The sequence below is a fragment of the Mesoplodon bidens genome (genome assembly GCF_964165515.1).
Source record: "Mesoplodon bidens genome assembly, chromosome: 14".
NCBI classification, from domain to species: Eukaryota; Metazoa; Chordata; class Mammalia; order Artiodactyla; family Ziphiidae; genus Mesoplodon; species Mesoplodon bidens.
Genome location: NC_138170.1, coordinates 15,034,716 through 15,164,750, shown reverse-complemented (window position 1 = coordinate 15,164,750; position 130,035 = coordinate 15,034,716). Strand labels below are relative to the sequence as shown.

At 54.1% G+C, this 130,035-nt stretch overlaps 3 protein-coding genes across 6 annotated transcripts; all 3 read left to right on the top strand.

The window, feature by feature from the left end:
* Positions 1-9,893: 9,893 nt before the first annotated feature.
* FAM178B (family with sequence similarity 178 member B) lies at positions 9,894-108,609 on the top strand (the record flags this gene model as incomplete). The annotated part of the gene is given in 19 exon segments (XM_081254603.1): positions 9,894-10,007; positions 10,103-10,204; positions 24,358-24,427; positions 24,627-24,705; positions 24,707-25,046; positions 26,066-26,127; positions 29,021-29,128; positions 33,748-33,900; positions 40,185-40,290; positions 43,826-43,910; positions 63,596-63,710; positions 68,697-68,790; positions 69,072-69,248; positions 69,482-69,579; positions 84,732-84,819; positions 92,663-92,788; positions 106,253-106,330; positions 106,652-106,804; positions 108,159-108,609. Coding segments are annotated over 19 exon segments (2,181 nt in total). The 3' UTR covers positions 108,192-108,609.
* A 4,669-nt stretch (positions 108,610-113,278) lies between these two features.
* SEMA4C (semaphorin 4C) lies at positions 113,279-122,434 on the top strand. 4 transcript variants are annotated; one of them, XM_081253698.1, is made up of 15 exons: positions 113,279-113,355; positions 115,345-115,493; positions 116,955-117,103; positions 117,430-117,492; positions 117,639-117,737; positions 117,812-117,908; positions 118,031-118,147; positions 118,245-118,396; positions 118,502-118,677; positions 118,924-119,068; positions 119,166-119,388; positions 119,511-119,623; positions 120,599-120,756; positions 120,845-120,915; positions 121,043-122,434. In XM_081253698.1, exons 2-15 carry the CDS (start codon positions 115,385-115,387, stop codon positions 121,870-121,872), a joined length of 2,502 nt encoding a protein of 833 aa, XP_081109824.1. In that variant the 5' UTR covers positions 113,279-113,355; positions 115,345-115,384; the 3' UTR covers positions 121,873-122,434. The 4 variants fall into 4 exon arrangements, with proteins under 4 accessions (XP_081109824.1, XP_081109825.1, XP_081109823.1 ...); XM_081253699.1 differs by having other exon boundaries at positions 113,285-113,355; positions 115,348-115,493; XM_081253697.1 differs by lacking the exon at positions 113,279-113,355 and adding an exon at positions 113,892-114,034 and having other exon boundaries at positions 115,348-115,493.
* A 1,704-nt stretch (positions 122,435-124,138) lies between these two features.
* ANKRD39 (ankyrin repeat domain 39) lies at positions 124,139-129,800 on the top strand. The gene is made up of 4 exons (XM_081254876.1): positions 124,139-124,326; positions 125,381-125,484; positions 125,822-126,025; positions 128,561-129,800. Exons 1-4 carry the CDS (start codon positions 124,227-124,229, stop codon positions 128,702-128,704), a joined length of 552 nt encoding a protein of 183 aa, XP_081111002.1. The 5' UTR covers positions 124,139-124,226; the 3' UTR covers positions 128,705-129,800.
* Positions 129,801-130,035: the final 235 nt, after the last annotated feature.

Below are 130,035 nucleotides of genomic sequence, written 5' to 3'. Positions count from 1 at the left end.
ACTAACGCTGGAATTGGGTGCAACTCTTTTTGCGTCTGTGGGCCTCAGGGTCCTCGTCCGTGGAACGGGTCAACCACACTGGAGTTCCTGTGCTTCTTGCATGATAGTGGTGCTCAGGCAGCGTGGAGGCAGCTGATGGCAGACGTGAAGCCAGTGCCTGTCAGGATACTTGCTGCACGCCAAACTGTCCAGATTTACGAGTGGACTCCCAAAGCCCACTGTGTTAGTTGTGATGCATGCTAATTGTGATGCTGGTTCTCCTGGCAGTGTGTGAGCCACTGCAAACTTGTGGCCCAGCCTACAAGAACTTGGGCAGGACCTGCCCGCAGTCCTAGCATCAGTTTCCTGTTACAGTGGTTTTGAGGTGATGAGGTCCAGGCCTGAGGCGAGGCTGGGGAGGGGGAGGAAGGTAGGGCCAGATTGTGGGCCCTTCCCAGGACCAAAGACCTTGGTGATGTGGGGTAAAGGGGTGGCTACCGAGAGGCTGTTAACTCAGAAGAGGTTAAGGGAGGGGAAGCAGGAAGCGGAGTTGCTAATGGAAGATGGAGTCCCAGAACGTACTGGGACGGGAGTTCTGAGTTTAAAACTGAAAACATCTTCCGTAGCTCCCCCATTGCCCACAAGCTAAGATGTGCAAGTTTCTTAGGGTGGGCTTTGTAAACACTGCTTGCCATGGGCTCCTAGGACCTAGTTCCCATTGTCAGTATAGCCCTGTCACAGTCTGGCTGCATGTAGTATCGGTTTCCCTACCGGATAGAAAACCCCTTCAGAGCAGCAATTATGCTCTATTCACCTTTGAATTCTCAGTGCCTTGCAGAGGCCCGGCATATAATAGGATCAAGTAAATTTTAGTAAATTTGTTTTTTGGAGAGAATATACAGAATCAGTTTTGTAGGGCTTCTCCTGGCCCAATGAGGTCAATTTGAGGTAAATTTGGGAGGGTTGAAGTCCCAGGTGTTCCCACCTGTCCCGTGGGGGTTATATTTTCAAAAGGACCTGGTGGAGCATTTCTTCACATGAGCACAGCTGGTCTTCGTGGGTGCCCCTCCATCAAGAAAAAAAAAAAAATCATCTCTAAGGCCAAAGATGTCTTGATCCTCTTTAAAGGTGTGTTTTGCTTTGAATGGCTTCCGCTGTTACTCCCTTCTTCCTTACCTCCACTGCACCCCTTCCAAATTAAATTGGAAAAAAATTCCCTTAAGTCCTAGGAATGTTCCCCAAGAATCTATAGTTGATTTGTACCTATGGTTAGATGTTTAATGCTGGGGGGAAAAAAGCGTTGGTCTGGAAAATAGGTGTTCTGCGATGGAACCCCACCAGCCAACTCAGCAAGTCACTTTTTGTTTTGGCCACCATTTCCGCATCAGTAAAATTATGATTAGACTAGTATTTCCCAAAGTATATCCCATGGACTCCTGGTCTCCGGATATGCTCTTAGTAAAAAGGTCTTGGTCAAGATAGGAAAGTTCTGCATTTGATAACCACCCTTTTGGAGATGAAGACACTAGCATGTTAAAGACTGATGAGGACTGCAGCAGAGAATGCTGTTTAATTTTCCCATCATAATTGAGCACTGTTTGCCAAGAAACACCTGCTAACCCAACTCTCAGCGGACCAGGGAGAAATTCTGTTCTGATGTGTTATGGTTCCCTCCTGCCTGACCATAAGATGGTTTATTCCAGGCTATAAAATGGAAATAGAGTTGAGGCTTGTTTCTCCCTCTCACAGTAGGCTTGCCTAATCATAGGATGTTTTTTGCAGGTGGATAGAGAAGATGTGATATATATATAGATACATAGATAGATACACACACACATATACATACAACGGAATATGACTCAGCCATAAAAAAAGAATGAAATTTTGCCACTTGCAGCAACATAGATGGACTTGGAGGGCATCATGCTAAGTGAAACAAGTCAGACAGACTGTATGATATCACTTACATGTGGAATCTAAAAAATACAGCCAACTAGTGAATATAACAAAAGAGAAGCAGACTCACAGATATAGAGAGCAAGCTAGTGCTTACCAGTGGGGTGGGGGAAGGAGGGAGGAGCAAGATAGGGGGAGGGGATTAAGAGGTACAAACTATTATGTTTTTATATAATAACATGTAAGGCTATATTGTACAACATGGGGACCATAGCCAATATTTTATAATAACTATAAATGGAGTATAACCTTTAAAAATTGTGAATCACTATATTGTACACCTGTAACTTATAAAATATTGTATAGCAACTATACTTCAATAAAAAAATTTAAATCATTAATGAGTATTTTTTTAAAAACTGTCTATTCGGTACATTCATAGTTGCTTGTATTTACCTAAAGGAACTCTGGAAGGATACATAGGAAACCAGTACAAGTAGTTACCTCTGTGTCCATGTTGGGTGGGGGAGGGAACTGGGCCCTTGAGGACGGGGTGGAGCGAGACTGTTCCCTGCAGGCCTCTTATACCATTTGGGGGTCTTGTTTTAACTGTGTGAATGTATTATCTATTCAGAAATGAAATAAACATTTTTAAAATTGGCTATTCATATTATTTTGGGAGATTGTTTAATTGATTTGCAGAGACTCAATGTTAGGGAAGTTATATCAGTTCCTTTCCATGGGCCAAGGCTGGTCACTATTCAAGAGTGAATCAAATGTGGCTTCTGCCTTGAATCTATCACGAGTGATTGGAAGAGGGGAGGTTGTGCTTCACTTGGGCCAAGTTCACACAAGCTTGAAGGAATGGGGTCAAAAAAGGACTTAATCCGCATTTCTGTTGCCAGAAAGAGCAGCTCTGACTGGATCACAGAGGCCCCGCCTCTTACAAAAGCAGATGTAGGATCAGTTTTTAATTATAACAAGGGGTGAGGGAGACAGTTGCCGCGTGAGGCCTGGCCCCATCTGCAGCATTCAGGGACAGCTCGGAGCCCCGGCGCCCCCTAAGGGGGGCTGAGGATCATGTGACCCAGGGCCTGAACCTCTGGCAAGCTGCTGGGGGCCAGGACCCTTCTGGTGGAAAAGCCAGGTCAGAACAAACTGAATGTTTTTGTGCAGATGCTGCAAATCCAAAATGGGTCACCTGGCGCTGTGTCAGCATGGGGCCTGGCTGGGGCTGGGGCTCAGAGGGATCCGAGGGGGCTTCTTATTTACAGTGTGTGTGTGTGTATGTGTGTGTGTGTGTGAAATGAAAGCAGTCTGGTGAACCAGGGGGCAGTACAGGACACCTCACACAGGAGAAAGGTGAATTGCCACCCTTCCTCCTCCTCCCAGGACCCTTCTCTTGCCCACTGATCCCCCTGCCCAGCCCCGTAGAGCTCTGTTTATTCTTTCAGGGAGGAGCCTGAGCCCCACCTGGGAAGTCCTAGTATTCCTCTCTTCCTCTACATCCACCTCTTCCTTCCCTCTCCTTCCCCCTCCTTCCCTCTCCCTCTGGGCCAAGGTCTGTTGTTCCCAAGTCAGTTGGGTCCCCACTGCACTGCACGGAAGAGGTTAGAAGAGGACCGTTTGCAGAGGGTGCACAGGGTTTAGGGAGCCCCAGGGGATGGTGAGGACCGGGGACGGCCATGGTGGTATGCTCTGACCACCTGGGCCAGGCAATGCTGGCACGTGGTGACCACTGTAGCAGCAGGAGGCGCTGTGCCCGGGCCAGAGCCTGGCGGGGGCGGGAAGGGCCCCTGCTTCCCCAACCTCTCTCTCCTCCCACCCTCCTCGCTGCCTGGCTGGCAACCAGAGGGCAAGGGGGTCCCTGGATGTGGGCCATGGAGGTTAGTTCCCCCCAAGCAGAAAGAGCAGGGAGAGGGGTGGAGGGTGGACCTGGGGGACCAGGCAGGGAGTGACCAGCATGATCCTCCGGCTGGGACAATCCCTGCTCAGATGGCTCAACCACACTGTCACCGATATGTTCAGCTCCTTGCTCCCTTGCCCACTGATCTCAACACTAAATTTACTCAACCATGTTTTTTCTGCGTTCCTGCTCCCAAGGTGCGTAGCACGGCTGGAGAACATCACACACTATGACAGGCTCCTGACTGTTGCCCTTGGCTGAGCCATTGTTATTGGGAGCTTGGCAGTTCTTTTGCTCACTGTTCTTTCTTTCTTTCTTTTTATTGATTTATTTTTGGCTGTGTTGGGTCTTTGTTGCTGCACGCGGGCTTCTCATTGCCATGGCTTCTTTCACCGTGGAGCATGGTGCTCTAGGCACGCGGGCTTCAGTAGTTGTGGCACGTGCGCTCAGTAGTTGTGGCTCACAGGCTCTAGAGCGCAGGCTCAGTAGTTGTGGCGCACGGGCTTAGTTGCTCCGCGGCATGTGGGATCTTCCCGGACCGGGGCTCGAACCCGTGTCCCCTGCATTAGCAGGTGGATTCTTAACCACTGCACCACCAGGGAAGCCCTTGCTCACTGTTCCTAAGCCCTAGCCCTACCCACCTGTATTTTACTCAGCCTCCCTTCCCTCCTCTTCCTCTTTGACCCTCCTCTTCCCCTCCCCTCCTTCCTTCTCTCTGGTCTTGGAGGAGCTGGGTCTCCCCTCCCCAGGGCTGCTCCTTCACCTGCCGGGCTCTTCCTCCTCTCCCTGCATCAGGCACCTTCTCTTGGCCTTCACGCATGCTGAGACATGAGTCTTTCCTCTGCACAGCGCCTCTCTGTCCTCAGTCTGTCTTCTCGTTCCAGACTTCTCGCAAGAGTTGCTCCCTCCCTGAGTCTACATCTTCAGCAGCCACTTACACGTGGTCTCACCCAGCCGGCCTTCTGACCACACTGTGCCCTGAACTTCTGTCCTCCTATTTGCCAACCCCCAGACTCCTTTTACAACCTCGTTTTCTTAGATACCTTCCCAATGTGAACCGCCTCCTCCTTGCCTCCCCGAAACTAGACTTCAAGGCTGCCTTTCAGCCTCTCTTCTTGGCTCTTCTCCCTCTGCTGGAGGCTGGATCTCAGCTGCCATTTCCTCGACTCAAGCCCCAGCAGAGCCCTCTTCCCTCTCCCAGCCCACTCTCTCCAACTAAGCTGCCCACCCCCGCCGGCACCTCGTGGTTCTTTAGGGACTGCATGCAATCAAGTTATCCGAACTCACCATCTTTCCCCTCCAAGCGTCCTCCACCTCTTCCTCCCTGTCCACCTCTTCCCTGCTTACAAACCTTCAGTGACTCCCCCTCTCCTAGAGAATGAAGACCAAATACCCTGACAAGTCTTTAAATCCTGCCTCTGCTGCCCTTGCCCTTGGCTTTCCAACCACAACTTATTCTTTGCTGTTTTACCAAAGGTCTCTCTGCTTTTTCCCTTTAGGGATTTTAGGACCAGTCCTGACACCTGCCTCCCAGGGTGGAGAGTTATTTGTTCTCCCGTTGTGTTTTCTCATAGCACTTTACACAAATCTAAGGAGCTGGGTTTGAATCCGGTGTCTTCTTTTTTAGCTCTGTGACCTTGGCCAAGTAGCTTAATCTCTCTGAATCTCTGTAAAATAGTAACCTGCAACCTCAGTCCAGAAATGACCCTACACATTAATGGTCAATTGATTTTCAACAAGGGTGCAAAGACAATGGGGGAAAGAATCGTTTTTTCCACAAATAGGCAATGTCCAGAATAGGCAAATTCATAGAGACAGAAAGTAGATTAGTGGTTGCCAGGAGCTGGGGGAAAAGGGGAATGGGAGTGATTGCTAATGGGTTCTGATTTTTCTTTTGAGAATGTTCTGGAATTAGTGAGAATGATGGCCAAACCTAGTGCATATACTAGAAACCACTTTAAAAGGATGACTTATGGTATATGAATTATATCTCCGTTTTTAGAAATCAAGCCCCCCCCAAAAAAAGAAAGAAAGGTCCACTTCACAGGGTAGTTGTGAGGGTCTAATATGAGGCAGCATGTGGGAAATGGCTGTGTTGTCTTCGATGCTGAGAGAGTGGCTGTGTATCCACCTTTCTCTCCCACTAGAGTATGAGCTCCCCTTGGGAGGACCTGCTGAACCACATTCATCTTGTTCCTCTCCTTATCCAAGTACCTAGCATGGAGTCCAGCATGGAGTAAGTATTCAACAAATCCAAGTTGTTTCCATAAAAGACAGCTACACTGCTTTTGTTTTTTTAATTTTATTTATTTATTTATTTTGGGGGGTGCTGTGCTGTGCGGCATGCAGGATCTTAGTACCCTGACCAGGAATTGAACCGCTCCCCCTGCAGTGGAAGCGCAGAGTCTTAACCGCTGGACTGCCAGGGAAGTCCCCACATGTTTTATTTTTTTGGTACGCTGCTTTTTTTTTTTTTTTTTTTCAGTACGCGGACCTCTCACAGTTGTGGCCTCTCCCGTTGCAGAGCACAGGCTCCAGACGCGCAGGTTCAGTGGCCATGACTCATGGGCCATGACTCCACGGCATGTGGGATCTTCCCGGACCGGGGCATGTACCTGAGTCCCCTGCATCAGCAGGCGGACTCTCAACCACTGCGCCACCAGGGAAGCCCCTTGGTACGCTGCTTTTGTAAGCCGATGAGAACACGTTATAGGTAAGCACACATGCGAGTGAATGCATTCAAAAACTAAGTTCATGAATCCACAGGGTTACTGGGGCAATTCATCTGAACTGGACACTTGTCCAGCTCAGAGTAAGCAGAAGATTCAAAGAAGGAGCTTCCAAAACGTTCTCCTCCCAGAATTACATCAGAGAGCCTGAGCTCAAATCATCCTCTAAATACAGGTCTAAAGAATTAAAAAAACAAACAAAAAAAACACAGGAAAGTGACACGCCAAGGATAGCTCATGGTATATCCCCTTTATCCAGTCCTCATCCTTGAATCTCAGTTCTGTCCCAGGAAGGAGTGTTTGAATCCCAAAAAGGCTCTGGGCCTGTCAGTGGAGTCTTGCACGGAGTCACCCTCACTGGTCTTTGTTTTAATATTATATGCTTCATCTACAGGAATAACTTTGTATTAGACCTCACCTCCTGAATTCTCTGTGGACTCTTAAAATCGACCTGGTTTCCAGCTGAGCTCACTTTGGGTCCCCTCATTCAGTTCATGGAATCTGTCCTCTGTGCTGACACATTGGGGTTCCCCTCCTGTCAGTGTGTGGTTCTTCCTCAGCAATAGTCGCCAGGGTGGCCCCTCTTGGGGCCTAGCCACCGACTCCCATGTGTAGTCTTGTTACTACCTTTTTTGGGACTCCCAGTTCCCAGCTCCTCCCATCTCTGTTTGGCCCCTGTTCCTTCAGTACTGAATTGGATCCTGCTGAGGAAACCCCTTAGCCTGGCCCTTGAAGTCCTCATCAAGCTGGCTGTCACCTATGAGTCCTGTACTGCCGCACTGGTAAGTGACATTCCAGTCCTCAAATGTACCATTTGCATTCATGTCTTTGCACATTCCTCGCATGCTTTTTCCTCCTTTTGAAAAGAAGTTGTCAATTCCAACTCAAACTTCAAGACTGTGGGGCTACGTTGCCTGTGAGGTCATCAGACTCCCCCCACCCCTCACTGGCAGGGTGTCATCCCACTCCTGTGTGCTCCAGAAGCATCAGGCACACCTCCATTATGGGGTTGATTACATTGCAGGGTAATTATCTTTTTGCATGTGGTTTGCATCTAGGCGGCTAAGGCATGGCAGGTGCTCAGGGTTTGTTGAATGATTACAGAATGGACGAACGCTTTACACAGGACAATTGTTGAGCTGTCTTTTGCTGTACCTGGTTGTTGAAAACTTTGTTCATTTTGTTACATAATATCCTTGTATAAAATCCCACATGAGAAATGACTTCTGGAATGGAAAATAAGGAAAAAATTTTATTTCCTCCTACCTCAGAGACTCTATATTATATAGAGAAGCATGTAACCCTTCATGTTTCCCCCCTCTTTTTCTTGCTTCCAAGAAACTCAGAGACAGATTTAATATTCATTCACATAATCACATTAGCCCTGTTGGCCAAAATTTGGGTCTTCTTCCTCATTGTGGCTTTGATTTTTTATCTTTTCTCTAATAACTCTTGAAATCAGTGTAGTGAGGAGGAAGAGGTATAGACTATGGAGTCAGAGAAACATGGATTTAGATGGTGTCAGTAACTAGCAGCTGTGCAACTTGGGCAACTTTCTTAACCTCTCCGAACCTCCAATTTCCCTTTTGTAGGGCCGTTTAAAAGGGTTAAATTACAACTCATATTGCGTATGCAGCACCTACTAGGTGATCAATAAATGATAATTACATGAAGTAGAAGTCATGGATGAATAAAATAATTGAAAGTGTCACTCCAGGCTGGCTTTTGGAAGAATAAGCAGCTGCTCACATGGCATGACTTGGGAAGGAGCAAGGCCAGCTCCCCTGAATCAGTCCCATCACTAGGGCGTGTTCAGAGGACCCTTAGGAACACAGTTCTTTAACTGGGTTAAGAGATCAAGTCACTAGGAGCGGGCATGCATAGCAGGTGGTCCCCTGGAGCAGGGCCTGAGGGAACAGAGATCCCAGGAAGAGGAGATGGAGGAGTGGGAGGAGGGGGAGGGAGGGGACAACGGGGCAGGTCCTCAGCTGCCCATGGCCAGGCCCTGCAGGGGTCCTTCCTGTAGTCCCTGAGCTACCCAAAGCAACCCTGTTGGCCAAACCTCCTTTTCTCTCTCCAGGGTCCTCTGGGTAGAATACAGAGGGCCTCAAGGACACAGACCCTGAACACAAGCAAAGAAGTAGGACAACAGGTCTCCAAAGTGAAGCCAAACCCTGAGAGATGTGGGGAAAGACAGGTCAGTAGCAAGGAGAGCCCTGGGGTTAAATGCTGGCTCTCATAACCCCGTGTGTGGCCCTGGGCCAGGCAGGTGGCCTCCAAGCCTCAGTTTCTTCATCTGAAGAATGAGGGTAGCAGTAATGCCCTCAAGCCTGCTGTGAAGAGGGAAAATTGGGGGAAGCACTTATACACTGAAAAGAATTATTCTTGTGTAGGTTATTTTCAATTTTGCCTGTCTCTTTATCTTAAACTTTGAAATGATGCTCATTAAAATGGGTCTAACCTATATATGTTTAAAACATTTAAAACAGCAAGAGTTCTCAAAAAAACAGTAAGGAGTTCAGATGGGATCCGTTCAACCTCTGCATTATCCCTTTTGACAACTGGACGTCAGATGAATTAATGGGCCTGAACTTCTAGAGGTGATGATCAAAGGAAGTCAAAGCAGCAATGTTGCTGGGAAGGCCTCCCAGCACAGCAGGGCTGCTGCCTTCCCACCCATTACATCCTGGCCCCAGAAGAGGGGGCTCGCCCACAGTATGGGCTTAGCCAGAGTTCCAGCAGCAGCTCTCCACCATCCTGCCTGAAAAACCACACAAGAGGATGATTAGTTATTCATGATGCCTAATTAAAAATCAGTTCTCCAGAAAAAAAAAAAATCAGTTCTCCAGAAAAGTAGGATGTGGGTTTTAACTGATGGCAGGACTGGCCGAGGACAAAGAGGAATAATGTGTAAATGGCCCAAATCAATGCCAGGCATGGGGTCGGGGCTCAACGGGTATTTGTTGAGTGTGAGTCTGAGGGCCAAGACCCTCCAAAGAGCGTGCACACAGACACACGGACATTCACACACAGTCAGGGACAGATCCATTCGCAAAGCAAAACGTAGGCCTGTAGCGTCTCAACTTTAAAAAGAACCGAAGTGCTAGGACGACCAGGTCTGGAATCGAATCTTGACACCGCCCCCTTCTGGCCGTGTGCATTTGGCAAGTGGCCCTTTCCCCCGGGGCCTTGGTGTCCTCATCTGTAAAATGGACACCATCGTGCCCAGATGAGGATTCAGCGATTTACTGAATTTACCAAGGCTCAGTGTGGGGAGGTAAGCCGCTGCTGGCGGCAGCCAGGGTAGGTGCGGGAGCGCGCCTGCGAGGCCGCCTGCAACCTCCCGGGGGCGCGCACGTGGTGCGCACGTGGAGGAGCTGCGCATGCGGCCCGGAGGCTGGGCGGGCAGGAAGCGGCGGTCCCGGAAGCTGTTTCTGGAGGTCAGTGGGCTGCTGAGGTCGACCTTGAGGCGCGGGGAGGACCCCGCAGTCCAGGAGGTAGGGACCCGCGCCTGTCCCCGGCCGGCCCGCCGGTCCCGCGTCCTCCACCCCCACCATCCTGGAGGCCTGTGCCCGCTCCCTTTCCCCGCTAGCCGGCCCTGTCCCCTGCCCCCCTCCCGGGCCTCCTGAGCCCTGCCCTGCCTGCCCTTCGTGACGAGGGCTCCCTGTGCCAGCCTCCTCCCGCAACTCAGGGAGTAGGCTGCCCAGCTCCGTTTTACAGATGAGGAAACTGAGGCTGAAGATCCTCGAGAGGCGCATGGTGGCCACACAGTAACTTCCCCCTTAGGACTCTGGTCGGTCCCAAGCCCCGTGCCGGTCAGCTGTCCTCCCGTCTTGTACTTTTATGGATTTCTTTGTTCCACGTGTGCATTTGCGTTTGACTCTGATCTCAGCACAGGGATGGCCCCGATGAAGACAGGCCAGGCCCTCCTCTCCCCGGGTGGCACAGTCACCAAGGCATGGTTCGCTTTGTTGGAGTGGAGATTTCTTCAAGCTAGTTTGGAATTGGTTTGTGGTTTTTTTTTTTTCCGGTACGCGGGCCTCTCACTGTTGTGGCCTCTCCCGTTGCGGAGCACAGGCTCCAGACGCACAGGCTCAGCGGCCATAGCTCACGGGCCCAGCCACTCTGTGGCATGTGGGATCTTCCCGGACCGGGGCACGAACCCGTGCCCCCTGCATCGGCAGGCGGACTCTCAACCCCTGCGCCACCAGGGAAGCCCCCTGGTTTGTGTTTTGATTGATATGGTGGTTTGTTTTGTTGTTTGCGCGTTTGTGTTTCATGCTCCCCAGGGCACAAAGGGTCGCTGTCGTTTTTCTCTCCAGAAAGGCTGTCTGTTCCCGCCCCTGCCCAGTCTGATGGATGTGTGGCTTATGATACTGGAGACTGTTTGGCTTTTCTTTGTGGATAAAACTCATCTCGTTTCAAATTGTGAGCCGAGTCCTTGCTGACCAGAGCCTCTGCCCTCACTAACATTCCTGAGCTATTAAATATTTGTTTAAAGGGACAGACATAAAGCAGGGTGTTAGGAATAAGGCATCTTGAAGAAATGGTCTTCACAAAAGCACAATAGTTGTACTATTCTGAGTGAATCTTGGCTCTTAATGTATCAAGGCTCAAAGCACTATGGAGTCCGTAATTATTTGCCCTGGTGGTCACACTTTAAGACAGATTGTTTTATTTTTCTTGTAGCCTGGAAAGTAGAAGAACAAAAAAGGGAGGTGATGTGTTGAAATCAGATGTGAGACCGTGATGAAGAATGGGAGAGGCTGGGGACGGAGGCTGAACATTAAAGGCTTTGGACTTGGGTTTGCAGGACTTGGGGTCTTGCAGTGGGGTACGTTTGACAGACGGAAACCCCAGTCCCTGGGCTGCACTGGGGAGGTGGGAACATGGCCGGACCAGGGAGCCGTGCTCTAAGATGGTCTCCTTAATGTGGAAAGACTTGAGTGAGATTGAGGAGGAACAGGCCTTGGATGGTTGGGTGTTGCGGGCTTGCGGGGAGACAGCGGAAGGAGAAATAAAGTTTAGACAGTAAGTGTGTCTCCCCATTTGACTGGAGCAGGGCCTTGACATCATCTCTTTTGTCCCCTCCTGTGTTCCTGTCTCGACACCTAGCACACAGCGCTCGGAGCCTGTCAGACTAACCAGAATTATCGTTTTTAATTGATGCTAGGATGCATCTTTGCTCACGTTTTTTTTTTCTTTTTTTTTACGGTATGCGAGCCTCTCACTGCTGTGGCCTCTCCCGTTGCGGAGCACAAGCTCCAGACGCACAGGCTCAGCGGCCATGGCTCACGGGCCCAGCCGCTCCGCGGCATGTGGGATCCTCCCGGACCGGGGCACGAACCCGTGTCCCCTACGTCGGCAGGCGGACTCTCAACCACTGCGCCACCAGGGAAGCCCTTTGCTCACACTTTAACAGCTCGGTGTTGGGCTGGGTCCCACAGTGGATGGTGTCTTCCTTCGTGCTGTCGTTTGTTCATTCGGCAGCTTTTTGTCTTCCTTAGTTGCACCGAAAGTCACAGTGCTCTTAAAATCTTAGCTCTGATGAATTGCAGGTTTCAGAGTTGGAGACTCAGGCAGAAAAGATGACCTGTTAGCAGCCTGTGTTCTTCTACTGTGGTTCATTTCTTCTTCTTTGAAAATGCTAATGTTTTCAAGGAACTCAAGGGAGGGGGGTTGGTAAAAGCCAAGAACAACAGGTACACGTAAGAAAAATGTATTACTTTGTGGGTTGGAGAGGGAAGAAACAGCTGGTGGATGTGTGTTCTTTGCAGGGAAAATTGGACTGCTGTATAATCACTAGCAGAGCAGTACCTTTGAGGGACACGTGCTTTACGGCAGCCGGCCTTAGCTGCCCGCTGAGCAGGCAGCCCTAGCCCATAAGCCTGCTCATGACCAGCCAATCTGAACACACCTTTTGGGACAGTGGGGCCCAGGCTCCATCATCCACTGGAGTCTTGGTGAGCCCCAGTCTGCCTCTTGGTAGACACCTCCCACTGCTGCAAGTTCAAGGGCAGAGGCCCTATCTTCCCCTTCCTTGGTATCCCAAGGCTCAGCACAAGGCCTGACACATCAGAGATGCTAAATTGGGTTTTGCTGAGCAGAACTGTACTGGACAAGTTGGGGCAAGTTGTCTTGCTGGTGCCTAGGTCAGTCGTCATCTCGTAGGAATCATGTTCTGGGTCAAGGTTCCGTTCACGGCCCTCAATCCTCCCTGCAACTGCTTCGTGAGTTACTGGTTTTGTGAGCTAACCTGGACACTGTCTTTCTCTCCAGCCCCCATCTCTCTTATTTCTAACTCTTGGCTTTCAGAATGAGCTTTTGGGACTTAGTCCTCTTAAAAATTAGAACCTGTTTCTATGTCAGCTCCCTTGGTGACATTGCTCCCAGGGACCTTGACTGGTTAAGCTGCAACATAGCAGGATCCCAGCTGGTGCAGCAGGTTGTCTGTGCTGGGTTTGGTGTTTAAACAGGTGAGCAGGTCTCAGCCTGGGGAGAGCTACAGAGGTGAGAATCTCCTAGAAACACAGTCTGAAGTTCGCCTTCTGCTTTGTCTCCAGAGAAGACATGAGCTGGACCCTGGGGACCTCAGGATCTGCCAGCCTTGAGGCCTGCTTCCCATCCCTGCCCTGGCTGACCTTATATGCTCCTTCTAGAATGAGATGCTTTGAGCACGCAAAATGTCTTTTCTCAGCCTGCATCAAGATAGTCTGCGGGTGGTTTGTACAGAATCGGAGACTTTTAGGAGAGTTATTCTCTCTCTTCTTTGCCTGAGAATGTAGCCACTGCCGGTGCCACCACCAGTTTGCCAGTTTTATTCTTTTAATCTTTGAAGGTGACTCTGGGGATGTTTTTGTGGTAAAAGTCTAATGATCTTCCAGGCTTCCATTTGATTTGTGAGAAGTACTGGTTATTACTGTAAGATTTTTGCAAAATTTGAAGTTATTAAAAACAAACAAAAACTAGTTTTCAACCATTCCCATAAAAATTGTTTCAGGCAAGAATCATCAATGGATGCTAAAACTAGGAAATGAAAGTATGATGAGAAACAGGATGTTTGCATAGTCGCAAAGCATCTTCCCATAAGATGTTAATTAGTTACAAAGGGAAAATTGTAATATTATGGTGGAGAAACCTGGCAGATACCACCTTCGCCAAGTGATGAAAGTTAGCAACGTCAGTAATGGGACAAATTGACAGCTGTGCCTTCGAATATGAGGCTCTGAGGACTCAGCATCACATCTGTGTGTTCCTGCCCAAAACATATAACCTGAACCCAGTTGTGAGGAAACATCACACAAACCCAAGTGTACAGAATCTACCAAGTAACTAGCCAATACTCTTCAACGGTGTCAAGATCACATATTTACACACACACACACACACACACGTGCACATACATATTAGAGAGAGGTAATGATAAAGCAAGTATAAGGAAATGTTAACATTTGAGAAATTTGGATGAAGGGCATGTGGAATTCTTTGTGTTATTTTTGTAATGTTTTGTAAGTCTGAAATTATTTCAAAATAAAAAACAGAGAAGAGGGCTTCCCTGGTGGCACAATGGTTGAGAGTCCGCCTGCCAGTGCAGGGGACACGGGTTCGTGCCCCGGTCCAGGAAGATCCCACATGCCGTGGAGCGGCTGGGCCCGTGAGCCATGGCCGCTGAGCCTGCGCGTCCGGAGCCTGTGCTCCGCAACGGGAGAGGCCACAACAGTGAGAGGCCCGCGTACCACAAAAAAAAAACAAAAACAGAGAAGACTGGTTTTCACAGTTCTTTCCAAAAAGAATTATAGATGTGGGAACTATAGATGTATCATAGATAAAATATGCTATATGTTTTTGGCAGGGAGAGCTTGACAAATCTAAATGTCTTTCATAGAGTGGGAGCATCAAAGTTTTGTGTATCCTGGTAGATATCCGACATAAAAGAGTGTTTATGTCCTTCAAAAGCATGTACAAGAATATTCATAGCAACTTCTTATTCATAATACCTTGAAATAAGAAACAACCTAATCGTCTATCAAAAGGAGAGTGGGTAAAGAAGTTGTGATGGGGACTTCCCTGATGGTCCAGTGGGTAAGACTCTGCACTCCCAATGCAGGGGGGCGCAGGTTTGATCCATGGTCGGGGAACTAGATCCCGCATGCATGCCGCAACTAACAGTCTGCATGCCGCAACTAAGAAGCCCACATGCCACAACGAAGATCCCATGTGCTGCAGCTAAGACCCGGTGCAGCCAAGATAAATAATAAATAAATAAATAAATGAATATTAAAAAAAGAAGTTGTGATGTATTTATATGGAGTGCTATACAATAATGAAAATGAATGAACAGCTGCATCATGCAACAACATGGATGAATCTCAATGTTAATCGACATTGATGTTGAGCAAAATATAATCAGACCCAGAAGAGTACAAAATGTATGATTCTGTGTATCTAAAGTTCCAAAACAGGCAAAATAGTTGATGGTGATAGAGGCAACGTATTGTTATCTTTGGGGTTATTGACTGAAGGAGGTATGAGAGATCCTTCTAGGGTGTGAGAAATGTTCAATATTTTGATCTGGGTGGTAGTTACCTATATGTATATAAATTCATCAAGCTCGTTAAGATTCGTGCACCTTATCTAAGTTATACACCAATAACAATTTAAATGTATCTTGTGTGGATTATAGATCCACATATGAATTGTAAATAACAGAAATTCTAAAAGTTGACATATGAGGCTATGTTTGTGACTTTGAGATAGAGGAAAATTTCTTAAGCAGGATGCAGAATGTGCTAATTATAGAAGACACTGTTGATAAATTAGTCTACATTAAACTTACAAAGTTCTTTTAAACACACCATTAAGAGAGTGAAAAGACGAGCCATCTAGTGGGAGAAAATATCTGCAGCACATAAAACTGACAGAGGGCTCACCTTGAGAATATATGAAGAATGCCTCCAGATGAAGAAATTTTGAAAAGGACAACTCAATAGGAAAATGGACAAGAGGCACTTTATAAAAGAAGATATCCAGGAGGACAATGCAGTAGGAAAATTGGCTCCATCTCATTATAATTGGGGAAGTACAAATTGAACGATGCCATGAGAAACTAGTACACACCTCCCAGGATGGTAAACATTGAAAAGACTGACGTCAAGGGTAGCACGAGGGGAACTGATAAGTGGCTGACAGGAGGGTAAAGTCATCCTACCACTTGGAAATCGTTTGGCCTCTGCCACCACAAATGGACATAACTATTTCATGACGCACCTAGGTGCGTTCCCAACAGAAACGCATGTGACTGGGTGTGTGGGTATGTGGCTGTGTGTGTACAAAAGGCAAGTATAACAATGTTCATGGAAGCATTATTCATAAGTCCAAAACTGGAAACAACAAAGATATCCATCAATAGTAGAAGCGTTGAGCCTGTATTCATACAACAGAACACTACAGAGCCATGAAAACGAACATGCACAAACATCACACTGAACAAAAGAAGCCAGACACAAAAGAATCCATACTGTGCGATTCATTTACGCATTATTCAAGAAACAGGCGAAACGAATCTATGGAAGTCCTACCTTTTGAGCAGAGGGTAGGGGTCCTGACTGGGAAGCAGTGTGAGGAGGACCCTGGGATGCTGGTATATGCTATTTTTTGGACTTAGGTCATGGTTGCCTGGTTGTGTTCACTTGGTGAAAATTCATCAAGCTGTATTCTTACCCTGGTTCCCTTTTCTGCATGTATATTGTCCTTTAAAGTTGATTAATCTGATTTGTACTTGGTATAGTGATGTTTGGTATATTGCATGTCACAGTGGGCTGAACTGTGTCTCCCCCGCAGATTCTTGCATTGAAGCCCTTACCCTCAATGTGATGGTATTTGGAGATGGGGCCTTGGGAGGTAATTAGGGTTAGCTTAGGCCATGAGGGTGGGGCCCATGCTGGGATTAACATCCTTAGAAGAGGAAGAGACCAGAGTGCACACACAGGCTCGCTTTCTACCCGCTCCCATCCTGTGAGTGCACAAAAGAAAGATCGAGAGAGATGGCAGCCTCCCGTGAGGCACGAGAAAAGGCCTCAGAATATAACCTACCAGCCAGCACCTGGATCTGGGACTTCCAGCCTTCAGAGCTGTGAGAAATAAATCTGTGGTTTAAGCACCCCCCAGCCTATGGTATTTTGTTAAGGCAGCCCAAGCCGACATATGAGTGTACAATAGCATCGACTAGTTTTCTGAGCTTCCTTCTGGGATGGGCCCTGGGCTAGGCACTGGGGTATGGAGATAAGACTCCGTCTGTGCACTCAGGTGACGCAGGAAGAGCTGGGACTCCCCAGTGTGGTGATGAGGGTGCAGGGGAGGGGCTGAGAGACCGTGCTGCTTCCTCACTCAGCAAGGACAGCCACCCCTCTAGCCCGCCTCCCCATGCTCCCGCCCTGCGCCCTGCGCTCCATCTGAGCCCTGAACTGCTGAGCTGTCACGGACCAGAGCGTGCTGCTTGTCATGATCTTGAAATTGGAACAGCAAAAGCCATCGACTCTGGACTGGAACAAAGGCTGTGCTGTTTTTCCTAAACGTAGTGGGCTCCGCATTGTTAGGAAGACACAGAAAGCACTTGTGCTCAGAAAAGAAACCGATTTAAAAAGGAGAAAGAACATAGCCTCTCCTCCCACCCCCTCACCCCTCCCACCCCCGTTGCACGCAGCTTTTTCTGCATGGATTTGGTCTCATTATATCAGCGGTTTCTGATTCTTTTTATATTTTATCATCTCCGTGGACTTCTGCTCACCAAAGCATTTGCTTGGTTTAGGCAAATGTTCTAGACTCAGCTTTGCACTAAGAACCTCAAATAAAAGTGTTTTTAAAAAGAGTAGCTGTAATCGCCCCCAAAATTCCCAGAAGGCATTATCATTCACATAGAATATTTCTGGAAGATTTTAGTGATACTTTTTATTCTTTGGTTTTCTTTTCCTTCTTGCTTCTTGATCAGCATCTATGATGTGAACAGCTTTGACCATGTTTTCCAGCTTCCTGTTTCTGAAGTCCTCTGCCCTCAGAATCTTCAACTTCATCGACAGCGGTGACCTTTAGTTTTACTCTCCTTGTACTGACTTTCTTTTTAAAAAAAGTTTTATTGAGATAAAGTTCACATACCACACAACTCACCCATTTAAAGAGTATAGTCATAGAGCTGTGCAACCATCGCCAAAGTCAATCTTAGAAGTTTTCGTCACCCCAGAAGAAACCCAGCATCCCTGAGCTCTCACCCCAACTTCCCTCCTCTCTCTCAGCCTTAAGCAACTATGAATCTGCTTTGTGTCTCTATGACTTGCCTATTCTGGACACTTCATATAAATGGAACCCACAATATGTGCTCGTATGAGTCTGGCTTCTTTGCTTGGTATAATGTTTTTGAGGTTCATCCATGTCATAGCGTGTCTCTACTTCATTCCTTTTTATGGCTAACTATCCATGATATGGATATTTTGTGTATCCACTCAATGACTGATGGGCACTTTGGTTGCTTCCACTTTTTGGCTGTTGTGAATAATGCTGCTGTGGACATTCGTGTGCGAGATGTTGTGTGGACAAATGGTTTCATTTCTCTCGTGTACATACCTAGGGATGCTTTTGTTGGGTCATATGGTACCTCTGCATTGAATCATTTGAGGAGCTTCCAGGCTCTTTTCCAAAGCCCTTTTCCGTGTATTATCAGTAAGCAAAGGGAATATTTTATTGCTCTTTGACTTCTGCAGAATTTTGAAATTTTATTCCTGACCACCTTTGCAGTTTGTCTGTTAAAATGCTTCCATGAAAAAGCTGGAGGTGTCATCAGCATGCTTAGACCCTCGCCCCACATACATCTCATCCTCTGCGAGCACTGCCGGGGGAATCTGGGTCTTAGTCCCCAGTTTTCTCAGGAATGGAGACATTTTCCACCAGATGCATTGTTATTTATGGACCAAAGAGCGTTTCAGATATTCTGGCTATAAGAGCAAAAAAATTTTTTTTTTGCTGGTGTTTACCTGTCCTCTCACATATTAAACCATTGAGAGTTCAGATAGAAGATTGCTCACAATTTTTGTTTGCCTGAGCACATGTCTGGGTTGCCCACTGTGATCATGCTGATGTCATGGCCATATTGGCAGTAAAATGATATCCAAATCAAGAACATGGGAAAGACCTGGGACTTTCAGTATCATCCTTTCTGATACACATAAAGAATTTTCGGCATTTTTAGAGGCCTCTACTACCAGCCTCCACCTTCCACAGAGCTCAAATGCACATAATAATGTGCTGCCAAATGCACATAATAATGGGCTAAATTGTGATCCCCTAAAATCCATATGTTGAAGTCCTAACCCCCAGCACCTCACAATGTGACTGTATTTGGAGATAAAGTCTTTAAAGAGGTCATTAAGGTTAAATGAGGTCATTGAGAGTGGGCCCTAATCCAATATGACTGGGGTCCTTAGAAGAAGAGGAGCTTAGGACACAGGCATACAGAGGAGAAACCATGTGGATGACACAGGGAGGAGAGAGCCATGTGCAAGCCAAGGAGACAGGTTCAGAAGAAACCAACCCTGCTGACACCTTGATCTTTGACATCTAGCCTCACAGAATTGTGAAATAAATGTCTGTTGTTTGAGCCCCCCAGGCTGTGCTACTTGTTACAGCAGCCCAAGCTGACTAATATATGCACCTTGATGCTCCTTCACCCTGACACCCTGCCTGCTCTCCTGTCCTGCAGTCCTGATGGACAACTGCTCTCCTATCTCCCAGACCGTATCCTCTGCTTGGCTCATCCTGAAGCCTCCATTCTGGCTCCCTTTCCACTGGGCCCCACCCTCATCCTTCTTGTTTCCCCAGGGCCAAAGGGGCCTGCTAGGTAGAAGGCACACCATGGCCCAAGTATCACCCCACAGCGGGAGGAAGAAATGCCACCGGGGGGCTCCTGTCAAGACTTGAACCCCCACTGCTCCCACTTCTCCTTTACAAGGGGAAGTTCAGTGATTTCTTAGCACTTGCCAGGGTCCCCGTTGAGTTCAGAACTGGGAGGGCCAACAGTGGACACCTTATATACAGAGATGGCTTAGATTATCCCAGAAGCATTTTCATTTCATTTAACAGAAATTGTATGTTGTGTTTTCCTCCAGATGATTTCTAATGTGGAAATAATTTTATATGTTGAAAAGTCTCAATATTTGCTAAGTGGAAGCTGGTGTTATTTCTTAAGTTAGGTTTATGGAGGTATAACTTACATCCAGTAAAATTTACCCTTTCTAGATGTGCAGGTCCGTGAGCTTTGACAATGGTATGTAGTTTTTGAGGAACCACCACCACAGTCAAGATAGAGAATATCTTCATCACCTTCTAAAGATGCCTCATGTGTGTACCTTTGCCCAGCAATGGCTTCTGAGCAGAGGAGGTTACACGATTGAGTTGATGCTTAGGAAGGTTGAATCAGAAGCAATTTTCAAGAAGGACTGGAAGGAAGAGTGATTATTTTTTAAGGCAGAAAAACTAGAAAAAAATCCCACTGGCAAGTGGGAGAATGGGCAGTCCTGGGCAACACCTCCTGAAGGCCCCAAGGAGGGCAGGATGTCAGAACCAGGACAGGATGATTTTTAGTGCCATCCTTATCTCACTGGTCCCCTAAAGGCTTCTGATGCTGCCCTCCAGTGCTTAGATGGGCACAAATTTAGAACATTTTATTATTTAAACAATTTTGCAAAAAATTACAACCATAACTCCTTCACTTCATATGGTTATTTCATATTTCTGTAATTTTTTTATAAGTTTATTTTCTTTTCATTTATGTTTAGCTGCGTTGGGTCTTCGTTGCTGCATGCTGGCTTTCTCTAGTTGCGGCGAGTGGGGGCTACTCTTCTTTGCGGTGTGCGGGCTTCTCATTGCAGTGGCTTCTCTTGTTGCAGAGCACGGGATCTAGGCTCACAGGCTTCAGTAGTTGTGGCACGTGGGCTCAGTAGTTGTGGCTCGCGGGCCCTAGAGTGCAGGCTCAGTAGTTGTGGCGCACGGGCTTAGTTGCTCTGTGGCATGTGGGATCTTCCCGGACCAGGGCTTGAACCCATGTCCCCTGCATTGGCAGGGGGATTCTTAACCACGGTGCCACCAGAGAAGTTCTGTTTTTTTTCTTTTTAATTCATGATTTCTACCAAGTTGTGTTGACCTCTACTTACCTGACGTTATTTTGCATACACTTTTCCCCCGTGTATAATTTATATATTTATTTATCTTTTATTGTGGTAAAATATACATAAGACTTACCATTTTAACCATTTTAAAGTGTATAACACAGTGGCATTTGGTACATTCACGGTGTTGTGCATTAGCGCTGTCTAGTTCTAGAGCATTTTCATTATCCAAAGAGGAAAGCTTACGCAGTAAGCAGTCACTCCTCCCCTCCCCCCACCTCCCACAGCACCTGGCAACCACTAGTCTACTTTCTGTCTCTGTGGATTTGCCTACTCTGGGCATTTCATATATAGAGAATCATATATATGATTCTTTTGTGTCTGTCTTCTTTCACTTAGCATAACGTTTTTGAGGTTTATCCATTGTTATAGCATGTATCAGTGCTTCATTCCTTGTTGTGGCTCAATAATATTCCATTGTGTGGATATACCACCTTTTGTTCATCCATTCAGTAGTAGATAGGCATTTGCATTATTTCCACCTTTTGGCTATGTGAAGAGTGCTACTGGGAACATTCATGTGCAAGGATTTGTCTGAGAACCTATTTTCACTTCTTTTGGGTATATACTTAGGAGTGGAATTCCTGCGTCATTTGGTAATTCATATGGTAATTGTATCGTAACTAACTGAGGAACTGCCAACCTATCTTCCACAGTGGCTGTACCATTTTATGTTCACAGCAGCAATGTATGAGGGTTCCAATTTCTCCAGTCCTCACCAACACTAGTTATTTTTTGTTTTTGTTTCTGACGATAGACATCCTGGTGGGTGTGAAGTAGCATTTCATTGTGGTTTTGATTCACACTTCCCTAATAAAGTGGCTGTTAACATTTGAGCATCTTCTCATGTGCTGGTTGGCCCTTTGTGTATCCTCTTTTGAAAATGCCTATTCAAGTCTTCTGCTTATTTTTTAATTGGATTTTTTTACCTTTTTGTTGCTAAGTTGTAAGAGTTCTTCATATATTCTGGATCCTAGACTCTAATCAAATAAATGATTTGCAAATATTTTGTCACATTCTGTAGGTTGTCCTTTTATTTTCTTGCAATATTCTTTGAAGTGCAAAATTAAAAATTTTTTTTTGTGTGTGTGGTATGCGGGCCTCTCACTGCTGTGGCCTCTCCTGTTGCGGAGCACAGGCTCCGGACGCACAGGCTCAGCGGCCATGGCTTACGGGCCTAGCCGCTCTGCGGCATGTGGGACCTTCCCAGACCGGGGCAAAAACCCGTATCCCCTGCATCGGCAGGCGGACTCTCAACCACTGCGCCACCAGGGAAGCCCCAAATTTTAAATTTTTTTTTTTTTTCGGTACGCGGGCCTCTCACTGTTGTGGCCTCTCCCGTTGCGGAGCACAGGCTCCGTGGCCATGGCTCACGGGCCTAGCCGCTCCGCGGCATGTGGGATCTTCCCGGAGCGGGACACGAACCCGTGTTCCCTGCATCGGCAGGCAGACTCTCAACCACTGTGCCACCAGGGAAGCCCCAAAATTTTAAATTTTGATGAAATCCTATTTATGTATTTTTTCTTTTGTTGCCTGTGCTGTTGGTGTCATATCTTAAGAAACCATTGCCAAATCTGAAGCCATGAAGACTTACCCCTATGTTTTCCTCTGAGTCATATGGTTTTAGTGCTTCTGTTTAGGTTTTTCATCTATTTTGAATTAATTACTGTGTATAGTGTCTGGTGAGACAAGGGTCCAGTGTCATTCTTTTGCATGTGAATGTCCAGTTGCCTAGCACCATTTGTTGAAAAGACTCTTCTTTCTCCATTGAATGTTCTTGGCATCTTTATTGAAAATCAGTTGACCATAGATGTATGTGTTTATTTCCAGAACTCAGTTCTACTCCTTTGGTGTGTGTGTGTGTATATATATATATGTATGTATATATATATATATATATATATATGTATATATATATATGTATATATAGTTTAAGAGTTTGTTTTACTTCTATGTATTTGTGAAATTTCTTCTGTCATTTATTTCTAGTTTCTATTGTGATAGGGAAAGATACTTTGTATGAATTCAGTATTTTAAAATTTATTGAGACTTGTTTTCTGGCCTAACAGATAAATTATCCTGAAGAAATTCTACGTGTATTTGCAAAGAATGCACATTGTGCTGTTGCAGGGTGAAGGGTTCTGTGTCTGTCTGGTTATGTTTAGTTGGTTTATAGTGTTGCTCAAGTCCTCTGTTTTCTTTTGATCTTCCATGTAATTTCATTGTTGAAAGTAGGATATGGAAGCCTTCAGCTATTATTTTATAATTATTTCTCCCTTCAGCTCTGTCATTTTGCAGCACATAGTTTGGAGCTCTGCTTTTAGGCGCATATATGTTTATAATTGTTATATATTCTTGATGACTGACCCTTATATCAATGTATAATGGCTTGCTTTGTCTCATAGTAATTTTTGACTTAACATCTATTTTTTCTGATGCTAATATAGCTACTCCAGGTCTCTTTGGGTTTCTATTTACATGGAGTTATCTTTTCCATCCTTTCACTTTCAATCTATTTGTATCTTTAGATGTAAAGTGAAACTCTTGTAGCTGGCATATAGTTGGATCATGTTTTTTTAGTCCATTTTGCCAGTATCTGCCTTTTGATTTGAGAATTTACTCCACTTATGTTTAAACTAATTACTGATAAGGAAGAATTTCTGCCATTTTACTATTTGTTTCTTATATATCTTACATCTTTTTTTGTTTCTCAGTTCATCCATTACTGCCTTCTTTTGTGTTTAACTGATTTTTTTTGTAGTGTGTGATTTTGGTTCCCTCCTCATTTCCTTTTCTATATATTTTGAAGTTATTTTGTTAGTAGTGACACTGGAGATTATAATTTATATCTTAAATTTATTACAGACTTGTTTGAATTAATACCAACCTAGCTTCATTCAATAGTATACAAAAACTGCTCCTATACAACTCCATCCTTCCTCTTTATGTTTTTATTGGCACAAATTACATCTTTAAACATTGTGTGTTCATTAACATATATGTATGACATTTCTTTTTGCTTTTTTTTTTTTTTTTTTTTGTGGTACACGGGCCTCTCACTGTTGTGGCCTCTCCCGTTGTGGAGCACAGGCTCCGGACGCACAGGCTCAGCGGCCATGGCTCACGGGCCCAGCCGCTCCGCGGCATGTGGGATCTTCCCAGACCGGGGCATGAACCCGTGTCCCATGCATCGGCAGGCGGACTCTCAACCACTGCGCCACCAGGGAAGCCCTCTTTTTTCTTTTTTAAATGTTTTTCTTTTTTTACAATTGTATTAAGATATAATTGACATATACCATTTTATAAGTCTAAAGTGTACAGCATAATGATTTGACTTAATATACATCATGAAATGATTACCACAATAGGTTTGTATAATATTGTTTTATGCAGTATTTCATACAGGTTTAAAAAATGTTGATGTCTTTACACTTGCCCATCATGTCCTTGAAATGAGAGGTCAGAACAAGCCTCCTTCACCTCAGCAACTTGATCTTTGTGGTACATGTGCTGAGTCCTTGGGGTGGAGCTGGAGGGGGAGTTCCTTCCTGGGCACCCAGGGGCCCAGGACCCCCTCTAGAGCACTTAGCTCTCTTCTGGAGGCTCGCCTCACCTGACAGGTGGTTCCTTCCAGGATAAAACGCCCAGTGGTGTGCAGATGACCAGGCCCGAGAAGTCTGTGCTAGTCCATCCTTGGAGAGAAGGTAGGTGTCGCTCCCCTGTGCAGGTAGAGCCTTTCTGAGGTTTGGGGCCATGAAGGAGTGGAAAACGCACAGTTGAGGGACTCCCCTTGCATGCTGCCCACAGCAATCCCAAGCCACCCCTCTCCTCAGCCAGTGTGGCGCCGTGGTTGGGATGGTGGCGGGCAGGTGGGGACACTGCAGGACTCTGTCCCGTCCACAGGGGTTCAGGCAGCCGCTGCCAGACCCATCCTCTTGCCCAACCTGAAGGGCGGCGGCCTCGACCACCCCCTGGACCAGGGGCTCCTACCCCACGCAGTGCCTTTGCAGCCCCTCCTCTGCTCTAGCTCCCAAGTCGTCGAAGAAGCCCAAGATGCAGGCCGACGGAGACATGTTCCCCAGTGACTGGAGCCCGCCGGCCATGGAGTTCCTGAAGCAGAGGGCCCTGCTGGCTGACAGCGGGGCCCCAGCCCAGAGGCAGGCAGGCACGGCAGGGCCTCGGGGCCTGAGAAGACTGGCCCACCAGCTGCCCGAAGAGTCAGAGCAGGAGCCCCAGGACCCAGACCCCGTGGGGGGTCTGGCCTCACTGGAGGATCCGTTCTGGAGCACGGCAGGCACCAGCCCAAAGGCTGCAGCGCCATGGGTGGACGCCCGCACCTCGGTAAGCCAGGAACTGCCCCTTGGCCTCCTCTCCTTGCCGCCCCTCTTCATCCACCTCTCCTTAGTCACCCCCAAGCCACCCCTTTTTGGCCATCCTCCTCAGCCACACCCCAACTGCCCTCCGGCCACCTCACCTTGACTGTCCCTCCTTGGCCACACACACCCCGCCACCTCTCCCCAGCCCCTGGGCCCTCGTGCCTGGGAGCTTGGGCCCCCAGGGCTGGGCTGCATCTCTCCCTTTATTTCTGCTCCTAACTCCTGCTAATGAAGATGCCTGGGGTGGTGCCGTATTTGATGATGCCCCTGAGTGGGTCCCATCAAGGCTTTTGCAGCTGTGCTTGGGATCATGGGTCTGGGCGAGGTCAGGCACAAAGCCTCAGGCTAACTGTGGTCCACCGACCTGGGATTCCTAAGTGGAAACTTCAGTGATGAACTTTAAGCCGGGAATAAACTGTGGTTGCTGGGGAAGACTGTGGGGACATTTGAGTGTCCATAGATCCGGGAAATTTATTCTAAGAATAGGATTTATTTATTTGTAATAGCTCAAGATTGCCAATAACCAAAATGCCAATCACTAGGGAACTAATAAATTATGTTCTAATCATAAATCAGAATACCATGGAAGTGGTTTTTTTAAAAAAAAAAACTATCTCTTTAGTATTGATATGGAATGACCCTGAAGACATATTGTTAACTGAAAATCAGCAAAGTGCAGAATAGGGGGTGTAGCGTGCTACCACCTGTGTTGAAGGAGAGAGTCTATGATGTATTACTGTTTGCTTGTCTGTGCGTACAGTATCTCAGCACAGCCAGCAGTAAACACCTGTGGTCACCTGTGGGGAGGGACCTGGACGGCTGGGGATGGAAGTAAGCGAGTGAATGTATTGCCTGTTCAGAAAAGTAAACAAAATAAGTAAAGGGCTTAACGTAGCTTCAGTTTTATTCATTTTCCCTCTGTCTTTGTCTTTCTCTTTCTTGTCCATTCCCATGTGGCTTCTCCAGCTTGCCTCTGGGGGCTCGGAGTGCTACTTCAACAGCTTGGATTACTTACTGCAGGAGAAGAGGTGAGTGGGGAGGGTCCATCGTGGGGGGTCTTCATTTCTGTGGGGTTGGCAGTAATTTCATGGGTTTGTCCTCAGAGACTCAGAGCAAATTCCTCTCAGGATAAAGCAGCCTACCCCTGCCATCAGCATGCCTCCTGAGTGCCCTGTGTGCCCTGGTGAATAACGAGTGTGCAGAACAGTAGCGGGTCAAAGGGCAGCATCTCTGAGGCAGAGAGCCCCGGACCCTCACCACGCACAGAGCCCTCGTTCCGGTTCTCTCCCCACCTCGGTGCTATTCTGCCCAGCTCATGCCAGTTTAGGGCTTGCTCAGCTTCCACTGAGCGAACCGGAAGAAGCACACTGCTTTGATACCGAGGCACACAGCCTGACCATCGACTCGATGGTGACGGAGGTGGAGTGGGAGGGGTGGGGGGTAAGGTGCCAGCTTTTCCTGCGCCCTGCCCCGCACCGCCACCTGAGCACGCTTTGCTCGTTATTCCACAGCACTTGGTCTAGTTCACCTGCCTTCCCCCCAGGATTACGGTGAGCATGTCTCACGTGGAAGTTGGTTTCTAAAGGCAAAAGTCACATCCCATCAGAACTGTAAATCCCTTAAGGAGGCGGAGGTGGGGATGGAAACCAACCCCGGTGCTCTTTCTTTACTGGAAAGCAGGTGCCATGGTTGGCTTGCACTGAGGGCCCATTTAGTGGTGAAGACACTAGAATCCTGCTCCTCCATTGCCCGCGAGGACTGGGGCGGCTGGGATGCAGTGGACTTCACCCCTGGGCTTGCGCTTTGATGCATGGGAGCCCGTTGCCCACAGGCTTATTCTTCTGTGTTCTCATCCCTTCTCCAGTGTTTTTTTTGTTTTTGTTTTTGTTTTTGTTTTGTGGTACGCGGGCCTCTCACTGTCGTGGCCTCTCCCGTTGCGGAGCACAGGCTCCGTACGCGCAGGCTCAGCGGCCATGGCTCACGGGCCCAGCCACTCCGCGGCACGTGGGATCTTCCCGGACCAGGGCACGACCCGTGTCCCCTGCATCGGCAGGCGGACTCTCAACCACTGCGCCACCAGGGAAGCTCTCCGGTGTTGTTTTTGCTCAGTGTGTGCGCACTCACTTTGCGGAAGTTAAGAGACGGTGCTGTGGTCTGATGCTTGGGTTCTTGTCGAAATGACATCTCACTGGTCTCTGTTTTTCCCAATTCCCAGCACATGTTCTTGCCTGCAAGAGGGGGTTAAAGACACGTGTGGGATGAATGATTGTTTTCTCTCCTGTATCTATTCCTGACCCCACCCCAGAGTCATCTTCCTCCTCTGGGCTCTTAACAGCCCATGACTTTTGTTGTTTAACTCCTTTACCTGAGTATATTGTTTCCTAACCAGAGGGTAAGTTAGGGAAGGGGCCGTGTCTGTATGTTTGCATGGTATCCAGCTGTAAATATATTAGATACTCAGAAGTGTCAGCAGGAAAGTGAACACGCGTGGGGAACTACCCGCTCCTCAGTGCCTGGCATGGGAAGATTCCTGCTCTGCGCTGCGCCCTGTGCCAGGCACCGTATATACAGATATGGTGGTGAGCCCCACTGACCTGGAATTGAACGCAATGATTCTAGTATTTCCCGTGCTGTAAAGCTGCTACGGAGGGGCCTGGAATAGTGGTATCTAACTTAGCCTGGGAGTCAGGACAGGCTCCCCAGGGGCACCCTTGTCCTTGGACCTTGGAGGATAAGAGGTGGGAGGGCAGCAGGAGTGACCACACATGTAAAGGCAGGAAGGACAGACCGTGCCTCTCCTGGCTGGCTAGGACTGGAGTTCTCGGTGCCAGAGTGCGGGGAGTGGACGGAGCAGGAGGTGCAGCCGAGATGGGAACGGAGCCTCGTGAACACAGGGTCGAGTCGCGGGTGAACTTTAAGCAGGTCCTGATGTGTTCTGCCACGTGTTTAAGAGAGGGCACTCAGGCTGCGTTACGGAGAATGGATGGGAAACGTGAGGGGGGAGTAGGGTGAATGGTGATGAGACGGCCTCGGGGAGCTCCCGTGGGACCTGCTGCCCTGGGTGGCCGGGGCCTGTGTAGGGAAGAGGAATTGAGAATTGGGTGCACAATGTCGGGAGGGCCGGCCACGTTTGGCTGCAAATCATCCATCTAGTGGCTGGCTCAAAGGATCTGAACCCAAGACAGGCTGGGCTGGAGGCGAAGCCTTTGAGAACCGAGGACCAGTGGGCAAAGCCAGGGTGAGCACCCGGAGGGCAGGGTGAGTGCCTGGGGGCTCCCAGGGGCTCCCTCAACAGCCGGAGGGAACAAGGACTCAGAAGGCCAAGCGGGGACTGGTGCCCCCTTGGGGTTTGCGTGTGGTCAGGGCAGGAGGTGAGGGAGCTGGGCTCCGGCAGGATGATGGTCGGCACACAGGGCCTCTGGTGGGGCCGACTGAAAAGGGAAGTGAGGCGTTCAGGCGTGGAGGGAGAAAACGGACTCAGGGGCTGGGCAGGTGCAGTAGGGAAGGAGCAGGCCCTGGGGGGCTGCCACTTCGGGCTAGAGAGGCAGGCCTGGGGGAGCCATGGGCACAGGGGCTGCTCCTGGTCAGTGTGGCTGGACCCGGGAGGAGCAGAAGGGCTAGGCCCTGTCCCTGGTGTGTTAAAAAGAGAGCAAATGCCAGAACAAAGTGCACAAATAAAGGTGCGTTTGAAGTTGTGTAGCGTAAATTGTCTTCTTTCAGGCAGCACAGCTGATGCAGTGCAGTCCCTCCCCCGCCCCAGGAATCTAAGTCTGAGAGCTGTGTGCAGGGAGACAGGGCTCCGGGCTCCCTGGTCCCCGTGCCTAGGCCTTGCTGTGCCCAGGGAGGCCCCTGCGGCCCAGTGACGGGGCCGGATGAGCAGGCACTGCACTGACCCTGTTGTCACCTCTCACCTTCTGGCAGGGAACAGGCCCTGGAGCAAGAGCGAGAGAGGCTGCTTCTGCAGGACTGTCTTAACCTCAACTCCTTGGATCCTGATGAAGATGAAGTGCCGCTCACACCAGAGCACAGGTGTGGGGAGTGGACACAGGTTTGGGGAGTGGGCACAGGTGGGAGGGGAGCCGTGTGCCCACTCAGGGCCAAGTCCCCGCACCCGCCTCTCCAGGCAGAGGGTTTAAGTGCTCACCTGCCCTTGGTTTTGGATGGTTTCAACCGCAATTTGTGTGCTGTTGATGAGTTCTCAAGCTGCGTCCTTCTCTTCATCCCACATCTGTTCATTGATTCGAGAAGCATTTATTCACCTACTGTGTGTCAGGGTCTAGTGTGGGCCTTTGAAGACACAGAGGTATGAAATACGGCCCGCTCTTCCCCTGTTGTCTGCCCAAACGTGTGGAACCAGGTCTCAAACTGCAGTCTGAATGAACACTGACTTTAAACGGGAAAATACAGCCACGTGACATTTTCTGTCTTCCCCTGTGTGGGGAAGGAAGGCGGCTTCTGTCAGAGCTGTCGTCTGGGCCGGAGTCTGCTGGCCCATTGGCTGGAGGGAGGGCTGGAGTCATCTGTACCATGGAGTCTCGGAGATACCTGAGGACCACAGTTGAATTCATCTTCAGGGTACCCTGTTATCCATTCATCCATTTGTCCATCCGCCTGTCCATCCGTCTGTCCACCCATCCGTTAAACATCTGTTACCTGCCAACTTTGTGCTAGGCTCTGTGCAGACTCTGGGGATACAGCAGGAAGAGAACCAGACAGAGGTCTCTGCCCCCGTGTTGCTCGCCGTCAGGGCGGGGAGACCACCAATGCACACGGTGAATGAAGGGAGCTGTGTGACAAGTGCTCATGAGAAAGGAGAGAGTGGGGAGGGGGCGTCAGCAGTGCCGGGAGGGCTGGAAGATTCGGAGGAGGGGTCAGGGAAGGCCTCTGTGAGTGGCTGGCTTTTCAGCAGAGCCCTGAAGATGGTGAGAGGCGGCCCTGGGAGGGCCTTGTGGCTGCCGCTCCTCTGAACTGGGTGGAGGGTAGACTCAGGGTGGGGGGGGTTGTGGCGCTGTGGTAGTAATCCCGGAGAAGTCAGGGCCGGGTGGTGAGGAGGAGGCAAACTCTGGGTACGTTTTCAGTGTAGAACCGACAGGGTTTGCTGACGAGCTGGAGGGAGGCTCTGGGAGAAAGAGAGGAATCAGAGGGACCCCGGGGATTTTGGCCTGAGCAGCCAGAAGGTCGGAGTTGTCTTTATTTAATGGAGGAGGGCTGAGTGACGCACGCTGGGGGGTGGCAGGCATGGGCACAAGAGTTCACTTGGGGGACCCCCGGGGTGAGACCAAGACAAGGACCCCCTTGTCTAGAGAGGCCAGCTTGGGAATCACCATGTATAGGTGACATTTAGAGTTGCAAAACCAGATGAGATCAGCCGGGAGCCATAGAGAGAAGAGCAGGGGCCAGAGGGCACAACGTAGAGGTCACGGTGACGTTGACAGGAGCAGCCCTGGGGGGTGACGGGGGGCGAGCCTGCCTGGAATAGATTCAGAGAACGAGAGGAGACGGCAAAAGAGAAGACTGGGCAGCAGCCGAGGGGGAAAGTGGAGCCGGGACGGATCTGTCTTGTCTGTCTGTCTGCCTTCCTTTCCTTTCTCCCCTCCCTCCCTCAGGCCCCACGTGCCCCTGTGTGACTGAGGGCAGGCTGGTCCACACGCCCTGGATTGCCTGCCTGTCCGGGCTTTGCTTTTTCTATGCGTCCGGGTGACGTTATTGAGGTCCCAGCCGTGATGGTCTGGTTTGGGTGCTCGTGCTGAGTCAGCATTCTGCATCCCCTCACTGAGGGGCGTGAGCGATGACACACGGACACCTGGGGGCCCCCGCTCTCAGGACCCCCAAATGGTTCCCACCGTCACTGATGCCCAGAGAGGATCCCAAGCAACACCTTGGCTGCCCGTGTGCTTTTTTTTCTCAAGTCTTTCTGCTGATTGTCTTTGGACTTTCTGTAAAGCCTGTGAATAGTAAATATTTCAGGCCTTGAGGACCATACTCTCGGCGGCTACGTGGCTCTGCTGTCGTGGCGGGAAAGCACCCGTCAACCATGTCAGCCATCCGTAACCGGTGAGCCTGCTTGTGTTGCACTGAGACCTCGTTTACAGAAGCAGGCGGGCGAGAGGAGGCCACAGCCTGTGTGCAGTTGCTGGCCCCTGGCCCGGATTAGGGGACGCCTGTCTCCTAACTGGTCCCCGTTTCCACACGCTGCCCAGGGGCAGGGAAAGGGTGCCTCGTGGTCTCACGATGGCTCCCTGCAGAGCATGAGGACTGAATGGAATCAGCGGGTTTGGGCCAAAGGCCTTGGTGGCATCATGAGTGATGAAGCAGTTTTCTATGTCGGGGGCCCTGGATTCGCTTTCCAGGTTCCCCGCTCACTGGATGGATAGCCTTGGAAGTAAACATTTTGAGACATCTCTGTAGCCAGAATAATCTTTCTAGCTCTTTGCCTTTCTCCTGAGTGCATCCAGGATTCTGGAAGTCGTGGCCTGGATGTTTTGAAAATTCCCCACAGAAAGGGAGTTACCTGGGCATACGGTGTTCCAGGCTATGAAATTGCTGATAATTTTCTGGGCACGTGACATTTTCAAGTAGTACTTTGAGAAAGGCTTTTTTGACAGCAGCCACTGAGGTGGTTGTTTTGATGTGGGATCATTTTCATGGGACAGTTCAGTTCTCTGCTTCAAAGAAAATTACTCACTGATGTACAAAGCCAGCAGCCTCTTCCATCCCTGAATGGGGCCGGGGGTGGGATGGGGGGTGCCAAGCAGGGGTGTGGGTCCGGAAGGGGTGAGGCCAAGGCTGGCGGCTGGCTACCATATGGCAGGCAGGTCGCCTGTGACCAGGAGTCTCACGTGACCACCACAATTACGCGTCACAGAAAGGCCCCCAATCATCCTGAGCAGATCATCCGCTCCTGCTCCAAGGATTGCTTGCGTCTTGAGTAGACAGTGTCCTATATTCTCTGTTCCTTAAAGTTAAAAGACCTTATGTGTGTGCTGGGGCAGGGGAGGGGAGGATATTTATACCACAGCATCATCCTTTATCCTCGGTTCTGGGCTGCACAGGAAATCCTCAATTAGATGCAAGAGAGTCATCTCAGAGTTCTGAATAATTACACATACATTATATTTAATATCACAAAAGGCCCTTTGAACGATAGTTTGGGGGACAGGAGCTGAGACCTTTTTACAGATGAGCCGAGTTCTTACAAACTTCTAATAATTTGTACCTTTCTTCAAACTATAAAAACAACATAGGGAACCGTAGATAGCCAGAAACTCAAAGAGCAAAGACATGAACAGAACAGAAAATTGTTTCACCATTTGTGTGGTGGTTTGCCAAGGCTACTTCCAAAGGCTGCGGGATCAGAATCTCCCCAGTTTTCCGACGTCATTCCCATTCATTGTGCCATTTCATCCTTAGAATGACCCTCCTTACCTTGGGTCACTTGGCCAGAGAGTGACAGGTTTCCTCTGGCCAGCTGATGGGCCACCAGCTCTGCACCTCCACTCCCAGTGCCGGCCACTTGGTCCCAGATGCTCACGGGAGTCCCTGGCAGTGTCCCCTCCAAGTTCAGTGCCTCAGGGCCTAGCTGAGAACCTGGGTATGGGCCTTCCTCTGGCGAGGGGAGGGGGTGCAGTGCCTGTGGCTCGTTTTATTTTGTTATTTTTATTGTTAAGTGGGTGTTATGTTACTGTAAAATCAAGCCGAACACAGTTGCGTGAAATAAACGGGAAATGTCACTTCTTCCTTCCCCTCCCCCATCCTGTTCCCTAGGGACGACCCCAGACCTTGGTTGGGCGCATCAGATGTGGGGGGGGGTGTTGTCTGTGTCTAAGAACGTGCGTGTGCATGTCTGTGTGTTGACGTGCACGTGCGCACGCGTGCACACACGCACCTCCTATTCTGCAACTTGCTATTTTCACCCACTGCGTACTGTGCCCAGGGGATCATTCCATCCTGCGTGGTGCAGAGATCTGCCTCATTCTTAGGAATCCTCTTCACCGGCTCTCTTAGATGCGTGCCTATAGAGTCGGAATGTATCCCCTCTCTGGATGTGCGGCCCATCTCTGATCCACTGAATGAGACTCGCAGGGCAGCGTGGGCCTGGGTGTCTGCATTTAGCAGGTTCCCTGGAGAGTCCTCCTGCTCACAGGAGCTTGAGGATGCTGCTCAGAGGAAGAGTCCAAGCAGTCCAAGCAGGGGAGAGTCCTCCCCTCGAGGCACCGTGTGGCAGCTCTGAGGATGGTCCCCTTGCTGGAAGGCATTGCCATGATCCCTTTGCACTTTTCCTGGCCGTGCAAGGGCAACTCACGCCTGACTCATCCTTCAGCGCCTGGCACTCGCAGTCGTGGGCACTCAGTGAAAGTTTGAACGCAGCCCATGGGTGGGGCAGGATTTGGGACCAGGATTCTGGCTCCTGGACCAAGGCCCTGAGGGAGGGGTTGGGGTTTGACCCAGAGTGGGAGGGGGAAGGGCTCCTCAGTCTGCATCTCTCGGGCTCCCCCTCCGTCAGCAGGTGGCGCCGTGTCCCTGGGCTGGTCCCCACCAGGCGGGGGCTGCAGGGCGGGGGCAGCCATCTGGTCCTCCCTGGCCTCCCTCCAGGCTGCAGACCAGGTGTGCCTGCTGACGCCCGGCTCTCCTGCCCCTTGCTTTGCCAGGAAGCTGGTGGAGAGGTTCTCCGTGTCACTGCACGTCATCCCAGCAGTACATCCAGGCGAGACTGTGTTTCTACCCCGGCATCACCCTCTGCCCTGCATCCTGGACTGTTCACACCTGAAGCCACGGAGCTGCCTGGAAGAGCTGTTCCTCAGGTAAACATCGGCGTGGCATTACCAGGCCCCTCTCTCAGGGAACCCAGTGGCAAGGACCACCCCAAATGAGGCAATCCAAAGCTGTGTTTTGCCAATTTGGATATGTCTGTCCGCTTTTAGGGAAACAGATGAAATAGCACACGTCAACTTATAATATTTCATTTACCAATTTAGATCCACACACTTTAAAAAATCTTACATTACAGCAGATATTAGGCATCTGTTCTGTAATTGTGTCCCCTCTTCCTCCCCCATGCCCCAGTTTCATGGAACAGCTCCGGTCACACCCATCATACATGCCTTTGGGGTTATGTCTCCATCAACACTGGAGCCACTTTCCCAGCCATCCAACAGTCCTCCAGAGCCTGTCATGGCCACTTCCTCCTCCTCCTTGGGTCTGTGTGTGATGCTGACCCTGAAAAGTTTGTCCCCAGCCCCAGGTACACTCTGTATAATGTTAGGACAGCCACCCTGGTCCTCCTCTCATTAGAAGGTGTTCATGATCATTATCACATAACCCCTGACTATGTTGATTTTTTAGGGGGGTTTTGAAAACCTTACCACAATACCACGCAACGCTTGCAACTGTGAGTTCACATGTCTACGAATAAGAGAGAGAGAAAGCGCACAGGATACAGTGCAGCGGCCCTCCAGGGGGCTGGTGCCCTGTTGGGCCTTGGCGGCTGAGGGGATGGAGGAGAGGCCACCAGCCCCCACCAACCCCTGCCCCAGCCTGTAAAGCACGTGGAGGTTGGGGCCACATTAGCACTTGAATGCAGGAATCTTGTTCTCTTTTCCAGCTAGTCCATCTTATTTTATAATAGAAAGATAACAATGTTTTGGTGTGTTTCCTGTAAAACTCTTTATCATGGGAAGTTTCAAACATACATAAGAATAGAGTGTACCTCCATGTACCCGCCACTCAACATCAGTTACCAACTCAAAGCCAATCTTGGTTCATCTGTACCCCTGCCCACTAACGTTGTCCCCTCGGGATTATTTTTAAGCAAATCCCAGACACATACAATTTAATTCTGTAAGTACTTCAGTCTGTGTCTCTAAAAGACTCTCTCTTTAGGCACAACTTCAATACATTATTACACCTAAAAAATATAGGAATTTCTTAATAGCATTAATATCAGTCAGCATTCAGATTTCCTTGATTGTCTTTTAAGGGTTCTTTAATATGTTGTTGAAATCAGAATCCAAGGCCCAAATGCTGCAATGAGACAAAGAAATGTTAGTGGTGAAACTATATCCCATGGCATTGATGCCCCAACATGTTTAACCATGTTCCTCATTAGAAAAATGAGAAACAACATACAGGTTTTTCCAACTTTTCCCCCCACTGTAAACAATGTGGTAGAGAGTATCCTTATACAGAAATATTTTGTCTGCAGTTCTGGAATAGATCCCTGGATATGACGTGAGGTGATTGGGTCTGAGGGTGTGCATATTGCTCAAAGTTCCCATTGCCAAATCGAAAATATTTCTAATAAAGAGATGATGAAAAGGGGGGCGGAAAGGAATGGAGAGAAAGAAGAAAGATAGTGGAGCTGGAGGAAGGGGAGGGACAGAGCATGGCTGGGCCGGGGAGGAGACACGAGGGGAAAGGCAGGCGGCTTCCTGAGCTGCTTCTCCTCGGGCTTTGTGCCAACAGCAGATTTTCTGTCCCAGGCTGGATGGCCGGCAGGAAGTGTTTGACAGATGAGATGGCCCGTGGCGCGGTGGCCTGGGATCCGAGTGGCCATGCCAACTGGGGCCAGGTGGCCAGCCAGCTTCCCTGGAGCGGGGGATCCAGACCCTGCGCCCTCGGGTTTGCTCACGAAGCAGAGCAGAGATGGGGCTGCAGGCCTGGCTCGCGGGGCTTCCTGGAGGGGTGCCAGCGCCCTGCCCGCGGCCAGGTCAGGGGGCGCCTGCCATGCACTGGGGAAGGGCCACTTCCTGAAGGTCACCCTTTAGCCTGGGGGGGGGGGCGGTCATCCTTTATTTCCTGTTTGTGCCAAGGACTTCAAGCCCAGACACAAGAATGAGTGTTACTTGCTAGCCGTTCAATAATCATCCCGTTGTGCGCAGCCGGAAGCACGAAGATGGAGGAAGAAGAAAATGTTACTTGATCTCTCAGAGAACAGTATGGTTCAGTTTCTCACCGGAGAAAAAGTGAACACTTTGTGAGCTTGCAGGTGACTTGTATTCTCCTCATTAGACTCCTCTGTATTTTCCACACTTTCTGTGATAAACACGTATCGTTTTTATCATTAGAGGTTTGGGGGGAAAAGTGAAGGAGATTTAAAAACATCACTTCTTGAAGTAGATTTGCTTCTTCCTGCTGTTCGGTGAAGAGGGATATTGCCTTTCTTTCCACTGCACCAAGTGGGAAATCTTGGCACACGTTAAGCCAGCAGTTTGTCTCAGATTGCGGAGCGAGGGAGGGCGCCGGGCCTGGTCTTCCCGGCTCGGACCTACACAGGTTTACATGCAAGAAATCTCCTCCCAGAACCCACAGCTGTGGGACTGGAGGTGGCCCAGACCATCCTCTCTTCGTTTGTCACCCAGCTGGACGTGTGACCTCAGGTCGGTTCCCTCGGACCAAAGTCACATGCTGTGACAGACGCTGGTACCAGGGCCTGAACCTTTTCCTCCTCCTCTAATCACCCCCCACAGCCCCGAGTGGAAAAGCTGTAGGACCTGCGCCCACAGGCAGCTCCAAGGCGGGAGCTGGTGCCATGGGGGTGGGGGGGGCCGTGGAGATTGCTCACTGAAGTACCCTGGGCCCCCCCTGGGCCCCCGCAGTGTGTGCGAGAGCGTCAGGACCCATGTCTGTCCTCTGGGTGCACCGGCCGCTCTCCCCGTGAGGTGTTTGCAGTGTGTTCTCGGGGTACCTGCTACGCCGGCGGGGACCTCCCTCCGCGATGGCTTCAGTGGGCAGGGAAGGGGGTGAGTCGGATCTTCACGGTGTGAATGATGCACATGCACCGGATCTCCCCGAGGCCCAGGCCCCAGCTCCTGTTTTGCCAGGGGGAGGCCCGGGTGAAATAAATCCAGCAGTTACAGAGTGTGGACGGGGCTGAGCCGCCCAACTGGCTGCGCCTGCCCCCAAAATCCAGAGCCAGCAGAAGTGGCCAGCCGGGTTGTTGCTGGGATCCCTGGGCTGCTAACCAGCGTGGCGTTCACTGATGTTTAAACAAAGGAAGGAAAACGAAGAGGAGCAGGGATGAGCGCTTGGACCGCTATCTGTTGCTGTTCTTTTCCCTGGCATTTCACTTAAGCTAACATTTGAGTAGCCTGGCAAAGGCGCGGAAACTGATGCTGTATAAATAACAGCACTCGCTGTTTATCCCTCCGCTGTCACTTGGGATTCCCGAGGCATTTAGAGACTTCGCCCTCTGGGATGGCTGCCCATAAAATAGACGAGAGATGGGGGCTGGAGGGGTCCTGACGTGGGCCTTATCAGGAACCCACAGTCCAAGCAGAAGGTCGGAGCTCCGCCAGGAGCCCAACCTGCTGACCCAGGCTGGGGCCTTTGTTCTGTGTGATTCTCCTTTTGGGCCGATCCCCCCGCCCCCCGCAACCTTCCTTCCTTCTGCTCCCATGGCCCCATGTCCTTGCCGCGGTGGCTGGGGATTAGCGCATTCTGACTGTGGCCGATCCTTGTCCGGGTGGGGACCTCCCCCCGCCCCCCAGGATCCTCAAGGTTGGCAGCTGGGGCCTCGCGCTCAGCTGGGCCTGCCTGGCATCTGCTGCCCAGCAGGAGGCTCTGCCCCTCCCCTTCTTGCTCCACGGCATTCTGACATTCTCAAGATAACTTCTGACCTTGGCCTTGGCTTTGCCACAAGCACAGGCACCCACCTGGGCCCGGGGTCAGCATTCTTGGCTTGTGGACACGCCGTGGATTTGTGTAAATCTGACAACAGTTGATTCCGTAACCCACGGTGTTTGAGTTTGCAGCGCACACACCTGCCACCCGCTTCCCTTCTCCTCCAGGCCTCCCCACGTGCTGCTGTGCAGTCTCTCCTCCTGCCTCAGATCAGGGCAGTGTCTGCACGCCAGGCCCATCCCCACCCTTCCCCCAAGTGGGAGGTTACTTCTGCTGCCGGCCTGGTCTTCCACTGAGTGGTGACGGGACTCGTGGTGCAGCCGAGGCAAGGCAGCACCACCTGCCCTCACACGGAGCACGCACGGAGGAGATTGCTCGCATCTCATCTAGCTGTCGGCACAGAATTCCTTGAAAGCCATTCGCTTCGAGGCACAGCCGGACTGTGCCCTTTCGGTGTATCTCCAGCTCCTGGTCTTACAGACTAAGCCTAGCTCAGCAGCAGTGAACTCCGAGGCAGACTGATCATTTCTCTGGCAGAAACTGCACTGCAGAGTGGTGTAGCAGAAGGGAGACATTGTCACCCAAGGGGTATCTCTCCCTGTTGAGCAGCAGTCGGCAATGTGTTTATCTGAGCCTACAGGGGCTTGTACAATCAATTCCCCTACTGAGAAACTGGCGGGTGCCCCCCGAGCAGAATGCCAGAGCCAGAGTCTCCTAGAGTCCCCGGAGCGCCAGCCTCCTTACCACATGGCCCCTGGCCAGGTCCTGCCAATTTGTGAGGCCCTCCAGACACGGTGTGCTTGGGTATTGTCTGTGTTCGGGGTGCTGTGCTTGAACCACGCGTGCATCGCGGGGGTCAGTCCATGAAAGTATCCGTGTGACTGAGCACGGGGATCAGAGTGGTGTGTGCCAGCAGCCCTGGGGTGCACACGTGTTTGTATGTACAAATAAAGGACTGTTTTAGAATGGCCAGCTTCACAAGCACCGGAACAAAGCTGCTTTCTCCTCTGAACCTAAATGATTTGAAAAAAAAAAGACATATACAATTTGTAAATTGCCTGGATATACTCAAGCAGACAGCAGCTTGGCTCCGAGGAGAATCTTTGTTTTGGAGCATTCTGTTCCTGGCAGATTAAAATATGATGTCCTTTTTAAAAAGGAGAGGAGGAGGTTGGGCCGACCAGGGAAATTTCTCTCTAGAGCCACAACTTTAAATGCTGTCTGAAATGTTCTTTGCCTGGATTTGGCCATTAAAAAAGAAGAACAAACATGAAGTTACTTTTTCATTTTCTGGAATCCTTATTAATTGCCTTTAGGACGTTATCTAGAAAGAGAGCAAAGAGGCATTCACCAAACACGGGCGGAGTAGGAGAATCCTACCCCACACCCAGCCTCCACGGGACACCCAGGCGTACAAGAGGGTGATGAAGTCCAGCCAGCACCTCTGAAACGAAGCACCTTCCACCAGAGGCCCTAAAACCACACAAAATCCATCAGCTCCTCGTTGTACAGGGACCTGGGATCCTGTGGGTCCAGAGGATCTTTCGGGGCAACAGTGTACTCAAAGCAGGGCTCCTCTCCATGCCAGCAGCTCCTGGAGGGAGGGAAAGGCCCCATCGGATCCAGTCGGGAATGGAATCGCAGGTTAGGGCCCCAGGAGCATGGAGAGTCTGAGCGCCCTTCCCCCTTGGCCCTGGGACCGTCGCTGCTCACGTGGTTTCCAAAGAATCCCACGTGGCACCCTTGGTTGTTATTTCTTTCCCCAAACTTCCCTGTCTTGGGCCCCTTTCTGTTACTTTCCCATCTTCTCAGGTGTCCCCTTTGTTTCGGAAAAACACAAGACGGGGCAGACACGCTCTGTGTAACCAGACCCCGGATGCTGGCTCCACGTGGGCCCCACGGGTAATTCTGTCCGCCCACTGCAGCCCGGAGCCCTCAGCTAAAAGGTGCGACTCCCAGGCCCTCTCCTCACCGCAACGCAGGTCCTTGTCGCAACCCTGGTAAATACCTCAGTTTCCTCCCACCCCCGTCAAATGGGAAGGACAAACTGTATTCCTCAGTCGTGTGTTTAAAACACTGTGAAGGGAGTGCCCTGGCAGTCCAGTGGTTGGGACTTAGTACTTTCACTGCCGTGGCCCGGGTTCGATCCCTGGTCGGGGAACTAAGATCCCGCATGCCGCACGGCGTGACCAAAGAAAAACCAAAACCAAACAAACAAAAAAACCCACTGTGACATGTATTCGTGGACAGCAGATGATTCTGATGGTGCCACGGGTTGTTTTACCTTCCAGCAGGTGCTTGCACCAGGGCTCCACCAGCAGTTTTGTCCAGAGCAGTGACTGACGCGCTTCCAGCATCCCGGTGAAGCGGAAATTTGAACCATCCCCCCGAACCCAGCCTCGCCGAGACAGGCGTGTTGAGAAGGCTCCCTCCCTGACCTCGCCCCTGTGTCCCTTCGCTCCCACAGCTCCCCGCCGGCCCAGCAGCTCTCCTTCCTGCGCAGCGGCCTCCTGAGCAGCCTCTACCTGGCCTCTGGCCACTGCCCCGTGCCCCTGCTCCGGTGGCTGTTCCAGGTGAGGACCGCGGCCTGCCGCCAGGTGGCGGGAGCGTGCCGGCACAACAGCCTGGGCAGGGCTGCTGGCAAGAGGGGCTGGGCACCCACCCTCTTCTGGCCTTGGGTGCTGCTGGGTTTGTCCCAGCTGAGGCTGGAGGAGGGAGGGAGGCTTGTGATGACTGAGACAGGGAGGTGCAGGGACCGGCTGTTGTCTCACAGGGTGTTGCTTTGCCCCCAGAGGCCCTCTGTGTGATTCCGGCTGGACCACTCAGCAGGTGCTCACACCTGCTTGCATTGTGTCCAGGCTCATCTCCAAGTCACAGGTCCTGGCCCTTGTCCCATGGGCAGCGGGAGCACAGCCCTGCAGCAGCCTTGCAGGTGTGAGGGCCCTGGTGAATTTTGAGCTGGGGTGCTCGGGTGTTTGCCTCCCGCTGTGGAGTTGTAGGTCAGCTGGAAAAGCCTAGAACAGCTGCTCTGTCTTCCCCTCCCTTCCGTTCTGGTTGCTGCCAGGGGGACATGCATTCTGCCCGGGGCTCAGAACCTTTGCACTGAGAAAGACGGTGAGAAGCCAGCAGGAAAGCCCGGGAACCAGCTGCTGGGATCTGAATGCAGGGCACGGGGATGCAGCCTTGGCCCCCACCCAGGACCTTCCCTTGTCCGGGGACCGGCAGGTCCCAAGTTCCAGCTGGTCCCGTTCCTGCCAGTTGGAGCCTGGACCCCAGCCGTAAATTAGAGCCACCATGCGGGGTGGATTGTTCTCAGAGCTCCTCGGCCTCGGCAGACTGGCTGCCTTCCAGAAAGAGCCCTCTGGCTATCTCTTCTTCCCTGCGGGCTCCTTCCCATCCGCCCTTCCCTGCCCCTCCCCCAGGCCCAGGCCACACGGGGAACAGAGTGGCCATTATTCTCTGTCCCCAGTCAGTGCAGGCTTCTCTCTCCTTGCACAGTTCACGACAGACGCAAAGTCGGGCATCGGAGGCACAAAGAGCCGGTCTGAGATGTCGCCCACAGAGGGTCCTTGTGTGACCCTGACACGGCGTGGAGGCGTGAGCGAGCCCCGCCTTGCCTCTCCCCCACCTCTGTCACCTTGGGGGGGGGTCCCCGAGAGCAGAGGAGCGAGCCCTGCTCCTCCACATACTACTGTGTGACTTGGGGAGTTATTCAACATCAGCTCCGTGCCTCAGTTTCCACTCTGTAAACTGGGGCCGGTAGTCCCACGCAAAGGCTGAATGAGGACATCCTGTGACCTGCCTTGTCCTTATAGTCCCCCGAGGTTCTGCCCAGGGTCTGGGCATCATCTGGAAGCAATGAAGTTAGCACAGAGGTCAGGTTCTCTCCATCTTCAACAAGGAGAAACGAAGCAGCTCCTCTCCCTGCTCACGGCTAAAGTCAGATCAGTGAAAGGGGTGCACTTGGCCTCGGAGGCCTCTTCCAGGGGAGACCCCGCCCGGCATCTTTGTCTCCGGAGGGGAAGGAGGACCGGAGCAGCTGCTGTCTGCCACTCACGTGATCACACTGCAGGCTTTAGGATGGGCTCTGACGTTTCCCTTCTGAGGTTTTGGTTTTCTTGTCACTTGGAACTTATTTTCCCACAGCAACAGTAGCATTGGTTCCTCTGCAGACCTTGGTTCAGGACAGGCTACCTGCTAAGCTCTAGGGACAGAAAGGTTCTGGAAATGGCGTCCCAGGTAGATGTGTAGAACGTGGCGATGGGGCTGCGCGTACTTCAGAGCCGCCCGCTGTTAGTGAGAGACACAAATCCACGGGGGCTGCCTGAAGCTGCTGGGGTGGGGGGCGCTCCGATGAAGGTGCAGTGGCAGTTCGTGGGATCCAAGGGCAGGGATACAGCTGGGCCTCAGGACGAGCTGGACCCGGGTTGGACAAGGGTCGGGATCCTAGGACAGGCTTTCGGCTTCTCTCTGTACCCCAGGCTCCATGGTTAAGTAAATTCCCAGGAAAGAGAATCTGATTGGCCTAAGAGGGTTCAGTGACCACCCCCAATCAAAGGCAGCTAGGGGAGCAGGCTCACAGGGCTGCTGGGGTCCCACGTGCATACCCAGGGTTGATTCTGAGAGCTAGGCGGTGGGGGAGTTGGGCAGACCGCTCCAACCCTGCTCTTCAACTGTCCCTTTGGAAAGGCCATCCTGTGTCCCCATGGGGACTAGTTCCTGCTGCCCGCCACCCTCCGTGAAGCCAGGGGCTTCAGTGGGGTGAACAGTGGGCGCTGGGTGAGTAGGCTTCAGCCTTCGTGCTCATGAACTGTGTGAGCTCGTCACGGGAGCCCTAGTGTATGCTTCCCAGGTGAGCCTTGCTGGGGAGGGTGGACAAAAGCAGGAAGCTTATGCTGTCAGTGAATTTATATTCCTGTTGGGGAACGATCACGTGTTCAACTATGAAAAAGTTAGGAAAGGAAGAGGGAGGCAGGGTTCTGGTGTCTTAGGTCAGATCCTTGGGAAGCAGGAAGCCGCCCCTGTGAGGGAGGGAGCGCAGCAGGGCCGGGGTGGAAGGAGAAGCTGAGTAGCAAAGCAAACGCGTGACAGGCCACGGCCAGTCCTGGGGGGCTCTGGAGCTGGGATTACCCTTTAGAGTTGTCCCATTTGAGGCAAGGGCTCCTGGCCTTTGGACCCGAGCATCGGCTAGTTATCAGACGAAGGCTGCACTTGGAGAGGGGGGTGTGACCTTGAGTGAGGGACTCCCTCTGTCCTAGGTCCATGCCCAGAGCAGCACTCAGCTCAGGGCCCTCAGCCAGCAGCAGTGCCCAGCCCGTGGGGGTGGGAGCCTCGGTCCTGAACCGAGCGCCCACTGCAGCGGGCTCTTCTCAGCACTCTCCGGAGGGAGGATGGTGTGCTGCACGGCGTGGCCTGGCCTCGCCTGTGTGTCCCCAGACTGGATGGCGCTGGTGGGGAGGGTGCATGTCTCCATGTCACACTCTGTTCACATTCCAAATCCCCAGCTGTGGCCGCAGACTCAAGGAGTGTTCGAATAAGAACCCCAGTGAGTTTGAGTCAGGTGGGTGCCCTGCCCACCCTCCCCCCACCAGCTTGTTGAGGATCCGCACTCAGTACCAAGGACCTCCCAGAGCCAGCGGTCTCCCGAGGCTCAGATGTTCGGAGTTAAGACACTGACCTGGAAGTGATGTGAGGGTCTGGAAGAGGGGCCGCACTTTACCTTGTACAGCTGACGGTAGTCAGTGCTTCTGAGCTCTTTCTCTTCCCTACACCGGTTCCTGCCCTGGAGGGGCGTGGCTGTGACCACAGGGAGTGAGGGGCAGAAGGACCAAGACTCCCACACACGGAGGTGGACACAGCAGGAGATTTCAAGTCACATAGACCTGGGATTGAATCCTGGCATTTCTGCTTCGTTGCTCTGTGACCCTGGGGAAGTTGCTTGACCTCTCTGAGCTTGGTTGCCTCATCTGTAAAGTAGCAATAATGACAATGTCCTTCTGTGTGGATTTGTGAGGATTAAATGGGATTTATTTAATATGGCGTAATAAAGGTTTCTGCTGTTACTCCATAGGAATGACCCAGCTAACCTGTTTTTTTTTCTCCTCGTAGCTGCTGACATGGCCTCCAGAAACTTCTTTGGGAGCCTTTGGTCTCCTGTGGGACCTCAGCATGGATGGGCTCTTCCGTCAGTATGGTCAGTACCTCGGGTGCGGGGCGGCAGCTTGCATGCTGGGCACCCAAGCTCAAGAGCCTACATAGTATTCAGCTCCAGCCCAGTGTGTGGGAGAGGTGCTAGTGGGGACGTTGCATCACCGGGACACGGAGACATCAGGCCATCTTTGGCTCTGGCTCCTGCATTAGTAAAAAGCTGAGCCAACGGGCTCCCCAGCACCTTATCTGGCCTCAGATCCACGTCACCGGGGCCAAGTCCAGGCTGACTTCACAGACTTAGGATCCCGGAACAGTCTGGAAGGTGGGTTCTCTAGATTTACGAGGACAGCTTGCCTCCAGCTTCTTCCTGAGAGCCCCAGTTTGCTTGGGTGGGTTCCAGGAACATCTGCATCACATCAGGGAAGCTCTTTGGGTTGGAGTCACCAAGGGGGAGGGCCCTGAAGCTGTGCCCCTACCCGCAGCCCTCCTCAGCTCCTAGGGCATCAGTGGAGCCCCTAAGTTTGGACTGGGCTGGAGTGAGAGCCTTGAGTCTGTACCTTGGTCCTGACATGTAAGGGATACACTTAAGTTATTTTTATTTGTTTTTTTAGTTTATTTATTCATTTTTGGCTGCATTGGGTCTTCGTTGCTGCGCACGGGCTTTCTCTAGTTGCGGTGAGCGGGGGCTACTCTTTGTCGTGGCGCGCGGGCTTCTCATTGCGGTGGCTTCTCTTGTTGCGGAGCACGGGCTCTAGGCGCGTGGGCTTCAGTAGTTGTGGCACGTGGGCTCAGTAGTTGTGGCTCTCGGGCTCTAGAGTGCAGGCTCAGTAGTTGTGGCGCACGGGCTTAGTTGCTCCGCGGCATGTGGGATCTTCCCAGACCAGAGCTCGAACCCGTGTCCCCTGCATTGGCAGGCGGATTCTTAACCACTGCACCACCAGGGAAGTACCTGAGTCACTTTTATCCTTTCAGATGTTCAGAGTTCCACAGAAGCAATTAGTTTCCCCTTTTGTGGCTGCACCCTTCCCGGGCTGTCATCATTTGGTGCCTGAACCTAGACACTTTGGCACCAAAAAATATCATGTAACCGATTGAAAGCTGCTTAGGGCAGACAGTGAGAGGGATCCACAGGTTTCCAGACCACGCCCTTGCCCCCCAGCTGCAGTCTGCCCACCTCCTGCTAAAACACTGAATCACGTAGCTCTGAAGGCCAAGGTTATAGACCCATGATGCACCATTAACCCCACCACCACCACCGGCAACCAGCCCTTTGAATTTCTGCTTTTGTGCCTCCCCTCCTTCAGGCGTTGGCTGAGCTGGGGGCCATCTGTCACATTAGAGCATTCCAGACTCCTCCAGCTCCCCCCTCCCCCGCCCCTGCCCCTACGCCTGGGACCCTCTAACTGAGGTTCTCTGAATAGCACCAGTCTCAGCCTCCTCTCCCTTTGCATAACCTCTGCCCCTGCAGCCTGGGCTGCCCTTTCGCGCCCCTGTGGCCGCCTCTGCGGCAGGCCTGCCCTTTGGGGAATAGAGGCCTCCCTTGTCCCACTCTTCTCCTGCGCGAGGTGGTCTGTGTCTCCTCCCGCAGAGGCAGAGGGGACGTCCCACTCTTCTTTGCTTCTTGCCCCATTGTCCCTGATTCGCCCTCCACTGGGAGGGGGTGGAGCCGGGAACGGGCCCTTGAGTTCAGCTCTGGTAGCTCATTCCACTGCAGAGCCGTTCTCCCGGCATTAAGGTTGGGGGCGGGGGAGGATGTCTCTTTCCCTCCCGTTGGAATAGAGACTGGGCCACAGAATGCCGTGCCCAGGGTCAGGATCTTGATTGGTTTGGGCAAAGGCAAAGGCCTGGTTCGCAAAAGAAGGGAAAGCAGGGACTATTTGTACCCCCGTGTTCACAGCAGCATTACTCACAACAGCCAAATGGCAGAAGGGACCCAAATCCCAATCGTCCACTGACGCCTGAATGGATAAGCAAAATATGGTCTATACATGCAGTGGAGTATTATTCAGCCTTAAAAAGAAAGGAAATTCTGGGACTTCCCTGGTGGTCCAGTGGTTAAGACTTCGCCTTCCAATGCAGGGGGTGTGGGTTCCATCCCTGGTCAGGGAGCCAGGATCCCACATGCTTGGCAGACAAAAAACCAAAACATAAAACAGAAGCAACATTGTAACAAAATCAATGAAACATTTAAAAATGGTCCACATCCAAAAAAGGAAGGAAATTCTGTCACAGGCCACATCGTGGATGGACCTTGAGGACATTATGCTAAGTGAAATAAGCCAGCCACAAAAGGACAAATACTGTAGGATTTCTCTTATATGAAGTACCTAGAGTAGTCAAATTCATAGAGGCAGAAAGTAGAATGGTGGTTGCCAGGGGCTAGGGGAGGGGGAATGGGAGGTTAGTTGTTCATGGGTACAGAGTTTCAGTTTGGGATGATGAAAAAGTTCTGGAAATGGGTAGTGGTGATGGTGAACAATGTGAATGTACTTAACACTGCTCAACTGTACACTTAAAAATGGTTAAGGGCTTCCCTGGTGGCGCAGTGGTTGGGAGTCTGCCTGCCGATGCAGGGGACACGGGTTCGTGCCCCGGTCCGGGAAGATCCCACATGCCGCGGAGCAGCTGGGCCCGTGAGCCATGGCCGCTGAGCCTGCGCGTCCGGAGCCTGTGCTCCGCAACGGGAGAGGCCACAGCAGTGAGAGGCCCGTGTACCGCAAAAAAAAAAAAAAAAAACCCAAAAATGGTTAAGATGAAAAAAAATGGTTAAGATGGCAACTTTTACGTTATGTGTTTTTTACATAATTTTTAAAAAGTAAAGGCCAAGTCCAGAGTCAAGAGCCAGGTGCCAGGAGAGAATCTACCAAAAGCTGGAACTGGAAATCAACTGCCAGTTCAGGGAGCATTTGTATGGTTAAATTAGATCCAGGATTGATGCAAAAGGAAGTCATGTTTCTCAGATCTGTCAACGCCTTGAGGTGCTCTGAGTGTCCTTGTCCTCTGTGGGGCACTGCCCTCTGGAGCAGAACTGTGGGGCTTTGGCTCTGTGACTGGTACGTGAGTCTTCAAGTTGCCTGGCCTTTCTCTTTCGTAAAATGGGGGAGACTTGCAGGTGTGTAAATTTCCACCTTTTTCTGGAATATGTAGCTGACCAGAAGTTCTTCCCAGATTATCCCGGGAAAGGTCTTACACAATCGCCTTCATCACAGCATGCTTCCTGAGTCAGGGGAGAGCCCGGGTGGGTCCGGGTCTCTGGCAGGGCCTGGGATCCAGGCTTCCGAGTTGACCGTCATGGGTGTGCTCCGGGCGACTGGGGCTAAGGGCTGAGAGCCCAGCGATCGCTGGAGGATTGGAGTAAGGTGGGAATTGTTTTCCTGGTTTAAGAAGATGGTTCCTGCCCTCAGGGGGCTGATAGGTGGGAGGGGATTAAGTGTCCAATTACAATAGGAGATAGAGAGGAAGCAGAGGCAGAAGTGTGGGAAACTACTTCTAGTTAGATGGCGGAGGCAGGAATCGGGACGTGCTTTGTAGAAGAGGGAGCGGTTGATTCATCTCTCAAAAGGCGTGTAGGGCAGGGATTGCAAACTCGGTTGCAGTGGGGACCTAGTGAGATCAGTGACTAGAGAGCTCCTGGCCTGTCTGAAGAGGCTGGCTGGTTCCGTGTTGCCAGATCTGTCCATTTTCAAGAGATGCTGTGTTTTAGTTGGGATGTACTTGGACTCTAAGTAACAGATGTCCAATTAAGAACAGTTTATCATCTCACATGACAGGAAATCCAGAAGCAGGTTGTTCCATGGTATGTTCAACAGATTTGCATCACCAGGGCTCTGGCTTAGCTTGTGTCTCCCTTCCCACTGCTTCCCCTGAAGGCTGCAAAATGGCTTCTGTAGCTCCAAGCATCATCATGTTCTCACAAGACAGCAGTGTTCAAGGCAGAAAGGATAAGGATGAGGGATAAGAGATCATTGCTTCTTATATTTTTTCTCTCTTTTTATGAGGACATTCTTTCCATTTTGTTTCATTAGACAGAACTGGATCACAGGCTCTAGAAGACCCCTTCTAACTGCCGGTACCCTTTGAACACCGTGGCTTTGTCTAAAGAATTTTCAGCCTCATGAATCCTATACCTCCAGGGTAGAATCCAGGAGACTCTTTTTTTCCAGCCTCCTTTCAAATATTTGAATTTTTAGTTTTGGAATTTCCATTTAGTCCTTTATTGTTTTTTTTATAGTTTCTGTTTCTCTATTGGGATTTCTTATTTGTTCATTCAATATGAGCATATTTTCATTTACCATCTTGAGCACAGTCATAATAGCTGCTTTAAATCTTTGTAATTCTAACATCTGGAGCATCTAATTCACTACATGGAAAATTAAGTATGAAAGGGAACATTTATTGAGAATGAGTCAAGAAATCATACCAAGTAAATACCAGGGCTCTTTGTCCTAGATCTCTTTAGGATATTTTCCAGAACCGTTCATGTAGAATTGCCTGCTGATTGCAGCCTGGCTTCCCTACCTAACCTAGAACACTCGCAGAGCCGTGCAGGTGAGGTGTCCTGGAGCTTAAGCTTCATGAGCTTTAAGGTCAATTGGTTTTTGACATATAATAAAACTGTTTTCTGCTCAAACAGCCAGAGCCTGTTTCTGTTGCTGTGGCTCTCCACCATGGGATGATGTGGTTCCTCCACTGGGGTGGACCCACTTGCCCTAAGCAGACACCAGGACGAAACCAGCGTTCCCTTCCTGGGGGAGCATGGCTCTTGGATAGGCAGCCAGCAGAATCTATTGTAGCCAGAATACGGATGTTTATGTGAAATCTCCTGTTGGTAACTAATTCTGTTAAAAAACAAAACCCAAAAAAACCCCACTGTGAACCCATCTGCAGACTATTTGACTGTAGATAGAATACAGCTCTACTGGTTTGCAGCCCTGGGCATAGCCCTGGCTGTGGAGAGATTCGGGGGAAGCCAGGAGCAGCGAGAGTGGGACTTCCTTTAAGGGACCGAGTAGGAGATAAGACTGGACGTTTCGGGCCAGATCTTGGAGGACAGTGGGGGCCATTACAGGTGTAGTGAAGCTTCATTAATATTTGGCAAGACCAGGACAGATTGTTGTTGTCGTCGTTGTTATTTAGATATAATTCATGTACCATATAATTCACCCTTTTAAAGTGTATGATTCAGTATGATTTGCAGAGCTGTTCAGCCATCACCACTATCTAATTCTGGAACATTTTCATCACCCCCCCCAAAAGAAACCTCAGACCTCAGCAGTCACTGCCCACTCCCCACTCCTCCCAGCCCCCTGGTAACCTCTAATCTACCTTCTGTCTCAGTGGACTTGCTTATTCTGGACATTTCATGTAAATGAAATGGGACAATATGTGACCTTTTGTGCCTGCTTCTTTTACTTAGCATAACGTTTTCAAGGTTCATGCATGTCGTAGCATTCCTTTTTACGGCCGAATAATATTGCATTTTATGGCTCTACCACATTATATCCATTCATCAGTTGATGGGCACTTGGGTCGTTTCCACTTTTTGGCCCTTGTGAGTAACACTACTGTGAACATTCGCACACAAGTGTTCATGGGGACATATGTTTAGTTCTCACTGGTATATGCTTAGGAGTGGAATTGCTGGGTAATACGGTGGCTCTATGTTTAACCTTTTGAAGGACTGCCAGACTATTTCCTGAAGTGGCTGCGTCATGTTACATTCCCACCAGCCATGTCTGAGGGTTCCAATTTCTCCACATCCTTGCCAACATCTGTTATCGTCCATCTCTTGATAATAGTCACACTAGTGGGTGTGAAGTGATATCTCCTTGTGGGTTTGGGTTTGCATTTCTCTAATGACTAAGCATGTTGAGCACCTGTTCCTGTACTTGTTGGCCATTTGTATATCTTCTTTGAGGAAGTATCTATTCAAATGCTTTGCTCATTTTTTGATTGGATTGTTTGTATTTTTTTGCTGAGTTGCAGTTCTTTATATACTCTGGATATTAGACCCTTACCAGATGTGTGAGTTGCAAATGTTTTCTCCCATTTTGTGGGTTATCTTTCCATTCTTTTGACGGTGGCCTTTGATGCACAGAAGTTTTTAATTTTGATAAAGTCTAATTTAGCTGTTTTTTTCTATTGTTGCCTATACATTGATGTCAAGCAAGACACCACTGCCTAGTCCAAGGTCATGAAGATGTTCCCTTATGTTTTTTTTTTTAGTTTATTTATTTATTTATTTTTGGCTGCGTTGGGCCTTTTTTGCTGCGCGTGGGCTTTCTCTAGTGGCGGCGAGCGGGGGCTCCTCTTCGTTGCAGTGCGCATGCTTCTCATTGAGGTGGCTTCTCTTGCTGCGGAACATGGGCTCTAGGCATGTGGGCTTCAGTAGTTGTGGCTCACGGGCTCTAGGGTGCAGGCTCAGTAGTTGTGGCGCACGGGCTTAGTTGCTCCGTGGCATGTGGGGTCTTCCTGGACCAGGGCTTAAACCCATGTCCCCTGCATTGGCAGGTGGATTCTTAACCACTGCACCACCAGGGAAGTCCCTCCCTTATGTTTTATTCTGAGAATTCTATAGTTTTAACGTTTCCATTTAGGTCTTTGATCCATTTTGAGTTGATTTTTGTATATGGTGCGAGATAGGGGTACTGCTTCAGTCTTTTGCATGTGGATATCCACTTGTCCCAGGACCATTTGTTGAAAGACTGTTCTTTGCCACAGTGAGTTATCTTGGCACCCTTGTTGAAAATCAGTTGACCATGGGTGTACGAGTTTATTTCTGGACTCTCAGTTCTATTCCATTGATATATATGTGCGTGTGCGTGTGTGTGTGTGTGTGTGTGTGTGTATACACACACATATTTGTCCTTATGCCAGTACTGCAAATTCTTGATTATGGTAGCTTGTAGTAAGTTTTGAAATTGGGAAGTGTGAGTTCTCCAACTTCGCTCTTTTCAAAATTGTTTTGGCTATCCTGGGTCTCTTGTATTTCCATATTAATTTTAGGATTGGCTTATTAGTCTCTGCAAAAATGACAGCTGGGCTTTCGATAGTGATTGTGTTGAATCTGTAAGTGACTGAGTGTTACTGCCATCTTAATAATACTGAGTCTTCTTAATCCATGAGCAGGAGATATTTGTCCATTTATTTAGATCTTTCATTTCTTTCAAGAATGTTTTGTAGTTTTCAGTGTACAAGTCTTACACTTCTTTTGTTAAATTTATTCCTAATTATTTTATTCTTTTTGATACTATCGTAAGAGGAATTCTTTTCTTCATTTTCTTTTCAGATCATTCCTTGCTAGTGTGTAGGCATACAACAGATTTTTGTGTATTGACCTTGTATCCTGCAACCTTGCTGAACTCGTTTATTAGCTCTAATAGTTTTTTTTTTTTTTTATGGCAGAGTTTGGTTCTGAAAGCAAACATATTCTTGTGCAACTAATTGCTTGCGAGAAATGACCTCATGTTTCTCTAACAAACATGTTTTGGCTGTGCTAGTGTTGGACTGGCCAGTAACCCAGTGCCAATCATACTGACTAGGCAGCTGTGCCTGGAGAAGAGCAGCTCTGTCAGTGAGATCGAAACACTTTGGAAGAGAAGTAAAACAGGTGGAGCTCCTTTCCCGCTAGTTTCCAAGACAATGTTGTTCCTTCTGACTCACTCATTCCATTCCCTGCCAGCTTCTATGATAGTTGTGTGGGAAGGGGGGAATATAACGAAATAAGAGACCCTGGCCAGTACATTCTTTGGATGTTTTTTAAGTGGGCGAGAAATTTAGCTCTCAGAACAAATTCGTTTTGTTTTCATGAGCTGTGTCTTTGGACACTTTGTCCTTCCTCACTTGGTCACCATGCTTTTCCCTTTGTCCCCAGAGCCAGAGCTCCAGGGTCGTAGTTTCTCTTGGGCGAGCCCCGTTTTGTGGGTGGCTTTCCTTTCTGTCATTGCTTGCTTGCATCCTCTCTCCTCCCCCTTCTCAACCTTCCTTCCTTCCTCCTTCCCAGATAATATCTATAAGGTAGCTTCTTGTAAAAAGAATAACACAAACCAAAAGATGACCAATAAGCTCACTAGCCAATGGAACCCGGTTTTATTTTTTCAAAAGTGCCCTACGTACCAAGTGCTGAAAATTCAAATACAAGAGAAAGGTGCAAAGTGAAAAGCGAACGCCTCCCTCCCTTCCCTCTCCCCAAGTGCTCAATAGTAACAGTTTCTCGTGATGATTTCCAGGAACAGAATTAATGCACAATCCACATAATATATGTTTTGATATTTACAGGTTGTATTTACACCCCCTCTCTTCCGTCATTTCGGTATTCATCTGAAATTGCCTCCAGTGGAGAGTTTCTAAGAGTTTCCCAGCTCTCTCCCTGGGTGTCAGGAGAGGCCACAGCCCACATAGCACAAGTTGGACAGGGTTTTCTCCAGAGTCGGGGGTCCTGGAGGTAGATGAGCCCCCAGGGTGTGAAAAGAAAACATTAACATTTACATTTTAACTCATCTTAAAAAAAAAACAGTTTTGTTGAGGCATAATCAACATACATTAACCTATACACATTTAACGTGTACAACTTACACACAAAACACAGGTATATACCCATAAAACTGTCACCACAATCAAAAAATAATATCCGTTGTCCCCTGCCCTCCAAGTTTTCTTGTGCCTCTTTGTAATTAATTCATCTCTCTCCCCTTTTGTCTCTAAGAAACCACCGATCTACTTCTTGTCACTCTAGATTAGTTTGCGTTTTCTTTAATTTTATATAAATGGAACCATGCAGTAGGTACTCTTTTTTGGGGGGGGGTCTGGCTTCTTTCAATTACTTTGAAATTCACACGTGTTATTGTGTGTATCAATAGTTTATCCCTTTCAATAGCCGGGTGGTATTCTGTTGCGGGGCAGTACCACAGTTTGTTCATCCAGTCACCTCTTGGTGGACATTTCGGTTGTTTTCAGTTTGGGGGCTATTAAAATAAAGCTGTTATAAACATTGTTATGCAAGTCTTCGTGGGGAGGTCCCTTAGGGTAAACATCTACAAGTGGATAGGCTGGGTCATACGATAAATGCGTGTTTAAGTTGTTAAGACATTGCCAAACTATTTTTCTCTAAGTGGTCATACCATCTCCACCAGCAGTGAGGGGGAGTTCCATTTGCTACATCTTCCCTACCACTTGGTATAGTCAGTCTTTTTAAGAAGTATGTAGCGGTAGCTCATTGTGTTTTAATTTGCATTTCCCTAAAACCTGATGATCTTTGCATAGGCTTATTTGCCATCTGTATATCTTTATTTTTTATAAATTTATTGTATTTATTTATTTTTGGCTGCACTGGGTCTTTGTTGCTGCGCGTGGGCTTTAGCTGCAGCTAGTGGGGGCTACTTTTTGTTGCGGTGCACGGGCTTCTCATTGCAGTGGCTTCTCTTGCTGCGGAGCACGGGCTCTAGGCGCGCGGGCTTCAGTAGCTGTGGCTCGCAGGCTCTAGAGCGCAGGCTCAGCAGTTGTGGTGCACAGGCTCAGTTGCTCCGCGGCACGTGGGATCCTCCCGGACCAGGGCTCGAACCAGTGTCCCATGCATCAGCAGGTGGATTCTTAACCACTGCGCCAGCAGGGAAGCCCCATATAGTTTGTGCTTTTAACATCATATTTAAGAAATATTTGTGAAATGTGTGTTACTGAGATCTTTTCCTATCTTCTTCTAAAAGTTTTATAATTTGGTTTTATAATTTATAATTAAAATAAGTTTTATAACTTATAATTAGCCTTTCATTTAGGTCAGTGATCCATTTCCAGTTAATTATGTTTATGGTGTAATTTAAGGTTAATTTTTTTACATATGGCTATCCAATTGTTCCAACACCATTTGCTGAAAAGATTATCCTTTCTGAATTGAATTACCTTGGCACCTTTATCAGAAGTCAGTTGATAATGTATGTGTGGGTCTGTTTCTGAACGCTATTCTGTTTCATTGATTTTTATGTCTTGATTACTGTAGCTTTATAAGTGTTGAAATCAGATCGTTTGAATTCTTCAACTTTGCTCTTTTTCGAAATTGTTTTGGTTCTTCTAGGTCCTTTGCATTCTCATATAAATTTTAGAATGAGCTTGTCATTTTCTATAAAACAAAACAAAACAAAATACCGCTGCAGTCTTTATTGGGATTGCACTGAATCTATTGACCAGTTTGGGGGAAATTGACAGTATTAAGTCCTCCAATCCATGAACATGGGATATCCTCCCATTTATTTGAACCTTCTTTAGTTTCTTTCAACATTTCAGTATACAAGTCTTGCAATTCTTCTGCTAAATTTGTTCCTAAATATTGTATTTTTGATGCTATTGTAAATGGAATTGTTTTCTTAATTTCATTTTCAAATTATTCATTTCTAGTGTACTGATAGACACTTGATTTTTGCAGATTGGCCTTGTATCCTACAATCTTAATAAACTTGTACTTTGCTGATAATTTTTATCAGGAATGTATATTGGATTTTGAGATGATTATATGGTTTTTCTTCTTTAGTCTCTTAATATGGGGAATTACACTGACTGATTTTCGAATGTTTATTCCTTCATCCTTGCATTCTGGAATAAATCCTATTTGGTCATGATATATTAATTTTTTATGTATTGTTGGATTCAACTTGGTAAATTTTTGCTGAGAACTCTTACATTTATGTGCATGAAAGATATTTGTCTGTACTTTTCTCTTTCTGGTTCTGGTATCAGAGTAATGCTGGTTTCATAGAATATGTTAAGAAGTATTCCCTCCTCCTCAATTTTCTGGAAGAGTTTGTGTAGAACTGGTATTATTTCTTCCTTAAATGTTTGGTAAAATTAGCCAGTGAAGCCATCTGAGCTTTGTTTCATTGTGGGAAGATTTTAAACTACAAATCTGATTTTTAAAAATATATATATGGTTATTTATGATATCTGTTTCTTCTTAAGTAAGCTTTGTTAGTTTGTGTCCATTCATCTTAACTGTCAAATTTATTGATATAGACTTTTTCATAATATTCTCTTATTATCCTTTTTTAAAACGTATTTATTTATATTTTATTTTTGGCTGCATTAGGTGCGTGGGCTTCAGTAGTTGTGGCTTGTAGGGCTCTAGAGCACAGGCTCAGTAGTTGTGGCACGTGGGCTTAGTTGCTCCGAGACATGTGGGATCTTCCCCGACCAGGGCTTGAACCCATGTCCCCTGCACTGGCAGATGGATTCTTAACCACTGAGCCACCAGGGAAGTCCTTATTATCCTTTTAATGTCTGTTGAATCAATGATGGTCTCTTTCTCACTCTGATATTGGTAATTTGCGTTTCTCTCTACTTCCTGATCGGTCAGGTCACAGGTTTATCAACTTTATTGATCTTCTCAAAGAACTAGCTTTTGGTTTCATTTATTTTCCTTACAGTTTTTTGTTTCTGTTTCACTGATTTCTGCTCTTACCTTTATTTCCTTTCTTCTGCTTGTTTTGGGTTTGATTTGCTTCCCTTCCCACTGCCCCCCCCCCAGTTTCTTAAGGTGGAAACTTAGATCACTGTAGCTCATCTTAAGTTCTCTTTTTAATATGTTATATCACATACATAAGATATTAGTATCACTGTGCAATTACATAGCTTATAAATGTGTATTTGTTGGAGGTATAACTTAAAAAATTTTAATGACAGATACGTACCATCAAAAAAGTTTGAAGACCAGCAGACCTAAATGAGAAGGAAATCCAAAAAAGAGGGGATATATGTATATATAGAGCTGAATCACTTTGCTGTACAGTATAAACTAACACAATATTGTAAAGCAACTATACTCCAGTTAAAAAAAAAAAAAAAAAGTTTGGAGACCAGCAAAAGCATTCTTTGATTGGAGCTCTGAGCAGACTCATTATGGGAAATTTTGAGCAGCGACATATCATGGGAACACAGGGATGCATGATTGGTGATGGCGTGTAGGATGGGGTGGATGGAGTGGAGTCAGGGTGTCCGACAGTCACTCCCTTGGCAAAACCCTGCAGCAGCGTTGGAGTGGCATCAGGACACAGGTGGAATTGGGCAGTCAGATGCCCAGTTCTCACCTGAGGAGCCAGCACTGAGCACCAACGGTTGTTTTCAGTTAGCAGCAATTATGTATGTGAAACACCTGGTGTACAGGGGATACTCAAAATGATAGCTGTTATCAAAACAAAAATGGGGCTTCCCTGGTGGCGCAGTGGTTAAGAGTCCGCCTGCCGATGCAGGGGACATGGGTTCGTGCCCCAGTCCGGGAAGATCCCACATGCCGCAGAACGGCTGGGCCCGTGAGCCATGGCTGCTGGGCCTGCGCGTCCAGAGCCTGTGCTCCGCAATGGGAGAGGCCCCAATGGTGAGAGGCCCACGTACCGCAAAAAAAAAAAAAAAAAAAAAATGTACTTCTTTATAAATCGGAGATCATTAGAGAAACTGAAGGAACTAAGCAGCGCAAATGTTCTAAATACTGTCTGTACCTCTTCTTAATTTTTGTAGTTCTGTTTTGGCCATTTATCTCTCAGCCTTTTCTCAGCTGGTTGGTTTTTGTTTTTCTTTTTGTTTCCTCGCATGGTTTTCAAGCAGTCAAAACCCCCTTAGTTCTATAAGATCCGGTTGACGCTTTCTACTCTTCGCAGTCTTACGAGGAGTTGTCCTCCCTTCACCTGATCTGTCTCCCATGGAGGGCGGGGCAGTCTCCAGCTGGAGTGGCAGAAAGCAATCCATCCAGAGCCCCTGGAGCCTCCCGGACTGGAGGCCCAGCCTGTGGACAGTGGCCTCTCAGGGCTCCACATGGCCTTGTTATTCGTGGATCACACGTGGGCAAGGAGCACTTACGTGCCAGGCCCGGGGCCCACTCTGTGCCCATGTGTGGGTGCCCTTCACTTCTGAACTTCACAGGGCAGGTGCCTGTATCCCCAGGCCCCGAGAGTCAGGCCGGGATCCAGGTCTGCCGCCCCAGCACCCTGGTGCTGCAAGAGTGTTGTGTAGACCCACATGGGCAGGAAGACACGTTGAGGACCACCTGGGAGAGATCCCCACCCGGCACCAGCTCCCTCGGAACTGTGAACTATCGTTGGCTCAGCACGGCCCCTCCAGAGCCCTCAACTGGAACACGACAATAACAGTAATTCAGCTTCATAATTGATCCTCACTTTTGAAACATGTTATTGTCTGTGGTGATGATAAAAGTAGTTTCATTAAGAATAGTAGCTAACATTTCTAGAGGGCTCGTGCCAGGCACCCAGGGCTTTGCCAGTCTCATTGTCACCACAACCATCCAACAAGTAGATACTATTATTTTCCCATTTTACAGATAATTAGGGGGCTGGAAAGCCTGAGCTTCATACTCTCTGTATGGAGTGCACAGTTTCCTGTGTGGTCAGCCTGACCCCCCAGTCCAGCTCATTTTACCTTTTTCTCCGTCTTGCTCTCTGTGCTCCGGCCTCACTGACCTTCTTTTCCCCACCCCCGATCTGTCCTCCTGCTGCAGGACCTTTGCATGTGCCGGTTTCTCCACCCGGGATCTCCCTTCCCTCCTCCCAGCAGCTCCCTGGCTTTTGCCTTCTTCACTCCACCTCTTCCTTGGGCTCACACGGCCTCTCTAGCATTGCCTCCCGAGGCAGGTCTGCACTGCCCCCCTCTCCCACCCCCCATCCAGCCCCGCCTTCCTCTACTCCCACTATCCCTTTCCCACTCTTTGTGGCTCTGGTTATAGCTGATGTGTGGATTCTTTGATTCATATTGTCTCTCCCGATGGGCTGTGAGCCCCAGAGCTCAGGGACCATGTCTTTGCTCGTTTTTGTTTTAGCCTTCACTTGCGTTCCTGGCAGCTCCATGAGCCGAGTGTACACAGTAGGACGTGGACTATATCCGTTGAATGAATGGCCACGTCTCCGGGACCGTGTGTGTTGCCCACAGCAGACGTCAGCATCTCTCCCCACCAGGCCCTCTGAAACCCCGCGGTCAGTCAGCTGGGGAGCTGCCTGTCTGCTCCTCCAAGGTCAGGACACGGGGTCCGCGGGCCCCGTGGGGACCAGCATGCGTGCTTTACCCCAGCTCAGCGGGCATCTCCCTGCTCCCTGGACCTTTGACTCTGACCCACCACCTGTACAGCCGGGTCACAGGGTGCCGCTCCATGAGCTGCTGGGCTCATGTAGCTTTGCTTTCCCAGAACACACGTAGAATAGTACTGGCACAGGATTTTTTTCAACTCCCAGGTGGTCGTGACGTGCGGCCAGGCTGAGAAAGGCTAGGAGCAAGGCTGGGAGCAAGGCGGGGAGCCCTGGGAGTGATGCAGAACTGGGGCTGCCTTCCTTTCATTCCTCCCTCTCCCCCGCCCGCATTATCAGCCAGAGCAAGTGAGGATGGGCCCCAGGGTTCCGCTCTGGTATGAGGGCCACGGCTTTCCTTAGCTCAGTGGTTTCCGAACTTGGCTGGTATTAGAATCACTTGGGAATTCTTAAAAATTCCAGAACCCAAGCCACACCCACCCTAATTAAACCACAGTCACTGGGGGTGGGACACAGGTGGCAGCGATTTTTGAAGCTGCTCCCTAAGTGATTCCAAACTGTGCAGACAAGTCTGAGAACCACTGCATTAGGTTCTTAGCTGGGCCCCTGATCCAGAACATACAGCAGACACCACCTTCCCTTAGACTGTCTGCTGCCCAAGGTGCTGTGTGTGGAAGACTTTTCTTCTGTTGTTGTTTTTTGGATTTTTTTTTGGCTGCATTGCGTCCTCATTGCTGTGCAAGGGCTTTCTCTAGTTGTGGTGAGCGGGGGCTACTGTTCGTTGTGGTGCACGAGCTTCTCATTGCGGTGGCTTCTCTTGTTGCAGAGCACGGGCTCTAGGCGCGCGGGCTCAGCAGTTGTGGCACACGGGCTTCAGTAGTTGTGGCTCGCGGGCTCTAGAGTGCAGGCTCAGTAGTTGTGGTGCATGGGCCTAGTTGCTCCACGGCATGTGGGATCTTCCCGGACCAGGGCTCGAACTCGTGTCCCCTGCATTGGCAGGAGGATTCTTAACCACTGCTCCACCAGGGAAGTCCCTAGTGTCTTCTGTTTCATTTTATTCCAGAGGTCAGGACCATTCCCAAAACTGCAGGTTCAGAAATCCAAAGTGAGAGAGAACCGGTGGGCCATGCATTCAGGGACGTTACTGGGAAGTCTTTGGTTGAGTCTGAATCAGTCTCAAATTCTTGCTTTTGAAACTTGAGAGGGTAGTTTGCTGCTGCCTTCCTGAGTCACACTGAAGAGGCCTTGCATCCTTAAAAACAACTCAAGAATGTGTACTAAAGTAGCAAAGTGCGGAAGTAGCTGCCTGGAGGTGAGACATAATAACTGGGCCTCTAGCAGCTACCCTGGGCTGCCAGGTGGTCTTGAGAAGGAGAGGCACCTGCTGAGAACGGTGGAGCAGCAGCGTCACCCAGGGTCCCCCAGATCAGTCAGGTCCCCACTGTGTGGCGCCCACTCCAGGCTTCTTTTTCATCAGAGAGAAATAAAACTCTAGCTTATTAAGCCCAGGTGGGTTTTTTGTTTTGTTTTGGGGCTTTTTGTTATTTGCAGCTGAATCTAATTCTAGCAGATACCATAGGTTCAGTGGTTTGGCTCAGTGCAGGTCTGTCCTACACACAGGGCCTGGAATGCTCAATGGTGTTAGGTGACACAGGGCAGTGGTGTGAGTTACAGAGGGCAGGGGAGAGGAGAGGTGGCCTGGGGACGGCATCACCTGCCCTGTACACACCCTCAGCTCGTGGATCAGCAGACCAGGGGCTGACAGAGCCTGTGTGTGCGTGTGTGTGTGTGTGTGTGTGTGAATGGGTGGTGTGTGCACGCGTCTGTGTAGTGGGGCGTGTCGGTACTTGTGTGGGGATGTGTGTGAGTAGCGTGGTGTGTGGTGAGGGAGGTGTGTGGAGGGGTGGGTGCCCGCTGCGTTACATACAGCGAGGTAGGCAGGGAGGCTCTAGGGCCCCGTGGGGAGGGCCTGAGCTCCGGGGGAATGGCAAGAAAAGGGAAAACAAGGGGCCAGCAGGGCGGGTTGCCCAGCAGAGAAGGAACAAGAAGGAGATTAGGAAGAAAGCCGGCAGCGCAGGTCTGGAGGGGGAGTCAGGGGGTGTGAGAGGCCAGAGCAGCAACGAGTGGGTCTGGGTCAGGGTGCATCAGGGCCCCGCCGCCAGGGTGGTGCTCTGTGGGGAAGCCGTGAGGGGCTCTGTCCCGTGCTCACGCTGTAGTTGGGGCAGTGAAATGTGTGTGTTCTTGAAATGCGGGCTGGGTAGGATTTTGTGTTTCTACCCCACACTCGGATCATCCCTCTGATAACGTCTCCTAGCCCCGCAGAGGGGTGGGTCTGTGGGCTGGGCGCCGGGCCCCTCCCCTCCCCTCCCAGGCCTCTCTGGCCCAGGCCCCGTCCCCTCCTGCCGTCCCCCACCCCTGGGCCTGGCACCAGCTCCAACACGCCGGGCTCCTGGCTGGACCCAGGTCTCTGCAGGGCTCTTCCGCCTGCCCTTAGCATCGCCCTGCGTCACCCTGACCCCTTTCCTTACCCGCCACTTACACACCCGGGCACGGTATGTTTATTTTTCGTGAGCATTGTCTGTTTCCCCACGAAACCTTCAGCTCCATGACACCAGAACTTTAATCTCCTGCTGTTCACTTGCTGTTTGTTGACTGAATAACAATTTTAAATGACAGGGGCTAGAGCTGATTGACTAAAGCCCGTGATGTAGAACAAGTTTCAATTTAAACACAAGAGTGCTGAGGGGAGTTAAGTAATCAGAGTTGGGAGGATAAGAAACCATATGATTTTAAGCCTCCCCTAAATGTTATGAGCCCCACCCACACTCGGGTGTGTGATGGGTCAGTAGCTTGCGTTCCTTTGGGAACCAGCACCCCCGTTACAGCTGACGGGGACTCCGCCTGATGTGGCACTGAGGGGTCTCAGATGGTGTCAGAGAATCAGGACCCAGTCTGATGGCGCCTGCAACACCCAGAACGCTCCTTAGCAACTCGATTTGGGGGCGGGGAGGGGGAAGACAAGGACAGGTGTCTGAAGACTCCGCTCCCCTAAGGCCCAGGATGGGACCTGGTGGGTGTGACAAAGGGGTGAGCAGGCCCGGGCAGGGGGGCTGGCACGGCCGGCGCTGAGGAGGGTTCTCAGGATGTGCGTGGTTTTCCCATTCAGTGGAAATGGTGCCAGGAGAGTGGGTTACGTGAAGTAAAGCTGCTTGGTAGTCGCAGATGGAAAAGTCACTTTTATCTCAGACCTGATGCCTTTCTTCCCCTGACTTCCCCCGAAGCCTCAGTTCCATCCCAGGAGAGCTTTCAGACTCAGAGTTAATAAACAGAGCCCAGATGCGCGGGGCCATTGGCGCTGGCATTGGACACGGCCCAGGGCCCTGGTGCTCCCCCGGGGGATCCCCTCAGATGACCGTGCTGTGGGCGTAAAGGAGCTGAGTTTGCGAGACTTTTCTTCTGTGTCAGCTCTCCAGAAAACCCTCCTTCAGGGCAAACCGTGCTCGGGAAAAGCTGAGCGCACGGCCTACTTACGGGCAGCGTTAATTACGGGCTCTCGGGTGCCTGTCCTCACTTAACCAACTTCCCGGGCTGTCGGATGGGGACTGATTGACCCCGAGGTGACCCAGGCCCCTTTCTGTGACCGCTCCTGACACCTCAGCCCGGGTGGAGCGGGCGTGTGGAGTAATCGCCGGGGAGGCGTGGGGAGAGGGGCCGAGGCCAGGCTGGGCCGGCGGGGTCCGCACTGCTGCTGTCACGGGGCTTCAGGGGCACCTGCGGGGGCCGCCGCGGGGCGCCGGGTCCAAGGCTGCGGGCAGGATGTCGCCGCCCAGCTGGGCCTCTGGAGGCCTTGCCCTCGGGTGATTCTCCTGCCACACCGTCTTCCCCTCCCTGGCAAGGTCACCGGCCACCCACACTGTCCCCCCATGGCTCAGGCTCAGGGAAACTGTCCTCTCTCATTGTGTTTTGCAGCCTTCATTCTTCCCAGCTTGTTTGTGTAGCGGGCAAGGGGTAGCGTTACCTTTCTCGGACTTGTTAAGCTGCCCAAGAGGAAAAAACTAAACAAACGAAGGTTTTTCCTCCTCCCAGAGTCTCATTACTACTTGGGTGAGCCTCGACCCGTATACGTTTCCAGAGAGAGACACTTGATGCCGACCGGCCCAAGGCTCGTCCCTGGACGGGACTCAGACCCTCCGCCGGCCGTTCCACCGTCTGCTGGCTCTGCAGCTGCACGGGACTGTTGCCGAGACATCTCAGCTCGTTCAGGACGCCCTGTTTCTTGCCTTGGGTCGCTGGATGTGCCATGCTCTTTCATGCTCTTTGTCATTTCTGTCCCTTTGCCGGGCGTGTGCTTCCCACCTGCCATTCCACCTCCCCCAGCCCCCAGTTAACTTCCTCTCCCCTGAGTAGGCTCCACACCTTTCACCGGCTTAGATTTTTGCAGGAACACACTCTCTTATATTTGTTTATCTGCCTGGCTCCTCTCCCTCCTAGACTTGAGCTCCCTGAGGTCAGGGGTTCTACTGGGTCACCTTTTTGTCTTTGGTGACATGGTGGGGTCCATCGAGAGGGGCCCATAGGTGGGAAGGTTCAAGCCTGAGCTTCTCATGCGCTCCTGGCCCAGCTGCCACACTCTTGATTCCCACAACTCACCCGCTGCCAGATCCCTCATCTACGTTCTCAGCGCTGCCAGCTTGTGACTTTTTTTCCAGTTTCCCTCTTAGTCATGGACTGCTTGGTCAGGTTTGTGTAGGATGCTCTCCGTTCATGGGTTCATTCATTCATCATTCATTCATCATCCATCCATCCATCCATCCATCCACACACTGGCCACTCCTCTAGGCTCTGGGTGTGCAGGGATGAACAGCACAGACCTAGTCCCTGTCCTTGTGGAATTTACATTCTAATGGGGAAAGACAAACAAGAAGCAATCAAATCAGGACATAAGATGATATGGAGCGGTGAGAGGGGTGGCGACGTGGGCGCTGCGATGTGGACGCCGCAGTGCAGAAGAGCGTGTGGAGTGGGATGCAGAGGTGCAGCCGTCTCTGGGAAATACTCTCCACCACGTTGCCTGTTAGTTCTCTATTCTCCCGGTTCAGAAAATATCCTTAAATAGCCTGACAGCAGAAAAGGCCCTCAGTCTGTAAGGTTTTTCCCCTTTGTTGATGTGGTCAGATTATCATTCATGTCTTGTTAAGAGAGAATGTCCTCGAAGCTCGAGCTTGGTGAGAAGATGCGTTCCCGGGCTGCAAGGAGGGCCCCTGGCAGGGACGGTGGACCTGGGAGTGCCCAGACTTTGCCACCAAGGCACTGCTGAGTCCGCAGTAGGTGCAGAGCTGGCCTCAGCCCTTGGTGGCAGAGAGCCCAGGGCCGCGGAGCCTGGTGTCTCCAGAGTCTTGCTGTCTCCAGGCCTCTGGTTCAGGACTTGGCATCTGGCTCAGCTCGGGGCAGCTCAATGCCCCAACGGCTGCCTGGTGGAGATGGTCAGTGTGCCGTCCTCCCCGGTCCCTTGCACGTCATGGTGGCCATAGCTTGAAGATGGGAGAATGAATGTCCAGGTTCCCAAAGCGCCAGCAAGTATCTGAAACCACTGGTGGCTTCACCGCTCCAGATAACACCCGTGCTGCCCGAGGATGGGGCTACCAGCCCCGCTTGTGGGCACAGTGCGGCCTGTCCTGCTGTGCCCGCCCTAACCCCCCGCCCTTCCTTGGCCTGACAGATGCAGACACGAGCTTGTGGTGCCCCTCGCTGCAAGAGGTCACAGCCGCGTTCCACAGCCTGGGTACCCACAGCCCTGCTTTGCAGCCCCTGGGGCCCCTCCAGCACGATGGGAGGTGAGTACCTCCCCCACCTCGGGGTCCTTCCTCATGCGGTCCACAGCCACTGAACGCAGTTCAAACCCATCTAATCATGTACATTAAATATGTGTAGTACCAATTACACCTCAGGAAAAATGTAAAAAACAAAACAAAACAAAATATTACCCCACAAATAGACTCTTATAAACATATATCCATGCTAGGAAACACTAAAGTATTTCCTTTTCTGTAAATGTAATACGCCTGGCCGTTCATTGTACAAAGCTCCATTTTCATTATTGTTGGTGGTATCCAGCCTTGGCTCAATAAGCATTTTACAAGTTAGAGAAAGGAAAGATTTCCTCTGGTGATTATTTTAAATTATGTACTTTTTTTTTCTTTTTTTTTTTTGGCCATGCTGTGCAGCTTGTGGGATCTCAGTTCCCCGACCAGGGATTGAACCCGGGCCACAGCAGTGAAAGCCCGGAATCCTAACCACTAGGCCACCAGGGAACTCCCAAATTATGTGCATTTTTTGAGGTTAAAAAAAAGAAGTTACCGGGGCTTCCCTGGTGGCGCAGTGGTTGAGAGTCCGCCTGCCGATGCAGGGGACACGGGTTCGTGCCCCTATCCCGGAAGATCCCACATGCCGCGGAGCGGCTGGGCCCGCGAGCCATGGCCGCGGAGCCTATGTGTCCGGAGCCTGTGCTCCGCAACGGGAGAGGCCACAGCAGTGAGAGGCCCGCGTACAGCAAAAAAAAAAAAAAAAAAAAAGAAGTTACCAAGCTCAGGCTCTAGCCCCAACGGTGAAGCACAGAGTCTGAGGGAATCACAGCACACAGGTACCCCTGAGTATAGTTTCGCACCACGAATGAACGGCGTGTGACGCAGCCTCGAGGCGACGGGAAGAGCCAGGCACGGCTGAGTCTTGCTGCTCTGACTGGCATTTGTTCCCGCCCCTTCCTGACTCAGCGCTCGCCGCCCCTCCTCTCCTAAGACGTGTCCCAATCTCTCTGGTCTGTCTCCAAGCAAGGCACAATTTTACATGTCATTTCCACAGTGCTCCACTTTGTGTCGTGGGGGCCCCCTTTGTGCCCTGGGCAGCGATGCTAATTTGTCCCCACCCTCTAGGGACAGAGCCATACGATACATAGACGACTCGTGTTGGGTGGATGGGTTGTACGGGTGTCAGTTTTGGCACATCCAAACTCTCTGATGAGAGTTCTTTGAGCAGCTGGTTTGAGAACCCCAGACAGGCTGCGCCGTGGGAGCCCCCTCCCGCCTGCCGACAAGCCCTCAGGGCACCGTGGTGGGCGGATGTTTCTCTAGGGGAACGCCAAAGCTTTCTTAAGAACCTGTTCCACCACTGTGTTTGGTAATTGTCTGCCAAACCAAACCAGACCAAACCACACTTGCTGGGCTGTAAATACCCTGCCCGTGTGCCAGCCTGCCATGGGCGACGGGGAGCTAGAGATGAAGCTTCACCCACTGGCCTGCCGCTCACCCCCTGCTGTGTGGCCCGGTTCCTAACAGGCCTCGGACCTGTACCAGCCCGGGGGTTGGAGACCCCTGCTCTAGGCTATTCAGGGAACACCAAGAACATTCTGGTATCTCTTCCACCAAGGGTGTGGCGTCCTTCACGATTCCATGGGCCACAGGAGAATCTTCAGGGCAGGCAGTCTTCTCTCTTATCATCCTCCTTGGAGGCTCATCCCGTGTCAGTCGGTTCCACGTCGGGTGCTTCTCTGTTGACGTCTAGGGATGTCACCATCTAAGGCTCCGCTGGCCGAACAGATGCCAAGACTGGAAATGAGGGCACACGTGGGCGCACGGCTTGGCTTGGCTGCCTGGCTCGTTGCCGTGAGAAAGACAGGTCTTTCACCAATCGTTCCTAATCTCAGATTTCCTTAAAACTCATCACCGTCTCATTGAACGCTTCAAGATTTCCTTCCAGAAGGAAACAGCCCTGCTGCTGCTGGACCATGCACATCGTCTGATGTCTGCCTTGTTGCAAAGAGAGTAGCCCTCTGCCCAGTGATAAGGCTGGGGAGGGAGAAGTCAGGAGGATATTTGGGAAAGAAAGGCCAAGAGAGGAGGGACCAGAACGTGAACACCGGATAGGAAGCAGGCCAGAGCCTCGGCATCCTCAGAGGGGGCTCTTGCCACTCGGCTGTTCAGACACTCTTTGTCAGGTACCCCCGGTCTCACTTGGGAAGAGAGGGGGCAGTGGCTGGTCTTCCAAGGCTGCTCCCTGATTACAAAGCCCAGGTGAAGAGCCCTGGTCAGACCACAAGGCTGGCCGCTAAAGACCAGCAGCCTGCTGCTGTTGCCTGGTGCCAGAAGCCTTCATCCATTTGGTTCTCCAAGAGGGCAGCCTGATGCAGAGGCCAAAGGGGTAAATAAATGACAGCTAATCCACTGAAAGGGGGCGTTTGGTAACGGGCTGCCTCGTGGCAGAGTAATTCGATCCAGGTAAAGTTTGCCCCTCCCTCCCTTTCCGTTAGCTCAGCATCTATTCCTCTTCATTGCGTTGACCTCGGTCACGCAGAGCCCAGATGACGGGTCTGGTCTGGTTTGGCGGTGCAGGCCTGAGGCGAGCACCCTGCCTGCAGCCCCCGTGGCGGGCTCTCGGTTATGGTGGCGGCCGTGCTTGTAGCTTCCCTTACAGTCTTCCCTCAGAGCAGGTGCAGAGAGTCACTTTATTATGCTTTTCTAACAGCACTAGGGGAAAACAAATAGAGAAGCTGGCGTACCTCTCTCAAGAGTGTGGAACAATGTCATTGCAGCCCAAACTCCAGCTCCTGGCTGCTGGCCAAGGGCCGAGAGCCCTAACTCCGCCAAGCCTGTGTTGAGGCTGGGAGGCAGGGGTGGGGTGAAGCTGCTTTGCAGGTGGAGTCTGGTGGTGGGACCCTCAACGTGCCCTTCACCTGCTGAGTCCTCTGGGAGAGGAGTGGGCTTTATTAGGCTATGAATTCCTCTTCTCCGAGCTGGAGGCCTGGGGATGAGCTGATGCCACGTCCCAGAACAGCCGTCACGATGCCGACGTCCCAGTCGAGCCTCAGAAAGGCGGGCCGGGCACGAGGACCCCGATTTGTTTCCTGCTGTTCCCAGCAGAGGCGGCACAGGGGAGGCTGTCCCCCCGTCCGCTTGGGAAGGCTGACCTTCCTCCCCAGCGAGGAAAGGCCTCTCGTCATAGCCACACTTCCCCTGCCCAGCTCGCAGAAGACGCGTCCCCAGCGCACGTTTTCTACACTCCTCCTCCCGCTAGCAGCTCCAAGCCCACTCCTCTTGGGCAGAGTCAGAGAGTCGGCTCTGAGGCTGCCCCCACCCTTCGGGAGATCTGAAAACATTGCCACCCACGCTTGCATGGCCCCCTGCGTGCTCACGGGCTGGTACAAGCCACAACTCCCCTGCACACGCTGACGCAGGCCCAGCGTGTGCCCAGATGCGTGAGCGCCAGCCTCACCCGTTCGTACTCTGGCCCTAATAAATGCTAAAACCGGGAAGAATGTCTGATCCCAGTCCTGTCCCGCACCCCCTCCTGACTTTGGTGTGTTGACACCAATTTCCCGGGTGCCTAGAGATGGGTTTCTTTTTTTCCCCTCTGAGAAGCAGCACCAAGAAGTAAAGAAGAGCGGAGCCTTGGGGAACTGTGGCCGGGGCAGCTCCACAGGAGGCTCTTTTTGACAGTGTTGTCTTCATCATCGGTGTCGTGACTTATAGAGAGTCCGCTGTTATCAGGAACTCCAGGCCAGTTAGTGAGAGTGGAGGAGTGGAAGAGACAGCAAAGGGAGCTTTGTCATAAAGTCACCTTACTTACTTGAAACCAACAACATACACTTGCCCAAAGAAAGAGCGTCATTTAGTGAGGGTACCCCTGAGCAGCGTCTCCTCCAGGGAGCATGTGCCTGGGAGGCTTGTGCAGAGGGTGGTGTGGCTCTGCTGTCGGCTAGTGCCTCTCTCCCTGTAGGACTCTCGCCACCCTGAGTGTGACTCTGGTCTTTAAAGAGGGTGTTTTCAATACGACCCTGGCCTCTAACTTCATCCAGGCTGTTTCCTCTCTAGGGGAAAACTGGCCATGCCGGGCTTGTCCGTGGACAGCATGGTAGTGGGACATCTTCGGAGGGGTTCTCGAGGACCACTTATACTCTAATTTCACCTTACTTGCAGATACTTTGGAGTCTAACCTGACGTAAGCTACAAAATAGTGTCCTTTTCGGTGCATGAGCAGACTCACCATAACTGTGTGGACAAAGAGTGCTTTTAAGGAAGACTTTTGGGGGGCAGTGGAGAATGATTTTCTGGTTTCCAAGTCCCAGAAAACTAAAGCTGGAGGCCCTCCTGGAGCGGCAGCGTTGGGGAGCCAACCCCCAAGAAGCCCCAGTGACACCCCCCCACCTCCTGGCATTCATCCCCTTGTGCAGCTCTCTGTCACCCCAAGTCAGGCTGGCCCGTGTGGCCTGGAGAAATCAGCAGAAGTGATGTCACCTCCAAGGTTAGGTTATGAAAGGCTGCAACCTCCGTCTCAGGCAGGCATCTCCTCTCTCTCACGTCACTCGCTTCAGGGGAAGCCGAGGCAAGTTGCAGAGCCCTGTGGAGAGGCCTGCACGGCGAGGACTGAGGCCAGTGACCCCTGAGTGAGCTGGGAAGCAGCTCCTCCCGCACAGTCAAGCCTAAGCTGACAGCAGTGCCCCCACCAACGTCTTGGAGGCAGCCTCCCAAGAGAGCCAGAGCCAGACACGCCCCCCCTTCCCCGCCCCTCCACGCTGCTCCTGGATTCTTGACCCTCAGAAACTGCCCAGAATGATACATATCTGTTGTTTTTAAGCCTCTACATTTGGGGGTCATTTGTTACGCAGCAGTGGGTGGCCAGCACACACGGGGCATCGGGGTCCCAGGCTGAATGGATCATCCACAGGCTCTCTGTTCTTCTCCAGCAAGTGCGGCCTCCCTCTCTGCCTCACTTCTCCCCTTGTGCCCATCTCCTCCTGTTTCCTTTCCTTTGTTTTTGTCTTACCTCAGCGAGCTTAAAAGTGAGGCTAGCCTGAGCCAGAGTGAGCAGCAGGACACCCCCCAGGAGACGGCCTTGGACAGCAGCCTGAGCTACATCTGTAAGGTGAGCCCCACCCATCCCTCTGCTCGCAGTCCAGACCTATTCAGCACCTAGTTCAGTGAATACCACTGAGCATCACCGCAGGCACCGTGCCGACGGCCAGGAGGGATGCCACAGAAGCCCGTGCTCTCCACACCTGCGCCCTCCACACCTGCACCTGCCCCTGACGACCCCAGGGGCCTCGACTCCAGACCTCCCCATTTTTCTCAGTTCCTTCCCAGCGGGGCCCTGGGCTCACAGTGCCAGGGAGGCGCCCCTGCCCTAGTGCTCCCTCTGCTCTCCAGTTCCTGATGCTGTGCATGCAGGCCAAGCCGGGGGCCTACGCCGATGGGAGCCTCTTGGGCCTGATTGAGCTGCTGTGCCGAGCCGGCTTGGACGTGGGGCTTCGCCTGCTGCCCAAGACCGACCTCCAGCAGCTCCTGCTTCTGCTGCTGGACAGCATCCAGGAGTGGCCGGGGAAGGTACGGCAGACCCCTGGGCCCAAGACCGAGCCCCCAGCCTCACCGCGAATGCTCTCTTCACGGCCCCTAGAGTGCCCCCGGTGGGGACAGCGCTGCTCCCTCCCTTACCTGGCCTCCACGACCCACCCTCGTACTCTCCGGACTTCCCCCCCCCACAGTGGGCTGGTAGGGAGGTCAGGGTGGAAGGCGGGCCACGTCCCCCCAGCCCACCTTGATGCCCGCTGTCCCCACAGCTCCAGCAGCTGTGCTGTGCCCTGAGCCGGGCATCTGATCACCACCACAACCTGCTGGCGCTTGTGCAGCTCTTCCTGGACGTGACGCCCCGGAGCAGGTGGGTGCTTCTCCACCTCTGTCTCCCCCCACCTGAGACTTATCCCCGCACCTGTGCTTACCCACTGTGGGCGATCCACAGTCCGCCCCATCCGTCCCCACAAACCTCCCCCTCCCGCCCAAAGTCAAAAACCCAGGAGAAAGAACTAAGAATACAGCTCACTAATGAGTTCATTACAAAGGGAAAAAAGCCTCATTTTCTTAACACGGTCTTCTTAGCAAAACCGTCGCCTTGTACAATTCGCCTCAGACCTGCAGCATCCCCACCCACCCTTCTTCGCGGCTCCCTCCCCGGTCCTCAGTGGAGGGAGGGTTCCTTCTGTCATTCAGAGCTCAGCTGTGTGTTGTCTCTTGATCACTCCCCGCTCCCACCCGCCTCTCAAACTCTCCATTCATCATTCTGTTTTATTTTCTGGACAGTATTGATCTCTGCCAGAAATTTTCTTACTGTTTGTTCCTTGTTCATGGCTGCCTCTCCTCCTTGTCACTTCCAGGAGAGCAGGTCCCTTATTGGGGTCACTGCCATATCACCGCATGTCCAGAACAGTGCCTGGCATTGCTGTTGGCACTTTGTAAATTCTTTTCAAATGAACAAACGAGGTGAACAAACAAACTCAGCCCACAGGGAGATAAGACCCATTCGCTGGACCTGCCCCAGTCTCTCCCCTCTCCCCTCCTTCCTTCTCCCACTTGAGGCCACAGCCGCAAGGAGTCCTTTGCCCTTCCCTGTGCAGACCACTCCCCAGGTCCCCTCCTCTCCTCTCCAGCCCTCCATCTGCAGCTCGTCCCACCTAGAATGACACCCCTTCCCACCCTTCCAACCAGGCCTGTCCTGGCCCCCTCCAGGAAGACCCTTCACAGGTACCCACACAGTCACTCTCCACTGGGGCCACCCCCCTGCAACTCCCTCCCCAGGGGAAGCTTCTGGGAGCAGGCTTAGAGTTCTGCTCAGACTCCTCTCCTCAGCAAACATGCTGAGCTCAACTTCAAGCCTAAGATGGGAAGCTCGATCTCTTTCCTGTGAATCTGGCTGGAAGAGAGGAGGCCTTTCCACAGTCCTGAAAGGAAAGCTTTGGCTGTGTATTCGAAAGAACTGGGCTTCTCGAAGCTCTAAGACCTTTAGGTGATGCATGCGTCAGAAATGGCAGTCCTGGAGGGCTTTCCCGTCCCCACCTCATTATCCCTGTTCATCCCGAAATCCTGCCCATTCTGCCTTCCACATCCTAAATCCTTGCTTCTAGTTGCCTCTCTCTGTCGGCTCCACAAAAGCAGGGACCTCGTCTGGGTCACTTTTACCTCCTTCCCGCCCCCTTCTGCTTGCATCTCACCATCTCTCACCTGGATGATGGCAGTGACATTCTGTCCCTGGCTCCTCCTTCAAAGGCTGTTTGCTCTGCAGGTACATGGGATTATCGTGTCTCTGCCTTGCCTTGCTTGCTGTCGCCTGCACGGCCAAGTGCAAACACCTTAGCTTGGTCTCCAAGGCCCCATGTGGTCCAGCCCCAGTTTCCCATTTGCTCCAACCAGGCCATGTGATTTGTATTTGTTCTACGTCCTTTTATATGTATATATATTCACATGTATGTAAATGTTTATAAATACAGGCAGACCGCATTTCACTGTGCTTCTTCGCTTTATTGCACTTCACAAATATTGTGTGTTTTTGTACAAATGAAGTGTTGTGGCAGTCCTGCATCGAGCAAGTCTGTCGGTGCCATTTTTCCAGCAGCATTTGCTTACCTCGTGTCTCTGTGTCGCATTTTGGTAATTCTCAGAATATTGCGAACTTTTTCGTTATTAGGTTTGTGATGGTGGTCTGTGATCAGTGATCTTTGACGTTACTATTGTGAAAAGATTAGGACTCACTGAAGGCTCAGATGATGGTCAGCATTTTTTAACGAGGTGTTTTTTAATTAAGGTATATACACTGTTATTTCAGACATAATGCTACTGCGTACTTAATAGACTACCGTATAGTGTAAACATAACTTTAAAAAAATTTTTTTTTGAAGTATAGTTTATTTACAATGTTGTGGTTAATTTCTGCTGTACAGCAAAGTGATTCAGTTATACACATATATTTCCTTTTTTATAATCTTTTCTATTATGGATATTGAATATAGTTCCCTGTGTCGTAGTACCTTGTTGTTTATCCATTCTATATACAATAGTTTGCATCTGCTAATCACAAACTCCCAATCCTTCCCTTTCCCACCCCTCCCCTTTGTCAGCCACAAGTCTGTTCTCTGTGAGTCAGGTTTTTCTGTAGATATGTTTATTTTGTAGATATGTTTTGTATATACGTATTTTAGATGTAAGTGATATCATATGGTATTGTTTTTCTCTTTCTGACCTACTTCACTTAGTATGATAATCTTTAGGCCCATCCATGTTGCTGCAAATGGCATTATTTTATTATGTTTTTTAATGGCTGAGTAATATTCCATTGTATATATGTACCATATCTTCTTTACCGATTCATCTGTCGATGGACATTTATATTGCTTCCATGTCTTGGCTATTGTAAATAGTGCTACTGTGAACATAGGGGTGCATGTATCTTTTCGAATTATAGTTTTGTCTGGCATATGCCCAGGAGTGGGATTGCTGGATCATATGGCAATTCTATTTTTAATTTTTTGAGGAGTCTCCATACTCTTTTCCATAGTGGCTGGACCAGCTTACATTCCCACCAACAGTGTAGGAGGGTTCCCTTTTCTCCACACCCTCTCCAGCATTTATTATTTGTAGACTTTTTAACGATGGCCATTCTGACCAGTGTGAGGTGGTACCTCATTGTAGTTCTGATTTGCATTTCTCTAGTAATTAGCGATGATGGGCATCTTTGCATGTGCCTATTGGCCATCTGTATGTCTTCTTTGGAAAAATCTCTATTTAGGTCTTCTGCCCATTTTTTGATTGGGTTGTTTGTTTTTTTTGTTACTGCTAAACAGTAGGAGCTGTTTGTATAATTTGGAAATTAGGTCCTGTCAGTCACATCGCTTGCAAATATTTTCTCCCAGTCTGTAGGTTTAAACACAACTTTTACATGCACTGGGAAATCAAAAAATTCATGTGACTTGCTTTATTGTAATACTTGCTTTGTTGTGGTGGTCTGGAACCAAGCTTGTAATAGCTCCGAGGCGTACCTGCACATATGTGTGTGTGTGTGAGATGAGCCTCATTCTTTTCCATAGCTGCATAGTAGTCCCTAGTGTGCATGCAACCAGTCCCCTGTTCTGGATATTTGTCCAATATACAAGCTTTGTGCATCTATCCAAATATTTCTATAAGATTAGTTCTTTGAAATTGCAGTCCTAAAGTATGTATATATAAAATTTGGCCTCCACAAAAGAAGCTGTACTAATCAATAACAGACATGAAAGTGCCTGTTTCTCCACATTCTCATTAACACCGTGTAGTCTCAGTTTTGTTTTTAAGTTTTAATTAATCTGGTAAGTGAAAAATCTCTTCCTGTGGTTCTAATTTTCATTTCCCTGATTGCCAGTGAAATTGAGAATCTTTTCCTATGTTTATTGGCCTTTTGTGTTTCTCTTGGTGTAAATTACCTCTTGATATCTCGCCCATTTTTCTATCAGGTAATTTTTCTTCTTCTTAATTATATTGATTTATAAGCAACTTATTACATTTTGGACACCGTGTTTTCTCCTAAGTCTGTAAATTGTCCTTTTTAAACCTTTGTGTATATCCTTCCGTGAACTGATTTTTTTCCCTTTTTTAATAAACTTTTTTTTTTTTTTTGATTTATTTTTGGCTGTGTTGGGTCTTTGTTGCTGCATGCAGGCTTTCTCTAGTTGCGGCGAGCGCGGGCCACTCTTCGTTGCAGTGCGCGGGCTTCACATCACGGTGACTTCTCTTGTTGTGCAGCGCAGGCTCCAGGCACGTGGGCTTCAGTAGTTGTGGCACGCGGGCTTCAGTAGTTGTGGCTCGCGGGCTCTAGAGCGCAGGCTCAGTAGTTGTGGCGCACGAGCTCAGTTGCTCTGAGTCATGTGGGATCTTCCCGGACCAGGGCTCGAACCCGTGTCCCTTGCATTGGCAGGAGGATTCTTAACCACTGAGCCACCAGGGAAGTCCCTTCAATAAACGTTTAATTTCAGAATAGATTTAGATTCACAGAAAAGGTACATGGATAGTACAGAGAGTTGATTGTAACTGAATCTTTCTATCTTGAAAAGGAAGGCCTTCCCCACCCCCAAGAGCATAAAAATATTGTGTTCTATTTTCTTTCAGTACTTATATAACTTTGTTTCTCTTGGCTCTTAATCCCATCTGGAATCTATTTTTTGTAGGTATGAGACAGAGATCTAACTTGATTTTTCCCACCCCCAAAGAGCCAGTGACCCAACACCAATTTTCTTCTGTCTTAGTAATCCACCATTTCCCAACAGATTTGAAACTACCTGTGTCATATCCTCAATTTATGACATCGTTCATCTGTTAGCCAAACTGTGATATCGGGAATCAGTGTCTTTCTGAGGGTATCTTTTTTATAGCTGGAGGGCCCTTGGTAGATGCTCCTTAAATGCTCATAGTGAATATAATGGAATGGCCTCACCTGCTTTCAAACAGACACACCAACTAGGGTAAAACCTCCTGCCGAGACCCGTTGCTGGGAAAGAGGGCTCATCGTAGGGACGGGTGGTATGTATTCATTTACTTAGAAATGTTATTTCTTTTTCTAAGTAGATAAAGCACTCAGAACAAAATTCAAAAGGCACCAAGGAGTACCTCTACAACACCTGCCCCTCCCCCTCCCCCGTGCCTGTACCACCTAGCCTTGTCCCCATTTCTCATCTGTGCTTATGGCTTGTCCTCCCCGCTCTCCTGTCCACTTCAGTGTAGGTTTTGGCCGCTGTTCCAAACTGGATCGGAAAGAGCTTCTAATGCTTTTGCGCAGCTGCCCTGTATTCACTGTGCTCTTTAGTGAGCCGCCCCCTCCGCAGCGTCCCCGTGGTGGTGGCCTTGTTCTCCCCTCGCTGGAGGCTGCCCCACTGGGCTCAGTGCCCAGACTGACCCCAGGAAGGAGGGCGTGTTGTTGTACGATGGGCTGCCACTTTCTTCGTCTGCCTGCCTGCCGACCGGTTAAGCACAGAGCGAGAACCCCCGCCAACACGGGTGTGACCCCCACCCCCCTCCCCACCTGGTTGACCAAGACTTCAAGGGATGCACTGTGAGGCGAAGTTGAGCGTAACCGTGAAAAATGAAAGTACAGACTAGAGCAAAGCACCTGAAATGGGGCCAATGGGAAGAGGAGGCTCTCGGAGGAAAGTCTGTCTTGGGACTCTGCCCCTCTGGGGTGGCTCCAGGAGCCGCTGGGGAGAGCGCATGTCCGCGCAAGCCTCTGCGGCAGCTCCCACGGGCCCTGTCGGGAGGGAGCTGCCCCTGAAAGCTGAGGTTCCCAGGCTCGGGACCCTCCTTCACCACCTGCGAAAGTTTATTAAATGTCCCACGGGGGCTGCCTCACCGTGGCCCTGGAAGTAGAGGGGAAGTGACACCAGCTTAAGCGGATTCCTGGTCACGAGGGAGGAGAAGGCAGCCCTGGGAGAAAGCAGCCTTCAAAGTCACCAGCTGTTTGCCCCAGGGATGAGAGTAGTGACAGGTGCGGGCGCACCAGAGCTCCCCGGAGCCCTCCTTGCTTCCCTCTGGGTTCCACGCTGCCGCCCCGGGTGGGCAGAGGGTCCTTGCAAGGCCCCGGACCACTTCATCTTCTCCCAGCCCATCAGCCTCTCCCGGCTTCGCTTCCTGGGTCCCTCGCTCCACTGTTAACTCCCTTTCTTGCGCGTTCTTCAGATCTGCCCACCCTGAAAACTGCATGGCCACGTGGCGTGGTGCTACCACATTCCCTGGTTCCCCCCATCGGCCCCTGACCCCTTCAGGCCACCCAGGAGCCGCCCTGAGTTGCCAGCCAGCCTCCTGGGGGCCCTCAGCAGATTCCAGGCTCCACCAGGCTTCCTGCTGGAGACACCTCTGCCCTCCCAGCAAACCGCGGGGCCCCTTCTCTCTCCACAGGATGACTGCTGCCCCCGCACACACGCCCCGTGGACCCACAGCTCTCACCCCCGTGTTTCCTCCTGGTCCCTCCTCCACATTCAGGATCTCAGCGGTCCTGCCTTTTCCGGAACCTTCCTTCTTTATCATCCTTGCTCGTCCTTATACCTTCAGCTTTTTATTCTCTACTGGCTCTTTCTGTCAGCAAAGAAATATGCTCTGTGTGTCTCCTGCCTTCGAACGCCAGGCAGGTCCGTCTCCACCCACCCCTCCCTGCAGCTGCTGCTGCTGCTGTCCACGCTCTCCACCCCCAGCTCTCTCCCTCTCCTTGTCCAAACCCTGCCCACCCGGGACACGGGGGTTCTTCAGAGCTCAGAGTGTCTCAGAGGGAGTTCTCACCTGAGAAAAGAGACAGTCGGGCCTCTGGAGGTGGACAAGTCGAGAACATTCTAGAAGGAGTCCACCAAGGCCCCAGACCCTCAAGATTTCATAAGGGTTCAAAATCGGGAGGAACAAGAGGCAAGAGGAAAGTCATGTCCAGGGGTCAAGGGACCATGGCTGGAGCTGGGAGGACAGCTGAGGGTCCCCATGAAGCCAGGAACATGCGGGCTGGTGGCTGAGCAGGAGCTCGCTCCCCTTTAGGAGTGGCTGTTTGGGGGGGGGCAGTGGGAGTCGAGGCGCCAGCCCAGTCCTCCTAAAGCGCTTTGTCCCCAGTGACCTAATGGCCTGTCCTCGTGTGCAAGCTTCCCATCTTCGCCTTGGCTGGCTGCACGGTGTGGTTTTCCTGGTACCCTCCCCTCCTCAGGCTCCTCCCGCTCAAGTGCCGTCCTCGGTGGCCCCTCCGCTGCTCCCCGAGCCTTGGTTGGCCTCAGAGTCCTGCCCCAGCCCCTCCTCTCTGGTCCCTTGGCACAGCCTCGGGGGGGCTTTGTGGGCGGGGCTCTGTCCACACTGCCCCCTTGCAGGACTCGGGTGCCTCTCCCCAGCTGCTGGGAGGGTCGAGCTGCCTCTGCGGGGGGTTGGCTGGGCCCCTTCCTTGGGAGCAGCCCGGGGCTGGGGGTGCAACGGGCTGCTGCGGCCTCAACCCTGCATGTCTCTGAGAGACGGGGACCCTGCCGGCTCCAGAGCCCCTTGCGGGGTCGGCTGAGGTCTTTGCGGTGACTGCATCGCAGCCTGGCTTGCCCCCTGGCCCAGACCTGCTTCCTCCACCCCCTGATAGGAGTGATGCCAAGAGCACCCTTATACCCCACTCCTGCCATAAATTCCATGCACACTTATCTCCGTTTCAGAGTCCAGCTCCTTGGGACTCCACCCAGGACCCCATCTCAGCCACTTCCATGGCTTCAACCCCAACTTCACGCCAGGGGCTCCCGAGTCAATACCTCTGGCCAGACTTTTCTGCTCAGCACCAGATCCGAGTGGGAAGTATTTCAAATTCAGCACATGTGAAACAGAAGTCACCGTCTTCCAAGGGGGACCACCTCCTCCTGTCTTCCATGGCCCTGTGATGGCATCTGCCCATGGCCTGAAGCCTGGGTTGGGGGGTCTGTGGGCACTTTCTGTCCCTTCAGGCGTCCCCATCTCCCACGACAGTTACCTCTCCATATCACCCTCCGGTGCCACGGCGGCTCAGGCTCTCAGGACAGCACCCCTGGACGTCTGCCAGGGAGCCGGAGCTGGCTCCTTCCAGGCTCTCTCCCGTGTGACCCATCCCCACTCTGTCCAGCAGTGGCCTCTTTCTTCTAATGCACATCTGGCCCTGTCACTCCTCTGCTTAAAATCCTTCAGGCTTCTATGCTCAGGATGAAATTCAAACAGCACAGCCTGGTGTACGAGGGCTTTCGTGCCTACTTTCCCAAGCCTGCCTTCTCCCCGCCACGTCCCCTCACAGGCTTCCACACTCCAGCCATATCCTGAAACTGTGCGGCTACCCAAACCCATGATGAGCATTTGTCTTGAACTTTTCAACCTCTGTTCCCTCTTCCTAGAGAAGCCTCTTTCCCTGTCTTCCTCTTCCTCTTTGCCTGGTTGACATTTCCTCACCCCCAAGACTAGGCTCAGATGAGGCATCTCCTCTTCGGAGAAACCTCTGGATGCAGAGCCCTGGTTGTTGTTGCCCCTTGCTGACCCCTTGGGCTGTGAGCGTCGTGAGGACAAGAGCTGTGACTTTGCTCGCTGGGTCCTTGGACCCTGGCACGGAGGAGGGGCTCGGGGAGCCTGCTTGTGGAGTGCTTGCTTCTGGAGGGCAGATTTCAGAAAGAGTAGAGAGAGTGAGAGCTTTTTAGTAGCAGATTCCAAAAAGAAAAATGGTTCAGGGGGGCTAGAGACATCCTGCAATAAAACTTTGAACATGGTTTGCAAATGGACCCAATGAGGAAAAATGCAGGAAGTATCTAGAGGTGCAGGGGCTGCACTCAGAGCTCATGCATGATCTCTGATCCTGAAAGATATGGAAGAGGGAAAGAAAGGGACATGAGCAAGCAAATGGAGAAATAGCACAGACCAGTGACAGTATTGGTGGGAAAAGCTAAGGCCCGTAGAAGGGGCTTCTGTGTAATTTTTGCTTTTTTTTTTTTTTTTCTTTTGGCCACAGCACGAGGCATGTGCGATCCTAGTTCCCCGACCAGGGGTAGAACCGATGCTCCCTGCAGTGGAAGCGGGGAGTCCTAACCACTGGACTGCCAGGGAAGTCCCCTGTGTAGTTATTTTTGAAGTGAGGAGTGCTGTTCTGGGCTGATGGGGAAACGTTAACACTGATGAAGAGAGAACAACACCACGTAATTCCTGTTTTGCTTCTGTCTTCCTTGTCCAGGAGCATAATTTTTTTTTTTTTAAAAATAAATTTATTTATTTGTTTTTGGCTGCGTTGGGTCTTCGTTGCTGTGTGCGGGCTTTCTCTAGTTGTAGCGAGCAGGGGCTACTCCTCATTGTGGTGCACGGGCCTCTCATTGCAGTGGCTTCTCCTGCTGCAGAGCACGGGCTCTAGAGCGCAGGCTCAGTAGCTGTGGCTCACGGGCTTAGTTGCTCCACGGCATGTGGGATCTTCCCGGACCAGGGCCTGAACCCGTGTCCCCTGCATTGGCAGGTGGATTCCCAACCACTGCGCCACCAGGGAAGCCCCAGGAGCATAATTTTTCATCTGGACTCAGATATTGATCAAAGGGGATTGCAGCCTAAGATATGGGGGGGAGACTGTAGGACAGCATCCAGCTGTGTGACATGAGTTGAGGTCCCCTCCAGCAAAAGGATGTCTCAAGTCTGTCCTGGGCGACGTGCAGGTGGAGTGCCCTCCCTCTGCAGAGACCCCGGGGGGGTTGCGGGAGCTCCGGGGGGTGGGGGGGGAAGGGGAGGGAGGGTGCATTCTTCACTCAGTGCTGCAGGCTTGATGTGTCCCTCAACAGGACTCCCCAGGGGATAGCTTGTGAGCACGTACATAGAAAAGGAAGCACTGCTTTCTAGGATTCCTAAGAATAAATCATACCAGACTAGCCTCATTTCGTTTTTGACAGGCTAACCAGAAGGGTACTCTGGAGAGGGCTGTCTGGGTTTTGTAGGGCCTTTGATGGAAACGATCGTCGTATCTTGTGACACCATAAAGAAACGTGGGCTGAGCGATGTCAAATTAGATGGGCTCGTCATCCAAAAGTGCTGCTAGCCATCAGAATTGGCCTGGAGGGCAGGCCCAGGCAGCCACCCGGAGTTCCATCTTCACTGACAGGTTGGCCAGCGCAGACCCTGGGTCTTGGACGAGGCCATTAATAGAACAGTGGTCAAGTTCACACATAACATGAATGTAACTGACAGCAAATTGAAGATCCCGGAACATCTCAGCAGACCACAATGATGGGCTGAGTGGGAAAGAGAGGCCCAGCTGCACAATTAAGAACAGGATCTGGGAAATGGGATTTGACAGCCAGACGTGTGAACTAACTTTGGGACCAGTCTGTCAACGGCCTAGCATCTCGAGGCTGCCCCTAAAATGAGTGTCAGCCTCAGCTCTGAGCACCTCACTTGATGGGAGTGTCAGCAACCCTGAGGAACTTCATAAGAACCAACCCAGAATGGCAAAAAGATTCCAAAGGGTAGAAAAGAGTAGCTGTTGCACCGGGGAAGGGGTAGCCATGGGAAGTTTGGCGACTTCCTTCAAGTACACGAAGGCCCTAATTAAATGGACGGATATGTGGGTACCAGGACATGAGGCAGGGTGACTTTTAAGGTATTTTAAGCGTAGTGGTCTGTGGTCATAATACCAGAGAGAGAGAGAGAGAGAGGGAGGGAGATAGGAGGATGGAAGTTGGGTTGTGATTGTCCACGTGAACTTTATTTACTAAGCAGTAGTAACCTTTTTATTTGGTTATACTATGCATGCAAGAGAGGACACATCAGAGGTGGACACTGTACACTTTGCCAGGCGTCTGTGCAACCACCACTGCGTCACAGGCCAGAATGTCACCTGCTCCCCAGAAGGACCCTGGGCCCCTCCCAGGCATTCCCTGTGCAAAGAAAACCGCTTCCCCAACTTCCTTCCATAGGTGTGTTGTGCCGGGTTTTGAACATGGGTACCGGTGCGACCGGTAGGTGGCTCCTTCACGTTGCCTGGTGGGACCCCACCGTGTGGATCTGAGGCTGTCTGAACCCCACCGTCTCTTCCTGTCTGCACTGTGTGTGCCCACACTTGTGAGTGTCCCAGCGGGTGTGGGGATGACTGGGCAGACGGCCGAAGAGTTTACCCTGACCTCTGAGCCCAGGTCCTGTTCTTCCTGCCCAGGTGGCACATGCTCACGTGCAAGACAGGAGACTCCAGGGAAGGACTGAGGGGCGGGTGGCATGAGAGGCGGTCGTGATGCCTGAGAGGCGGCGTGGACAGCCCGGGAGCGGCGAGCCGGGCAGACGCCCTGGGGCAGGGTGTTGGGTGGCGTTTCCACGGCGGAACAGGCCGCTGCGGTTGCTTCCTGAGCTGCCCTAGAGACATGGAAAAGGCCGTTCACGCCTTTGGCCAGATGCCTGGTGGCCTCTTAGCGTAGTTCAACCTCAGCAGAGCCCAGTTCCCCTCCAGAGGGGCTGTGGTGACCTGTGTGGCTGTCCTGACCCCCTAATGGCCCGAGCTGGCAGGCTCCTTTGCGTGGTCCTCAGAGCACCCACAGGCTGCCCCTTGCAGGAGCTGGAGGCTGGAAGCTGGGGAGTAGAACGCCTGCGCTCCACTTCCCGGCTCTGCTGTTGGTTTGGAAAAGTCATTTCCCAATTTCCCAGCGCCTTAGGCCCTCTGAGTGCTGATCCGGTGTCCTGGTCTTACAGCGGCCCGTCAGGGTGGCGGGGCAGGACTGAGGCAGAGGCCTGGCCTGGTGTGATTTCAGAGGGCTGGAGCCTGTTGCCTTATATGACACTGGTTGGCATGGCTCCAGTGGCTTCTGCATCCTCCTGTGTTTGCCTGGTTTGAGTTCCGGGGAGGCCTCGCCGGGTGGGGTTGGGCAGCTTCTGGGGGAGGACAGCCCGGGGCCAACGTCAGCCGGGCCACGTGCCCCCCTGCTTGCCCCCTGCACGGTGTGGGTGGTGTTTGGGGTGAGTCTTTGCTCTTTCTCCTCTGTCGAGTAAGTTTTCAGTGTGGAATTAAAAAGTGGTCCTGTTCCCTCCCCCTGTGTCCCAGTGGGAACTGAGAGGGCAGGGGACTGTGTGTAGAAGGCAGGGAGGGCCGTCAGGATGAAAGGCAGTGGGCAGGTGGGGAGCGCGCCGCCCTCAGATGTGGTTTCGTTTCATCCAGTCACCCCCTCGGCCCTCCTTCTGATGCTTGTGTTCTATTTCTTTCTGGACAGCAGCTTTGTCCTGACCCACCCGGCCCACCTCTTCCCTTCTGGAACCACCCCCGGCTCTGCTTTGCGGGCCTGCCAGCACCCCACCCCCGGGTCGGCCGCTCCCTACCCGCTACGGGTAACAGTGCTCCCCAAGGCCTGGGTTTGGATTAATGAAGCCCAGATGCCGGACTGGGGACTCGGGCTGCAAGTTCTCGCGTTGGAGCAGCAGCTCGGCTTGGAGGGGCCGTCTACCTCCCCCCCGCCCCACCCCCCTTGCTCCTGGCCCAGCTGCTTCTGGGGCTCCCGGGGAACAGCTGGAGAGCAGGTTCTGGCGGCGGGAGCCCAGGGAGATGCGCGGGTGGGGCTCCGGGTGAGGGGTCTGGTGCGGGGGGCGGGGGGCGCCGGATGAGGGCTCCCATGTTCTGTTCCGTGACGCAGTCCAGATGGGGCTGCCTCTCCCCAGGACTCGGAGGGTGGGTGGGAAAGCTGGGGCGCTCTGCAGAAAGGGAACCGGGGTCACCGGTCTAGAATAGAAGGGGATGGCCGGCCCCTCCCAGGGTGACCAGATAAAATACAAAGATCACATGGGAGAAACTCAGGCTAAAAAAAATTGTCCTTTATCTATAGGAAGTTCAAATTTAACTGGCATCCTGTATTTTTATTGGCTAAGTCAGGCAATCCTTACCACCCCCCAGCTGAACTTCTTCAAGTAATAGTTTTATTGGACTGCACCATACAAACAGAACACAGACTGTAAGTGTGTGCTCAGTGGGTTTCTACAAGTCGAACACATGTAAAACCAGCACCCAGATCAAGAAATGAGGGAAATCTCTGGCGGTCCAATGGTTAGGACGTGGCGCTTTCACTGCCAGGGCCCAGGTTCAGTCCCTGGTTGGGGAACTAAGGCTCCTGCAAGCCACGTGGTGCGGCCAAATGAAAAGGAAAAAAAGAAGAAGAAATGAGACGTGAGCAGAGCCTGCCCGCCACCCCACCCCTGCCACGTATCCCCGTTTTTGTACTTAATGTAAGTGAAGTCATACAGTTGTGTTCTGTTGGAACTGGCTTCTTTCACACAGCCCCGTGAGGCTCACCCGTGCTGCCGGCTGGAGTCGTGGCTCATCCGTAATCGTTGCGCGTGGGCTTGAGATGCATGGGTGGAGCCCAGTCCCCCTGTCCATGCTAGTGGCGATCGGTGCTGCACGTCCCCCTCTCTTTTCTTGTACGTCGTACGTGTGTGCCCGGGAGTAGGACTGCCGGGCCGTGGGGCAGGCACACGAACATCTTTATCTTTAGTAGGTCTCACCAGGCAGTTGGCTGAGGTAGGTGTATGCATTCACGTCCCTGCCAGCTGTGTGGGAGCGTCTCCCCTCTTTCCCATGTTTGCACTTCTAGTATGTGATGCTACTGCCTGATGCTGCTTTTTTCCCTTTTTTCTAAAATCAATAGCTTCTTGCCTTGTTGATTCCTCTGATTTTCTTGAATAAGAAGATCAACAAGGCCCCTGCTTCAGGTACCACCTACCCTCCTGGCTTGGAGGAGGCCATTCCCACCTCCGTTCCCCACCAACCGGGAGCACCCCCCTGCACCCATGTGAGGCCACGGCAGCCACAGGCCCTGGGGAAGTTGCAGGGGCGCCTTCAGCACCGCTCAGGCGGGGCTCAGTCCTGCTTCCCCCAGGTACTTCCTTAGGGAAACATCATTTCCGAGGGCTGCCTGTCCCCGATGTCCTGTCTTTCGTTTCCCTGTGGGGTCGTCCCAAGGATGGGGGTAGGGGCGCCCGTGGGGACCCTCCAGCAGTGTTGTTACCAGAGGGCATTTCTCCTCTACGGAGCTTCCAGCCCACGTGTTTTCCTTCGTGTTCCTTCAGTTTCCGCCGGCTTCAGGACCTCTCCTTTGCTTCCCCTGGTGGTGGCTTTCCGTGGGAATCAGGGACTGTGGGCCACATCAGAGTCCATGCCAGGGGCTGCCTTCTGCTGTCCATGGGGGCAACAAGTGTGTGAAGCCTCGAGGAAGATGTAACCCTTCACCCCTTCTCCCATCGCCCCTCTCCAGCCTCTCCTGGCCACTGCCGCCCCTAGCCCTGTCCTCTAGTCTCTACTTCCCCCCTCTCTTCTTTTTACTCACTCCAGCCCTCAAGGACCCACGAAAATCAGAGCCCCAAACATTAGCGTCTGAAGTCCCCATTGGAGGTCTTCACTCCTGAAGAGGGGAGACACCAGCTCCATCCTGAGCGAATCAGTTAGGACTGTTTGGTGCTAGACTTAGGAGCCCAGCTCAGACTGATGGAAGAAGCCAAAGGGACTTTATTGGCTGAGCCGACCAACCCACTGACCGCAGGGGTCCGGGGTCCGGAGGCTTCAGGCAGGGCGGGCTCTGGGTGTTGTCAGGGCTCTATCTCTGCTTGCTTCATCCTCCAGGCTGCCCCACAAAGAGGCAGGATGGCCACCAGCGACAGTGGGGTCACCTCCTACCTGATCAGTGGTCCTGCTGGAAAGGCACACGCTCTACTGGTAGCTCCAGCCAAGACCCCGAGGCCACCTCTCAGTGGCTCAAACACAGGGACTGATGGGCCAGGCCTGGCTCACGTGCCCACCCTGGGAGCCAGGATTTGGGCTGGGTGTGGTGGGTGAGGGTTTCTCCAAAAGAAAGTCACTGAATACTGGCTGAAAAAAAAAACCAGGGCTTCCCTGGTGGCACAGTGGTTGAGAGTCCGCCTGCTGATGCGGGGGACACGAGTTTGTGCCCCGGTCCGGGAAGATCCCACATGCCGCGGAGCGGCTGGGCCTGTGAGCCATGGCCGCTGAGGCTGCACGTCCGGAGCCTGTGCTCCGCAACGGGAGAGGCCACAACAGTGAGAGGCCCGCGTACCACAAAAAAAAAAAAACCCAAAAAACAAAAAAAAAACCCAAAACTTGGCCTCACCAAGCCCCGGTCACCCACCTTCCACCACCCTACATGGGCTGAAAGCTCATAATGCTGCAAAGGAAAGAAAAGCCAACGGTCTGTGCAAAAGAGGTTGAACAGTCCCTACCTCTGTGTAGCACAAATATATAGAGGAAAAAACTAAGACGATAAATACTACTATGCTAGCCTCTGAAGTTACCACTTCTTTTAAAAAATAATTTTTTTCTTTTTGCTTATTTTTAAACTTTCCCATCTTGCATGTTTTATTACTTCTAAAATAAATAATGAACGCTATAAACCAAAGGAGAAAGCCAGAGTTCCCCACGTGGCTCACCCCTGTTCACGTCTCGGTGTGTGTCCTGCCCCTCCCTGCGCCCACCTGGGGACTTCAATCCCTCCACCACCCGCCCAGGGTGGTACACCCCCTCAGTCTCTCTCACCCCTTCTCTCACAGGCAGCTTCGACGCCAGCTCAGCCTCGTGATCATTGCCCGGCTGCTGGGCCAGCAAGAGACGCTCCCTCTCTGGCAAGAGAAGGCCCAGGTGAGTCCCTGCCTCAGCATCCGCTGGGGAAGCCCGGCCGGCTCCTCCCGCTGCTTTTCCCAAAGGTTGGGAGCCTCAGGCCGGCGGAGTCCAGGTGCGCCTGAATTTTCTGCTCACATCCTTGCATTCGACAGTTACTTTTTGCACGCCTACTATGTGCTCGGCCCTGAGGATAGAGCAGTCAGCTGGGAGCAGGGATTACTTTTTCAAAGAATTGTGGTTAAATATACAGAACATAAAATTTACCATTTTCACTTTTTTTTTTTTTTACCACCTTCACTATTCTAAGGGCAGAGTTCTAATCGCTGCCACCGTCCACCTCCAGAACTTCTTCATCCTCCCAGACAGAAAGCCTGAGCCCGCTGAACACTGACTCCCATTCCCTCCTCCCCAGCCCCTGCTTATATAACTTTTTATAGGTGGAAAAACAACAAAGGTGAACACGAACATGACTCAGTTAACCCTGCTCGCTCGCAGTGACCCTGCTGCCGCGTGTCAGGCGTGCCTGGGGCAGCCGGGGAGGACGTGCCTTCTTTCCCCCCCGCCCCCTGCTCTCCAAAAAGCTCTGACTGCAGCCTCCTAGCAGCTCAGAGAGCAGTAGTTCCGGGGCCCGGGGGGCAGCATGGGTCATAGCCAGCCCAAGGGCGGGTGGCGGGGGGGTTGAGAATGCTCTCACCGGCCTCCCACCCCCCCACAAGGGTCTCCCTGGAACCCCAGAAGAGCTGCCGGGTGCAGCTGAGCCGTCTAGGCAAGGCAGTCCCAGCGAAAGGCTGCGTCTCTAGTCCCTGGAGGTACACCGGGCAAGCCCGCGGCCAGAGCGCTGAGAGTATGTTCCGGACCCTCCTGGGGCGGGTGGACCATATGGCTGAGTCTAAGAGGCCACGATCGCAGGGCGGGAGCTCAGAAAGGTGACCGCTTGGGTTGGCTCATCTAAGCAGGCCCGGCCTGGCTTTGCCCCGGCTGCCCCCTCTGCCTTCCATGCTTTCCCCAAGGCTTAGGACGGCGTGAGCGTCTTCTCACCCCAGTTCCATGTCACCTTCTGCAGGAGGCCTTTGCTGACCACCCAATCCAAAAAGTGCCCTGGCACCACCGCACTCTTTGAAAGTATTCATGGTGCTCACCTCCTGATATTTTTTTATTTGTTCAGGGTCTGTGTACACACACACACACGCACAGAGCATCAGCAGCTCCTTGAGTGCAGGGACCGGATGGTTTCTGCTCACTACTGCCCGTCAGCTCCTAGCACAGTGCCTGACACACACAGGACCTCAGCACACACGTGTGGGCTGAAGGAACCCGAGGTTGAGTTCCCGGGTGTGCAAAGGAAGGTTCCCCAGGCAGAGACCTCGGGAGGGCAGGAGGGGAGGGTGGCCTGCTCAGGGGTCACTTCACAAAGGTGAGAGCCTGATGACAGAACATCTCTGCGAGAAAGAGAACAGAGGGGCCAAACAGGGGCGGGGCAGGCAGAGATGCAGCAGCAGGACAAGACAGAGTGATCCCAGGAGGCTCCCGGGCTGGGGGCAGCCTGGTAGAGAGGCTTGGGTGTTGACCCGAGTGCGGCCACCGAGCTCCTCGGAGAACCAAACATGTGTCAGCAGAGCGGAGGTGAGAGGCCAGAGTGTCGAGATCAGGAAAGGTAGGACTGGCTGCACGTGGTGGGTGGGAGTAGCCACCGGCCGGCCGGCAGCACTTGGCAGCGATCAGGAAAACACAGGCTGGCTCGAGCATGAGGGTCAGTTCAAGGCTTGGGGTTTTGTTTTGATTTGTTTTTTATTAGCCAGAGCCTACGCAGCGGAGAGTGCGGGGAGCGTGATGAGGGCCGGAGAGTGGCGAGGGGAGTGGTGCGGGGGAGAGCTGGGTGGTCTGGCCTGGTGGGGACCTGGGCGGGAGGTGAGTGAGCGGGGCTGGTGGGGGGGAGGGGCGGGAGGATGCCTCCACCCTGGAGAGCTGGCCGGGGGAGCTCCCAGCCTGTCTGGGGCGGAGTCCAGCCCTGCCCTTGTGGGTCCCAGCTCCAGGGCTGTCCCACCACACCTGTCACCCACCTGCCTGCGTGCCCGCCGTGCGTTTGTGAGACCCCAGCCGATCACCTCCTGTGTGCCAGGCTCTGCACCAGGAGACGACCTCGGAGGAGAGGGTGTGAGCGTGAGCGAGGCAGGCCGAGGGCCCCGTGACTAACTCTGCCCGAGGGCAGCGAAATGGCCTCCAGAGCCGTCCGGAGCCAGGTCTCGAAGGGTGCGTCAGGGCTCGTGCCGCAGGAAGGAGAGAGGCGGCGGGCGGGCCAGGCAAAGCTGCGCCAGACCCGCGGCGGCTCGAGGGGCAGACGGGCGGCTCGAGCCTGCCCGCTGTCCTCCTGATGTGCTTCCCCGTCCCCACTGCAAGCCCGCGGCCACTGCACGGCCTCCTGCCAGGTCTCGGGGCCGCAGGCGCTCCCCTTTCCAGTCAGACCTGCCAGGCGGCTCCTTATGAGACACGCCTTCAGAGGGCCACCTTGGCCCTGCAGCCGCCCACGTCAAGCCCCCACGCCCCGCTTTCCCAACTCCTCCTCGACCACGTGGCTGCCAGGGCTGCCTGGGCCCTCCTCGCGGGCCAGCCCAGCCACCCTCTGCACGTGGCTTTGTGCCTGGGGCACTTCTTCCTTTCCACCCGTTACATCCCAACCGAAGTGGTGGCTCTAACGTGCTGCAGAGCATGGCTGAGCCCCGGTGCGGGACAGATGGGGAAACGGAGGCAGGCACGGTTAGGAGACTTCTCAGGGTCACGCAGTGGGAAAGCCGTGGAGCCAGCATTCAAACCCAGGTGCCCTGACTCCAGAGTCCGTGCCTGGGATCCCTGCAGTGTGCCGTCTCTGCTTCTCCAGCCCCTTCCTTGGATCCTGTTGTGGTGACAGCCTGGACCACACCTGCTGCTTCAGCTGAGGTGCCCGGCTGGTCCCTTGAGCTTTGGTTCTGGCTGGCAGATAGGAGGACAAGGGCTGGCCCTTCCTTCATCCATGCATAAGTGCTTGATAAACCTTAGCAGTTGATTTACCATGAAGGGGACTTCAGTGGTTGAGAATTGGCTCATAGAAGGAGAGGATCTGGGGTGAGTGCCCAGGCAGGGGGTTCTCAGGGCATCGCTGGGCAGGAGGAGTCCCCAATGCCTGGATTGCTTGGTTCTCCATCTCAGGCTGCAGCCGGAGGCCCCAGGATCAGGAGCAGGTGCTGAAGAAGTGAATTTGAGGGACAGGACTTCTGTAGGTGGTTGGGATGCAGCAGCCCCAAGGCTTGCATCTTCCAGGAGAGCCTCAGGCTCAAACTGCTTCCTTCGTGTTGTTCCTGCGGATTATGGGGATATCCCAGAAACAGCAGGGTTTTGGCCCCAGGCACCAGTGTGCTCCAGACACGGCTCAGGGCACTGAAGATACAGCCCTGAACAGCGTTCAGTCTCCTTCCCTCATGAAACTCAGTGGAGACAGACACAGGCACCAAGAGAGAAGTAAATCTTTGGCATTCCAAATGGTGATAAGTGCTGTGGAGAAAAATAATGCCAGATAAAGAGGAGGGGGAGTGTTGGGGGGATGCTGTTTTATAGGGGTGAACAGAGAAGGGGACATTTGAGCACCGACCTAAAGGAGTCACGCAGGTTTCTTGGGGAAAAGCATTCCGGGCAGAGGGAACAGCCGGTGCAAGGGCACTGGGGCAGGCAAAGGCCTCTCAGGTTGGAGGCAAAAGGAGAGGCCGGTGTGGCTGGAGCAGAGGGCTGAGGGTGGAGTAGGAGGAGCTGAGGTCAGAGGTAAGTGGGGACTCAGGTTGGGGCTTGACTTCCATGCCGAAGTGGAGAGCCACTGAAAGGTTTTGATAAGAGGAGGGACATAATCTGATTTATAATTTTTTTTACAATTACACTGGCTGCTGTGTTGAGACTAGACTGTTGCGGGTGGAAGGAGGCAATTACAGTAATCCTGGCAACAGCTGATGGTGGTTTGGCCTGGGGCGATGGCGGTGCACGCAGGTGGCGAGCAGTGGTGAGATTCTAGGTGTATTTCCCAAGTACAGCCAGCGGGATGTGGAATGGGAGAGAAAGGCGAGGAGGCCTCCAAGACCCATGCAGCTGGCAGGATGGAGAAGCCCTTTACCGAGACGGGCAAGACACAGGTGGAACAGGTTTGGAGAGAAAGCGGGTTTCTTATCCCAGGCCACCTCTTACGACACAGCAAGCCTGCTTTGTCAAGCCACGCCTTCCAGTTTGGAGTTTGGAAAACACGGGCTTCGAATGGCCAAAATCAAGGGAGACAGAGTTTTGCATCTACTATGGAAAGGCCAGCTGCAGACCTGACCTGCTATTCGTTCATTTGTTCATTTAACAAATGCTTATTAAGCATATACAGTAGTTCCTGCTATCCGCGGGGGATACAGTCCAAGATGTCTAGTGGGTGCCTGAAATGGTGGATAGTACTGAAACCTATATATGCTATGCTTTCTTCCTATACATACCTACCAGTGATAAAGTTTAATTTATAAATTAGGCACAGTAAGAGATTAATAACAATAACTAATAATGAAATAGAACAATTATAACAATATACTGCAATAAAAGCTATGTGGGTGTGGTCTCTCCCCATCACAATATCTTATTGTATAAATTTGATGCCTTTTTCATCATAACTAAGCCCTTATCATGCACTGTGGCCATAACTTTTACATTTTGAGATGCAGTAGCAAAACCAGCATGGGTTTCTTTTTCCTTCTTCACAATTTCACGGATCAGAGATGTGTTCTTACTGTAGATCTTAGCAACCTCAGCATATGATTTTTTTCCCTTCCTTCTAAAGTCGAGAACTTTCACCTTGTCACTTAAAGGAAGCACTTTAAGGCCTCTTTTTTTTTTTTTTTTTTTTTACGATACGCGGGCCTCTCACTGTTGCGGCCTCTCCCATTGCGGAGCACAGGCTCCGGACGCGCAGGCTCAGCGGCCATGGCTCACGGGCCCAGCCGCTCCGCGGCATGTGGGATCTTCCCGGACCAGGGCACGAACCGGTGTCCCCTGCATCGGCAGGCGGGCTCCCAACCACTGCGCCACCAAGGAAGCCCTAAGGCCTCTCTGTGACATATCTGAATTGCCGGCATCACTGCTCTTGTACGTTGGGACCATTTTTTAGTAAAATAAGGGTTACCTGAGCACAGGAACACAAGCGCTGCAACACTGCGACAGTCAGTCTGATAACTGAGACGACCACCAAGTGACTAACGGGGTAGGATCCACTGGGCACAGGGACATCCACATCCAGGGAGGAACGGAGCAGGACTGCGCGAGATTTCATCACGCTACTCAGAAGCGCGCGCGTGATTGAAAACTTAAAAGCTGTTTATTTCTGGAATTTTCCATTTCATATGTTCGGATCTCGGTTGACCACGGGTATCTGAAACCGTGGAAAGTGAAACTTCGGATAAGGGGGCACAACTGTGCCACGTGCCAGGTGCTGTGCAAGGCTCTGGGGACACTGCAGTGACGCAAAACTGCCCTCACGGAGCTTACTTTCTAGTGAGGGTCAGGGGACAAGTAATAATAAACATAACAGACAAGAAAATTACATAGCATGTCAGAAGGGGTGCTTGCTGCTGGGTAGATGGGCGGGCAGGTGGCGGTGGGGTGCCTCACTGGGAAGGTGGGCCTGGAGGAAGGCTGGAAGGCAGAGGGGGCAGCCGCGCAGTGTCCGGTCAGAAGGCCCAGGCAGGGCACAGGCTCCAGGGAACAACAGGGGCCACCCGGGGCCTCGCAGACATTTAAGATGCTGGCCTTCTCCACTGGGCCAATAGAAGCAGCTGCCGGGGTCTGAGCACAGGAGGGACCGCTGTGTGGACAGTTGCCTCGCTGGAACTGTGTGCCGCCTCTTGCCGGACAAACCGACAAGGCCAGCGGAGGCCTGCCTTTTCGGGTGATCATTTGCTTCTTGCCTGGGGATGTCTGTCCTAACACGCTGAGTGTTTGCAGAGACGGCTCCCAGCGGTGGGGGTAAAGTGGGGAGGCGTGCTGGTCAGAGCCTGGCCCTGCTGGAACCCACGCAGCCCAAATAAGTCCTGACCGCGCGCGGAGAAGGGTGTGTCTCCCGGGGAGGGGATGACTGCGGCTGCCAGAGCTGGGAACAAAAGAGAATAAGCAATCAGAAGGCAGCAGCTTGCTGTGCTGAGCAGAGTGAAGCTGTTTTCACGGAGTGAGAGGAAAACCGTGGGAGCAGCCAGCCACTGCTGTGTGCTCCCCGGCCCAGCCCGGCCCGCCCAGGGCTCCTAGCAGGGAGGGTCCCAGCTGGGGCGGGGCTGCCTGCCGAAGGGCTGCTTCTGGGGGCGTGGGCTGCAGAGCCCGCTCCTGTGCTTGCACAGCTGTGAGCCCGGAGCAGGCAGGGCTGTTTTGGAAACTATCGCCAGACTTGGAAGGCCTGAGCAAGGCAACACAGCTCTGGTTTCGGTGAAGTTCCAGATGGCGCCTCTCTTTGCCCAGAACCTTCCCCCACTCTCTCTCTCCCTGCCCCATGCCCTCCCTCTCTGAAGGGATCAGACGCTAGGCCAAGAAGCCCTGGCCCCCTTCCAGGAGCCGAGGCCCCGGGCCTGACTCCTAGCCCTCACTCAGCCCAGCTGCTCTTGTGGGCTTTCTAAGCCCGTGGCTGGCCGAGGTGCTGAGCAGGTGCCTGCGGGTGAGTCAGGGGGAAGGAGCCAGGTGTGCCAGGCAGGGCTGGGCTCGGGCAGGGAGCTGGCCCAGAGGCTTAGCCCTCGCCCTTTGGGCCGGCCTGCACCTGCTACATCTAAAGACGTGGCGCCTCTGTGAACCCCCCAGGCCCAGCTCTTTCCTTCTGCATCCTCCCTCCCCAGGGCTACAGGTGGCCTCAGAGGGGCCCAGGGCTCGGAGACTGCCTGCCTCCTGAAGCCCCGGCCCTGAGTTAGCTCTGGGGCAGCTGGTGGTCCTTGCCGGGGCTCAGCCGAGGCTGCCCAAACCAGGTGCAGGGCCTGGGTGGGAAGGAGTGGCTGGATGCAGACACCTGGACTTATGCAGGCCACGTGCCCCCATTTGTTCAGAGATGGGGCGGGTAGGGCAGCTAGCAGATTGGGTGATATAATACATTAACCAAAGGGCAGTGTGTGCACCTCGCGGGGAATCCCATTCCAACCAAGCAACTGCCTAAGGACATTTTTGAGACAATCAGAGAAAACTGAACACAGGTGTTTGATCGTGTAAGGAATTCTTGGTAACTTTGTTGGGCAAGAGAATGATGTGATTATGTTGGGGAAGAAGATCCTTATCCTTTTCTGTTTGAAGCTCTTTGTGGGTAAAATGATACGGTGTTCGGATTTGCTTTGAAATTCTCTGGAAGGAAAAAGGCGGAGGGGGGCTGGGGGTGATGAGTGCCGGCATCATTCACGTTCACAGAGATGGGCATGGAGGTAGTTCTCAACCTCTCTTCTTTCAGGAGTGTTGAAAACGCCCATGGTAACAAGTTAAATGACAAGAGAGGGCCAGCGGGCCTGAGCAGCAGCTCAGGGTGGGAAGGTCTTGTCCTGTGGCAGAGGAGACCCTCTTCTGGTCTTGGTTCTTCTAAGCCCCAAGTGTCTGCTCAGTCCTGGGATGTGGGTTAAGTCCTCCTCGTTCACTTGTCTAAAGGATGCATGCCCTGCGAGCGTGAGAGCCTCTTCTCCTGGGAAGGCTCCGAGAGGCCACAGGGCTCCCAAGGGAAAAGGTGCCCCCAGGTCGTGGAGCCAATGGTCTGGCTCCAGAGCCTAGGCTCCGACCCATGCCTGCCAGCCGGCGTGTCCCGACCACGCGTCCCCGCAGTGCCCCAAGCCCTCGTGAGTTAGGGCCCCGCTTCTCTCCCCAGCTGTCCTCGCTCAGCCGTCTCCTGAGCCTCATGAGGCCATCAAACCTGGAGCAGTACCTGGGCCCTGAGACCATGCCGCCCGGCCAGGAGCAGCAGCCAAAGGCCAGTGCCCAGCTGGACCACAAGGTGAGCACCCAGCCCCTGCCCACCTCTGCCAAGGCACCACCCCAGGGTAGCAGGGAAGGCTGGGCTGTCCACAAGGCACAGCCTGGGGGCCTTAAGGCTGCCAGTCCCAAAAGCCCGGGGCCTCGGGGCAGGGCCCAGCCAGCTACTCCCGCCCATCTCCACAGAGCCTGTGCCCCTCATGGAGGCACAGTGGGCACAGGCGTACAGGCTTGTGAGTTTCGCTGTGGCCTTTGCAGCCTGGCATGGCTTTGTCAGCCGTGTTAGAGAGGACGCAGGAGCTGAAGTGCTGGCGAGGGGAGTGGGGTGGGAAGGGTGTGGCCTAAGGGAGAAGCACAGGGAATGTTAAGATGCAAGAGGCCCCATGTTGCCTGCGAGTGGAGCTGGGTCCAGCTCCCTGTTCCTATTTCCTGTTTCCTGTGGCCCTCACTGAGGCTGAGTCCTTGGCCTTCCCCCAGTTCTTCCTAATTGACTTTCCAGACATCACCCAGCTTTCCCAAAAGCCATGCTTTGGCGGGAGCCAGGGGCAACAAGGTGCCCCAGAACCTGCCGGTTGTGGGGCTTGGAATGGTCAGGCCTGTGGCCCCTGGGGTGAATGTCAAGCAGGGGTGGCGGCGTAGGGTCTTCAGCCTGGGAGTCCCAAGCCTGGCTCCCTGGGGAGTTGGGGGATAGAGCTCAGTGAGCTCCCCCATCCCTGGGGACTCCGGGATGAAGGATGCAGATAGGCATCTTGCTAATTTAGGAAGGCGGTAGTTCCAAAAACCTCACCCAGGGGTTGGGTGTTGACATCCAGAAGGCCAGCCTTTGGGCATCATTCTGCAAATCAGATAAGTGAATTAATTACTGAATGAATACAAATGAACTGTTAAGAAGATATGATAACCCCCAGGTGTACGCTGTCCCCGGGCCCTGTTCCCCTTTGCCGGCTATTTCTCGTGAAACTGGAGCTCCTTATGGAGGCTAAGTCTGGGTTTTCTGGGGACTCTGGAACAGAGGTGGGCTCAGCCCCTGGGGGTGGTCTGTCTGAGCAGGACACAGGTGGGCAGGCCCCAGGTCTGGGCTGGGGGAAGGGAAAAAGAGAGGAGAAGAAGGGGAGGGGCGAGAGAGACAAGAGGAGGCCTGTGTCTGGTCTGGCCAAGGAAGAGCTGCCCTCCAGGCGCCTGGGGCCACCTCTGGACCTCGCCTCACAGTCTGGTAGCAGATGTGCCTTCAACAGCCTGGGAAGAGAGGGGAGTAAGCTGGCGGAGGGTATCCTTGTATATTTGAGGACTGTTCTCATGCATGTAAAGGAGGCTGTGAAGTGTCAACCCCGGTCGGCTGCATGTTGGCAATGACCCATTTGGCCTGGGAACACGAGGGGCCAGCGTGTCTTGGCCGGGTGCTGGTCCAGGGCAGCAAAAGAGGCAAGTGAGGCCCAGACAGCTCTTAGATGCCTTTGCTGCAGCTCGAGCCCACTGGGATTGATCCCGGTCTGAGGTAGCCAAGAGCAGAGAAGGGACGTGGACGGGTGGGGCTGGTGCTGGCGCACGGGCAGCAGTCTGCACAGCAACGTGGAGCGTGGAGCATCCTATCCCCCTGGGCCGGGTACTCTCCAGACCGGGAGGGGCCGGGTGGGGCAGACGACTGGACTCCCGCAGCCCAGCCCCACTCCCCGCTGAGCCCACTGATTCCCCATTAGGGCCCAGGCGTGTTTCATCTTCAAAGATGATCGGGCTACTCACCAGCCAAAAAGAGCAGCGGCATCATCTACCCTGTTTTACAGGGAGTGGTGGTCTGGGCTGGCCGAGCCTTTTATCCCTAGAGCTCGAAGTCTTTGCCTTCTTTCTGCTTGGGGTTCCCTAGAGCTCGAAGTCTTTGCCTTCTTTCTGCTTGGGGTGCAGCGGGGAAATTAAGGCCGGAGTGAGGTTGGCCTGAGGCGACCCAGCCTTCAGGAAATGGGGACAGGCCCTTCCCAGCGTTTGGAGCAGCCCTGCTGGGCCTGGCCCCCGGGCCCCTCACTCCTGTCTGGGAGATTTCCTGCCAGGACTGCTGGGTCGCAGCCCTCCTCCAGCTCTGCAGATAAACACTTCTGCCAGCCTCCGCTCCCCGCCCCCCCTCCTGTCTCGGCCTGGGGCCTTGGCCCAGGCTCCTCCTTCCCCCGGGAAGCTCCCAGCCTTCTTCTCCTGGTCCTGCCTTCCCCGGAGGCTGGGTGCTCCCTGCCCAGGGTGTGACTCTCTCTCCTCACTGATCCCATGGCTTTGCAGTTGTCCATTGACTTGTCTGTCTCCCCAGCTAGACTGTGGGCACAGCTGGTGTCTCAGCATCGCGTGCCGTGTTGGGCGCTAGATGGTTGAATGAGGGCACGAATGAATGAATGCAGTTGTAATTCTCCCGCTCTGAACTCTCTCCTTCCACCCCATTCTGGCCCTCCCACCCCTCTGCTGGAAAGCACCCTCCCTCTGCACGCCCCCCACGCTCAGACCAACCTCTGTGTAAAGGCCCCCTTGTCTCTTAATGTCCTTGTTTCATTAAGGCTACAAGGGTTGATGGCCTGGGCTTCTCCTGTTGGAGGCCCTTGACTTCAGACCTGTCACCTGCTTATGAGAGAACCAATCACAGCCGTTGTTTGTAATTCTAAGCTAGTGAGATTCCTGCCTGAGAAAGCTAACAATCAAGTTCAACAAAAGAAGCAACTTGCTCCTTCTGCAACACTGCAGGGGGTGGGGGTGGGATGGGAGGCGGGAGGGGGCTGGGGCGCGCGGGTTCTGTCCTAGCTCAAGAGTCACAAAGTGTCCCAGCAAATCAGGGCAGAGCTTGTGTGGAAAATAGGAATCCTGCTTCTGAACGGGATGATGAGAGTACTTTGAGCATTTTAAGGTGCTTTTGGCTAAAGAAGTTGCTCAGCCCCTGGGTGAGTTACGACAGCCCTGTGCTTGCCTGGTTTGAGAGGGGTTCTCCCAGAGGAGAAGGAGCATCGAGATGAGAGTGACGCCTGGGGGTCCGGGGCTGCCCCGCGAGGAGCTTGCGCCCCACCTGTTTGAGAGAGGTGGGAGAGGATGTCTTAATGCAGGCTTGTACTCTGAGAGTTGGCCTCCAGGTGCTTCCCTCTGGCCCATGGGTACCAGTTCTGCAAGAGGCCAGCTCCTTCCCAGGCGCGCGCGCGTGCGTGCGTGCGTGCGTGCGTGTGTGTGTGTGTGTGTGTCCGTCCTTTCCGCCTCTGTGCAAACATCTTGTAACTGGACTCTGTTTTCCACTGTCTCCTCAAAGCGACGAGCTCAGCCGTGCAGCCCAGAACCAGGGGTTTCCTGGGGGCTTTCTGTTGTCTTTTAGCTGACTTGCCTAAACCGTATTTGTCCAGACTTGACTCATTTTTATCGCGATGACTGACGCTGTGGTCTTGTTAAACCTCCGCCGCGTGTGACGTTCCTGTTGACCACACTTCCCTGACCTTCCTGACTTCTCCCTGGCCTGCCTTCTGCTACGTGGATGCTAGCTACAGTGAAGGAATTTTGGGATCTGTATTTCCCCTAGGGATTTTGGAAGGTCTGTTGAACCAGGATCTTTATGGTAGGGTGGAACTTTTCCCCCAGTTTGGTTAAATTTGGGAACTTTGAGGAAGTTAACCATCTCTCATTGTGTGGAAAGAAAATTAAGGCCACGGAGGGGGATGGCCCAGCATTGGGGCTGCACTGAGGCACCAGCCGGTTCTGTCTCCTCCTCTGCCCCTTGGGCACACCCTCACGGGACAGACAGCCTGGGACCCACGTTCTGGGTTCTACATCTGTGATGGGCCCTGTCCCCCCAGGGCCCAGCCGCAAGAGGCCACCCCACCCAGACTGAGCCTGGCAGCTGCAAGGGGCTCCCATCGGCTTCCTCACCACGTGCACGCCTCCCCACGCACATGGCCTGTGCTCCCGTCTCTGTGCTCGTGAGGCTTGTTTATAGGAGAAGTGCGTGTGTGAACAGGGAAGGGGCGGGGTGTGCTCTGGGCTTGGCTGATGCTGGGGTGAACCCCACCCTGCCTCACAGATTCCTCTGAACTCACGCCTGGCGCCTCTGCACATCTTCTGCAGAGGGCACAGGACTGCCACGCATGAGTGTGTGTGCACGTGTCTTGTGCGTGCGTGTTGTGTGCATCTCCTGTATATCTTTATGGTGTGCCCATGTGTTAACAGAGTTGACAAACAAGTTTTACTGCTTTTACTGCTGCGCTGGCCTGTCCCTGTGTCGGGTGACCCTGCCAAGAGCCGCCTTACGTGACTGGGTGGAGTTCGTTGGGGAGTTTGGGGCTGCCCTCTGGCTCTCTGCACCCGCCTCTGCACCCTGCACTCTCCCGCTGGCACTCGACACCAATGGGGACGTGGACTCCCTCAGGCTTGGCTGGGGCACAGGCTCCTGGCCCTCGTGTCACCTAGAAGGACAGGTGGAGCAGGAAGCCCTCCCTCTCCCTCCACTCTCTGCCTTCTCCCCTGAACTGCCGGCCCCTTGCCCTGCACCCTAGGGAGAGCCACACCCACAGGGCTGAGGACCTTGGTCAGGCCAAGATTAGGAGGACTGGTTTTGAAGAATGGACAGTGGCTATTCAGGACCCCTGAGTTCCTCCTCTGGCTGCTCTGTGTTGGGTCCCTCCTCTCTTCCTCCAAAATGAGGAACAGCTGACATCTTTGGAAATAAACTTCGAAGAGGTGACCTCTGGGGAGGTGACCCTAAAGGGAGATCCGTGCCCCAGATACACATCACAGCCACCTGAGTGGCCACTGAGCCCCTTCACAGTGGGTACCTCTGAGCGTCTGAAGGCACATGAGGCGGGGGGCCCAGGCCAGCTTTGATTGACTCCCGGGAATTCTGGCTTCTTTGCAGGTGTACGAGCAGGGCTTAAAGTGACGTTGTCGAGCTGGGGAGGAGAGGCTTAGACTCTGCAGGCAGCTGTTGTTGAAGCCCAGCCAGCCCGAGTCCTCGGCAGCTCTGGCCTGCTCTCTGCCCTGCGCCACCCCAGGCTCAGTCCTCCTGAGGACCCTTCAGGGCTCCCTCCCGTAGGCACCGTCCTTACCCCGTGCGGGTGACTCCACTGCCTCTGCCCCAGCACCCCGGCCTCTGTCTCTCCATCCTTCAGGTCCTCCTGGACAACTCTGCGATCGTCTTTCTCCCGTTCTTTCGTAGGAATGAGCGAACCTGAGTGCCCGTCATATCACATTCAAACCCCCGCATCCAAGGCCTGCGTCAGCTGGCCTACTTCATCCATGCGGTTTCTCTCCTGTGCATCAAACCACTCCATTTGATTCCAAGCAGTGGGTGTCTTTCCCAGAAACCCTCCATTCTCAGGCCCGTGTCTTTGCCCTGCTGGTCCTCCTTCCTGGCGATGCCTGGCCTGTCTCTCCTATCCTTGGATTCCGGTGGTCATTACAGTCTGTTCACTCAGCCAGTGGCTTGTCCTCACATTGCTTCACACACCTGAACAGAGTCGCCTTTGAGGGTTGGGTCCAGGGTCTATCTCAACCACACGCTTCCATTAAAATGCCTACCCTGAGCAAGTACAGTCTGGTGAGGGACCTTCTCCCTGCCCCCCTGCACCCAGCCCCGCCCACCAGCCTCGGGAGTGTGGGCGGGGGAGCAGTGCCCGCTTGCGGGGTCTTAGTTTCTGCACCAGGGATCGAACCCAGGCGCCAGCAGTAAGAGGGCCGAGTCCCAACCACTGGACCACCAGGGAGTTCAGCAGTTCCTTCTAAGAGCCCGGTGCAAGCAGCTTGGGCTCAGCTCCCACTGTCACGCACCTGAGCGGGGAGCGGGAAGGGTGTGTGAGGCCCCTCCCTAGCTGTCCTCAGCCTGGAGGGGCAGTTGCCAGGCAGCCCACGGCCCCCTCGACTGCTCTTCTGCTCACCGCCTGTCCTGCCCCTTCTCACCCCGTCTTTGCCAGGACCCTGTAGTGACAGAAACACCAACACATGTCCCAGGAGGTCCTGGGACAGCTCATCAGGCTCAGCTGGACCAGGGCTGAGCAGTGTCGTGAAACGTCAGTGTTGCCCTCTGCATCTCTAGGCTCTGCCTTTTGGTGCGTTCCCAGGCAGCTTTCCCGCTGCTTCTGAGACACCCCGGGCTTATTTCCTTCCCTCTGCAACCCTAGCCAGGGGGAAAGAAAGAGCTTCTGTCCTGGATCCTAACAGAGTCCCAAAGTTGAGTCTCATTGGCCTGGCTTGGGTCATGTGCTCACCTCTAAGCTAATCACATAGCCAGGCATGAAGTGAGTGGCCAGCCCAGGTCACACATCTTTGCCTGGAGTCCGGGCTGAAGTCCCCACTGTGTGGCACCTTGGCCTGGGTGTAGGGGACGGGAGGCTGGGACTCGACAAAGGAGGGAGCAGGATCCTGGGCACCAGGAAGCCTTAGTGTCTATGGCATCCCTCTGGTCTTCAGCCGTGGGCCGAGGCCTTGTTCTCTAACACCCATGGGACGTATTAGGAGGGCAGTGCTTCCCAGGCGCTGGCCATGCCAACACGCCAGGAGACAATACAGAGAGTGAGAAAGATAAGAAAGAGAAGGGAGGAAGCCACTGCTTTTGAGGAAGCCACCGCTCCGTGGGGCCCCTCCAGCCCCTGCCAACACCCTGGCTGGTTTCAGGGGCTCCCTCCAGAGCTGGAATCCACGTACTGATGTACACGTGCACACCCAGGCGTAGATTCTCAAACACAGGCACCGAGAATGTCGTCCCTCTCTGGGCAGCAGGCAGAGCTGGGTTTCCGTTCCAGATCCCCCTGGGGTCAGGGTCTCTAGTCCCAGCTGGAGAAGCAGGATGGGCCAGCCAATCCCTGCCTGTCAAATCCCCCCCCGTCCCCCCCGCCATGGCCAGCAGGAAGCCAGAAAGGAAGGGTGGGCTGGGTGGGAGCACTCCAGCAGGGGTTTGCCTGTAGCCCCTGGTTCCTCCCACCTGCAGACATAGGAGGGGGACAAATGCGCTGAGATAACCCCCTGCAGCAGGTCCACAGGAACAAAAAGCCCTCAGCCTTCCTGCTTTTGTCTCAAGTGCATCTCTTCCCCACCTGGCCCCGCTGTGCCACGGCCTCCTAGTTCCCTCCCCATCCTCACTGCCAAGAGCAGGGGCCAGGGCTGCTCAAGGTCCAACTCCAAGTTCAGGATAGAGCTTAAAAAAAGAATACCTCGGTCCCTTTCAAGTGAGTTCAGGGTCTCAGGTCTCTGAACCCACCTCCTCTGGGCAGCTAGAAGAGCAGGTGAGGGGCTCATCTTCTGAGATACCTGTGGAGGGGGACCCATGCGGGGCCCCGAGGTCCTCTAGCAGCCTCAGCAGAGACATCCCATCTCTCCGCCCCGCTGGGGCCTTGAGACAAACTTTCTAGGCAGTGGCCATTCCCAGCTGTTGAGCCGGAAGTCCTGGTCCTGTCCAGATGCTGCCATCCTGTCTCCCGTCAGCCTGCTCCATGTCTAGGGCTCCACCCACCCCCACGCCTAAACAGGCACTCTCATTTACAGAACTGAGTGTCTGTCCTTGCGAGCCCCCGGGGTGAGTCTGGCGAGTCCTGCCTGTGACGTCTGTTCTCTGGCCTCTGTGCCCTGCGCTTCCAGGGACCTGGGCTAGGAAGAGGTGCCGTGTCACCATGTCATTTCCTAGTGATGGGTCATGCGTCCTTGTCATTTCCTTCTCTCTAGGACTTATGATGGATGACCTGTCCTGGTCAGAGTCACTTCCATACTCAGCTTTCCTGTGGGCACAGCCCTCTGCTTGCTGCTTTGGTGCTTGCCCAAGCCAAGGTCAGAGAGTGTAACCTTGGAGCAGGAACAGCCTGGGCAAGGGGAATAAATCTTGCACTCAACTTGTGGGGCAGAGGAAGTTAGGAAGAAATAGCACCCTAGAGATGGTGGCAGGTGTCACACTCCAGGACAGGTCCAGACGGGGTTCCCCTAGAAAAACGCATCCCCTCTCATCCTGAGCCCCGGTGGACACACTACTAGCCAGATGAGCTTCAGTCTGTCACCAGTCTGAGGCTCTTGGCCTGGGGCCTACGAGTAGCCCTACCTCAGGATTACTCACGACTGACTATTTTTGTTGTTATTTGCCCAGCCGGTGTGTGATGGAGTACCTAGACCACGCCTGCTGCCCCGACTCTCCTCCCCAGGGGGGAGCCTCAGCCTCTCCCTGTCCTGCCTCTAGCAGGCCCTTGGTCCCTGGCTGTGCAATGCAGAAGGGCTTTGATCTCTCTCCAGGGTTAAATCCCCTTTAGGGAGCACGAGCGCACGCACACACACACGCACAGCTTGTTCAGCTTAAGGGAGCACGTACAGACATTTGCATCAGGCCTAACACTTCGTGGAGATGGCCATATGCAGTCAGGGGACCTCTCCAGGCTCAGCTTCCACATCTACTGAAAGTGAAGGTCAGCAGGACCTCTGTGGGAACCCGCTGGGTCAGGGCACTGTGCAGTAGTGCTATAGGGTTCAATTTGATAGAAGGAGAAAGGAAGGAAGGAAGGGAGGGAGGGAGGGAGGAAGGAAGGAAGGAAGGAAAAGAATTCATCAGGGCCTAGCTCTAGCCTTGGGTTTGAAATGGCCCAAGGCAGACCAGCACGGCTTCACTCTTTCCCAGACTTCATTGGTTCTAGAACTGACCTTCAGCACGTGTGTTTGCAGCGAAGTGTCTCTGAGGGAACAGAACCCCTGAGAAGACCCACACGTGGCAATGACAGGACCTATGGCAGAATTCTCCTCCTGGACCTCCAGGCCTTCCAAACGCGGCTGAGAGCAGCCCAGCCAGGCTGTGGCTGAATGCAGGTCCCCCAGGACAGCACCCCTCCCAACCCCAGAGCCTGTGAGCCTGGAGAGGTGAGACCAAGGGAGGCTGCTCTGGGGTACTGGCATCCCGGGCAAGGAACCGGACAGCAGTTGGCCTTGAGGGCCAGCTTGCTGGCGGGAGCCAGCGACATCTGCTGTGTGAGCCCCTGGGCCCCAGCAGCCTGGCTGGAAGGCTGTGTCCTTTGAGTCAGTGTGTCCTCCCCAGCAGGTGTTCCTGGGTCAGCCTTAGTTCTCCCCCCATCACCCCCCATGCCCCACAGCAGCTGCCCCAGAGCCTGGCTGGACCTGCTCCCCCAGGACCGTCCAGCCAAGAGCAAGATCTGCCATCCCCCGCCTTCCTTGCACCCCTTCTGCTCCCCACCGGGCTGGCAGCCTCCAGGGAGGGGGCTGGGTTCGAAGGGTTGCCTCGGGTGAGCCTGCACTCTTGGTCAGACCCTAGGTGGGAGAAACTATTATGTTCCGGCCAGAGCGAGTGGCTTCCTGGGTGATCCTCTCCCTCCCCCTCTCTGCCCTTTCTTAGCGTAAATAACCCACAGCCAGCTCCCTTGGCATTAGCTAGAGGGGAATTTTTCTAAAGGATGAAGTTCCTGGGAACCGTCCACCCTTTTTCCCTTTCGTCTCATGACGAAAGCTCTGTACACCAAGACTTGGCTGGCGGTTCCTGGGTCAGAACTAGCTGGACCAGAAAAGGAGACACTGGCCTTCCCCTCCCCCGGCCCCTTCGCGGGTGACAAGCCCAGTGGGCTGTCCGTTATCTCTCTGCCTTGTCATCCTTCCCCAGGGAGAGGACGGGCCCGCCTCCAGGCTCTAGAGCCAGGAGGGAGGCATCCTGCACAGAACTCCTCAGAAAAGTCTGCCTGCCAGACTCCAGGGAGAGACCCGGAAGATGGAGCTGCAGGCCCCGCTGGCAGCAGCGGGAGGGGACCGTCCTTTCCTGTCGGCACTGGGTTCGGGCACGTCCCGTGCCTCAGACTCTGCCTCTCCCCAAGTTGTTGACTGAGGTTTCCTGGCCCCGTTTCCCTTGGGGGCTTCCCAGCCTCCACTCACGCCCCAGTCGGGAGGTGCTGGGTGGCCTGAGCTGGGGAACACCCGTTCTACAGACAAGATGCCCAAGCTTGGATGGATATAGCCCCCACTCAAGGTGTGCCCCTGCACTGCTCAGTAACCCTGAAGCCACCCGGCACCCTCCCCTACACCCATACATACCCCCGCCCACCCGTAGGGACTTGGAAGGGGCCTCAGACAGGAGGAAGGGCCACCTTGCACTGGCCCTGCTGATGCCTGGCCTCTGCCCAGCCTCCCTTTCCAGTATCTTGAAAGAGAAGACAGAGCCCCACGTTTCTGTGGTGCCAGCAGGACAGGAACGGGCTTGCTGAGTTCAGGAACTGGTCACAGCACAACTGGAGCAGGAAACGCAGCTCTCGCACCTGGCTGTTCGCTGAGCGGCCTACCCTGTCTCCCGCCCGGCCCTGCCGGGCTCCTGGGCTAGCCCCCGCCCTCCCCACCGGAGGAAGTTTCCAGAGGACGGAGACCCAGGTTCAGCCTCCCCCAGCCTGCTAGAGCCCCAGTTTCTGCTCATGGTTTGCTTCTCTGACCTTCACAGAAACAGGGCCTGGGAGAGGAGGGTTGAGGTGCAGGAGAAGCCTGGCGTGTCCCCGGCGCCACGGTCTGTCCCTTTGTCTGGACGAGAGCAGAAGGACCCTCTCTCACCTCTCCTCATCCTCTCAGGGCAGAGACCGCGGGGAGGAATGGTCTGGGTGACTCTGCTGATAACGAAGCCCTTTGCCCCAAAGCGGGGAGAATGCTCCCAGCCCTCCTTCCAGGTAGTGGGCACGGTTCCCCCGTACCCGCACCCGCCCTTTGGACGATCGGCTTATACAATGTGGTTAACAGGGCTCTTCTTCAGAACTACCTCTTCCTTCTTGCTATTCTCGTGACACCCCCCGGCATCCCCCGCAAAAAAAAAAAAAAAAAAAACCCGTATTCAGACTAGTTTTCCTGGGATTTTCCCTCCCGATTCAATTATGGGAATCGGCGTTAAGACTCAAGTTATGAAACCTGTACAGACGTAGCCGCTGTTTTCTCTCAGTAAATCCCCACTGCACAGGCGTTCCTCCAGGGCACTCCTCAGATCCCAGGCCCACCGTCACCACGCCCCCCTCCCAGGAAGATACATTCTGCAGGGGAGGGGGGATCAGGGGGCTGGGGGCCTGGCCAGGGCCTCCACCTGAGCCCGCGGCCCAGCGCCTCAGCGCCCCCTTGGGTTGGGGGAATGTTTACAGGTGAAAGGTCCTTCTCTCCCCTATGCCACAGCCCTCCCGGGCTTTCACACCCACCCCGCAGACAGGCCCGCCTCCCGGCCGCCAACCAACGGCTCCGTCGCCCTTGGATATTTTCTTCGGCTTCTGCCACCTCTCACCATCAGCGTGCTCAATGCGCCTCTCGAAGAGGGTGTTCCCAAGGTCACGTCCCTCTCCCCTGCCCCGCACGTACCCCAGACCCACCTGGGCTCAGTCGTTTATCATTGGCATTGTCTGGTTTAAAATTAATTTTTTTTCATTATATTCTGATTATATGAGTAAAGCACACACATTGTAAAGAAATAATCTTAAAGAGAGAAAAAAAAAGATGAAGGAGGAAGTGTTATCCTTCTGAGAGCCGCGTTTTCACTTCGGTGGATTCCTTCCCAGCGGATTCTATCCCCTGCTTCCCCCAAGTGCCCCCCGTCTGTCCTCCACAACCCAGGCTCCCTGCTCCAGAGCAGCGTTGAGTGGCCTCCACTGTCCGCTGTCTGGTCTCTCTGCTGCCAGCCCAGTCCCCAGGGTGCCCCTCTCCCCCCGCTCCAGCCCAGCTCGTGCCCCAGCGGCGGTCAGTCCCCCAGCGCGCCCTGCCTCTGCTGCGTGCATCAGCCCGGGATCTGTCTGGTGCTGTAATCTTGGCTGTGCCCCACCCGCACAGGGCCACCTTCACCTCAAATCCTACGGCTCCTTTGAGACCTGGTTTAGTCACTTCCTCCCTGAAGCCCTCAGCTGCACACCACCACCGCTCCCCACCTCCCCAGAAAAGCCAGAAGGACCCTTTGTCCTCCTGGTCCACGGGAAAGCTGAGGTTCAGTATTCAGTGTCAGTAACCAAATGACTGCCTTCCTGAAACATCTTTTCCCCTCTGACGTCTGAGTGTGTGTGGCTGTGTCTTAGTCAAGGTACGCTGTCTAGCGCACAGGCTTGAGCCTGCTTTAGGGGGTTGGGATGGCGGGAAAGAGCCGTTTGCCATGACCGCAGAGTTCAGGAGTTCCAAATGCCGTGTCCTCCTGAGGGCAAGGCCAGGCTGGGGAAGGGGGACCCAGCAGGTGGACCCTGCTCACGGAGGCTGGATCTTCCCCAGCCCCGGGGCAGTGCCGCCTGGAGGCACACCCAGTGGGCCCCCTGCTTTTCCCCACTGCCAGGTGCCATGCCACCCAACCCGGCCAGCCTGCCACCTGCGGGCCTCAGCTGCTGTGCTGAAGAACAGGCTGAGTCCTGGGCAGGGCAGGTGCCGCTGGAGGAGGGGGGCCGGTGGCCTGTGGCCTCAGGAGTTTGCATGTGGTGTTTGAGCTGGAGAAGACTACACTCCAGAGTGTCTGATGCTCTCAAAAACCGTTCCAGCGTCTGCCCTAAGGAGGCTGCTGGGTCTGTGCAAAGAGGCTGTGACCGTTTCTGGGGCACCACCAGGTGCTCTCAAGGGGGAGGATGATAAGGGCAGGGGAAGTGGGGGGACAGGGGAGCCTTGGCTGGCTCTGAGCTCCAACCCCATTATCACCAAGCTGGAGCCCTGCTGGCCATCTCTAGAGCCTGCCTCTCCCCTCCCAGCTCAGCCTCAGGGCTGGTTATCTGCCACAGGCGTGATGGTGGGGTGCTTCCTGCCACCCTTCCTATCTTAGGAGGAGTCTGAAGGGGGCAGAGTAGCAGGCACCTCTGAGTGGGGGAGGGGTGTGCCCCCTGAGGGCCAGGAGCAGGCCGTCTGCACAGCAGGAGCCTCGCCTGCCTTTGGGGTGGGTGCTCCCCGTACTTCGTTTCTGTGCACAGCAGGTGAATGTCTCATAAATGAATGGGCACCCACAGAGTCCAAGGGCGCCCCGGGATCTAACTTAGCCTCTGATCACATAGAATCGGCCTTCGTCCTGTTTGCACCCCTTGGTGTCCAGGGGGCAAGAGCGAGGGTGTGCGTTGGTGGGTAAGGTGTGCAAATGCTCGACCAGACCTCCTGCCCTTTGCCCCCCTCCCCTCGCCAGCCTCCTCCGGTCAGCACGGTGGGAGTGTCTGGACTGAGCTGCACATCTCTCTTTGCAGGGGTGTCCCCCCGGGCTGAGCTGGGCACCCATGGGGGACCCGTGTACGCGTATAGTGGACAGTGGCTTCTGGTCACAGTGCGCACAGGCGTGGGTGCCACAGACAGCAGGCAGAGCTCAGAGGGGACAGGCCCCTCTCGCCCACGGGCTTTCTCCTCTGGAGCCCCAGGATGGGGCTGGGTGACAGTGTGGATTCTGGATGGCAGAGATTTCTTCTTTTTCTGAGGGGGGCGAGCGCGGTCATTCCTCAGGGGCAGAGCTCTGAGTGAGCGGGGCCCTCCTTGAGGACACCTCCCCACACACTGTCTCAGGAAGCCCAGGGCTGGGCCGGAGCTGCACTCAGGGAAGCCTGTCTCTCCCCAGGTCTGCTACCTGTGCCACAGCCTCCTGACGCTGGCTGGGCTGGTGGTCAGCTGCCAGGACATTACTCCAGACCAATGGGTGAGTCTCCCAAGAGGCTGGGCTGGGGCCACTGGGGGAGGAGCCCAGCCCGCTGCCAGGAACTGGAAAGAGTGGGAGGCTGAGAAAGAAGCAGGCCTGGGGGAGCCGGCCTCGTCCTCCTCCCAGCGTCCCAGCAGGCCTTCCCAAGGGTTACTGACCCGCACCCCCGGTTACCCCGTGCCTCCCCCGCCTTTCCTGCCTGACTTCTGAGCAGTCACTCAGACCCGTCCTCCTCCTTCTCCGATTTTGTGCTCCCCTCCCCGACTGTGGCTGCCGGGCCTGTGCCTCCCCCCACCCAACCCCTCCCCACGGCCTCTGCAGGGAGAGCTGCAGCTGCTGTGCATGCAGTTGGACCGCCACATCAGCACCCACATCCGGGAGAACCCCCAGGCCATGCACCGGACCAAACTCAAGGACCTGGCTGCCCAGACCTACATCCGCTGGCAGGAGCTGCTGGCCCACTGCCAGCCCCAGGTGGTGCCCACACCAGCCCCCCGGGCTTGGGAGGGGAGGGAAGTGGTCAGGCGGCTGACCGGAGCCCTCAGTGTGTCCGCCCCCTCTGCAGCTGCCGGGTTCCTGGCTGGAAGATGGGGGCAGAGGGCAGCGCGGGGAGACGTGTCCTCGGTGGGCCATCGCCATTCTTATCAAGAGTCAGAGGCCCCGTGTGGGAGGGCGGTGAGGGAGGCACAGCGCAGGCGACTCCTGGGTGAAGAAGGCAAAGAAAAATTTCACCCCGGAAAGGCAAGAGCCTGGGCCACAGGGCCAGTCTGTCGTGAGCTGTGCCAGGAAGGGGCAGCAGAGGCACCAGCTGTCCACCCTCTGCCCAGTTGTCCTGTGGACCTGAGGCTGGCCTCCCACTCTGCTGGGGGGAACGCGCCCCGGCTGCCTTGGTCCCTCCAGGTTTTGTAGCAGCAGCGCTCATGCTCCTGACTCCCTCAGACTCCCTGGGTAATAAATATTCATAGTTAATGTTTATTGAATAAAGACCCTCTTCTACATGAATCCACGTAACCTCCATGAGGCAGGTATTGTTATGATCCCATTTTACAGATGAGCAAGGTAGCCAGAGTCACTGAGAGGTTAAATAGCTTGCCCCATCATGCAGGCCGGGGCGTGCAGATATCAGAACCAGGGCACAGAACCAGCCTGACTCGCCAGCCTTCACCCTTACGCACGGTCCAACCCCTGCTCTGGCAGTCTCCCTTCTGGCCTCTGTCCGCTCCTCCAACAAGCAGCCCTCCCACCCCTCCGCCCCCAGCCCTGGATGCAGATGAGCTGGGTCTCGTAAAAACTCTTTCTCCAAGCCCCCTCCCAATGCTCCCGGGCTCCCAACTTGCCTTTCCTCTGACTCCCCTCTGCTTGTCCTTCCCCCGTAACCTCTGACTTGGGGCTGACACATCAGCCACAGGCTGTGGCTTGGGTCTCAGATTTCACAAGTCTCTGAGAAAGCTGGAGAGCAGATCTCACCCTCAACCCTAAGGAACTAGATCACACTGGTCTCTGGTGAGAAGCAGTGTGTTTGTCATGAAAGGAAGGAAAAGTGATTCGTGGCCTGGCCAAGCCAGAGGGCAGGTCCCACCTTCCTCCCACAGCGCCCTGGGCCTGTGAACAGGGAGTAGAGAGAACCAAGGCAGAGCTGTGGTTGAGTGGCCCGTTGACCTGCCATGTCCTCACCTGGACTGGCAGCCCCAGGAGCCTTGTGGCTCAGCACGTGGCACGGAGGAGGCCTTAGTGGAAATTCAAGGGATGCTGGAGCGCCAGGGAACATCCCATTGGTGGGCCCTACCTGGGCCCAGACCGTCACACCCTGCTTTTCTCTTTGCCACAGACCCAGTACTTCAGGCCCTGGGAAGACATCTAATGGAGCAGGGCAGGGGTGGCCCAGCGCTCCTGGCTCTGGCAGGAAGTGAACATGGCCCAGCTAACTGGAGGCGTGAAGAACGGAGGCCAGAGGAGGACCAGCCAGCTGAAGCAAGCACCTGCCTCCCCCACTGCCCTGCGCCCCCTCCGGGCAAGGGTCCTGCCTCTCGCTGCCTGACTCACCTCTCAGCTCTCCTTCCCTTCCCCACCGTCTCCTCTCCCCAAGACCTTTGTCTCCAAAGCTCTGGATTTCCTGGGCCTCCTGGGTCCTCCGGCCACCATCCTCCCCACCCTCCTTCCCATCTCTGTGTGTCCCTAATGTGAGGGTTCCTTGTGCACGCTAAAGTCTCATTTCAGCATCACTGGTTACAAGAGTTCCTTCAGTCCCTCACTGAGGGCCCGTGCTCAGCGTCCAGTTTCCTGACTTCTGGCTTATACTTTGCAGAATTCTCACCCCAGGCAGTCATGTGCCCCGCCCCACCCCCTGCAGCTGAGGGCTGTTTGTAAACCTTCAGAAAGGAGCAGTCCTGGCTGTGGCCTGAGAGCTGTCAGACACCCAGGCAGCAGGGATGGGGAACGTTTGTTTGGACCGGTCTGGGACCACTCCCCACTCCCCGCTGCCACTGGGGAAGATCCACGGAGTGAGATGGTAGCTCAGGGCTGTAACTACACTTAATTCAGTTTATTGTTGAGCTCTGAAATCAACTCCCAGACTTAGGAGGTGGGCGTGGGGGGCGGTGCCCAAAGATAGTTCCCGAGACTTTTTGTTTTCCCTCTGCCTCACCCAAGATCCGTTCTGTGGGCCCTGATCCCTGAACGGGTGCTGGACGTCTTTGACCTGCTCCCCTTGAGAAGTGAGCGAGCCTTCGGTACCCCCAGGAGATCCTTGGGTATCACTTTCTGTCTCTGCCCACACGTCCAACCCTGAGAATCCACTGCCAGTCCCTGACCCCTCCTGACTCCTTTCTGGGTTGGGATGGGGTTTTGCAGGGGCCACAGGAGGTAGATAAGAGGTAGCAGAGGATGAGCCCTGCCCACTGGGCCTGTGCCCACTCCTCAGCTCAACCCTAGCATCTGCCAGTGGAACTCCACCATGGCTGGTGCTTGTGACTTTCTCTGTTTATGTCCCTCTCCTTTGTTCTTTCACACCACGGGGGGTCAGGGTAAGGCAGGTTAAGTAGGAAACTCCCCCAAAATAAAGGACCTTCAGGCCAAGTGCCTCAATTTGCAACCCCAAAATGTAGCCCATCGCTTCCTGGGCCTGTTTTGGAGGCTCTCGCTGGGTCCCCAGGGTGCTGGGAGCCGAGGCAGATGTATAATTCAGAGGGCACGAGCACACGGCAGAGGGCCGGGTACCACGTCTCCCTGCCTCTCTGCCTTCGCCAGGTGAGAGGTGGAAGAAGCTCTCTGCCAGGGAGGCTTGGAGCCCCAGGCGGCTTGCCTGAGAGTTCTGGTTTCTGTTCCTGGCCACATCACAGGCCCCCTCAGCCAGGGCACCCCTGAGGCCCCAGCGGCATCAGGTAGGCCTGAGATCCTCCGATAGCAGAGTGGAGGCTGTGCCGAGCCACTGCCTTCACCCTCCCTCAGGGCCGCCCCTGCTCCTGCTCCTCGGCTATTCAGTTTGCTCCGGAAACCTGGAAATCACCTTTGAAATTTCCTTTCTTCGTTCTCGTGGCCAAGGGCAGAGAGGGAGTAGGGAGGCCTGAGAGTCTGAAGCGGGGAGTTTCCGATTCTCGAAGCTGCTGGGCTCTGAGCAAGGGTTCGAGCTGTCCAGTGTTGCAGGCTCTGGAGCCCTCCTGCCCAGGCCCGGTTCTCGTGCACTGCCCCCTCCGCCCCAGCTCCCAGAGACACTCACCCCCAGGAGAGAAATAGATGCCAAGGAGAGAGGAGGTGTTGGTGACAGCTCAGGCCCTCCAGAGGCCTCCCTGTAACCTGAGCAGAGGTGTGCACTTTGAGGTCACCCAAGGGCGTACGGCGTCCCCCGGGACGTGTAATGGGCCCTCTCTGGAACTGGCTGGGAGCTGACCAGATCTTCTAAAACCAGTCCGGGACCAGTTAGCCAGCCTCCTCGAGGCCAGGAATTCCACAGCGACGCTGGCAACTTCACCACATTCTCTTTCCAGATCCCTAAGCCCCTGGGAAAAGGCTGAGGGATATCCTGGTGGAAGCCACTGGAAAAGCAGCATCCGGGGCTGTGATGACGGATGTTTTCCTGCTTCCTCTGGCGATGGTGGTAGGGAGGGGCTGGAAGGGAAAGGCTTCCCAGGTGGACAGCTTTGATAACTCTCCTTTAGGAGGAAGTGGAGAGAGGAAGTCCTTTTCCTATGTCCCCACTCCCCTCGGTCCCCAGGCCCTCAGAAAGGCCCCTGAAGAGTGGCTGACCCAGGCTTTTTTCATTTCCCCCCTGTGGGTTGACAACAGCTCCTGACTCCCTTGCGAGTTGGCCAGGCAGTGTTGACTACAGAACCCCACTGTGACCCCTCAGCCCCGCCCTCACCCCCCTCGGAAAGCAGCCTCAGGAGAGCTGGAGTTCACAGGAGGGGCACCGTGGCGCATGACCAAGGTGTGGGAGTGAGGGGGGCCTTGCTTTCCAGAGAAGACTCTTGGGTCCATCTCTAGGGGCTGGACTGAGCTGCCAGTGGGTCCTCAGAGAAACTCGTGGGGCATTTAGCACATCTGCCTTTTCTTGGCCACAAGTGGTTGAACAAATGGGGAAAGTAAGAGGGTCTGTCAAGGCCTAAGGCCTGAAAAGTGGATACCTTCCATAGAATATGATAGGCCCTGAGGAGGCTTGATATACCATACACAAGCCTTTCCCGGTATTAGTAACTTTTTTTCTTCTTAATTTAAGATCCAGGAATTCTCATTTTTGACCAGTTGTGCTTTTATTTTAAAGTATGAATCATGAGCAAGTAGTCATGCAGGAAACTTTATCCCCTGCCCACCCACCCACGGAAAAGTTCAGCGCCGGAAAGGAACAGAATGCAGCAGAAAATGAGCGAAGGTGGAAAAGGGGAGCAGGCAAGCTGCAGCCTTATCTTTGAGGAGCGTTTGGGAGGGAAGGGCTCCGGAGTCTGTTAGCAGGAACGGAGAAGCCGGCCTTGAGGTACAGAAGATGGTCACGGCCAGTGAAACCAAACCACCTGCTGAGACTTTCCACTAGGGCTGTCTTGCAGGTGGGGCTAGGAGCTCAGGTCTCAGCCTGGTAACCGTCACACCTAGAGGTGGGTGGGAGGTGAAGGCGAGGCTTGAAGGTGAGGAAAAACAGCAGGAGATGGAGTGTGTGTGGCCTAAAAGTTATCAAGATACCCTGTGACTTAGTGGAAAGACAGGATCAGGAGTCCTAAGGCCTGATTGAACATTCTGACCTTGCTCATGATCTATGTGAGTTTGGGCAGGATGCGTAACCTTTCTGAGACTCATTTTATCTATGGAATGGGAGAAACAATACCTACTTTGGAAAGGGTGGTCATGAGGGCAGAGTGAAGGCAAGTTGCAGAGTGTGAAGCACAGAACAAATGTGAGGGGTACCTGCCTCTTGATTTACAGCCACATAAATAGACGCAGGGTCTAACAGGAAGAGGGGGGTCACACATCTTCCTTCCTGTCAGCTGAAGCAAAGCCTTCCCTGCCCACCTCATGCTAATTAACTGGCTTGCCCCCTATCTTCAGCATCTCCAAGGCCACAGCTTTTTTTTTTTTTTTTTTTTTCTGGTGGAAAGGAGCTGGGAAATGTGGCTTTGGCCAGCGCAGGAGAAGGGGCCTTTATGTATACCAGCAAAGACCCAATTGTTACTGAATCCAAACTGGGCTGCTTTTCCCAATTATCTCCACGACTCTTCTGGTCTCCACTTTTCTGATGCCAAGTTTTAACCCAGAACAAAAGCTCCCGTAGGGACTGATTTATAATCCAGATCTGCTGACGGGGCCCTAAAGTGTCCCTCCCCTCCAGGACTGCACCGGGCTTAAAGTCACCACCGCAGCCTCAGGGCCTCCAGTCTCTTCACCTCTGCCCTTTGCCCCTAGCCAGGAGGTGGCATCTGTCTCCGGGTCCCGGTGGGCTGGCCTCCCTGGGGTTCCTCTGTCCACCTGCCCAGCTCCGAGAAAGCGGCTGGCAAGGAGGACACCCCAGCACCGCCCAGGAGACCAGGGCTACAAGTTACTTCTAGGAGCGGCTGTGGGCGGAGGCTGGCGGTTCGGAAGATGCCAGTTCTCCTCCAGCGTGGCTCCCCTCAGAACCCTTTCGTCTGAACATCAGGGCTCATGTCACTTGTTATTCAGCCTTCCAGGGGCACCAGGAGTCATTTCCTGAGGGTAGGCTCTGTGCAATCGGAGTCGAGGGTTGTCTTCCCCGGGAGCTGGCCGGGGGGGCGCTGAGCAGGTCTCTCCGCCTGGAGCGTGAGAAACAAGGGGGAGAAGGTCTCGGGGAGACTTGCGGGGGTCTTCCTGGCTGGTGAGGCCCGCTCCAGTCTGATCGCAGGGGTCAGTGGGAGTTGGGGCCAAGAAACGAAGAAGAATTGGGGGCCAACAGACCACTCTGGTCCGTCCCGAAAAGAAGCCTCGGATACTCGCCCAGAGGTGGCCCGCACGCCTTCGTTCCAGTAACCTCAGCGTGGGGATCCCCTTAGCCCCATTCCCGAGCCCGGCCGCCCAGCCTGCGCGGTTGGCCTTGGGGGACACTTCGGAAAGACCGGGTGAGTCCGACTCCCCCGTGCCAGTGCCCGGAGTCCCTCCCCCGCCCCACCTCCCGGCGCGGTGGCGCAGCTCGCGGCTGCAAGGCGCGGGGCGGCAGGGCACGGGGAGGGGCGGGGGTCCGAGCCCCCGGGCGGGGAGCGGGTAGGCGTGCGGGTCGCTGTGGGTCGCAGCCCCCTCCGGGGCGGGCCTTCGCGGCCCGCCCCCGACCTCCGTCGAGCCCCCCCGCCTGACGTCAGGGGGGAGGGGGCGGAGAGCCGCGGCCGCGGCGGAGAAAGAGCCGGCGCCCGCCGCGGTGGCGCGGGGAGCCCGAGCCCAGGGGCGCCGAGCCGAGCCGGGCCGAGGGGCGGTGGCAGAGGGGCAGCGGAGCTGGGCGGGCGGGCGCGCGCGGGCGGCGGCGCGCGGGCAGGGGCGGACCGTGGTCGGAGCCGAACGCGAGGGCGGCGCCCAGGGATTCAAGCCGCGAAGAAGAGGTGAGTGAGGCCGGGGTTGCTTGGGGTCGGAGCCAGGGGGCTCCGGGGTCGCCGCTTTGTCCCCCGACTCGGGTGGGGGGCGCCGCACGCGCGAGGGACAGGGTCTGGGGGCTCAGGCAGGGGCGGCGGCGGGGACAGCTGTCCGCCCGAGCGCCTTCCTGCGCCCCCCGCGGGCTGCTGCGCGGGGGCTGGGGAGCGGGGAGAGCGGCGCCCTCCACCACAGGGTCCGGAGGCGCGGACTGGTCAGGGGCAGCGGGGCTTAGGGAGCGGGGGTCCCTCGTGCAGTCCGGTCCGCGGCCGGGATCTTCTCCAGGCCCCCGAACTGCCCCTGGCTCCCCCACCCCCGACGGAAAGTTTGGGGCGGGCTTGGACGGAGGCCGATGTTGTGGGATCGGATTTCCCTGCCGCGGCCCCCCGGCCGCGCGCCCGCTCCGCTGGGGAGGCGGGCTGTCCTGGAAAGCCAGGCTCCTGAGCCGCGCCGCCCAGTCCCCGGCTGGAGTGCTCGCCCTGCAGCTGCGGGGGCGCCGTCCGCGGCCCGCCGCTCGGGGTGGGCAAGGGTGGGGGGCGCGCCGCCGGGAGCCCGCACCCCTCTACACACCCCCACCTCCGGGGCTGCTCCGGGGAGGAGCTGTGCCGGCAGAGCCTTGGAGCGCGCCGCAGAGTCCGGCCCGGGCCTGGGGTAAGGGGCCGAGGGAGGGCTGGGGGTGTGTTGGGGGACGGGTGGGGGGGGTGAACGCATCTCCTGCCCCCCCCGCCCTTCCCGCGCTGGGTTACTGGGCCGACAGGGGGCGTCCGCAGGCCGGGCTCCGCCACGCTCCCAGCGCCGCCGCTTTGTTTGCCTTCAAATCCCCGGAGCTGGGGGAGGGGAGAATCCGGGGGCGGGGGGGACCCGGGACGGGGTGTTGGCGGGGACCCTTTGTTTTGGGGTGAGCATAGACCCAGCTTCTGTGTCTCTGTTCCCGGCATTGGAGGGCTGGAGCAGTGGAAATTAATCCAGATGGCCTGCCCTGGCCGGGGTCCTGGGAGCGCGATCCCTGAGTTGGGAAGGTTCGTCAAGACCCCGGGAGAGCGCAGCAGGCGCCGGCCCTGCTCGGGGCGCCCTCCTCGGTCCAGGAGGAACCCCCCTGGCGCTCCCCACCGGGTCCTCACTTCCCCCCAGCCCCCGCCTGAAAGCGCCGCCAGGAGATCCCTGATGAGACCGGAGCGGGCTCCGTTGTCCCGCTGCCCCTCAGCCCGAGGGCTGGTGTCTCCTAGGTTCCTGTGCAAGGAACAGGATGAGGCCCCGGTCATTTCCACGCCCATCCCACCCACTTCCTGCCTTCCTTCTTGGGCAACAAAGGGGCCTCGGGAAGCGGGGCCCCTCCAGCTCCCGGCCCCACTTCAGCCCTGTGATGTGGAACGGGGTTTGGGGCTCTGCCCGGCTATTGTCTGCGCTGGGGGAGGCGAGAGGCTGGGGCCGGGACCCCTGCAGGCCTGATGCACCGAGTCCTCCCTGGGGGTCTTTTCCAACCGCCTGCCCCACCGCATGCTTATCACCCTGCTGAGGGGTTTGCGTCTCAGAATTAGGTCTTGGAGCTGGCTGGAGCCCCAGTAGGGCCAGGTCCTGCCTCCAGAGGTTATTTTAAGAAATCCTTCGAATCTGTCAGGCCTGAGGGGGGGAGGGGGGTCCCCTTTTTATTTTCTTAAACAACTTCCTGTTGAAGAGAAGGAGTCGGGGAGGGCCCGGAGGTCGTCCGAGTGTCCACTCTTGCAGCTGACTTAGCTCTCTCCCTCCTCCCAGGGAGACCCCATGGTCCCTTTGGAGGCTGTAGAGGCTGAGGCTAGGTGTCGGAGGGGACTAGGTCTCTGCTCCAGGGCCTGGGGCACGGGGGAGTCCTGGGGAGGACGGATCAGGTCTTCCGTCCTGTCGGTGCCTCCTGGCACGGCTGTGTGGGCCCCCTTCTGGTCTGTTTTCTCTGGTTGTGATTCTGACCCTTTCTTTTCCCCCAGCAGGGCAGCTGGCCTGGAGCTTAGTGCCAGGGCGTGTGCCATGGCCACGCACTGGGCTGTCTGGCTGCTCGCAGTGGGACTGTGGGGCCTGGGCATTGGGGCTGAGGTGTGGTGGAACCTGGTGCCCCGGAAGACGGTATCTTCTGGGGGTGAGTGCCTGGAGGGCGGGAAGCGGGAGGCCAGGAGGGACTCCTGGGGGAAGAGGGGTGCTAAGGAATTGCCCTCTAGGACGTGCCAGCTGTATTCTGCAGTCGGGCTCAAGGCCCACTGATGTATGTGACACAGCTTACTGAGAAATGTGAGTGAGTGGCCCTAGGGACCCAGAACTGGTAGTCCAGGCCAGGACCTAGAGGACCTCCTGAGACTTAGGACCTGGCTCGGCTGCCCCTGTTATACAAGAGAGAGTGACCATCCTGCATTACTCTCCCCATGCCTCACTTCTGGAATTATCGCTAACACTGAGAACCTAAAGAGAGAAACCTGGGTCAGGATGGGCATGAGGTGAAGGGTGTCACCGCCCGCCCCCAGGAGGCCCCTTAGCAACCCTGATATGATAGACCCCCCTCTGCTGCCCTGACACTGTGCTGTCTGGTGGCCCTAGAGTGGGGGGGGGTGTACGCACGCATGCACGTGCTTGCGTGGGGGGACGGCAGACCTGACAGGCCTTCTGTGCTCACACACCTGTATGCGGAGGTGATGTCAGGTGTTTGTATCATCCGTGTGCTCTGGGGACCCGGGATGAGCTCACCTCCCACAGGCTCCTCTACGTGCTAACGAAGCCCTCCCTTGCCAGCCTATGTCTGGGCCCATCGTTGGCTCCAAAGACTAAGGCTGGTTTAGAGGGACCCTGAGGACAGGTCGGCAGCTGTTTTGGGGGCTGACGTAGGAATCCTGTGACTACGCGAATATCATAGCGCCCTGCTTGGCGGATGGCAACAGGGCTTCCCAGCCCCGAGGCTTCAGCGCCATCTCTGGTCCCCAGCCTCTAGTTTCCACTGACCTCCCTGGCCTGGCCTCCCAGCCCGATTCCATCTCCTGCCGTCCCTCCTCATCCCATAGCCGGCTGTGCTTGTATCCCTAACAGCCCAGATTTGGGTCCCACTGGAGGGAAGGGTTTCCTAAGTCAAAGGAGCGCTCACAACTTCTGTCCGTCCTGCCCTGCTGGATCAGGGTCCAGGGCCTGGCTGGACCCTGGTGAGGGCAGCAGGCAGCAGAGCAAAGAAGGAAGCAGCCGCTGAGGAAGCTGGGAGGGGGGGAGCACTGCTGACCCTGAGAGTGAGAGCCATCGGCCTGATGGCTTCCTCTGACCGGAAGCTGTGGCTGAGATATCCTTCCTTCCTCCTCCCCAGCCCAGATTTGCCTCCGCCCCGGCTGGGAAAGGCCAGGGAGGCCTGGGTGGAGCTGTGAGAGCCAAAAGCCTGTTCAGAAAATGCCCTTTCCTACCAGTCAGGGGGCTTGGCTGGCATCTGCCTGTGGGGTGCTGGCTCTAATGTGGGGACCAGGGGTGACCATCGCATAGAGGAGGGCTGATTTGGGGGCGGGGGGGCCTCCCGGAGTTCCAGGAAAGTCCGCTCACCCCATCCCTGCTCTCTCTGGCCCTGTCCCTGTAGAGCTGGCCACGGTGGTGCGGCGCTTCTCCCAGACGGGCATCCAGGACTTTCTGACGCTGACCTTGACCGAGCAGACCGGGCTCCTGTACGTAGGGGCCCGGGAGGCCCTGTTTGCCTTCAGCGTGGAGGCTCTGGAGCTGCAGGGAGTGGTGAGAGGTGGGGGAGCGGGAGGCACACGGGGGTGAGAGAGGCAGGACCCGGAGGGGCTTTGCTTGGCCAGGCTGTCCCCTAGGCTCAGCTGCCCCCCACCCCATTCTCCTCGGTGAGCATGTTGCTTCCCCCGAGTCTGCAGCACTTACTGGGTCCACCGCGTTGGGGCAGCTGGGGCTTCTGACCTCTGCTGGAATAAGCTCCCAGAGAGTGGGGACCGTGTCCTCTCACTTGGCTTCCCCACGTTGCTGCCATGAGCCGTGCTAGTAGCACATGCCCAGTATGTACCTGTGACATTGCTGACGTGTCCCCTCCCTGTCCCCAGATCTCATGGGAGGCGCCAGCTGAGAAGAAGGCCGAGTGTACCCAGAAAGGGAAGAGTAACCAGGTGGGTGCTTGGGACACTGCTGGCGGGGGCGGGGGGCATGGTGCACACTCTTTCCCCAGAGCCCCCTTTGTCCCAGTGCTGGTCTGGGTCCTTGTGTCCCCATGTCCGGGGCCCTCATACTTTAACTGATGCCCCTCTCTCCCCAGACGGAGTGTTTCAACTTCATCCGCTTCCTGCAGCCGTATAACGCGTCCCACCTGTACGTCTGCGGTACCTACGCCTTCCAGCCCAAGTGCACGTACATTGTGAGTGCCGCTCCTCTCCCCCAGCCCCCTCGACCGATCCCCGTCGCCTTCTCATCGCCTCTTCCTTCCCCTAGGACATGCTCACCTTCACCCTGGAGCGTGGCGAGTTCGAAGATGGCAAAGGGAAGTGTCCCTATGACCCAGTTAAGGGCCACACCGGCCTTCTTGTGGGTGAGTGGCTGTCCCGCTGCAGGTTGGGGGGTTCCCCCAGGACTTGTTCCCACTCCGGGGCCGTGTGGCCTGAGTGCAACCGCACCTCGCTCCTGGTCCGGCTGACCCCCTGTCTCCCGTAGACGGGGAGCTGTACTCGGCCACGCTCAACAACTTCCTGGGCACGGAGCCCGTCATCCTGCGGAACATGGGGCCGCACCACGCCATGAAGACGGAGTACCTGGCCTTCTGGCTCAACGGTGAGCCCCGAGGAGCCGGCCAGCCCACCGGGCAGCCGTGGGTGGGAAGCGCCGCGAGGGCCCAGCGTCCGGGCTGACCCTCCTCCCCTTCCCGCAGAACCGCATTTCGTGGGCTCCGCCTACATCCCGGAGAGCGTGGGCAGCTTCACGGGGGACGACGACAAGGTGTACTTCTTCTTCAGCGAGCGCGCCGTGGAATACGACTGCTACGCCGAGCAGGTGGTGGCCCGCGTGGCCCGAGTCTGCAAGGTACAGACCCCCCACGCGGCGGGCGACCCGGGGGCGCGGCGGGCGGCCCCGGGAGCGCGGCGGCCCGGCGGGGCTGACCGGCAGCGGCCCCTCGCTGTCCCGCAGGGTGACGTGGGGGGCGCGCGGACGCTGCAGAGGAAGTGGACCACGTTCCTGAAGGCGCGGCTGGTGTGCGCCGCGCCCGACTGGCAGCTCTACTTTAACCAGCTGCAGGCGCTGCATACCCTGCAGGACGCTTCCTGGCACAACACCACCTTCTTCGGGGTTTTTCGGGCGCGGTGGTGAGTTGGCCGGGAGCCCTTGGGGGTGGGGAGGAGCGGGTTCGCAGGTTGGGTCTGACAGGGACAGGCCTCGGGGGACGTCCAGGCGCCTGCCCCTTTGCAAAGCCCCCCGCGGGAGGCGGGCCGTGCTCTGTCCCCGGTGGCACTTGGAGCCGCCGTCACGTCACGTGGGCCCGTGACCACTGCATGCCCGGAGGTGTGGTCGCCCCAGGCCTGACCCTGGGGGTCCCTCCCTTGCTGTGACAGGGGCGACATGGACCTGTCAGCAGTCTGTGAGTACCAGTTGGAAGAGATCCAGAGGGTGTTCGAGGGGCCCTACAAGGAGTACCATGAGCAAGCCCAAAAGTGGGGGCGCTACACCGACCCGGTACCCAGCCCGCGGCCCGGCTCGGTGAGTCATCCGGGGCAGGGGCGCGCTTGTGTCCTCCCCTCCAGTAACGTTCCCGCCGGGCTGATAGCTATCCCCTACCCCCCCCCCCCGCCCCCAGTGCATCAACAACTGGCACCGACGCCACGGCTATACCAGTTCCCTGGAGCTGCCAGACAACACCCTCAACTTCATCAAGAAGCACCCGCTGATGGAGGAGCAGGTGGGGCCTCGGTGGGGCCGGCCCCTGCTGGTGAAGAAAGACGCCAACTTCACCCACCTGGTGGCCGACCGCGTCACGGGGCTTGATGGAGCCACCTATACAGTGCTGTTCATCGGCACAGGTGGGCCCAGGGGGCATGGCCTTGGCCGCTGGGGACTGGGCGAAGGCCTGTGTGCCCCAGGCGGGGAGAGCCTCTTGCCCTTTTCTTCACACCTGTCCCCCCTCCCCCCGCCACCACCACAGGAGATGGCTGGCTGCTCAAGGCCGTGAGCCTGGGGCCCTGGGTCCACCTGATTGAGGAGCTGCAGGTATTTGACCAGGAGCCGGTGGAAAGCCTGGTCCTGTCCCGGAGCAAGGTAGTAATCAGGCCCCAGCCACCACTGTCCCCAGGCCTCCCCTGGTCGTGTGCTTGGCCGCTACAGGGGTGGGGAGATGCCTGAGCCACCTCGGGTAGCTTGGGGCGGGTCCCAGGAATGAGAGCGCTAACGGAATCCGCGCTCTGCGGGCATTATGTTTTATATATAGCCTGGTCCTGGCGGGGCTGCGTTCCCAGAACGGGGCCTTGGCGGCTGCTCTGTGCGCTTTCTTCAGGCCCCTCGGGGTTGCGCTGTGCCTCTTCTCTGCCGGTGCCACTGTTGGCCAGGCCTTGTGCTGTGTCGGTTCGTGATGCCCCCGTGATGTCGCTGTGCCCACCGGCCCCCGTTGCCCTCCAGCCCTGCCCCCTGCCCCCGGCGGCTTCAGCCGTTCCCTGCAGGGCCGCGCTCGGCTTCTGCTCCTGCTCTCCTCTCCTCTGGCGTATCTGTGGCACCTTCACGCGCTTGCCTTTCCCCACCTGTGGTGGCTCAAGTTGTTTCTCCAGAACGTGGAATAATGGCAGAAACAAAGTCTGTGGTTGAAGAAACACACAAATTGGCAATCACCATTCAAACAGAGGAAAACGCCTTATGTTCTGCTGGTGCTATTGTGAGGCTGACGGGCCCTGCGGAAACTGAACTTCCTGAGCTATTTATACTGTCCTGGAGTGAGTGAGTGAGTGTATGTGTGTGTGTGTGTGTGTGTGTGTGTGTGTGTGTGTGTGTGTGTGTGATTATATTTCTCGGCCTCACAGGTCTGCTGTTCCTTTCTAATAAGGTCACATCTGTAAGGTGCTTAGGATTGCGTTTGGCTTGTAGTAAGCCCTCCGTGCGTTCTCAGTCCTCAGATTTCCCTCCTCAGGACTTGAGCACAGCCCCCTTTTTCTTTTGGGCCCCTTGTGACCCCTGGCAACAGTCTGAGCCGCCCCCAGGCCATGTCCGGGCCTGGCTCACCCCCCTCCTGTGCTTCTGTGGCAGAAGCTACTCTTTGCGGGCTCCCGCTCCCAGCTGGTCCAGCTGCCCCTGGCCGACTGTGTGAAGTACCGCTCCTGCGCTGACTGCGTGCTTGCTCGGGACCCCTACTGCGCCTGGAGCGTCAACACCAGCCGCTGCATGGCCGTGGGCGGCCACTCCGGGTGAGCAGGGCTCTGCGCATGCTCGGGCCAGCAGGGAGGGGAGGGGGGTTAGAGCTGGGACGCTGATGGCCTCTGCTTCCCCCACCAGATCCCTGCTGATCCAGCACGTGACAGTCTCAGACACCTCAAGCATTTGTAACTTCCGGGGCAGTAAGAAAGGTGAGCTGTTTTTTTTAGTCCCCCTCCCAGAGCGGTGGGCCTTGGGCCAGAGCTGGCGTGTCTGCATCCGCCCCCCGGCCTGGGTTTCCCGCACTGACTCTCCGCTCTGCTTTCTCTGCCGCTGCAGTCAGGCTCACGCCCAAAAACATCACGGTGGTGGCAGGCACGGACCTGGTGCTGCCCTGCCGCCTCTCCTCCAACCTCGCCCACGCCCGCTGGACCTTTGGGGGCCGGGAGCTGCCTGCAGAGCAGCCCGGCTCCTTCCTCTACGACGCCCGGCTGCAGGCCCTGGTGGTGATGGCTGCCCAGCCCCGCCACGCCGGGGCCTACCACTGCTTCTCGGAGGAGCAGGGGGCCCGGCTGGCTGCCGAAGGCTACCTGGTGGCAGTGGTGGCGGGCCCGTCGGTGACCCTGGAGGCCCGGGCACCCCTGGAGAGCCTGGGGCTGGTGTGGCTGGCCGTGGTGGCCCTGGGGGCCGTGTGCCTTGTGCTGCTGCTGCTGGTTCTGTCCCTGCGCCGGCGGCTGCGGGAGGAGCTGGAGAAGGGCGCCAAGGCAGCCGAGAGGACCCTGGTGTACCCTCTGGAGCTGCCCAAGGAGCCCACCAGTCCCCCCTTCCGGCCCGGCCCCGAGACGGACGAGAAACTCTGGGACCCCGTGGGCTACTACTACTCGGACGGCTCCCTCAAGATCGTTCCTGGACACGCCCGGTGCCAGCCCGGCGGCGGGCCCCCCTCGCCGCCTCCTGGCATCCCCGGCCAGCCCCTGCCTTCTCCAACTCGGCTCCACCTGGGGGGTGGGCGGAACTCCAATGCCAACGGATACGTGCGCTTACAGCTGGGAGGGGAGGACCGGGGCAGCCTCGGGCACCCGCTGCCCGAGCTCGCCGACGAGCTGAGACGCAAACTGCAGCAGCGCCAGCAGCTGCCGGACTCCAACCCCGAGGAGTCCTCGGTGTGAAGGGACCCCTCCGGCGGGGCGGCGTGGGAGGCGCGGCTCCTACTTTTGCACAGGCACCAGCTACCTCAGGGACATGGCACGGGCACCTGCTCTGCCCCGGACGGACCCTGCCCGGCACCGCCCGGCCATGAGGACCTGCTCTCTCAGCACGGGCACTGCCACTTGGTGTGGCTCACCGGGGCACCAGCCTCACAACAGAGGGCACCTTCCTCCTCTGTGAGGGGCTGTGAATCACAGACGCACGGGACCCCAGCAGCCAAAACCTTTCAAGGTGGAAGTTGGAGATGTGGGTGTGTTTGTGTACATACATGTGTGTCTGTGGACGTGTGCACGTATGTGTGTGTGGGTGTGTGACATAGTCTTCCTGTTTCTGTCAAGTCTTCCCTTGGCCTGGGGTCCTCCTGGTGGGTCACTGGAGCTATGAAGGGGAAGGGGTTGTATCACTTTGCCTCTCCTACCCCCGCCTGTCCCCAGTGGGGGGCAGCCATGTACATACGGGGGTGGGCTGGGCAGGGTGCTGTGCCTCTGGGGGAGTCCAGGGCTCTGGGGTGGGCCTGGTTCTACTCCCGGGGCTGTGAATGTTTTCAGGGTGGGGGGGAGGGAGATGGAGCCTCCTGTGTGTTTGGGGGAAGGGTGGGAGGGGCCTCCCGCTTGGCCCTGGGATTCAGTGGTATTTTATACTTGTCCTCCCTGGCAGGGCTGGGAAAGGTGGTGTGGGGGGAGGGGGAGGGGGAGGGGGAGGGAAGGAGAGGGCGGGCATGCTGTGGATGCGGCACATCCTCTCCCAGCCCCAGGAGGAGGGCTTCTCACAGTGTAACTTATTGTGTCCCCGCGTATTTATTTGTTGTAAATATTTGAGTATTTTTATATGGACAAATAAAATGGAGAAAATGAAGCTGTTCCTGTCACGGAGATAAGACATTTGGGCCAAAACCTTCTGGGTGCCAAGAGGGAGACTCCCTGTGGGTTGAGTGGGGCTGGACTGCCCCCCCTCTCGGTCCTGGGGCAGCCGCCCTTTCCTTCAGTGGTCCCCCTCCTGCCTGTGCCCCTCTCTGGAGGGGGGACAGCCCAGGCGCCAATGTTTTCCCACAGTGGTGGTTCGGGCTGGGAGCCAGACCAGGGCCACAGCCTCTTGAGAGCCAGCCTTGGCTTCTGGCCAAAGGGAGAAGTCAGGGCATGGGGAGTTGAAGCAGGAGAGCGGGAGGGGCCTGGCTTCCCAGAACTCTGGGAAGGGGAAATGGGAGTGAGGAGGCCGAGGAGGGGAACTTCCTAGAAGCAGCTTAAGGTGGTGTGGGCTGGCTCGTGTGAGGATGGGGCTCCCAACCAGCTTAAGGGAGGAAAGATGACTTCCAGCCTTTACCCTCCAGACTGTTAGCCTTGAATGCTTCAGCTACACGCCATAGGGAACTTTCCCCATTGCCACCCGGTGGGCACCAAGCCCCTGTCCTATGGAAGGAGCCGTGCAGGGCCCAGATATTTGTAAGAAAAACAGGACCCCGCCTGGGTTCTATAATTCACGCCCACACACAGAGGCAGCCAGTTCTCTGTACCCTTGACCGGTCTGGGGGTGCCTGCTGTGGCTGGAATAGGCTGCTGCCGGGCGTCCTGCTGTTAAGAGAGGGCTGGCATCTGCTGACGACCACGCTATGCGTCCTGCACGGTCACTAACCCACAGCCCAGAGAATGTCTTGGTACAAGAAGGTTGATTCGGTAAACTAGGTGCCCACTGTGGGGTTGAGGGTTCCAGGCCCTGCCCCCCGGGCCTACGTGCAGGTCCTCCCAGCGGCAGGACAGGTCATGACTACCTGCCTCCCACGGGGTTTTAAAAAGTGAGCAGGAGGGGCGAGAGGAGGGAGGGTGTCGCGCAGTCTTTCAAGTGGTCACCGCGCCGCCGCGGTGACCCGTCTTCCTGGGCCCGAGTGGTGGGGGAAAGGGGGGGTAAAGGACCTTGGGGTGCTCCCGGCGACCCCCTGCCCTGGGGAGCCCGGTGGGACGAAGAGAACCTGGAAGGGCGCCACACGAATGCTCCCGACCCACCCCACCCCCGCCCCCCTGGGTTCCAGCGGGCGCGCCCCGGCCTCCGCTTAGCCTGGGACGCCCTCGCGTGGCCGCTTCGGGCGGGCGCGGCCAGGCACCGCCCCCCCAGGTCCCACCCCACCTCCGCGATTGGCTCCCGGGCTCAGACCCAGACGCTTGATTGGTCGGCTCCGTGGCTCGCGCGGACGCCGAGTGGTCAGGCCGGGCGGGTGGGCAGCGCTGCGCCCGCCCCGCCCGCCGAGGCCGCGCCAGCGCCCGTGCCCGTGACCTTACCCGCGTCCGCGCCCGCAAGCGGGTGGGAGGGCGCCGAGGGCGACATGGCTGTGCCGCGGCCCTTCGCCGAAGGCCCCTGCTGCTCCCGCCCCAGCGCGGCTCCCGGCGTGCAGCAGACGCTGGACGAGATGGACTTCGAGAGGGGTGAGGCGGGCGCGCGGCCCTACCGGCCCGGCGCCTTCCGGCGTCCCCAGGCCCCCAGGGCAAAGGAGGTGGCCGAGAACCGGGGCCCCCGGGGGGAGGCAGCCTGGGGACCTAGTCGGAGCGTTGGCGGGCGGTGGGTTCATCACTCCCGCGTAGTGAGAGCCCGCCAGGGACCCGGCGGGAGCTCGACATTAGAAATAACACCGGCTCGCGTGCAGGTCGGGAAACAGGCTTTGGTTTCAGGAACTTTCTCCAGTGGTGCGGCTGGGCCCGGCTCCTCACCTGGTGCAACCCCAGGACACCCAGTCCTGCTCCCGGGTCTGCCCCTGGGCAGCAGAGCCTGCAGCCAGGGTGTTGCACCCACCCCGTGGGGATGGAGCTTCAGACTGGGGGGCTGCGTGTGGGCACTGCAGGCGTGAGATATGGCAGAGATGACCTCGAGGCAGGCGATGTCATCCCTACCTGTGGGCTCAGCGGGGTAACTCTTTTGCCCCAGACTATCCTTGCTGCTCCACTCGCCACCCCCGGCTTTGTGCACAGAGCCTGGCTCTGTCTGGTTTCTCACCGTGCGCACGGCCGACTTGGCTCCAGACGCTGCTCGCTCAGGCGTTCCAGCCAAAGCCCCTGAGTTGTGGGAGGGTTCTGAGGACTCTCGGGATTCCACAGATGGGGTGACTGTTCACCACTTTGGCTGTGGTTTTCACTTTGCGCTGGCACCTGGCAATGTCCTTTTCTTCCTTTTGACTGTGACTATATATTCAAGCATCTTAAACAGTACTTTATCCAACACTGGTGTGTTTGCAGTGGGAAGAAGGGTGACTGTGTCTGCTGCCCAGTCTCCTGTCCTGGCTAGACAAGCCCCTTGTCTGTCTTGCTCACAGCGATGTCGCCAGCACCCAGCACAATCCTTGACACAGAGGAGGTGCTCGTGTTAATATCTGTTGAACCCACGAATTTCCATTTTATAGATGAGAAAACAAGCGGTCAGGAGGTAAAGGGAGCGCTGGAAGCCCCCAGTCATTCAGCGTTATTCAGTGCTCGGGTTGTCCTGCAGGAATCTGGTCTGCAGCCCTGAACGGAGACCTGGGCCGAGTGAAGTATTTAATCCAGAAGTCAGCGGACCCCAGCCAGCCCGACTCTGCCGGCTACACGGCTCTGGTGAGCTGGGGATGAGCCTCATAGGGTTCCTGCTCTCTGGGGGTGGGGAGGGGATGATGTTTGCATTTTCTCTTCTCACACCCTTCCTCCTCTCCCAGCAGGGTTTCTGTTTAAGCATCACGTGAACCTGGGTTTTTTTTAATTAGCGTAAGTGCTTTGCATTAGTTATTTAACTTCATTCTCATAAGGATTCTGCGAGGTAGGAATGGTTATTATCTCCACTTTCCAGTGGCGGAAACTGAAACTAGGAATGAAGGCTCACCCTGGTCACCCAGGTGCCAGAGGGGGCACCCCCCGCCGGGGTTCTGCCCCCTGACCCCGGCTCTGTTCCCCACAGCACTATGCCAGCCGCAACGGGCACTATGCCGTGTGCCAGTTCCTGCTGGAGAGCGGGGCCAAGTGTGATGCCCAGACCCACGGGGGAGCCACCGCTCTGCACCGGGCCAGCTACTGTGGGCACACGGACATCGCCCGGCTCCTGTTGTCGCACGGCTCCAATCCCAGACTGGTGGACGACGACGGCATGACCAGTCTGCACAAGGTGGGTCCCCTCTTGGAAGTTTCACAGGTTGCAAGAACTTGTCTTCTCTCATTAGAAGAGTTATAACATGGGACTTCCCTGGCCGTCCAGTGGTTAGGACTCGGCCCTTTCACTGCCGTGGGCCCAGGTTCAATTGCTGGTCGGGGAACTAAGATCCCGCAAGGCATGGCCAAAAATAAAAAAGTAAAAGTTATAATGTGTTCACTGTAGAAAATATGGGGAAAACGGAAAAGCATAAAGTAGAAAATTGAAATCATTTGTAATCTCAGTGCTCACCTCTCATCACTTTAGGGTTAACGTATAATTTTCCAGCATGTCTCCTGCGCACATAAATTAGAACTAAACGTATGGCGTCGTTTTCTTTTTCTTCCCCTTGATGACGTGTCCTCAATGCTTTTCCACGTAGTTCTCTGAAACTTGCACCGACTCTTGCCTATCCCTCTAGTCTGCTTTCCACAAAATGATCAGAGTGATCATTTAATTAAATGTTTTCTGACTAGAAACACTTACCGCTGTGAACGGTTTGAGGAGTACAGAATGTCTACCGTGGACACAAGTTTCTTAGCCCCACTGATTTTCTCCCAGAGTGATGGTTTAAAAAGCAGTTCTGGGCTTCCCTGGTGGCACAGTGGTTGAGAGTCCGCCTGCCGATGCAGGGGACACGGGTTCGTGCCCCGGTCCGGGAAGATCCCACGTGCCGTGGAGCGGCTGGGCCCGTGGGCCATGACCGCTGAGCCTGCGCGTCCGGAGCCTGTGCTCCGCAACGGGAGAGGCCGCAACAGTGAGACGCCCGCGTACCGCAAAAAAAACCCCCAAAAAACCCCAAAAACAATAAAAAGCAGTTCTGACCGTGCCATGCCTTAGAGTCCTTCGGAGGCTTTTGCTCTTACCAAGTCCTTAAGCTGGTTCACAGGCCCCCTGGGGTCAGCCCCTGCCTACCTGCCCGCTTGTCCTTGCCCCGCTAGTCGTCTTCAGTTTCTTGAACCTGCTTCTCTGTCACGTGCAGGCCGTAGACAACATCTCTTCCCATCCGGATGCCTCACGTCACCCTTTTCCCTCTGGCTTGTGTCTGTCCTTCCCTCTGGATTGCAGCTTCTACATCACGCCCTCAGAGAGCCTTCCCATTTCCTCAGAGGAGGACAGCTCACGCACCTGGATGCCCGGAGGCACCCTGCGCTTGACTTCTGACTCTTCTCTCTCTGGAAATTCCCTGTGTGAGCTCCGTCTCACTGGAGGCAGCTGGGATTGGTCCTGTTTCCTGCTGTGGCCTCAGCACTGAGCTCAGGTGCTGAGTGAGCAGCTGGGGGTTGTTTTGTTTTGAGACCCTTGCTGGTTGGAGAGGCAGGTTGCTCGTTTCTCAGTGGTCTAAACTGGTGTTGGCTTGAGTGTTTCACTGCCACAGCTCACATGATGGGTGTCGATAGGCAGGACGCTGCCGTGGTTGGACCTAGCTGGTGTCACCCACACTTGCGGCATTCTCGTGAAATTGAAGGAATGCATGTGTGTGAGGAATATGAATCGTCCCTTCCTTTCAGCTTGCTTGCCTCCCTCCCTTGCTTCCTTCTGCAAACATTGGCACTTTCTTTTGCCAAAAATTATTCGGAATTCATCTTACAACTGCTCACAACACACTATTGCCTGAATTGAAGCAGTAAAATTGAGAATCCCAGGTCTGTACTCATCAAGATAATATTTATGCTGAATAAAGATTTAGATTCAAATTTGAGATGGTGTTTGGTACTAACATTAACTTTGATACCTTTCAGGAGCCCCCGTAGCCCTTTAATTTGTCTCTTGGGAGGAGTAGGGAATATAGTGATATGATGTAGCTATTGAGAGTTCGGACTTTGAGGTCAGACAGACCTGGCTTAGAATTCCCCATGCTGCCACATTAGCTCTGTGACCTTGGGCGAGTTACTCAACTTTTATAAGCTTCAGTTTTTTCATCTATAAAGTGGAAATAATGATACTTCCTACCTCTGATGGTTATTGTAAAAGTTAAGTAAGATAATCTGTGTAAATCACTTAACACTGTTCTTTTTTGGAGGATGTAGGTTAGAAATTGACATCCAGATTGGGATCGTTGATCTCCGAGGGGACGAGGAGAAAGCTGGGTACTGGGCCTGTTTCTCTCCGCTCATCTGAAAGTTCCCAGAGGGCAGGGGCCGTGTCTGATGTGTCTTGTGCCCACGGCACCCAGCACCCTATAGACAATCTGAATGTTTGTAAAGATGCTTAGAGATCCAGGGTTCTGTCCTTGTTCTTAATGTGCAGGCCTGGGCAAAGAAGCATGGCCAGTGAGCAAAGGACACAAGGAAGAAAAGCTCAAGCTGACTGCCCAAGTGGCACCAGGGTGCCCCACCACCCTGCAGCACATCATTGCAGTTTGGCAGGGGTTAGGGGAAACCGGCTCAGACGGCCAGCACCTCCACTTCCACGAGACCTTTGCTTGGACTAAAAGGGCCCCAGAAGTGGAGCAAGAAAGTACAGGGCCCAGTGGGGTGCAGCTTTTGATCCGGGCCTCTCTCCCCACAGGCTGCTGAGAAGGGTCACGTGGACGTTTGCTCCCTCCTCTTGCAACACAGCCCAGCCCTGAAGGCCGTCCGCGACCGGAAGGCACGACTCGCCTGTGACCTGCTGCCCTGCAACAGTGACCTGCGGGACCTGCTGGCCAGCTGAGTCTCCCCGCTCCTGTCACAGGCTGCGTGTGGGGTACACGGACGAGCCCTCCAAGCCCCTGCCTCGGTCAGCGCCCGAGCCACAGGGTGGGATCCTGAGGCTGGAGGACCCCGGAAGAGCCCCATTCTGGCCACTGGGGAAGCAAGGGTGGCGATTTGGTGGGGCGGCCGGTGTTCCAGCCTGGACAGATGACCGTATTCTAAATTAGTTCGTGTGGAAACATCTCTCCATTTGGAAAAAATAAAGTTATATCCTTACCTCATCCCATGCACAAAAATAAATTTCGAGAAAAGACCCAAATCTGAAGATACAGAAGTATGTAAGCATGAGAAGAAACTGTGGAATATGTGACAAACGAACAGCTGCTTTCTAGCCGAGTGACCTTGGTACAAGTCACTTTACCCATCTGTCCTGTGTCCTCATTTTTTTTTTTTTTTTGCCTCGTGGCATGCAGGATCTTAGTTCCCCTGACCAGGGATCAAACCCATGCCCCCTGCAGTGGAAGCGCAGTCTTAACCACTGGATCGCCAGGGAAGTCCCCTGCGTCCTCATCTCTAAGGTGGGAGTGACTACAGTGGGGCCGCCTCAGAGTCCACATGGGGGTGAGACGAGTGAATATCTGGGGAGTGCTGGGGAGGGTGCCCGGCACCGTCCGGGCCGTGTATGGGAGCTCCCACCTCCCCAGAACCTGACCAACACTTGCGTTTATAGCAATTTCATTCATTTTAACCGTCTGATAGACTATCAAGTGCTACTGCTTTGTTGCATCGCTAATTGCTAGTGAGGTTGAACACCTGTCTTCTGTGACCTTCCTGTCTGTACCCTTTGTCCATCTAAAATTTTTCTCTTTTTTGATTCATAGGAGTTATTTATACATTCTGGATGTTGATCCTTTGTTATATATATGTATGTACATAATTATATATATCTTTTTTCTTTTCTCTTTGATGCTGTTCCTTATCTTAACTGTGTTTGTTTTTATCTGTTCATGGAAATGGGTTACCGCCGGTGTGGATGGCAGTTTGGCAATATCTATTAAAATTTAAGTGAACAGGGCCAATACATTGATTTCTCTGTAGGTCCCTAGAGAAATATTCATCTGTGTGCACAGAGATGTTTGCTTTTGGGGGGTTTTTTTGGCCTCACCGAGAGGCTTGCAGGATCTTAGTTCCCCGACCAAGGATCGAACCCATGCCCCTGCAGTGGAAGCGCTGCATCCTAACCACTGGACTGCCAGGGAAGTCCCCAAAGATGTTTATTTACAGAGGCATTTTCAAACACGTGGACTGGAGCATGGGGTGTTCGCAGCACAGGGTAGGTGAGGTTCTGGC

Coding starts and splice junctions, on each gene's coding strand:
- ANKRD39 (XM_081254876.1), top strand. CDS start 124,227: ATGGCTGTGCCGCGGCCCTTCGCCGAAGGCCCCTGCTGCTCCCGCCCC. Junction 125,485..125,821: donor CTGCCGGCTACACGGCTCTG/GTGAGCTGGGGA, acceptor TGTTCCCCACAG/CACTATGCCAGCCGCAACGG. Junction 126,026..128,560: donor GCATGACCAGTCTGCACAAG/GTGGGTCCCCTC, acceptor CTCTCCCCACAG/GCTGCTGAGAAGGGTCACGT.
- SEMA4C (XM_081253698.1), top strand. CDS start 115,385: ATGGCCACGCACTGGGCTGTCTGGCTGCTCGCAGTGGGACTGTGGGGC. Junction 118,148..118,244: donor CCTGGCCTTCTGGCTCAACG/GTGAGCCCCGAG, acceptor CCCTTCCCGCAG/AACCGCATTTCGTGGGCTCC. Junction 120,916..121,042: donor CTTCCGGGGCAGTAAGAAAG/GTGAGCTGTTTT, acceptor CTGCCGCTGCAG/TCAGGCTCACGCCCAAAAAC.